This window comes from Gossypium hirsutum, chromosome A05 (assembly GCF_007990345.1).
Source record: "Gossypium hirsutum isolate 1008001.06 chromosome A05, Gossypium_hirsutum_v2.1, whole genome shotgun sequence".
In the NCBI taxonomy this organism is placed as follows: domain Eukaryota; kingdom Viridiplantae; phylum Streptophyta; class Magnoliopsida; order Malvales; family Malvaceae; genus Gossypium; species Gossypium hirsutum.
The window spans coordinates 96848914-96993092 of NC_053428.1; the positions used below are offsets into that span (position 1 = coordinate 96848914).

General features: G+C 33.9%; 7 protein-coding genes, 1 long non-coding RNA gene, 2 other non-coding genes and 2 pseudogenes across 10 annotated transcripts; 4 read left to right on the top strand and 8 right to left on the bottom strand.

Moving 5' to 3' along the window:
- Positions 1-6235: 6235 nt before the first annotated feature.
- Positions 6236-7702, bottom strand: LOC107959864 (probable E3 ubiquitin-protein ligase RHC2A; annotated as a pseudogene).
- A 2048-nt stretch (positions 7703-9750) lies between these two features.
- LOC107959863 (glycerol-3-phosphate acyltransferase 5) lies at positions 9751-11499 on the bottom strand. The gene is made up of 2 exons (XM_016896033.2): positions 10801-11499; positions 9751-10728 (listed from the first exon to the last, which is right to left on the bottom strand). The coding sequence occupies exons 1-2, from the start codon at positions 11347-11349 to the stop codon at positions 9811-9813; spliced, it is 1467 nt and encodes a 488-aa protein (XP_016751522.2). The 5' UTR covers positions 11350-11499; the 3' UTR covers positions 9751-9810.
- Positions 11500-13511: 2012 nt separating this feature from the next.
- Positions 13512-13614, bottom strand: LOC121229854 (U6 spliceosomal RNA). The gene has a single exon (XR_005927809.1). It is a non-coding gene; the product is annotated as a U6 spliceosomal RNA (small nuclear RNA).
- A 4661-nt stretch (positions 13615-18275) lies between these two features.
- Positions 18276-18378, bottom strand: LOC121229865 (U6 spliceosomal RNA). The gene has a single exon (XR_005927820.1). It is a non-coding gene; the product is annotated as a U6 spliceosomal RNA (small nuclear RNA).
- Positions 18379-19749: 1371 nt separating this feature from the next.
- On the bottom strand, positions 19750-22447 carry LOC107959865 (pentatricopeptide repeat-containing protein At3g58590). Its single transcript, XM_016896035.2, has one exon. It carries the CDS (start codon positions 22358-22360, stop codon positions 20021-20023), a length of 2340 nt encoding a protein of 779 aa, XP_016751524.2. The 5' UTR covers positions 22361-22447; the 3' UTR covers positions 19750-20020.
- Positions 22448-23744: 1297 nt separating this feature from the next.
- LOC107961469 (uncharacterized) lies at positions 23745-25809 on the top strand. Its single transcript, XM_041112024.1, has 6 exons — positions 23745-24250; positions 24463-24508; positions 24605-24852; positions 24981-25097; positions 25340-25553; positions 25795-25809. Exons 1-6 carry the CDS (start codon positions 23874-23876, stop codon positions 25807-25809), a joined length of 1017 nt encoding a protein of 338 aa, XP_040967958.1. The 5' UTR covers positions 23745-23873.
- On the top strand, positions 25688-26961 carry LOC107959866 (eukaryotic translation initiation factor 3 subunit E-like). Its single transcript, XM_016896036.2, has 3 exons — positions 25688-25965; positions 26060-26181; positions 26729-26961. Exons 1-3 carry the CDS (start codon positions 25903-25905, stop codon positions 26817-26819), a joined length of 276 nt encoding a protein of 91 aa, XP_016751525.2. The 5' UTR covers positions 25688-25902; the 3' UTR covers positions 26820-26961.
- A 9314-nt stretch (positions 26962-36275) lies between these two features.
- Positions 36276-38883, top strand: LOC121229573 (uncharacterized). The gene is made up of 3 exons (XR_005927331.1): positions 36276-36362; positions 36833-36914; positions 38636-38883. It is a non-coding gene; the product is annotated as an uncharacterized lncRNA (long non-coding RNA).
- Positions 38884-57754: 18871 nt separating this feature from the next.
- On the bottom strand, positions 57755-60643 carry LOC107961470 (uncharacterized). The gene is made up of 6 exons (XM_041114183.1): positions 60133-60643; positions 59724-60017; positions 59485-59621; positions 59318-59393; positions 58124-59223; positions 57755-57883 (listed from the first exon to the last, which is right to left on the bottom strand). The coding sequence occupies exons 2-5, from the start codon at positions 59851-59853 to the stop codon at positions 58157-58159; spliced, it is 1410 nt and encodes a 469-aa protein (XP_040970117.1). The 5' UTR covers positions 59854-60017; positions 60133-60643; the 3' UTR covers positions 57755-57883; positions 58124-58156.
- A 4630-nt stretch (positions 60644-65273) lies between these two features.
- On the bottom strand, positions 65274-70448 carry LOC107955128 (protein INVOLVED IN DE NOVO 2). Its single transcript, XM_016890852.2, has 8 exons — positions 70230-70448; positions 69045-69978; positions 68393-68574; positions 67827-67916; positions 67446-67733; positions 66596-66811; positions 65870-66128; positions 65274-65657 (listed from the first exon to the last, which is right to left on the bottom strand). Exons 2-7 carry the CDS (start codon positions 69964-69966, stop codon positions 65892-65894), a joined length of 1935 nt encoding a protein of 644 aa, XP_016746341.2. The 5' UTR covers positions 69967-69978; positions 70230-70448; the 3' UTR covers positions 65274-65657; positions 65870-65891.
- A 5042-nt stretch (positions 70449-75490) lies between these two features.
- LOC107956278 (AP3-complex subunit beta-A-like) lies at positions 75491-87866 on the top strand (annotated as a pseudogene).
- A 182-nt stretch (positions 87867-88048) lies between these two features.
- LOC121229574 (uncharacterized) lies at positions 88049-89778 on the bottom strand. Its single transcript, XM_041114184.1, has 5 exons — positions 89532-89778; positions 89056-89415; positions 88893-88930; positions 88459-88554; positions 88049-88346 (listed from the first exon to the last, which is right to left on the bottom strand). The coding sequence occupies exons 1-5, from the start codon at positions 89577-89579 to the stop codon at positions 88277-88279; spliced, it is 612 nt and encodes a 203-aa protein (XP_040970118.1). The 5' UTR covers positions 89580-89778; the 3' UTR covers positions 88049-88276.
- Positions 89779-144179: the final 54401 nt, after the last annotated feature.

A 144179-nucleotide genomic window follows, 5' to 3' on the forward strand; every position in this document is an offset into this window, starting at 1 on the left:
CGAATCTTTTCTTTCTTTTTTTGTGTTGTTTTTTTCTTTCTTTATATATACATATATTGTTAAAAAAATTTACCTTTTCCGGCCACCGTGGGCGGTGGCTGGCGGTGGCCGGCGACCGACGATCGACCGGTGACTGGCCCCCCTTGGCCGGATTTCCTTTCCCCCCTCCCTTCTCTCTTCTTCCCCCCTTCTTTTTTTTAGGTATTTTATATATATTATGTATATATTTTTTAATACCATTAGTTATATATTTCTTATGTATATATTCTTAAATACTATTATATACATATATATATTTTTTAAATACCATATTGTGTATATATTATTATTACAAATTATTACTATTGCTAGTATTATTATAACTATTATTATATTAGTGTATATTTTATGTACATATGTATATATATATTTTTGCACATATCATTATTTTATATTATTGTTGTAAATTTTTTATGTATATATTTTTTATGCACGTTTCCTAATATTTTCTTTTATTGTAGATATTATTATTATTACATACTTTTATTATATGCATATATATATGTATTTTTATGTACATATTATTATTTTATATTATTATTACCAAATATATCATTTTTCCTATTTTATTATTAGTACATGATTTGTTTTTATTTTGTAAATATCATTATTATTGTTATTCTAATATTCTAGTATTCCATGTTAATATTTTTCATTAATGATATCATTTTTTTGCGTCCTTTATCTATTTTTAATTTCTCACTTTAGGAATATTTTTTCTCATGTTTTAATTAATTTCAAAAATAAGGCAATGTACCGATTTAATATTAAGCCATCGATTTCATCGCTATGTTGGGTGAAATTCGTCGGCTTGTGTTAAAAAACGGGACACCCTTTCTAAAAAAAATCGAAAACTAAAAATTCTCATTTTTCAATCGGATCACGATTAAATATTATATTGAACTCGTATTTTTGAAAATCAAGTCAACACATGTTTATGAGATACCAATTTTGGGCGTCGCGAGGGTGCTAATACCTTCCTCACGCGTAACTGACTCCCGAACCCCAATTTTTCTCTAGACTTTCATGTAGACCTAAATTTGGCCTTCTTTTTGTTTTAAAATAATTTTATTAGGTGTCCGATCACACCTATAAAAAAGGATCGGTGGCGACTCCCTTTGTTAATAAAATCGAAAGTTTGTTTTCAAATGTTTAATAAATCGCCACAATTAGCGACCAAGCGAAACTAAATTTTTTTTACGTCGCTACAGAACTAAAAGTTAAGATCCGGTAATTTTACTTGAAACTAGACTCATATATCTTCTTACCATAAAATTTTCAGAATTTTTGGTTAAGCCAATAGGTACAGTTTATTCTTTAAACTTATCCCTGTTCTGCTGTCTGACAATTCTAATCTTTCTTCACTAAAAATTAATTATCTCCTTGTACAGAATTTTAATGATTTTCCCGTTTATTTATCTTGAAAATAGACTCATTCAATATTATAAAAATATAAATTTAATCCCATAATTATTTTTCTCCAATTTTTGATGATTTTCCAAAGTCAAAACAAGGGAACCCGAAATCATTCTGACCTTGTCTCACAAAATTTATTATATCTTATGATTTACAATTCCATTGCTTATATAATTTCTTCTATAAGAAACTAGAATCACTAAGCTTTAATTTCATATCTTATTCATCCTATAATTTGATTTCTACAATTTTTTGTGATTTTTCAAAATTAGACTAGTGTTGCTGTCCAAAACTTTTTAGTGCAAGATATTAATTACCATGTTTATAACACCCTTATTTTCTTTTTCTACACTATTTCTCATCACTTTCTCTTATTTTCTCTTCACTAACATATCAAGAACATAGGACCATATGTAAGGAAACTCTACATTAACATTAATCCCATGCTTTTTCAATAATATCAAACTTAAAAATATATTGAAATCATGATGTTCTTACCTTGTTCTATTGATTTCAATCTTCATCTTGATTTTCTCTCTCCTTCAGCTTCTATTTCTTGAATCTAACTTGATATTCTAACTTTCCATAGTCTCCTTAACATTTTTCTCTCTTGGTAGCTATGGAAATTCTTTTGATTTTTGGGTAAAAATGGTGAATTTTTGGTAAAATGATCAAATTGTAAAGAAATAAAAACTTTTTTTCTTCTTGTTCTTCTCACGTTGGTTTTGCATGGGAAAAATGGATGAGAATTCCTCATCTTTCTTTCTTTATATACTAATAACATAATAATAAAAAATAATAAAATATCTTATTAAAATATTAATAAAATAATATTTATCTAATTAAATAATTATAAAATATCAAAATATCTCTAGCATCATTATTACTTTCTAAATTTCTCTCTCTTCCAATTGACCATTTTTTCCTTTATTATCTTTTAAAATTCCATCATTGAGTCATCATTTAATTTGATAAAATTGCAATTAGTCCCTCATAGTTCTTCACCTATTCAATTTGGTCCTAATTCATCCATTTTCCTTAGTTTCTAGATCATTCCACCCTTAAAATATTTACACTATTGGTCCTTCAACTTTTTTATTTTTACACTTTAACCCCTCAAATTTTGAGTATTTACTCGTGTGCAACAAAAATTTTCCCTCTTTTACAATTTAGTCCTTTCTTGAATTAATATATCATAATATACTTCTCAGTATTGACATAACTCAAAATTTCCCTTTTTGTTCCTTTATTTTCTTATTTTACTATATCAAGGATAATATCTTACTGTAAAAATTTTTAGGGTATTAAAATTGTGGCTGAGCTCTCCCTTATTATATACCATTACAGAATCTACTTAATAAATGCTTGGTCAACGATCTCATTATAAGTGTATTACCCTAATAGAATATCCTTAATCTTTTTGGGGATGAATTTGTTCTACCAATATGATCCTATTTTATCTTATGGTAACCATTACATTTTCTTCATGAAAAGTTAATTACTATCACATAGTAATTTAATCATTTATCATAAAGACAAATGACCCGTGACCACATTTACTTTCAATCTATCATGTAATGCTGATGAAAGGATATCATTTACCCTTCATAGGGCTATGAATTTCATTATTGTAAAATGATGCTACATACTGCAAAAATTGTATACCCAACTTACCAATTTTTGGTTCCTTATTTGTTTAAACTCAGGCTTTTGTTTACATCAAAGTATGTGATTCGTAGTCTTTCATCCACTCAAGATTAAGGTATGTCCCACTATGAACGTCACAAGTAAATAAATCTATAAATAGATCTAGGATCTATTCTACTTAGGTCTTGTTTGATGTATTATCATTTTAGTTAGTCACATTTATGTCTCTATCTATGGAAGTCATCTGCTCTAATACCCAAGACAAGGTATCTCTCCAATTGGACTTGATAGACAACGTATTAGTCTTTTAATCAGTTTGCTCATTTCGATTAGACTAAAGACTTGTTTTGTCACACCCTCGTTTGGAGAGCCGATTCAGTTTGGGAGATTACTCTGGCAAAGACTGCCTAAGTCACGAGACTTAGACTGGATGAGGATGGTAACTTCATAGCGAAGTTCTTGGTTGTGGCGAGAACCTTATTAGGTGGACTTTTCTGCTAATAAGAACACCACATGTGTTTTTGTGTTGTTGCTGATGTAAGTATAATAGTTAGTGGGACACATTTAAGTCTTCCATCATGCTAATGGAGGTAACGTGTCAATAATTAGGACACATGGGAAGCCTTGTAGGATGTGATTAATTAGTGGAAGCGTGTGAGAATGACGACTGATTAGAGTTAATCTTGAGTGGGATTTGGGTGTGAGTTATCTATAAATAGGATAGCCTAGTAGTGGAGAGAAGACTTATGTTTCATCTTCGTTGCTAGTCTTTATTATCATCAAAGAAAACCATGAGAGTTTTTCATCGTTAATGAAGGTGTTGTTTGTTAAGCTTAAGAGAGCATCTGTCCTAAGTCATCTACTGGTAAACTCTTAAACCTCCATTTAAGTTTTACCAAATAGAAAAAAGTTATACGAAAGGTTCAGTAAGATTTTCATTTGAATACTATATAAGAAGGAAACTTCTATCAAGGAACTGTTTGGATGTCTACATATTCTTCCTATTTCATAAATTTTTGGTTGTTTTTGTATATTTAAAGAAGTCATTTTATTTTGTTTTAGCAAAACAAACATGAAAAGGTCCCAATACCAAAGGGAAAGAACCCGTAGAGTAGATAAAACCCGTGTGATTGGACTTTATGCTTCTTGTTCTATTTCGGCAGTAACTGAAACTGTTGTTGAATTTGGAGCACATTCATCGACGTCGACAAAGTGGGTATATAACTCTAGTATAGCTAATCCACTAGAACAATGTGAATTAAGCATTACCTCAACCTCCATGTCACTTCTGAGCTCAAATAAATCATATCTATTTGACGGTGGTTATACAATAATGGGTTCAAGTTTAATGCCACCTGAATATGATACTTTATAAACCCCACAACTTATACCATAATATAGGGAAAAAAACTAAGGGTTTTCCAGTATAATCAATTTATTTTTTTTTCCGTCTCTACCAAAGTAATATCATTAACCTCATTGTTTGAAACATGTGACAAATTTGGGGGCAAGAAGACTTTCAAGGGAGGAATGACTGTAGCGCTGGAGATAGGAAAAAAGAATAAGTTGATTTTACTAGAAATCCCCTTAATTTTTCCTTATGATTATGATCTTAAACTTTTGTATGAGGTTTATAAAACACCCTTTTTTGGCATCATAAAACTTCAACTCGTAATTGCATAACCACTGTCAACTGGGCTCCAGAGTTATATTCCAACCCGTGACCGCATAACCATCGTCAATTAGGAGCCTTAGTTATACTTTAACTTGTGACCGCATAACAGCGTGAATTGGGAGCTTAAGTTGCAATACGATAGGCTTCTAAGGTGATGGTTCCATCCTGATACGATAGATGAAATAAGTGACATTTCGCGCTATCGCATCACCTTGAACTTAAATATACCTTAAAACTATCACAATATCAACCTCAAACATAAACACAAATAAAATTTTCTCCTTAAATATTCAACACCCAACATGAAAAAAACACGCATTTTCTGTTTCTTTCCTTAAACAACCTATTTCTCTAAATATGAAAAAAAAAACCTAAAACATTAAAAAAAATAATTGGTTTTTTTATTATCAAATTTACCCAATTTTTATTTACTCTATTGAAATTTGATGGAGTATAGACTATTCATTAAATTAATTCAATTAGACTTGATTACATATTTAAAAGGCGACGACATCAAAATATTTCTTACAATTCAATCTAACCTTTAGACTTTGTTTAGCATTACTTTTTAAAAATATTTTTAGGGTTAAAAGCACTTTTTAAGCCAGAAACAATACCAAACAAACAACTTTTGAAGTTAGAAGTGCTTTTGAACTTAAAAATAAAAGCAGTTTTTTTTAGCTTTTACTAGAAACAAAAAGTACTTTTGGACCAAATGATAATTTTAACCTTTATAATGTATTTTATATAATATTTATATTTTATATGTAATTAGTTTCCTATTAAAATTTATTATATATAATATTATATTTTAAAATTTTTATTAGTTATATTTTATTATTTAAAATATAATTTATATATTCGAAATTAAATTTTATAAATAATTAATATTGATTTTTTAAAAAATATTTAAAATTTTTATTTTATATATTAAAATATTATCAACAAATTATAATAAATTATTTTTATATTCTTACAAAGATATGATGATATTAATTAATTTAATTATTATTTAAATACATATTTATTACTTTATAAAATCATATCTAAAATAAATATTTTATTTTTTAAAAATATTTTTTGAGAACAATATTTTTAAAAATACTTTTTTAAAATCAGCAGCCCTAGGTAATCATAAATCATACCATTAGCTCGGTAAAAAACTGGCGTGCGTTTCACACTGATTGCCCCACTGTAAGTATTCATTTTATCTATCCCAAATGATTCATTTTGTCAGTAATTGGGTCATGTAATAGCGCAAAGAAGTTTTTTAAGTCTTGTAAATAGACTTTCTTTCTCTATTGCAAGTCAAAGGCAGTAGTTGAAAAGTTCACACACCATCAATAACAACAGTGGGTGAATTCAAGGATCATGACATTCCCCAATAAACATCCACATTCACTCCAATAAAGCTAAAAGATGACCCTCACAAGGGAAATGAAAATACAGGCTTGATCATTTGCTAAAAAAAGAATCCATCTCCTTTGCATTTATTCTTCTTATCTCAATCTACTACATCATAGCTGAGTTAATATCTTACTGTCTACTGCAGCAATCTGAACCTCATAAGCTGGTATATATACTCCTATTATATATCCAAAGATATATAGAACCCGAATCCTAATCAAATAAGATATCATAATTTACAATGATTTTGTGATAATTGAGAAAAAATTACCATATTCTTCTTCTGTCATGATCAACTTCAACAGCTCAACCTCTTCTTCTCCTTGAAGTAGCATTAAAGGAAAGCCTACTGCTTCTACTTATCCCTGAATCCAGCCTTGTTGCAGCAGCTGAACTTGATCCCCCAAATAACCCCACCACATTCCTCCACACCCTTCCCAGAACCCCTCCTCTTTCCCCTCCGACGCTCACCCCTCTATTCTCCCTTCCCATTCTTCCGCCTGTAAACCTTCCCACCGCGAACCCTCCACTCGGTAGCCTCCAAATACTTAACCCCTCCTCCGCATACCTACCACCGGTTTCTGCCGGCAATTCATTCCGGCAAACGGGGCATGAGTTTCGTAACTCAAGCCATGGGAGTATACACTCCGAATGGTACAAATGATTGCAGGGCATGTTTCGGACTTGGGTTCCCAAGTCTAATGGCTCCTTGCAAACCCCGCAGTGAAGTTCGTTGAGAATATGGGTTTCGTTTATTTCCACCGTTGCCATTGCTTCCACCGCCGCTTTCGATGCCGGTGGGTTTTCGTAACGCCCGATGTTCTGAATTTCCATTTCGGATAACTGGTCAAGTAGTCCCTCAAACCCCGAACCTAATAGAATCTCCGACATAGTCGGGGGTAAGGGTCGAAGACCTGCCCCACCACCGTCGTCGTAATAAAGGTCAAACCCTCCCCTGCTATGCTCAACATTAGAATGCTCCCCGACGGTTGAGGAAGTGGAGGCTCCGCCGCGTAAGACAATGACGGGATTGAAAGGAGACCGACTAGTGGAAGCAGGAGTAGAGCTGGTATACCTGGAGAGAGCTTGGAATCTATTGGTGCCGAGGCGACGGGATTCGGCGTGAGGATGGTAACCGATCTCTTCGATGAATCCGCCGTCGCAGTCGGGGCAAGCGATGGGATCTCGGTTAAAAATCCGAACGAATCGACTGCAACGGTAACACCAATACGACGTCGTTGAGTCCATAGTAACAGAAGTAAAGGGAAATTGAATACTAATTTCCGAAAAGAGGAAACATTTTGGGGGCAGAAGGAGATGAGAGTTGATGGTGATTAAAAGAGAGGAAGAAATATTGATTTATATGTACAATGGTTAAGGGAAAACCAAAAGAGCGCGTTGAAGTGATAGTTACGCTGTAAACGTTTGCTAACATGTTAATTTGCTATTGAGGTTTGAACTACATTACAAACTGTTTGTTTTGTGTTAGTTTGGCGGAATAAAAGAGGGAAGTTTAACTTCTTAACAGAATTTGGCCCCCTACCACCCTATAATTAAACCATTTGTTTACGTGATGATCATCTAAAAACCAAGCACCACCTCATCACTCAATTAAGAAACGTGGCACGCTTTTCCATTGTCTAACTCACCATGTGAAGAAGGTAGCCTTTCCCAATAACTGCCACCTCAACATCTATTTTTAATTAGATTATAGTTTGGTTGACCAATTAAGTTTTATTTATAAAGAAATATATATCAACATGTATATTTAATTCATTCTTTTTCCACCATAGACTTTGAATATATTTTTCAGTGTACTTTACTCGGTTACAAAGACTTTTCATTTACTTTTTTAATTTTTTTTATAATTTAACAAAATAATTTTTTTTAACAAAATTGACTTTTCCAAATTCTCTGAAACTTCCAAGTAAATTACTTTAGGAATATTAAAAATTTTAATTTTTAAATACCAATTATATAATGTCATATCATCAAATATTAAATATATAAAGATATTATTATCCATTCTTCTATATCTAGTAATTTCTCTATTTTAATTTAATTTTAATTAAAATATTTAAAATTAAATCATTAAACATATAAAAATATGTTCTTTTAGATATCTAAAACTAGTCATAATCCCTCTCCAACCTTTAAAACCATTCACTATTGAAACGGAAATCAAATATTTAAAAGTAAAAAAATTAACAACTGTAAAAGGAAATAGTTTATTGAGTAAAACTTTAAAACTGAAATATTGTTTGTAAATCAAATCATCGTTTTAATTTTTTTAAATATTTTTAATCGATTTTTATTTCAGGATTTTCAAGATACCAAAATAATTTCTTAAGGTTACAGTACTTTTGGGTTTAAAGATATAAGAATATTAGTGATTTTAAACAACAAAAGCAGAATTTTAAATATTTTATTTTAAAATTAAATTGAAATAAAAGAATGGTGTCTAAAAATTAAAAATTTTAAAAGAAAACACAAGTACTTAGTTCAATTACGTAAAATTTTAGGAAAACATCAACTACTGCTATCTTATTTATCAAAGATAAATAAAATACATTATAAAGAATTAATTGGTAAGTTAGATATTCCGGAATTAAAAATTTGTTAATTTACAAATTTTTAATTAGTCGATTTACTAGATCTTCATTTTGAATCTAACAACTAAAGAAAAAGACCTTATGATAGTCAATATGGGGCCTCACCACCTATCAATGCATGGTGTTTTTTGTCTCATCGTTACTTTAGATGGTGAAGATGTTGTTGATTGTGAACCAATATTAGGTTATTTACACAGAAGAATAAAAAAAATTACAGAAAACCAAAAAATTATACAATATTTGCTTATGTAATGCGTTGGGATTATTTAGCCACCATGTTCATGAGAACAATAACCGTAAATAGACTAGAATAATTGAAAAATATTCAAGTCCTAAAAAAGCCAACTATATCAAAATAATTATGTTGGAGTTGAGTCGTAAAGCTATGGCCGGTAAACAGAACCCTTTTTCTATATTATAGAACCCATCGTAAGTAAGTTTTTAATCGAAGTAGGAGATTTCTCCAATAAACACCATAAAAATTCGAACCTAACGCAAATTCCACCGGCGACCAATTTCAGACATTGTTTCCTTTTAACATCATTCTTTCAAAACTTTGAATGATCATTAATATTGTATAGATATGGGTTTTGATTTGAAGTCAATTATTTTAGTTTAAAAAATTCTTTCTATATGTTTGTTGAAAAGTGATGAGCTTTTTGAATGTGAACTCAATCAATTCATCATAATATTGCTTTTGCATTAATTAGGAGCTTTGACCAAAATGTTAGGATTTTGTATATTTTAAGGGTGACTCGTCTTTTTGTTAAGACCATGTTTGGCATTTGTCATATCAATAAAAACACACAACACGATTGTCATTTGTGTATTAATTCTTTAATGTAATAAATAGCATTTTTTAATAGAAAAAGGTTAAGTTTCATGAAAATCAAGTATTATTAACAATCTCATAAATAATAAATCCAAAAAAAAGAAAAAGAAAATCCCATTATGTACAACAAAAGGACATCATTTAATTCAATTTATTCCATACAAAAAAACAAACAAACAAATTTAATGAAAAGAGGGTTTAAAAGCCCTCACCACCTTCTTAACTTGATTAACAAAGGAAGTGCGTGAAACTGTTCCATCATTCCCAGCCAATATTTTGTATTTTTCTTTCCTGGTTAAATTTGTACACTCAAACCCTAACGTAGCAGCCAAGATTCTTTGCACATAATTAGCCACATCTTCTGGACTCTTCCCCGATGAACATGTCGCTTCCATCGGAAGTTGGTTTAAGAACGTTACCTCGTAAACGGGTCTAGGGTTCATGAAGAAGAAGATTGGATCCAAAGCTTTCCACCCACTTGCTGTTGTTGCATGGAAAAACCCTACCCTATAGTTCATGGCAACCGGGACTATTCGATCAGTTAATTCAGCAAATAGGGCACTAAACCTTAATAAAAAAGGTTCCCTACAAGTTGTTCCTTCGGGACAAACTACTAAGTCACCTTTAGCTAATTCATTTTTTATTTTTTCTGCGTCCACTTCTCGGATTCTAGTTAATCTAATCGTCGGTATTGGCGATAGGATTTCGGAAATCCGTGAAATGGAATATGTGACTGCTGGGATTTTGCGCATTAGAACGTTGGATAAGATCACAGGGTCCATTAGGGTTCTATGAGTGCAAACGAATAGGACACCGGGGCTGTTACGAGAGGCGGGTGGTGGTGCTTTGCCTTTGACGACGATTTTGCCACCGAATAAATGAGATATGTAGGGAATGACTTGCAGTGGAAGAATTAGTCCTATGACAATCCGGATAGTTGCTAGTAAGATGCCTAATGGAAGCCATAGGAGGATTAAGAGAGCGGTCGAGGGTGTCGGCCGCTTGACAAGGCGGCCATCATGGAAGATTACCGGAAGTGGTCGGAGGAGCTGTTGATCGTTGAGGTTTTGATTGGTTATAAATGGTGGATGCACTTTTTCCTGCATGGTAATCTTTAATTAGCAAGTTAACAAGTTTTGAAATTGTTGTTAATTTTATTGAAAGAAACTTACTTTGCATAGAGAATGGAATTGAAAACTGGATGTAGCTCTTCCGAGTCCTAAAATAGGCTCATCGTCTACAAACAGCTTGGCGACTCTCCTTGAGATAGAAGCGATATCACTTTTAACAAAACCCGTAGCAAATCCGAACCGAGTTACTACAAGTTCGGTTCCAATAACCTCATCAGCTCGTAAATGCTCCTTGGCAAACCTTTCCACCATAACCCTAGGCGTTTTGGTCACCACAACTCTTCTATCATGCGAGCTAAACACTTTCCAAGCCTCCATATCAACATCATCCATGTAAAACTTAGGTAAAACAGCTCTCGAAACCGATTCAATCTCCGACACCCGAAGCCCTACCGTTGCCAAAAAAACCATCAACTTCAACCGAGCATCATCCAACCCTAGCATTTCCAACAATCGAATCACTGGCCAGAACAACAACAACAATGCGAACCGGATTAAACCGGAGGCCTCAAATGCCACTAACATGAAGTAAGAAAAGGGATCTGGGTTTTTCAAAAGAGTGCCTTCAAACTCAGAAACAACAGATTCCATCACTAAAATTTTCCTTTGTGTTTTTTGCTTAAAATATAAAAAAAAAATCTGTTTTTTTTTGGCTTGAATGAAAGAAAATGAAAGGATTTGAGAATATATGGTTAAAGAGCAATGGTTTGGATTGACTAATCTCTAATGAATGAGTGAGGCAGTTTATCAGTTTTACAACAACTTGTCTTATATACTTTCTTTTGTCGTATTTTAAATTTTCTCAGCAGCCAAACAAGTTGATATATCTGCAAAGAATAAAGGACTATACGCCACGTTAACATACGAAGATTGATCACTTAACTTCACCAACCTTGTCAAAATTTATGAAGGTAGAAACTTTTTTGTCTTTTGTTTTTCTGGGGAACAATTTTTGAATTAAAAGTAGGTGAGTGAGCCATCGATTTATGACCCTTAATTAGGTTACTAACTTTGGGTTTACCGTATTGTATGAAGTTATATATATATAAATAATAAGTAAAGGTATTAACTTTTCAGAACGTTCATACCATTGCTTAGCAAAATAAGTAGATGGTATTCCTTAACTATTTTATTAGAAAAAAGTATTGTCTTTGTCACAATTAGCTCCTTGGCTCGACTGTGTCGAATTGTTCTTGGTATTTGATTAAGTCAAATGAATTAAAACTTTTATAACTTTGTTGGATACTAGAGAATATGTATGTACATATACTTCTAATTAAACCCCCATGTGTTACGAGTAATCCAACTTCGATTAGTAAAATTATAAAAATGTTTTTTTTTCGTAATTTAATTTTTTAAAAATCAATAAAAGTTTGCATATAGTTGGATTTGAGTTCATGCATTTATACTTTGAATGGTTAAAACCTTAATTTTACTATTAAAATTATTTTTTAAAAATTTTGTTATGTATACTTTATCACTTTCATCAAATGTATATATTAATAAAGTTTTCAATTGAGTTGATATCACAAATTAACTTCACATCAACTCAAGATTGATGACACCACCACTAGGATAAACAATTGCAATGCATTTAATATTTTTAATATGATATATTTACATGTTTAAATTTTGTTTTACTCACAATTTATTCAATTTAATTTTTTCATTTTTATATCGTACGTATTTCATGTATTATTATTAATTAGTTTTAAACCATACCCTTCATTATTTATTATATGTTATTTTTAAACACATTTCTGTGTTCTAAATATATAATTTCCACATGCGTGCGACGGAATTTCTAATATATATAACTTTTGTAGTATCAATCATGAATATTTATACAAAAATCACGAAAAAAAATTAAGGAGAAAAAGTTGTTGTTACAATAAAAACCATAGTTTGAGAATAAAAATAAATGAATGGATTGGGTTTGAATTAAGGGTATTATTATAGAAATGGGATTTTTGTTTTTTTGCAATTCTACTCTTTTTAAATTGGTAGAAAAATGAAAAAGAAAATGGTGGTATAATTGGTCTACTTCTTATGGAAAAGTTTTCTTGCCTAAGTTTAGGTAAGGTTGGTTAGAAATATGAAAGTGAAAACCCTTAGTTTTCATTTTCTTGAAATTTGAATGTTAATGGTGGGAGAAAACATATATTGTTTGTCAATGAGGTTATCCATAAGTTTTATATTAGTATTTCAATGGAGACTTTGTATTCGCATAAGTTACCATCTCTTTTGTACAAAAATAAGACATCATTATGTACCCAATACCCCCTTATTTTTTGTTCATAAGTTTTGTATTAGTATTTCAATGGAGACTTTATATTAGTATTTTTGTTCATGTCCTACATACTCATGTCAGATGTATATCTATGTTAGGAGGAGTACTCGGAGTTCCATTAAAAAAGATAAAAACAAGACATGAGGATGAATGTTGTACAATACAAAAAAAAAAAAAAAATCTCAGTTACAGTCTTCTTTGTGGACCTTTTCAAAACACCAGCTATGAACAAACTTTAACCCTAAAAACGTAAGGCTCCTTTTAAGTTTAAACACATCTAAATAACAAGTAGTTAATCTTCAGTATCAGCAATTACCAGAAATCAAACTACTTAGTACTATAATTGTATGGCACTTACAAGGAAAAACCCAGACACCAAAATTTCTCAAATCTTTATATAATGAATATGGAGACCAAACCCACATGAACTAAAATGCGAAGCAAACTGAGAAAAGGATGGAAAAGAAATTTGGACCATTTCTCGATTTGTGCGTGTCATCCTTGCTCAGGGGCCATGCTAATCTTCTCTGTATCGTTCCAATTTTATCGGATGTCCCCGAACGGACAACGCTTGTGGGCCGCTGTTTCCATATAAACGCTTTTGCTGGTATGTTCCTAATTGATGTGGGATATCTAGTTGGTTCGCAACTAAACATGAACTAGGCTACCTCATCCTGACTAAGTCACGTGGGCTGGTTTAGACATCAAAATAAAAGCCATGGGCTTGTGGTGGTAGAGTGGGACCCTTTGTTTAAACATGGGCTGCTCACTTAACCTAAGAGACGAAACTTTAATGGTTGCATTAGTAAATAATATTTAGTGTGGCTTAGGTTACTTTTTAAGCATGATTTGCTGGTATTGCTCATGGTTTGATACATCCCCAACTAGTGCCGTCATAGGAAAAAAAATGAGAATAAGTTGATGGCGGGTTCCCAACTATCCAGTTAAAATAATTAAGACAAAAATAATCATTTTATGATAATTTTGAACAGATGTATTTAGGGAACAATTCATTTTTACATAATTACAAACTTTGCATATTGGGTCTGATTTCACAAGTAGAAAAAGTGAAAGACAAACATTGATGGCTTAGCCACTTGCCGTATTTTGGGTCTTCAATTCCTTTGGATGATGAACTCACTCAGCTCATCTGCTTCTTTTTGACTGCCGTTTTTTCCTTCTCTCTAGTTCCACAGCAATGCATTAATGGGGGACATCTTAGAATACAGGATTACTGATTCGGTTCGGCCACAGCAAACCATCTTCAAAATATTTCACCTCATTCAGACAGTCAATCCCTCTTTTTTATCTTCGCCTTCTGTTGTTGCATTGTGTATTTCAGCCGCAGATTTTATCTTCAATCTGTAGCTTGACTGAGAGTTCTATTGAGTAACAAAACAAGAGGATGAAGGTTCTATCATAACATGTAATATCTCAACTAACATCTTTCAGGTCTTGAAAGGTTCTTTTTTTTCTTAAGTAACCATGTGGGACATCCATGTCCAATGCATACTCAAACAGGATTTATGGGGATATAACCCACTAAATGCACACAGAAATTAATATACCTGTTCACCATTCATAAAGGTTCATGCCTCACACATATGCAGCAAGCATAAACCAGCTACAAACTTGTAATTTATTTGATCAAATTGATTAGAATGAAAAAAAAAACAAGGCAGAAGCTAATTCAGAAAACACAACTAGAAACACTTCAAATCTAATTTACTGTTTAACAGAGTAAAAGTAAAACAGACCGAACCCATAAAACCACTCTATGTTGCAATATTAAGTGAGCGTAATCCATAAAGCAAACAGAGAAGGAGCCCCACCCGCAGACGTTCACAAGAAAAATCAGGAAAAAAATGAGTGAACCATTTGTCCACTTTCCCATCATGCTAATCATTTATGCTGTATTTGTTGGGCCGTGGGTGGGCTCCTGGATATACACATTTATGGGGTTGCTGATAAGAGAAATGTGTGCTGCAAGTAAAAGACAAAAATTGAGAAAACAATTTTTCTTTGATAGGAGGTCCATTTGGTGTCTGTTGTTGCTGAGTTTTTCTAATGGTAATTAGTAGATATCTTTAATGTGCATGGTCCATTCTCGTTTGGGATATTATAGTTTTGGGTTTTCGGCTTTCAAAGATAATCTCAACTTTACTCTTAAAAGTTTGTTTGAGATTATTTGTTTATAGTTTTATTGGAGTTATATACTTTTTCTTGTAGCTTGATTGTGATCTTATAGCAAGACTTTGATTATAGTGGAATTTTTGATGAATTTTTAAAGTTATGTGATTTTTACCATTTGCTTTAAATGGGTTTTTCACATAAAAATTATGTGCCTTGATTTATTATTTTTACTCGCAATATGTGGTTTATTTGTATTGATTGTTGATATATATTGTGCTATTTGGTTTACCATAATTATTTAATTGACTTTCCAGGAGTGAAAGAATATCGATTGTGCTTCTATAGTATTTCCTCAGGTTTAGACTTATCTCAACAAATTGATATCAAAGCTTGGTTCTCGTGTTAGATAATCATGGAAATTAACACTAGTAAGATAATTGTGTTGAAAGACACAAATTATCAACTTTGGCGAAACAAGATGAAAGATCTTCGATTTGTGAAGGCTTTGCGTACCTTTCTATTTTTGCTACTCAAAAACCCAAGTCGAAAATTGATGAAGAGTGGGAATTTGAGCATCAACAGATGTGCGATTTTATTCGGCAATTGGTTGAAGAGAATGTTTATAATCACATTAATCAAGAGACACATGTGGTCACATCGTGGAAAAAGCTTGAAAAATTGTATGCGTCGAAGTCCAACAATAATAAGTTGTTCATGCTTAAGAGAATGATTATGTTGACTTACAAGGAAAAAATTTCTACAACCGACCAATTGAATGAGTTTCAAGGTTTGTTGGCTTAACTACAACCGCATGATTTCTTTAATCTGCACCAAAACAATTTTTTTCAGTCAAGAAAGATGTAACAAAATATCTCTTATTTCTTTCTTTATATCAAGTATAAATATGCACTCCAAGCAAACTTGAGTCTAGAAACAGATAAGAAGTTTTCTTTAAGTTTCAATATTACCTGAGTTAACTCTTACTTTCAAGTTCCCACATCCCTATGAATGAGTAAAGTTGCAAAATTCACTCCCACTTTTTTTTTTTTGAAAAACTGCACTAAAAGAAATGTGATCACACCTGTCTGTACAACATCTATAAAACAGAAAGTAATAAGTATGAATTAAATAAATAGTGTAAAAGGAATGGGTATTAGAGGTGTGCATGGGCTGGGCCGGGTCAGGCCCATAAAAAATTTATGCCCGTTTACAAGGCCCGGGCCCGGCCCAGCCCGGCCCGAAATATGGGCCTGGAATTTTTTCCAAGCCCGGCCCAGGAAAAAAATGATAGGCCCAAGCCCGGCCCCGCCCGGCCCGGCCCGGTTATATTTTTTTGCTTTTTTTATAAAATAAAAAACTTTAAAAAATAAAAATTCAAATACATTTAAAACATAAAAATAAATATTAAAACAAAAAAAAAACAAGATAAATAATTTTTAAAATAATACATAAATTAAAAATATAATAAAAAGTAGTTATATTAAAATTGAAATAAATTAGAACTAAAATAATAACTAAATTAATAACAAAACAAAAAATTTACAATATCAAAATAATATTAAAAACGAGAACATATAACATAATAAATAGCTGTAAAAGAACAATAAAATACGACAAAAAATAGCACCAAAACAACACCCAAACAACACCAAAACAGCACCCAAACTGCAGCAAAACAGTAGTGAGCTAGGGATTTGCTTAGAAATGGGAATAAAGGGAGGAAGGAAGCAGCAGGAGGAACTAAACGAAAATGAAAAAAAAAAAGAAGAGAAAAGTTACTTAAACTTAAAAATAAAAAAGGGAAAAAATTATAATATTAAAATCGGGCCGGGCCGGGCCGGGCCGGACTCGGGCCAAAAAATTCTTACCTGAGGCCCGGCCCGTTTTTTAAACGGGTCTCGTTTTTTGTCCAAGCCCATTTTTCGGGCCTATATTTTTACCCAAATCCTCCGATTTTTCGGGCGGACCTTCAGGCCGGGCCGGGCTGGGCCAAGCTGGGCCGCCCGGCCCATGCACACCTCTAATGGGTATTTATTATAGTCTCTTTTATAGTTATCTTTCAACGTGTCCTTGCAAAATTAAATAAAAATTAGACCCAAATAGAATCAATTTTTTTAAAGGAATTGGATTATTGTTTCACATTATGCAAAACACAATTTGAAGTGGTGTTGCATTATCAAGCTATTTCATGCCATACTATTTTTCAATTTAATCCCTCCTTCTTTTATTCTTCAATTTAATCCCTTATTCTGTTAAGTATTACAGAAATTTTCCAAACTACTTAATCCTTCTTTTTTTTTATTATCTCAATTTAATCCATATTTTTTTTTGTTTTTTGTTTTTCCTTTTCAATTTAATTCTTCACTTCAGTATTATTATTATTATTATTATTTTTTTTGCAGTTTCTAAATTTTCCTAAGGCTTATTAGCTTATTATCATATGGATTCCTATCAGATGGGAGTAGTAAAAAGGAAAATCAAAGATCAAACTCAAGAGCTTACATTTTTCTGAGAAATTGTATTCTGAGTATCAAGGAGTTGATTTTTATTCCTTATTAATTTAATTATTAAATTTAATCCCATTTAATAGTATAAAACATAAAAAGTTGATGTATAAAATCTGCTTCTCACTTTTAATTTTACTATTGCCGTATCTTTTTTATTTACCAACTTTATATTTTCATTTTACAATATTATATAGATACACTTGCAAAAATTTATTTTCAATTCCTGATATATAGTAATATTTTGTTATAATTTTAAAATTTTAATATATTATTTTCAATATTTTAATATGATAAAAGAATAGAGCTCAAAAATGATTCATTTACTAAAATTAATGATGTAATGACATGCTGTTAAGTTCATCTTCTGGTAATACAAACCACAGGGTTATGAGCAGTGAGTGCAAAAACAATGGCGCTCCCAAACACAAATATCAACATTTAAATATACTCTAAAAATATAAATGAGAAGGAAAAACCCAGAATCTAATTCACCAAACTCAGACTCAAATCGAATATGGAGACCGAACCCAGATTCTAACTCTCAATTCTAATCCCACCCATGGACCTCAACTTTAAAAATAAAAGAAAAAAATTTAAACCATTTCTTGATTTGTGCGTGTCATCCTTGCGCATGGGCCATGCTAATTTTCTCTGTATCGTTCCAATTTTATCGGATGTTCCCGAAAGTACAGCCCCAATTAGCTGCTTCTTAGTATATATACAATTGCTGTGTTTTGTTTCTAACTGATGTGGGATATCTAGTTGGCTCCCAACTAAGTCAGGAGCTAACCTACCTCATCCTGACTAAGTCCCCAGGCCCGGGCTAGTTTGGACATAGGGGTGGCCCAAAATAAAAGAAATGGGCTTATGGTTGTACAGTGGGACCTTTTTATTAAAACATGGGCTGTTGACGTGCCTCAACCCCCTCAACTGGATAAATGGGTCCGTGTCAGCCCAGTTGGTCAAGAAGGAACATTTCACGGTTGCACTAGCATATCAATATATTTAGTTAGACTGGCTCAGCTTACTATTTTAAGCTTGATTTGCAGGTATTGTTCATGTTTTTCAGTTTTTTGTTACACTAACACCAACTCAACTCTCGTAAAGCCTGAATAGAAGAAAAAGGGGAGAAAATTTGACAATAATATGATGATTCCCAGCTATTGGACACAGAAATATCATTTTCAACAGTTGCATTTAAGGATCAATTCTTTTACATAATTACAGATTTGTACATTGTTTTTTATTTCACTAGTAGCAGATGAGCTGGAGTTGTGGCCAATAGTAGATGGCTCGGTCACTTTATTTGCTTATGAGACTTAGGGTTCTTCAATTCCTTTGGATGATGGAACTCACTCATCAGCTCAGCTGCTTCTTTTAGACTGCCTTTTCTTCCTTCTTTCAACTTACAGAACAATGCATTCACTGAAAACACCTTGGAAATGTTGATTCAGTTCCACCAAAATAAATGTTGTTCAAAAATATTATACCTCATCACAGGCAGTTCGTTTGATTGCTAAGCGTTGTTTGCTTCCTGCAAACATGAACATGGGGGCATGAGTACGGAAAAACTTAGCAAATATAGAGAATACCCATGTCAAACACATATCAACATCTAGCACTCACCCGAGTCCAAGTAACATATGTCTCGATTAACATCCTTCAGGTCCTGCAAGGACTTCCTCAATAGAAGCATGTCAAGTTGTCAACTTGTGCTTAATCTTTGGGTATTCAAACTCATTTCTCAATTCTTGTAACTATTAACCAGAAAATGAGCACTAATGACTACAAAGTTGTTATGACTATATGTAGAAATGAGATAAATGATAAGTCCAATTCCCACACAAAGAGATAATACTCAGCATTCATAGAGGTTCATGTTTTACTCTTTCCAGCAAGCATAAACCAGCTAGAACCTTATAATTTATTTGTAAAAATATCTCTTCTTTGTCAATACCATAATTTTCCAGTCACTCATTTGACTAACAAGGGATCAAATTAATTCCATAACCCAATTATGAAGGATAAGTTTTAATTCTCTACAACACAAAAGGCAGAAGCTAATTCAGAAGCACCATATAATTTAATCATTAAAAAAGATCTCTTTCTTCGTCAAAACCCAAAATTCTTCCAATCATTCTCATTGGCCAACTGGGATTTTTCAAGGGAAATTTTTTGATCATTTATTTCACAGCCCATTTATAATGATAACAGCTATTGAATTTGTTGACGAGGGGTATTAACAAGGGAGGTATGAAGCCAGTAACCGCAGAGATGATACAATAGGAACAATGCGGTAAGACATGGCCCTGATTCACTATCAGAAATCATTTCAGTCGGGGTATACAACACCATGTCCAGTTGAGAGATTTTCTCCAGTTGTATGTCTCTTCAATCCTTCAAGGAAATTACGCCATATAATGGCATCAGGTGGGAATGGCATGCTGGCAATAATCTGCTCTGCTTCCCCGAGTTTTCCATATCTAGCCAGTAAGCCTACCACACAATAATAGTGTTCCATTTTGGGTTCAAACCCATAGTCACTTTCCACTCTCCTGAAGAATTCCATGCCTTCTTCCACTAATCCAGCATGCCTGCACACGGTCAAGATTGCAATTAAACTGACCCCATCCGGCTTAAATCCATGAAACTCCATTTCTCGGAATGTTTCCAAAGCTTCATGATAATAACCATGGACTCCAAGGGCTGAAATCAGAGATGTCCAGGTTATGAGGTTTTTGTCCACCATTCCACCAAAGATTTTCACTGCACTTTTGATGCATCCACATTTTCCATACATATCTATGAGTAAATTGCAAACATATGTGTCACAGAGACTGTAATCAGTCTTTATAATGAGACCATGAACAGAACTACCCAAAGCCAGGTTACAAAGTTTACTGCACACAGATAAAAGGCTTACAAATGTGTAATTGTCTGGATATATTAGAATCATTTGCATGTGTTTAAATAGTTCGAAAACCTCTTTATAGTGGCCATTACGAGCACAAGCTGCGATCACAATATTCCAAGATACAATGTCCGGATCTTCAAGAATGGAGAGCAGCCTTATAGTTTCATGGTATTGGCCTACTCTATAATAAATTCCTGCAGCAATGTTAGAAGGCACTGTTGAGAGTGGTCTTCCAAAATCTGTAATGAAAGTAAGGGCATCGGACAGGAAACCATTTTTAGCATATGAGGTCATGAGGGAGCTCAAAACATACATATTATCTTCATGGCCCATTCTTATAATCAAACAATGAAGCTGCTTTAGCTCTATCGTCGCTGAAGATTTAAGAATTGCAGAAAATGTAAACTCGTTAGGCCGGTAACCTTGGTGTAGCATGTCTAGCAGTAAAGAAGCGGCAGTACTCAAAAATTTACTAGCATAGCCCAAAATTAAAGCATTCCAAGAAACTACATTCTTCTCACGTATACCATCAAAACATCGATGGGAGTCTTGCAATTTATCACATTTAACATAAAAGTCAACTAGTGCACTACCTACAACTACATCAGATTGGAAGCCCTTCTTGATTGTTTTAGCATGAATGTATTCTCCTAACATTGGGATCCGCAAATTACTACAAGAAGCAATTATAATAACGAAAGTAGTATGGTTCGGCATCATTCCTTCCCAGGACATTTGGAAGAAGAAATCTAAAGCTTTTTGAAGATGTTCATCCTTTTCCAATGCTCCAATAATTGTATTCCAGGACACAACATCAGTAATACGCATCCCCTCAAAGACTTTTTCTGCTAAGCAGATTTGCGCACATTTGACATATGCATTAATAAGAGAATTTGTAACAGCAACTTCATGATCAAAACCACATTTAATCACTAAACCATGTATCTGTTCTCCAAATTCCAAATCAAGCTCATCTTTCACGCCAGACAAAACGCCCACAAATGAAGAGTCAGACAAAGAGGCCTCCACCCTCTGGAGCTCACGAAACAAAAGCATACAATCTTTAACCAAACCATGATGTGCACACAAAGAAATAATTGAGTTCCATATTACCAAACTCTTCCTCGGCATGTGATCAAATGCCTGGAGTGCCTCAGAAACGCACCCATACCTTCCATACAGACCTAACAAAGCAGTGCCGACAAAGGAATCTGCGAAGAACAATCCGTTCTTGACAACCAATGCTTGTAATTGAACCCCACCAGAGAGACTCAATGCCTGAGACGATAAGAGTCCCGCCAACACATAGGGAGTAGGCAAAAAACCATAACTCCTCATCGAAGAAAACAATTCGCAAGCGGCCCAGAGGTCCCCAGATTTACCATAGGCAGTGATCATCGAACTAAACGATACTGTATTTCTGTTGGTCATATTGTCAAACACTTTGCGTGCCACTGGTAAATGCCCGAGTAATGCATACTGAGAGATGATATTGTTGAATAAAAAGATGGGTTGGGAGGCGTAAGGGCCGAAGGTGATGGCAAGGGCGTGCAGAGGCTGGGTGGATATAAGGGAAGGAAAAGCTGAGCTAGATTTGAGTAATTGAAGGAGACGGTGTTGGGTTTTTAAGAAATCGTAGCAGCTCATGCAGGCGGGAAAAGGTGGTCGAGTAGCAGGTCTGAAGGTTTTCCGGTGATGGTCTTGTCGTAGTAGACCAAGCACAGACAGCAAACTATTGCAAATCTCTACATAATACATATCGAGACATTCACTGTTCAAAACAGTAAAAAAAAAAAACCCCGACCAAAACTGTAAATTGTAATCCGTTCCGAGCAAAACCGAACATCAAACCAAGGTTTTTTTATATAAATAATCTAAAAATATTAATTAATTACAAGAATAACTATATACGAAAATGGGTACTAGTTGGTGTCACTTTACTAACCGGCAACACTATTCCTTTTACCCTTATCATTGTCTAATTATCAGTGTTTAAACAAAGAATTTTTTTTGGCATAATCACACTATCTCAAGCAGTATTCATATATAATATTTTGAAATATTCGTGAAAAATATGAATATTTACTTACACTATGTTTGGTTGGGTGTATTGACATAGCCAATACACCCCTAATAAGTGGCCCCACCTAATCCCTCCTTATTCCTATGTTTGGTTCATGGTATTGCTAATACCATTGTAATCCATTACTGACTTAATCGGTGAAATTCACCGATTTGTAATCCATCCCTTTTGCCCAGATTAGGCGCCGCTTCAGTAAACCATCCCTGTTTTACCCTCCCATCAGCTTCCCCTTTGTTTCTCTTCTGTTCCTTCTAACCTCTGCCGATTTGCTCCCTCCGTTTCTTTTCTTTTCTGCCCTCTGTTTATTTTCTGTTCTTTTCTTCCAATTTGCTCCCTTCGTTTCTTTTCTTTTCTTTTCTGCCCTCTGTTTATTTTCTTTTCTTTTCTGTCGATTTGCTCCCTTTGTTTCTTTTCTTTTCTTTTCTGCCGATTTGCCAGTTTCTGCTGATTTCTGAGTTACTGCAACTGAAAGGTAGGTTTATAACTCTCTATCAACCTTGTTACTGTCTTTTGTTTTTTCTGCATGTTAGTAGATTTGAATCACTGCCTTGTTAGTGCCCTTTTCTCATTAATCGGTAACTGCATGTAATCGGTTTCCCCTTTTCTCATTACAAGTTCTTTTTCATCTCACTGTGCCCTGATTTTCTCATTTACAGGTTAGTTTTCCATGGTTATTTTGTTTGTATTGCATGTCCGATTGAAATGTAGTTTTCCCCGATTGCATGTATACTCTTCTGCATAGGACAGCATTCCGTTCCGGAGAAACAATTTTTGGATTAGGCTTAAGAATTGATGATTGTTGTTTGTTGATAAGGTGCCTTGGCTTAAGAATTGATGACTGTTTTCTGTTGTTGGTTAGGCTTAAGAAATGCATACTGTTGTTTGTTGATAGTGTTGTTTGCTTTAATATGGATGGATGGGGCTATTGAATTGTAGTGTTATTATGCATATTGTTGATACTGTTGTCTGTTGTTTGTTGATGTGTTTTGGTAATGCTGGCTCTTCTATTTTCCTTATTTTTAATGTTGTGCTGATTTCCTTAATTTACCTTTTGTTGTTCTTTGAATATTCTAAAATTTGGCAGTCAAAATATGCTGGAGCTTCTTCAAAAGGTTGATCAACCTAGGGAACCTGGTACTGCAACACACTTAAGCTCTTCTGAACGCAATCAATCATCTGAAATGCCAGATGCAGAAACTTCTGATGGAACAGTACGGGGCATTTAAAAAGGGGCAAATGTTGCCTATTTATGATGCTCAGAAAATTGCCACAATGAAGGCTGCAGACAAAGGATTTATCGTTGGTTGGCCTTCTGATAATTTGCATGCTCTTGATTCTAGTGAGCAGGTTAATGCTGCTGATGCTAGTCAGCTGGATGGTACCCGGCAAAATTCAAACCTCATGCCAATAGCAAGTGGACATATCTCCTGTCAGTTACTTCCTCCCGGTATTCCAAATCAGAACTTGATTGTTATGAGAGCAAAAAAGCGTAAAAGTATGACATTTGAGCTTGTATCATGGCATAGAGAAGTGACACAAGGTCGTTCAAGACCTCAGGACATCAGGTATTTGGAATAATTTTCCAATTTGCTGCAATTTTAACAGCACATGTAATATATGTGTCTCTATATGTGTGTATATACTATATCAATAACCAAAAACAGAAATATTTCCCATTAGCAATTTGCTGAAGTACAGAAATTATTGCTCTCTTCTCTCACTTTCTTTATGCTTTCCTCTTCATTGGAATTATGTTGAGGTTTTCTTTTGATCGCAGTGCGGCTGAAGCAGGATGGGCACATGCAGCAAATCGATTGATTGAGGTGTGTTTGGTGTCAAACTACCATACTTGATCTTAGTTTATTCCTTATTTGAACTATGACAGTTCTCACTTAAGGACATTGATCTTGATATCACAGGCTGAAAACGAACCTGAAATGATTGAAGATTGGCCGCCTGTGCTTAGATCAAAAAGAAGGCTTATCTTGACAACACAGCTTATGCAGCAACTACATTGTGCTCCTCCAAGAGCAGTTCTTTCTGCAGATGCTATAAAAAACTATGAGACTGTGGTCTATTTTGTTGCCAGATTAGGCTTAGGAGAAGCATGCAGCTCAGCATATATATGTGAAAGTGATAAAGCTGTTCCTTCTGAGAGTGGAAGCACGTAAGAACATGTTAATTATGTTTGAAACCCCTGAATCCTGTTTTTTACTGTCAACTGGGGATTTTTTTTTCTACTATCGTACTGATGCGGCTTTTGTTTTTGTTTTTGTTTTTTTTTCCTGCTTTTAGCCTCCCTGAAAAGGTTAAGAAGAGAAAACAGTCCATCTTAAAGGCTGCAGAACAGTTTGTCATCGCTGCGGAACAGTTTGTCATCACTGCAAAGAAGCTGGAAAATGATTTACATAGGTAACCCAGATCAAGTTTTTACCAGTATGTTTTATGCATAATATCTCGTCTTCAATTTTTTTAATATACTTACAAGTAATGTATAAGTTGGAAGCAAGGTTTTGCTTTATATCACTATTTATTAGTTACATTATATATATATTTGAAATCCTTTGTTTGCCCCATGGTGCTCCCGCTATTGGTTTTACCCTAAGCAGTTGTCATGCTGGTTGTCTTCTAATATTCCTCATTTTGTTATGTAGTCTGGACAAGAGATCCTCAATCTTGGACTTAAGATTGGAATGCCAGGATCTAGAGAAGATCTCACTCATCAATCGTTTTGCCAAGTTCTATGGTCGGGGACAAGCTGACAGGGCCGAGACCTCATCGACCTCTGCAGCAATTGCTAGCCCTCCCAAATTCTTCATCCAGAGATATGTTTCTGCAGTACCGATGCCTAGGAATGTTCCTGATAAGGTACAATGTCTTCCACTTTGATGATTAGCTAATTGGTTTTTTCCAGTTCAAGAGTTGACTGGATACTCGCTGACTTATAGGTGAAATCTTCTGAAGACTCTACTTCAGCTATGTTTGCATGCCATATACTGATAAAAAAGGACAAATCTCAGCTGACTAAAATTGATTGATTTGCTGCTTTAATACAGCTGCCAATTCAGCATTCATCTCCTTTGAGCCTGCCTTGTTTATATATTTGTAGGTTGATAGCTTCTGAAAGTTGAATTCTAGGGGCAGATTTGTAGGTTTATGTACTAACAACGAAAGGAGCTTGAGTGCATTGTGGGGGAAGCTTGCTGCCGAGATACTGATGCAAAACTGGGATATTGCTCTTGAAGAACTTAATCGTTTGAAAGAAATAATCGATTCCAAGGTTTTGGTTATATCCCCATTGATTATTCGGTTTTTATTTTGACAATTTGCTTTCCGATTATTCGTTGACTCATTTATTGGTCTTTTTGCTGCAGAGCTTCTCATCACCTTTGAACCAAGTTCAGAGTAGAATATGGCTTATGCATTGGAGCCTCTTCATCTTTTTCAACCATGACAACGGAAGAACACAGATCCTTGACCTATTTAATCAAGACAAGTATGTCACTTTAACAACTAAACTTAAGGTTTCCATGTTTTGTTACTGATGTTGTTAGTTGCATCATTTGTGTGGTAGTCACATCTGTGCTTATTTGTTCTTTGTGCATTTTCCTGTCTTTTTATGCCATGACTTACTTCTGTTTCAAGATCCTGCTATGTTCACATGCTTCGGTTTTGATTGTGTTGGAATGGAACATGTTTAGAAACTTTGTGGATTTCTTTTATCATTTGCATGGTTTTTTTAATATGAAAAGTTAATGCACTGCCTGCCATGTAATTTGCAAAATGTTTGTTCAAAGATTTGAGGCTAAAGTAGGTGATATCTTCGCATTGACAAAGAAAGTATGTGTCCCATAAAGAACTGCAATCAAACCAAAAACAAAGAAAGTAGTGTTAAACCTCTAATGAACATGTCTAGAAGTGTGTATATGGTATATGCCCCATGTTTTGAAGTCTTTACTCTTTAGCATGTCTAAGAGAATGTGTATAGTATTTGCATGTTGAATTTTATATAAGCAAATTAAGTGATCAGTTTACTAATGCAGGGAAGAAGTAGATGAGTTGTGCCGAACATTGGAAGAGAAAGAGGACAGTTCATGTACTGCCTCAGATCAGTTTTCTTGTATCACAATATAATGAACTTTGCTAAACAAGTTATGCGTGCAATTTAGTTGGAGAGGTTTTTTGTTAGGTCATGTAAGACTTTTGTTGGTTAAACTATTAGAAATTCAAGAGCAAATTGGGTCCTCTAATATAAAAATGAGCAATTTAGTCCTTATATAATTCGTTTTGAAGCAAACAAGTAACTTTTGAATAGTTTTAATATTTTTCTTATCTAAATGCTCGTGGAAAAAATTGAAAATAAACATGTCTAAAAGTTTAATCATAAAAAATCCATCTTTCTACAGAAAATATAACAAAAAAAAGTTAAAATAAACGAAGAAAACAACATTGAAGACCAAAATTGCTGCAAGTCAAATCTAGAAACAAAAATGAAATTGAATACATAATTCATTACTGGGAAACAGAATACATAATTGGGAATATGAAGAAAAACCCTAATTCATTATATTGTTAAGTAAATTTAACTTGGGTTGCTGATGGTAAAGTAACAATCATAAAATCATTATTCAAAGTCAAGTTCAAATAATTTAATATTTGATAGAAGAAATTGATGAAGTTTGTTGATACAATCATAAGAATATTTAATTTTATTAAATTATATATTTTTGTTAAATTATATTTAATAATAATAATTTTATAGTATTATATATTATGATTTTAGTAAATTATATATTTTTGTTAAATTATATTTAATAATAATTATTTTAAATTATATTTTATAATATTATATATTATAATTTTAATAAATTCATATATTTTATCAAATTATATATTATAAAAAATATATTTAATAATAATTATGTTAAAATATGATTAAATTATTTATTATTTATATTAATAATCTTATTAAAATTTAATAACAATAACAATAATCAGTTACCTAAACAAATTTATGCTAAGGGTATTCTAGTCATTTTAGTTTTTTCCATTATGCTATTACACCTCTATTCCATTCAACCAAACACAAGATTACTATTACGCCTCTATTCCATTACATTCAACCAAACAGTTGATTTGCTATTACACCTCTAATCCAATACACCTCTATTCCATTACACCTCTAATCCAATACACCTGTAATCCAATACAGCGAACCAAACGTGCCCTTAATATATTTTCAAATGAATATCATTGGTGTGTCAAGTAACATCAGTTAATTTAAAAAAAAAGTCAGTTAAAATAATTTTTTTAATGTGCAAAGCAAATGTGTATAGATGGGGACTTAAAAAAAAAGAAAGAGTGAAATGACAAAAAAAAATAAAATGAAAAGAAACAATTCAATTAGAAAAGAAAAAACGAAAAAGAAAATAAAAGGGGACAGATTGTTTGCTTCATAAATGATCTTTTCCTTTCTCATATTTTTTTTGGTAACAAAAAAAAGATTACAACTCAAGATCAAACATTTAAATCACTCAATACATTGTCCTGGTCCAAAAATCGCAATCCTGGTACCCTATCTCTCCTAAGCTTCACAATCTTATCCGCAATTTCATTTTCTTCTCTTGGGATATGTTGAAGATTTCAATGATTTAGTTGTTTTAACAGCAAAATAATTCTTATAATTAAAGTAGAATTAGAACCTTTACGAACTCCTTCCTGAATGAGGTTTACCGCTTCAAGATTGTTTATTCGGATGGTAACCTTTTGAAAACCACGGTCAAGGGAAATTTGCAACCCATCTGGAATGCCCTATAATTCTGAATCAATAACTTCACAAATTCCTAAATACCTCGTGTAACCAACGATCCAAGCTCCTTTCTGATCCCGCAGAAGCCCTCCAGCTGCAGCAAACATATTCTCATAATTAACCGATCCATCCGTGTTCATAAAGACCCAATCATCCAGAGAGTCAGGAACAAATCAGTCCGTGGGGGTTTGGTGCCTTCCGATTTGGATATTGAAACGTACTGTTTCACCCAACATAAGGAGGCTTTGATCACCTCATTAGTACTCCAAGAAAGGCATTGAAAAGTACGAAGGTTTCGATTTTTCTACATGCGCCAGATGATAATCCCGAACAGACAAGACCAATTGACTCCACTATCTGGCGTCAAGGCATGCTGGTTCCGTAAATTAAGCTCCATCTAATAATGAAGAGATCCTGCAAAAAAGACAGATTGTTTACCTGTAGGGATTATCTGCAACCAAATTTCCCTTGCCGTTCTGCAGTCCCGAAGCACATGAAGGATATTCTCGTAATGATGACCACAAGTACCGCAAGCAGTGTCAGAGCCCAAACCTCTTCGTATTCTTTCAACATTAGTGAGTAAACGATGTTTAAGAATAAGCCAAATGAACACTTTAACTCTTTGTGGTCCAATATACTTCCAAGGTAATTTCCAAACATCCTCCTTTATATGCCAAGAATCTTCTCTAAGTTTATTATAAGTGCTTTTAACAGTAAAAGCACCAGATGTAGTTTCCTCCCAAATAATTATGTCCGAACCGAAATTTGATTGGGGTGGTGGAACTCCATCAATTTTCTGAATAATGTCTTCAGGTAACCAAAGGCGAAAGAAGTCTAAATTCCAATCCCCGTTCTCCGTGACCATGTCACTAAGGGGACAATCCATATCCAAGTTAGTAGTACAGACTATTTTTTTGGATAAGGGTCCCACTTTAGGCACCCACGAATCCTTCCAGCAATTTATTTTACGCCCATATCTAACTGACCAGAGTAAATTTTCCCGAATAAGCGGCTAAATCTTCGATAAAGATCTCCACAAGAAAGAGCATCGCCCCATCGATAAAGACTCAAGTAACCTATTTTGAACCCCGTATTTGGACCAAAGCACATTTACCCGTAACGAAGAATGGTCAGTCACTAATTTGAAACCCAGTTTCATAATGAAGGACATATTATGATCACGAAGAGCCTTCACACCCAGCCCACCATGTGTATTAGTTTGACATATCAACTCCCAGTTTACTAGAGCAATATTTTTACTAGCGTTAGTGGACCTCCAAATGAACTGTCTAACCATAGCTTCAATCTCATCACACAAACCTTTCGGGATCAGCATCGATTGCATGAAGTAGCTCGGGATTGAAAGTAATACCACTTGAGCTAAAGTAATTCTACAAGCAACAGAGAGTTACCGAGCATCCCAACTACTCAGTTTACTCCGCACTTTATCGACAATAAAGCGCAAAGTATTATTAGTAACCTTCTCATGAAAGAGAGGAACCCTTAAATATGAACCAAGATTCTGTACCACCTGAAACCCAAGTAGTCCGCTTATACGCCTTTGAACGTCCTCATCCACCCCTTTAGAAAACACCATGTTTGACTTCTGAAGATTAACTCTATGCCACGAAAAACCACAAAAGGTGTCTAAAACTTCTTTCATGATTTGTGCCTGCTGTTCTTTTGCCTGACCCAAAATAATCAAATCATCTACAAAAAAGAGATGAGATAGAGACAGACCTAATCTAGTGAGCCGAATGGGCAACCATCTACCATCAGCCATAGCCGCGTGAATACCATGCCCTAACCATTCCATACAAAGTATGAAAAGATAGGGTGACAATGGGCATCCTTGACAAACTCCTCTTGCTGGTTTGAACTTCTGGGTTGGCACTCCATTCCAAAGTACCTGCATAATAGAACCAGAAATAGCTGACATGATAACATTACGAAGAAAGTTAGAAATACCTGCAGCTTGTGAAGAAACGTCAATAAAATCCCAACTAACACGATCATAGGCCTTTTCGAGATTAATTTTAATGGCCATCCATCATTTGCTCTTTTGCTTACTATTCATAGAGTGAATGACTTCTTGAGCAATGATGATATTGTTGTTTATATTCCTTCCGAAAACAAATCCTACTTGTTCAGGTCCTATGATCCTTGGAAAGACCAATTTAAATCTGTTAGCAATTACCTTTATCACAAGCTTGTAAAACACCGAACAAAGGCTAATAGGGCGAAACTGCGAAAAACATTTCGGATGCTGCACTTTAGGAATAAGAACAATAAGAGAGTTATTGAGATTTGGATCAATGCTATTTCCAGAAAAAATCCTCTTGACCCATTCACAAATTGAAGGGCCCACAAACTCCCACTGGCTCTGGTAAAAAATAGCGTGAATTCCTTCACTGCCTGGAGCTTTTCAAGGCGCCATATCAAAAAGAGCCTTTTTAATCTCCTCATTAGAAACAAGCCTACTGAGGAACTAGATATCTTCCTGCCCAAGAGACTTTCTCAAGGTTTTAAGTTTTTTAGTTTTCCATCACTATATATTTTTCAGTTTTTTAAGTTTTATATTGTTATTTTTTCAGGTTTTTTTTCACCTGTATTTTTTTTAATTCTCACCGATATCGGTTAATACACTGGCAACACTCATTAAAAAATATTTTCTCTATTATTAAAACCTGTATTTTTTATAAATATTTTAAAAAATACTTACGGATCTCAAACTGCATCGAAAAAATTATTTCTAAACATTGATTATTGCGTCATGATTAGGAAAAAATAGGTGATGTAGCCTATTGATACTATAAGGTCATTTTCATATATAATTTTTGCTTCAAGTTATTTCATAATTAATTAATAGTTTTAGGTTATTTATATAAAAACCTCAAACTAAGAACTAAAATGCAAAGGAAACAGAGAAATGGATGGTGAAATGGCTTGAAAAATACTTGGACCGTTTATCGGGATGAGTTATGCTGCCTATTGCTTCCACATAAATGCTTTCTCTGGTCTATTCCTAACTGATGTGGAATATTAGTTGGATACCAATGAGCCTACCTCATCGTTTAGACATAGGCCATGGGCATTCACGTGGCCTGTTGATATGCCTTATTAATGGGAAGATTGGCTTGAGTTACTATTTAAGTTGGATTTGCAATTGCTAAAACGTAACATGAATTAAATAAATTTAAACATATAACATTCAATATAATGATTATAATTAGTAATATAAACATAATAGGAACGTTAGATTATCAAATATAATTACAAACTTACATATTGGGTTACTCATAACAGTAAAAGTGAAAGACCAATTCCTATACGTCCATATTTAAGAGCAAGGAAAGCTTTGGATGAGCACACAAAAGGCTGAATCAGACATTTTGATATTCTAAGCACCAGAAATTAGTTCCCAAATCAATTAGCAATTATAAACCTGGCAACTCTTGGTAAAAAACAAATTTGAAGTAACCAGATATGAACATTTCCTTTTAAATGGTTATAAAGCAAGCAGATCATTTCATACAAGGCATGGAAATAGAACTGTGGTATTCCTGGAAAAATCATTTACACAATTAAATGAAGTGTTTATGCGGTCTAAATATTAAAGTTGGACTGCTCCACCAATTCTCGACTGATTTTGGGTTAAAGGTTTTGTTATGTGTAGGCCTAGTGAGCTACACGTGAGAGGGATCCTATCCCATATTTGTTTAAGTAAGGTTAATGCAGTAAACGTCAATAGCACTTAAAAAAATTGAAAACAACAAAAAAGAACTCACATAAATCTGTTCTTTGTGAGCATCATTGAGGTCATTGTTGCTCTTATTCACCTTTATAAGATAATAACTGAATGTTCTACTCAAGCTTAATATCCATTTCTCTCAACTTCTTAATACTTGCCCTAACCTGCTTCAAAACAGTCAATCTCTTTCTTAGTTGCTGAAGTTCCAATTCTAATGCCTGTTTTCCATCTAATTCTTTCTCCATTTGAATTATCCTATTATGGAGTTTCTCGTTCAGCCTCTGTATAAACGATGGTCAAGCCATATTGTCAATTCTCACAATTCCGAGACCAACAAGAAACTATGTAGAATTGAAGATGAAAGCATGAGCAACAAACAAACCTTGAGATCATCAGCCAGTTTCCTTTCATTTTCATCAGCTTTTGCACTATTTTCAGAAGAAATATGTTAGTTTCTCAATAACTCTTTGAAAAATATTCCTTAGCAAACATGGAACACTTCATTGGCTGCAACACAAGTAATTAAAATTGTTATTTCTTTATACAAAACAAATTCATTGTTTGAAATAATCAATGGCAGACCCCTAGCCTACAAGTAGGAACTTATGCTTACCTTAGAAATATATGCACTACATTTATATTCAAGAGAAGAAAAGATCAACTTGCAAAGCCTACATAAAAACTACAATCTATATTACTTGGAATTAGATTTGAGTGTCAGATACGTTTAGCAATCACTTACCCCACTCGCCTTGCTGTTAAGAACATCATCCGCTCCTTCTTGAGGCCTTCTATGACTGCCTGATTTGAGTTGTCGAGGTACACAGGTCTTTGATGTTGTTACCATGGAACGTTCCTCAAATGCAACTTCAAAACCGAGATAGGAAAAATAGTAAAGGAAAAAGAAGAACAGAGAGAAAAGAAGAATTCTACAATTTCTTTGTGTATTTTCATAATTGTTTCCCCTTTAAAACTCATACTTAAAAAGGAAAATAAACAAAATATAAATGTGGTAAATTGAGTTATATCAATACTCACCGTTTAACTGAAGTCCTTATGCCCTTTTTTGCTAAATTATTCTTAGTATTAAACTCACTGCTTTACTTAAATGAAACTCACCATTTTTTTCCCTCTAATTTCTTACTTAGTTTTTCATCTCATAACAACTACTATCTTCTAAGAAAAGGATCCTTGTCCTCAAGGATGAAAGTGAGGAAATTTGGTTTGAAGCAGGAGTAAAGATTCCCATGTTGCATCTTCAGGAAAAGAGTCGATCCATTCAACCAAAACTTCAGTAACACCTTGGTTCCTTTTTTTTCACTATCCTTCTGTCCACAATTCTAATTGGTTCTTTCTACAATGCTCCATGAGCATCAACCAAGCGTAATTGAGCTTGAGTAGGAGTTGATTCGATATGTTTCTTCAATTGAGAAACGTGAAATGTCGAGTGAATACGGGAGCCTGGGGGTAATTGTAGAGTATACGCCACTTTCCCCACTTTCTTAATCACAGGAAAGGGTCCATAATACTTAGGAGATAATTTTTTATGAAGAACCTTCCTAACTTTCTACTACCTATAAGGTTGCAGTCGCAAGTATTCTAAATCACCAACTTGGAAGCTCCTCTAAGATCGATGTTTGTCAGCTAACTGCTTCATACGAGCCTGAGCTCTTTTGAGATGGAATTGCAATAACATCCTTGTAGCCTCCTAAGCCTGCAAGCTTCTGTCAACCATTGCCATTGATGAGACTCCTGCTAAGTATGGCATATGTTGAGGTGGCGACTGTCCATACAAAGCTTCATATGGGGTAAGCTGAATGGAAGAGTGAAAGGATGAGTTATACCTAACCAATGAAACCAATTTACAAGTGTTTCTCCAGTCATGCATCTCAGATAATTCTCAAGACACCGATTTAATACCTCTGTTTGACCATCCGTTTGAGGATGGTATTCTGTGGACAATAGAAGTCTAGTACTAGCTGATATAAATTAGGTTCGGTGATGATTCAAGTCGTAATAGTTGTCTGATCGAGAAATTGAGTAAGTTGTTTAGCTTATAGCGAAATAGGATGGAAAAATAAAGAGTAGGTTTAGACAAAAAGGATGTAAGAGAGTTTAGGAAAAATGGATGGTTAGATTTGGCTAAGGCCAAGAGTGAACCAACAATAAAAGGGATTGTTGACCCAAAACTTATATGGCACTTAGAAGGTAATTTGGTTTAGAAAACAACAAGTAAAAACCTTGACCCGCTATCTAACAAGATAGGAACCAAAGGTATAACGAATGCCACACTTGAAGTGATAAGTTCGGATAACAAAGGAAGAAAAGACGCCACAAGCCTAGCTTGATAAGTCAGATCAGTCCCAAAGAAAACAAGGAGATTTGGAATACTCACAAGTTTCGAATATTTCATAAAAATTTAACCAAAAGTTCCTACAACAATCTAGAAACAAAGTATTTATAGGTATGAGACAAACCCTAGCCAAATAGACACACATTCAACTTAATTGAGCTATTGATGAACTTAATTAAGCTAATTAAAACTAAGTGACCTTTGATGAACTCTAACATATGTAACGACAATGGTTAGCTTGTTTAATCTTCCAAATCAGCTAATAATAAGCTCTAATGAGCTGAATAAATTTAGTTCAATGCTTGATATCATAACAGCCCTTTAATTCCCCTTTGAGCAGCCGAATGGACACCATTCAAAAATTGAGTATCATTTGGCATACGAACGACCCTCTTTGTATAAATACTTAATATAACCAACCAAAGGTGTAGATGAGCAGCCACCATTATGAGAAAAACGTTTGGAAACTGATTGGCTTGTGTAAATAACTCATTGTAACTCCTTGTCCATTAAGCTCAGCTGCTGGCCTTTAATTCATCTTCATAACAGATGAAGTTATTTCTTTCTTTAATGCCAATCCATGTAACAGCTGGCTCAAATGATTAATTCACCTATAAACACAATTAAGCAAATTAAATAATTATAGCAATTTAATTAGACTGGAACATATTAAATGCTAAAATTATTTAAACAACTAAAAAAAATTCAAAACAACTTAATTAATTAAACTAATTATTTAAGCAACTAAAAAAAATTAAAACAACTGAATTAATTAAACTAAACATATCAAAACTTCAGTCCAACAATTATTTAGCTAAAATTCAACTTGGAAAAAGTTGTATGGAACACATGGTGTTGAGCTCCATGTTTGCTTGATGAGTCCGACCACCTCCTCTCCCCAAGCTCGATCAATGTGATTTACAATAGTGTTTCGAAACTTCTTAGCACGAGATCGAGTAATGGGATCTTGGGGTAACTCAATGGAATCAACTATAGCTTTGCGAGCCAGGATTACATCACCAGCTCTTTGAAATAGTTCCTGCCAAAATCCACTAACAAAAATTCTGTCTCTATTTGATATAATTGAATCAAGCATGCCATAAAGTTTATAAACGTGATTCAAATGCTCTTGTGCTACATCTTTAGCTGTATATATGTGAGATAATGCCAAAAAATGGTCATATTTAGTCAAGTGGTCCACCACAACCAAAATGGAATTTTTCCTACTTGAGTTCGACAATCCTTCAATGAAATTTAAGCTAATAATGGACCAGGCTCGATCAGGAACAGGTAATGTAACAGCTCGATTTTAGGCCTAGTCGGAACAATAGTTTCAGAAACACTATTTTGAGGTCGGAGAAAATTATTTTGATGTTATTTTATGTGTTATAATGTGATTTTATAAGTGCATGTTAATTTTGGTATATTGATTTTAACGATTTCTAGTCCAATTTCGAAAAAATGACTAAATCGCGTAAAGAGTAAAAGTTGTGTTTTAATACCTAAAGGTGTTAAATTGCCTTGTATCTTAAATTGGGGGTTTTAAATGTGAAATTAGGCCATTAAAAGAGTGATGGCTGGCCATGAGACAAGGAATTAAATGGTCAAATATGTTAGGTAAGTGTTGGGTGACTTATTTGACATATAAGTAACAAAATAAAGAAAAGAAAATATCATCTTTTCTTCATCTTCTCTCTATCGATTTTTCCAGCCAAGAAAAGGGTTTAGAAGCTGGAAAATTTCAGCAAAGAAACTCCCATGCTAGTAAGTGATTTTTAATGTCTTTCTTGATAATTTTTGCATTTTTTGAACCCATAAAGCATGAGCTTTCAAAAGAGGGGACTATTTTGCAAAATGATTAAGAGTCTAGGGTTTTGCCATTAAAGCATATGTGTTGTTTGCTGAGTTTTTGTTGAAGAATATAAGTCTTGATAGTGTTATAAACAACTTTTATGAAGAAGTTTACAAGAAAACAACTAAAATGGGGTATTTTGCAAAGTTGTTAAATAAGTATAAATGTGTGAAATAATTGAATTTGTGAGTTGCTATAGTCATGAAAATGGTTTTTATAGGCTTAATGAGTAAGAAAATGTGATAAAAATCATTTTACGGGCCTAGGGGCAATTTGGAAATTTTGGCAAAGTATAGGGGTAAAATAAAAAATTTTTCCAAAATATGTCATTGGACTAATTTGATTAGTATATTGTGTTAATAAGTTAAATTTGATGTTATAGATGATGAAAAACGAGATTCGCGCTTAGAACAAGAAAAAACGAGAAATTAATGTTTAGGCTTTTTTACCAATTTGGTGTCGAGGTAAGTTCGTATAACTAAATAAGCATGTTATCCATGTTATTGTTAATATACTTGAATCTATCTTGCTTCGGTTATATTGAATTATATGTTGATGATATTGAGTATGATGAAAGTGATGCTAAAAGTTAATAACATTCACGTGATGGTAGAAGACATTAGAAATTCAATGGAATATGATATCCAATAGAAACGAGTAAGTCGTATGTAAATAATATAACTACATCGTTATTAGATGTATTTGAATTGATATAGCATAAATTCTTGATTGTAGAAATTATTATGTATGATGAAAATTGATGTAGAGGAACCTTCCAGTTGAACCTTAGGAATAAACGGATATTCATGCCATGACATTGGGCGATGTGTGTGTGCTAGTGTAAGACATGTCTGGGACATGCATTGGCCATATTATGAGAGCCAATGTAAGATCATATCTGGGACATGGCATCGGCATTGAGACGAGAGCTAGTGTAAGACATGTCTGGGACATGCATCGGCCTTGAGATGTAAGCCAGTGTAAGACATGTCTGGGACATGCATCGGCTACGAGATGTGCTAGTGTATGACATGTCTAGGACATGCATTGGCACAGATATGTGAGATCCAGTGTAAAACCATGTCTGGGAAATGGCATCGGCATTATACCCTATGTTTGAGGCTTAGTGAATATCCGATAACTTTCCGAATGGTTCAACGGTGAGAGTTACAATTTAAGCTAAATGATAAATGTTATCATCATATTGTGAGTGGTACAGGTACTTACATGAAATTGATGAGATGTGAATTCAATTCATGTTATATGATTAGTAAGGAATGAATATGAGCATGTTGAGTAACTCAGGTATGTATGCCAAGCTCATGAGAAATTATTTCAGTTTATGATGCACATTTGATGAAGATGTAAATAGGTAATTCATCCTATGAGAATGATTTTGTGATGACCTTATGATTATAGGTCTATACTTATGATGTATGAATATGTAGCCTTACCAATGTGGTGGAAATAAATTAATATAGTGTGATAAATTTAGCATCGTTAATTTACACTAAAATAGTTTTGGACAGCAGCCATAGTCTAACTTTGAAAATACACTAAAAATAGTGGAAAATGAGTTAGAGGCTGAATAAAATATGGAATTAAAGCTTATTGAGTCTAGTTTCTTATAAAAGAAACCATGTAAGAAAAAAATTTCCTATAATGAGATATTTGAAGTTGTGTGAGATAGAGTCAGAATGACTTCGAAATCCCCTGTTTTGATTTGAGAAAATCATTATAAATTGTAAAAAAATATTTATGAGTTATAATTTATATTTTTTAAAATCCTTAATTAGTCTATTTTCAAGATAAGTAGACAAGAACATTATTCGAGTCCTGTTCTATGAGATAATTGAACTTTAGTACAAAAGGGTTGGAACTATTAGGCAGTGAATTAGGGGTAACTTTGATGAATAAACTGTACTATTTGGCTAAACCAAAAAACCTGGAAATTTTATGGTAGAAAGGTACATGAGTTTAGTTTCAAGGAAAATTAATGAAACTTAATTTAGAGTTTCGTAGCTCCAGATATAAATATTTTATTAACTATTTTACAAGAAGACAGCTTATCATGACTTGAGAATATGTTGAGAATTTGGATAAAACATGTTAATGAGTTGCTTATTGTTTTCATATGAACTTACTAAGCGTAAAGCTTACCCTTTTCCTTTCCCATGTTCTCTAGGGTTTCCAGGTTTGCTCAGGTTGGAGTTCGTCGGAGATATTATCACACTGTCAAGCTATCACTATCGGTGTAAGTGATTTCAAGTACTTTGAGTCTATGGCATGTATAGGAGTTTAAATATTCGAGTATGTGATATTACTTTAGCCAAATGTATTGGCTTATTTTGATTATGGGTTTGTAAACCCATTTTAAAGATGCATGGATGTGCTATGGACTTACGTGATGAGTTTATAATGATTATGGCATGAATGTGGTAAATATGTGAGTAAAATCTATGATATCTATTGCATGTGAAATTGCCATGGTCATGACATGTTATGAATGTTTAAGTGCCTAATTTTGCCATGTTGTATGCTATTGTATAAGTATACGTGCATGTGTTGTGAGGGGGACAAAATGGCTTGGAAAATAGCCTTGTATTTGTCCACAAGGGTAGACACACAGGCATGTGTCTAGGCCGTGTGTGACACACGGTCTGCCCCCATGGGCGTGTTGTCCAGCCGTGTATCCCCTGCACCTAAGTTTTTCAAGTCAGTATGTATGGTAGTAAGTACACGGGCAAGAGATACAGCCATGTGTCTTAGCCGTGTGAAGGACACGGCCATAAGACACGGGCGTGTGCCTTGGTCGCGCGGCTTCAATTTCTTCATAACCAAATTGGCAGAATGTCCAGGTTTTTAGACATGGTTTTGGGACACAGGCGTGTCCCTAGCACACGGGCGTGTACTCTATACCCACACCGGTGTGTGGAGCCTTAAAGGATGAAATTTTTCCAAGTTTTTCTTAAGTTCTCGGTTTAGTCCTGAACCATCTCTAATGCATGTTTTGGGCCTCGTGAGCCCGTTTAAGGGACAAAATGTATGTGAAATGAAAAGTTTTAAATTAATCAAAATTTTACGGCCCGATTTTATATAGTTGGTTGAGTTTAAGTTCGGTATCACCTCGAACCTTGTCCCGGCGTCGGATACGGGTAAGGGTTGTTATAGGTAAAAGCTGAAGGAGTCCTGGAGATGCTATTGTCTCACTCTTGCATCTCTGATAGACCAAACTTTCCTTAATCCAGTGTTTAACATCAGTTCTTAGGCTTTTCTAGTATAGTAAACTAGCTAAACGTTTCCTAGTAGCATGGATGCCCAGTGACCCCCCACGGTATTGGCATGAAAATGGTGAAACAGTTCCCTTCGCAACTTCAGCTTCTTCCCCACCATAATTTTCCCTTTCCTTCACAAAAATTGCCCATCCCAAGAGTACTTTTTGTCTTGATATCTATGCTGTTAGATATCTTGTATGACCCTTTTCAACTTATCATCTATTTCATATGATTGTTTCACCTGTTCTAGAAGTCCAAAAATGACAGAACTAGTTGATAATTGAAAGTACTGACATTGCTTCAGCTGAGGCTGTCAAGAGAAAGTATCCTGTTGTTGATACCTTTTTTGTAGGAGACTTCAAAGCCATAACCTAACATTTTAGCTACCCTCTGTTACTGAAGTAGAGTGATAACTACTTGATCAGACAAGAATCGCAGGCTTTGGTGATCGGTTTGAATTTTGAAATGTCTCCCTACAAGGTAGGCATGCCATTTCCTAACAGCCAATAAAACTGCTAATATATTTTCATAGATTGATAGAGCTTGATGTCTTACACCTAAGGCCTTGCTAAAGAAAGCCACCAGTCTCCCTTGCTATTGCAGCACTGCTCTAATTCCAAACCCACTCGCATAAGTATCCACCGTGAATTCAAGTTGAAAGTTCGGTAACACCAAGACAGGTGTTGCACATAAGGCTTCTTTTAATAATTGGAAAGCTAAAGTTGCCTGTTCAGACCAACCCCAACCATTTTTTTTATTAAGTCTGTAAGGGGCTTGGTTAGATCTCCATATTGTTTAATGAATCTCCTATAGCAGTCGAATAGTCTGAGAAAGCTTCTTAATTCTTTCACTGATTGAGGAATAGGCTATGAAGAAATACATTCAATCTTGGATCTATCCATGGATACTGTTCCCTCATGTAGCACATGTTCATGGTATTCAATTTAAGAAGCACCAAAACAACATTTATTCTTTTTAGCAAACAATTGTTGTTCCTTAAGATGAGAAGAACTGTTCTTAAATGTTGCAAATGTTCAGACCAAGACTTTGAATATACTAGTATTCCATCGAAGAATACAAGCACAAACTTCCTCAACAATGGTTTGAATACTGAATTCATAAGAGCCTGAAAGCTTGAGGGAGTATTAGTGAGGCCAAAGGGTATTACTAGAACTCATAATGCCCCTCATGTGTCCTAAATGTTGTTTTATTTACATCAGGTTCCCACATTCGAATTAGATGATATCCAGATCTTAAATTTAGTTTAGAAAACACTCAAGCTTCCCCCAACTCATCCAATAACTCCTCAACTATAGGGATAGGAAACTTATCCTTTATTGTATGTTGATTTAATTGTTTGTAATCAATGCACAACCTCCAGCTTCCATCTTTCTTTGTTACCATCATTATGGGAGAAGAAAAAGAGCTATTGCTATCCTTGATTATCCCAGCTTGGAGCATCTTTTGAATCAATTTTTCCATCTCTCCCTTTTGAATAGCAGGATATCTATAGGGTCGAATTTTAACTACAGCCCCTTCATCTCTCAAGAGAATTGTATGGTCTTGAAACAGAGGTGGTGGTAACCCTTTTGGCACTTGAAAAACATCAACAAAGTCTTCCAAACCCTTAAAAATGTTCTTTACTATCATTGACTACCATAGCTGAAAGTGTCACTTGACCAGGTGAGCTCATTACTAAGGTATAAGGCCCCAAATCTTGCCCCATAGCCACAAAACATCTTGAATTCGAACCACTATTTTTTGCTGCTAATGAGCCCGAAACAATACTGTGAATAATACATGGTTCACCCTTAACCATAAATTGCGTGGTTAAGGAACCAAAGTTCCAAACAATATCTCCCAAGGATAGTAAACATTGGACCTCTAACACCATGTTAAAGCTCTTCAAAGGTAATACTATGAAATCTGTTTCAAACTGGTAGTTTTAAACTTCATATTGAACTCCTTTGCACATTCCCCTGGTGAACAAACAACTCCTATTTGCTACAGAAACTTTCAACTGCTCTTGGTGCATTACTGGCATTGATAACCTACTCACCAGCCTCGCATCGATGAAATTATGTATGCTGCCTAAGTCTACTAGAATGATTGCCCAACTAAACCCTACTCGAGTAGCCACTTGCATGGTATTTGTAACACCCTAACCCGTATCCATTGCCGAAAAGGGGTTACGAGGTATTACCAAAAGAAACACAACTTTCAGACATCAATGGATACACCTAGAAAAAACCAAACCAAATATTTTGAAGTTACTATCAAATGACCAGATATAAACATATGGATTAAAACATCTCATTATTTATTACATAAGATTGAACATACATGCAACTTTATTACAAATTTATCTAAACCAACTTACTTATAATAATAGAACCTAAGTTACTATTCATATGGTCATTTTCCTAAACTTTAGCCGAACATATATAACATGTTAACCACATATGTCTTATTTAATGTCAAGTTCCAATATGCTCAAACACTTTACACGCATGAAACATATCCAAGAACCAATCCGAATAATCAAACAGATTATTTTACCAATCACAACATCACATCATTTATATATGTATAGGTACAATACATAATAACTATTCAACTAATATTTTTAGCATACCAACACCAAGTTTTAACATGCTATTATCATTTATCAAGTAAATTAACAAAAGTCATATTCAATACTAATTTAATAATTACATATTCAGATAAATATATATATAAATCCATATAATCAAAACAATCCAGCTTTAATATCAAATACATGTCATCCAAATTATCTAACAGCCACCGAAAGTTAATTCACTTATTTGTCAAATCAAACATAGTTGTTTTAAGAGCTTTTCATTACACATAAGATCATATTTACAATCAATGATTAAAGACATACAAAATTTATCCATACCTATCTCATCATATAACCGAATATCAAAGCTTACAATCATAATCACTTACTTAATATATATTCCACTTATATATTAAGTATATTATACAACAAAATATCCAACCACAATTTCACATCTAACCAATGATACCAAATGCATATACTTGGCATAATTCCATCAACATTGACAAATATGTATTAACCATGATTCACATGTAGACATATATAATGACCAAAACATCAAACCACAACCAAACATATCCAACTTAATATAAATAAACAAGCCATTTTCGCATGGCTTATATATATACATAAACCAGAATCCAACATTTTAAAATATAATCCAGCCTATACATGCCAAAAGTTTGAAAATTTAACTTATAAAATATCGAAGACAGTCGATAGTGTGATAGAATTTGCTGACAATCCCTGAGCTCGTAACTAGATCTCGAAATCTATAAAACAGAGGCAAACATAACACACAGTAAGCTATTAAATTTTATTAAGTCATAAGCAAATAACAACTCAATGTCATTATCAACCTATTTTAACCAAATCAAATTATACTATCATAGTTACATATAATCTCAAGCTTAACATTTCATATTTAACATATGCTTTCATAAATAACCTTATCTTAACCGACTGTACATATATACACATTCAAAGTATCATTCAATTTCAAATACATAACATCATTATATAACCGAATGTGTTTACACACGTATACATGTACTTATGAATCAAAATACAACATCACATGCATATACATAACATATAGCCGAATATACTTTGCAAGTGCACCTATGTTCACATTAATAACTTATATAATTTGCATCATATATCAAATGGCCAACTTACCTCATTTCCAATAGGTAATCAACTAACTCATACCTGATCATTTTAGCTCGTTTTACACCTTCATTCACAACTTAGCATTGCCCATTGAACCATTCAGAATTGAATAGGATACTCAGATAAACACATATATCATACAATGCCAACTTCCCAGACGTGGTCTTACATGCTATCTCATATCGATGCCACTGTCCCAGATAGGGTCTTACACGAATTAAATATGATGTCGATGTCCCAGACATGTTCTTACTCATAACCACATATCGAAGTCAACGTCTTAGATGTGGTCTTACTCGAGAAAACATATCAGAAATCCTATGTCATGACATATATATCCTAGCTATTCCTAAGGTTTGTACGCGGCTTTCAGACGTTGTAACCGGCTTTCAGACGTTGTAACTCGGTCGAAACAAATTCATAAACATAGTTCCCAAGCTTATTTGCATTCGGCCAACATATATATAATTTCACATATTTCATTTCAGCATATAAATCTCATATTTATTCAAAATTAACAACACATATTTGCTTATAAACTTACCCCGGACGATGAAAATCGAAACGGGACGACTAGTCGACAACTTTAGTTTTCCCCCGATCCAAATCCGATCTCTTTGGTTCTTGATCTAAACATATTCAAATTAAAATCATTCAAACATATTTTCACTCAATTGAGTCCACAAACACATAAATTGGAAAATTACTATTTTACCCCTGGTATTTTACACTTTTTATAATTTAGTCCAAATTGCACAAAACACAAAACATGCAAAATTTGCATATACCATGCTTAGGATGAATCTTCCTTATGTTCATACAAGTCCATACATTTCATTTATTTCATATTTCAGTCCCTCAATTTATTATTTTTGCAATTTAGTCCTAAATACTCAAAATCATCAAAAATTCCAATACAAAACATGTTAATCCAAAACATATCTTTCATATTTCATCAACTAACATCACATAGCTCAAATACTCATCAATGACATAACTCAAAATATTCATCAAAATCAAAAATTCAAGCATGGGCTTTGTAGATAACAAAGCAACAGTCTCAAAAAAGTAAAAATTATCAAAAATCGAGCTAGAACTCACCTTAAATCAAGCTTGGACAATAGCCGAACCTTTGAAACATTTTTTTCCTTATTATTTTGTTATTTCAGCAAGAACAAGAATATATGAAAGCTTATTTTAATTATGTTTTATTATATCATGTATTATTTACCATTTTACACTAATATCCTTTATAATTTAATAACTAAAACATATATATCAAGGATACAACCGTCCATCACTAACTCCAATGGTATTATTGCAACATAATTACTTTATGAAATAAAGACAACATCAATTCGACCCTTTTAAAAATAACCATCTAATTTTTATTTAATGCGATTAAGCCCTTTTATTAAATTGGGCACTCAAACGATAAAATTAAAGTGCAAAAATTTCACGGATATAAATTCACACATAATAAACATGAAAAATAATTTTAAAATATTTTTCTGACTCAGATTCATGGTCCCGAAACCTCCGTTTCGAATAAGGTCTAAATCGGGCTGTTACAATATTATGGCCTTGTAAACCAGTGAGGGCATGTAACGAAATTACAAGGATTTGGATGATTCCTCTTCAGGAATAATCTCTTCAAGCTGATCAAAACATTCTTGGAATTCCTCTGCTTCACTTTCAGAAAGAGGTTCCAGCAGAAACTGATATAGTTGTGATTTGACACACTTGTGTCTAATGTGGTACTTGGCTCCACACCAAAAGCATATGCCTTTCTTCTTTCGTTTCGCCATTACTGTTGGTGAAATAGACCGAGAAGTTAATTTGCTTAATAAAGCACTACTCACAGAATGTGAAGCAAAAACAGTTCTTGTGGGAGCTGAAGAATAACCTGATATAACAGATGGGTGGAACAGTGATCTAGGGGAACTATTCAAAGGTGTTGAGGTCTTTTTTGCTGAGCAAGACAGAAACACATCAATCTTTCTAGCCAACTGAAAAGCTTCCATCAAAGTAGTGGGTTCGAACAGATCAAGATAATGACAAATTTCTGCCTTCAAATTACTGAGAAAATGCTAAGGGTATACGGTTCAAGAAGGTGCAATTGATTTAGTAAACCAACAAACATATCCTGATACTGTTCCACTTTACCTTGTTGCTTCAGATTGACCAACTCTTTCATCGAATTTCTGAAATGTCCAAAGCCAAAACGATCTTGCAAACTCTTCATGTAAGCTGGCAAGATAACATCTGGAGACCACCATTTCGTTAAGAGTAAAAATGGTGCCATTCCAAAGCTCGACCCTCTAGATTCAACATTACAATGCAAAATTTGCTGGATTCTGAAGTTCTCTCAGCCTCAAGGTATTGTTCAAGCTTGGTCCACTATCCCCGAAAATAACTGCCATCAAACTTGGGACACTCAAGCTTGCTTGGCTTCTCAGATGCTCATACCACAAGTGAATGATTCTTTAGATGCACGTTGCTCACATCAACTGAGGGTAGCACGGTTGGTCCGACTGGGGCATTGGGTACCCCCACATCTCTTGGAAGAAATGCAGGTGGAGCTTTTAAGACCCTATTCCCTTTTTTCGAGGTTCTATTTGCTGGAGGTCCAAAATACTGCCCTAACAAAGCTTGTAAATCCTTACGAAATTCGTCTTTAAACTTTTGAAACTTGGTTTCCATCTTAGTCTCTAATGGAACCATCTCTTCTTGTATTTTAGAGATTTCCTATTATAGTCCCCCAGCCTCCTTCTGCAGTTGCGTCGAAACACCACCGCCAGCAATTACAGGGATCGTAAAAGCTCTGATACCTTTGATGCAACTTCAAATTCGAGATAAGAAAAATAGTAAAGGAAGAAGAAGAATAGAGAAAAAATAATAATTCTGCAATTTCCTTGTGTATTTTCATAATTGTTTCCCCATTACAAATCATACTTAAAAAGGAAAATAAACAAAAGATAAACGTGGTAAATTCAGTTATATCAATACTCACTGTTTAACTAAAGTTCTTAAGCCCCATTTTTTCTAAATTACTCAGTATTAAACTCACCATTTTACTTAAGTGAAACTTACCGATTTAAGACCCTTTTTTCTCTCTAATTTCTTACTTAGTTTTTTCACCCCGTTACATCCTCCCTTTGGACATGAGCTGCAGTTGCTTCAAGAACCACTTAGCCTAAGATCGACTACACTCAAGGTTGAGTATTGAAAGTGGCACGATCTGAAAATAGGGCTGCAATTAGAGGTGCAACTCAAACGATGGTTGTAAGACTACAAAAGACACTTAGACACATGCACCACCACACCAAAAACTTTTATTAAAACATCTCAAATATAACACAAGTGATTTATGTATCAAAACATTAATACCTTAAACATGATTTTTTTAAATAAATATTTTAAACATGATTATTATATTAATAACACAAAAATACATTAATTGTTCCATCTAAGAAATGGGTCCAGGCCCCTAAGATTTCCATTTTTTTTACTTGTTTATAGATGTAGTCACTTATTTGTAATTTAAATTACCTTTTAGTTATTAAATTTTAAAAATTTATGATATAATCATTAATGTTTTTGAAAGTTACGATATGGTTACTAAATGTAACAAATCAATAGCATTACCTAGTAACCATATTGTAACTTTCGGTTACATTAGTGACTATATCGTAACTTTTTTAAAATTCAGTGACCAAAACTTAATTTAAAGTATATATTAGTCACTAAATCTATCATCTATCCCTTTTTTTACAACGCAAAAGCATAAGTCGAATGTGTTACGGCCTATTAATTGATGTGGGTTATGGAAGATTGCTTAGCTAGTTGAACGGTTTCTTTGAACATGAGATGTGATCCATGTGTCACGGGACACACAAACAATGATCAAGGTACACTTTGATGTTTTCTCTTTTTTATTAGAGGTCATTTGGCCCCAATAGGATTGATACATTACTTGGAAGAGACTCAAGGCTCTTTTATTTAAATCATGGCTAAAAAAAATTATGTCTTAGCAAAATAACTATTGTAAATCCTTCTGTAAATGGGAACTAATCTCAACCATTGATGTAATCTGGTTTGTACTGCTGGATTTGGAGGAGCTCAACTATAAATAAAGTCATCCCCTTTCATTTGTAATAATTTCATTCTTGAGTTAAAGAAAATATTGAGAGCATTTACTCAAATCCTTGGAGTGTGATATTTTCCTTTGGCTTTTTTTATTTCTCATTGCTCTTTCATGTGAGTTTGCTTCTACCTTTTTTCAGTGCCTTAGAGAACTTATGAAAGAATAAATTCTCATTGTTCGAGAGTAGGCTGACTTAGGCAGAATTTGAATCCAAAAAATGACTTGACTGCGCTATTTGTCAGATTAAAGTTCTAGTCCCGTGACATATGCTTCTTGTTGATATTGATGTCACAGTTCAAGTGGTCAACGTTCGATCAAATTAAGTAAAAACAAAAGAATTTAAATTAGTTGAGTTAACAAGTCTTATTTTAATTTTTTTAATTTATTTTAGATTTTTTTAATCTAGTCATATTATTTTTTAGTTTCGATTTTTATAAAATTATGATAATCTTTGTTGCTATTGATATTTATATATTATTAAATAAATATATGACGTTCAAACAAATTTATAAATAATTCATTAAAAGTATCACAACTAATTAACTTTTAAATTTGTTGAAAACTCAAATCATTTTAATAATATTAATAATAAACAAATTAGTTAAAAAATATTTAAAAGTGAACCCTCATTAAACTCAACATTTATTTTATTTACATAAAAAAAGAAATTGATTAAAATAATAAAAGAAAACAAAAAAATTTATTCAAAATTTAAAAATTGCCAAAATATAACGGTTTTTTTTATCAAAATGGGCCCGAAGGTCACTACCTCATATTAACAAGCATCAATAAGTACAAGCCCATAAATATCGCTAAAATACTCCATGTTAAAAGGGAAGGTACAACATCTATTAACAATAAGTTTACAAAGGCAATCAATCACTCTATTGCTCAAACGATCGACCTACTCAATCTTAAAATTGATTAAAGAATCCAACAAATTGAAGATTTCCTTCAAACGAAAACCAAAAATTGAAATGTCCTCACGACAAGACTTAAACCGATTGACTAAACCAACATAGTCAGTCTCAAAAAAAGCCCTTCTATATTGTTGTTACGCCCATATAATCCCTTCCCTCAATGCTTCCGCTTCAGCCCATTCAATTTCCATATTATAATCCAAAATAACCGCGCGACCATCTAACACAAAACCATCATGATCCCTCACAATAATCTCAATGCCCACCACTGAGTCAAGAATCGCCACATCAACATTAATCTTAATGGCATCATTCGAAGGCTTGATCCACCTATGGAACACAGGGGGCTGGGGTTCATCAAGGCATGCGAAAGATTAAAGATTCTGAAATCGTCCCCAAAGGTTCTTGCCCACTTCCAAACCAATCGAGTATCATCCTCCTTACCTCAAAACAATGCATTGTTGCGACCATTTCATACATTCCATAAAATTGTAATGAAATTCTCAAATACCTTAAGATCCAATGAGCAAGTAGCGTGCTCGAGCCAATCAATACAACCCTCATAAGATGAATCAAGTAAACATCTATCAAGCTCTCTAAAAGAAAGAACTGCATGGGACTTAGGACAATCTCTAAGAACATGGATAATAATTTCATCCCCAAGCCTGCACTAGTGGCAAGCCTAATCGGAGCCCTGAAAAATCGAGGCTATTTTGACATTAGTTGGAAGTAAGTTATGACCAACCCTCCGTGCAAAGATACAGATTTTGGGAAACACATGGAGTTTCCAAATAGTCCTCAAGAACAAACGATGCAGCCCATAACCCACTTCTTGAGAATAAGTCAAGTGTAATCAGATTTTGATGAATAGCACCTAAACTTGTTGTGAAACCAAACAATCCAATCCGGTGGGCCATGCTAAACAATCAGTAAGGCAAATATATGATCACTTAACCTGTCAGCATAAAACTCTTCCACTTGATCTCTATCCCACTCACACGAGTTAGACCTTCACAACCCACTCACCAAACCCGAATGCCATTGAAAGAAGTCCTCAATGAATTGCCATCAAGACCCTCAAATCCCCATCTATCAACCCTGAACCTAGTAGTCTTGCCATTGCCTATTTGCCATCTAAACCTGGTCTCAAGTGCTTTAACCACATGCAGAATACTCATCCAGGAGAAGAAGGGTTTATCAACCGCATTAGGGTGGAGTACATCCCCATCCAGAAAGTACTTGGAACATAGAATATGATAACATAAAGTACCATTATTATTGATGAACTGTCACACTTGTCTTTCGAGGAGTGCAATGTTGAAGAGCCTCAAGTCCTTAAAATCGAGACCACTCATACCCTTAGATGTACATAGAGAGTCCTACACCATCATCGCCCAACCAAGATCTTTGTTTTTTTTGCCCACCAAAATCTCTTCATTCTCGAGATCATTACATCAAAGGTGCCCCTAGGAATAAGAAAAACAGAAAGCACATAAGTAGGTAAAGATTGTAAAACTGATTTAATAAAAATTTCCTTACCACTATGGGATAAAAGACTTCTAGACCAGCCTTTTATCCTAAGAGAAAACCAATCAATAATGTGCTGAGAAACCCTCGTCTTATTCTTGCCAATGATCAAAGGCAAGCCCAAATAGTTATCCATGGACTCGAGAACCCGCATACCCAAGATACCACTCAACTGTGCCCTTTGATCTCTTGAAGTTTTTGGTCTGAAATAGACAATGAACTTGGACGGATTAACCTTTTACCGCAAAATCATCTCGAAGTAGTGGAGGACATCCTTAACAGTCTCAATCTCCTCCTTCTTATTACGAACAAAAAAGAAAACGTTATCCACAAAGAAAAGATGATTAATACTGGGCCCATTCTGACTAGCCTTAATTCTCGAATCTTCCCCTCCATCTGGGCCCCCAAAAGCAATTTAGAGAGTGGAAGCAGAACAAGAAAAGATAGGGTGAAAGCGGATCCCCCTAACTAAGCCCTCTCTTAGAAATAATCACATCAGTGAGGGAAGCATTACATTTAACAACGTAGCTTACAGTACGAACACACTGCATAACCAAAGTGACCCAAGAAACAGAAAAAACCCATATAAATCATTACTTTCTCTACAAAGTCCCATTCAACATGGTTATAAGCTTTACACATGTCGAGCTTAATAACAAACCCTTTATTCAACCCATTTTTAGAACACTGGGGGTAATGCAAAAACTCGTAAGCGATGAGAAAATTATTATGAATCATATGCCCCAGCGCAAAAGCACTCTGGTTCTGACTAATGCAAGCCAAAAGAATAGTTTTTAATCTATTTTAGAAATCATCTTGTAGATAACCTTGCAAAGATTGATAGGCTAGAAGTGAATCATAACCTTAGGATCATCAATTTTGGGATAAGAACAATAATAGTTTCATTAAAATCATTGATGTCTCTATGCCCATCCAGAACCTCATATCAAAGCAGGAGTACATCCTTACCAACCACCCCCCAATTTTCCTTATAAAAAAGGCTCGAAAGCTCATCAATACCCGGAGCCTTATGAGGATCCATTTGATTAAAAGCTTCAATGAGCTTATTATCTGACACATAACTATCCAATGCACCATTCATATCAGAAGTGATACAATTTGGGATCAAAACCAATACCATCTCAAGGTTACCACAAGCCTCGGTTTTAAAAAGAGAATGAAAGTTATCCCAAGCCACCTGGCGAACACCTCTAGGATCAAAAACCCAATTACCATCAGAGTCATGCAAACCCTAGATCCTATTCTTTTTATTCTTCCTAGAAGCCCGAACATGAAAGAAACGGGTGTTTCGGTCTCCCTCTTTAAGCCACTGAATCTGAAACCTCTGGGCCCAATACCACTCCTCCTCCACATACAAGCTACCCAACTCTGCCCGAGAGGCTCGCTGTAACAGTCCGATTTAGACCCTATTCAGAACGGTGGTTTTAGGACCACAAATCTGAGTCAGAAAAACATTTAAAAATTATTTTCTATGTTTATTATGTGTGAATTTGTGTGTGTGAAATTTTCGTGATTTAATTTTGTTGTTTGAGTGTCGATTAAATAAAAGGAATTAATCGTGTAAAATATAAAAGTGACTGGCTATTTATTAGAAGTGCTTAATTGTTAAGGCTTATTAAAGGGAAGGTTTTTATGTTGTAATTTAACCATTAAAAGTTTAGTGGAATTTATGGTTTGGCATTTGGGTAATTATAAATATTTTAATGGAATGGTTAGGTAAATATATTATTAATGTTAAATAAATAAAACAAATGGCATGAAAATAAAGTCATTTTATCATCTTTTTGCTGAAATAAAAGAACAAAAGAAAGAAAAAATACAAGCTTGGGGTTCGACTATTGTTTCTTTTTATTAAGGTATGGTTTTGACTCAATTTTTGATAATTTTTTTATGTTTTTGAGATCGTTGCTTAGTACTCTTCAAGACGCATGCTTTAATTTTTGATTTTGATGAATATTTTGAGTTATTCCATTGATGAGAATTTGTGATTTTTGTTTTTTGATGATGAAAAATGAAAGATATGTTTTAGATTAACATGTTTTGTATTGGAGTTTTTGATGATTTTGAGTAATTAGGACTAAATTGAAAAAATAATAAATTGAGGGACTAAAATGTGAAATAAATTAAATGTATGGACTAGTATGAATATAAGGAAGATTCGGCCTAGCTATGTTGTGCGATTTTGCATATTTTATGTTTTGTGCAATAGGGACTAAATTGTGAAAAATGTGAAATATTAGGGGTAAAAGTGTAATTTGTTCATTTGTGTGTTTTTGGATGAATTTGATTGAATATTTGATTTAATAAGTTTAATTTATATTAATTTAGATCAAGAAAAGAGAAAATCAGATTTAGATCGGGGGAAAACTAAAGTTGTCGACTAGCCGATCCGTACTGGTTTTTTCATCGTCCGAGGTAAGTTTATAAGAAAATAGACGTGTTTAATTGTAATTAAATGCTAGATATATATGCTGTTATGAAATGTATGGATTTATATTTATTATGCCCAAATATGAAAAGGCTTGATTACTACATTTCCGAATTCGTTTCGACTGAGATACGACGTTCGAAAGTCCCGTATGAACCTTAGGAATAGTAATGATACATATGTCATGACATAGGATTCCGATTTATGTGTGCGAGTAAGACCATGGCATCGATATGTGACTCTGATATATATGTGTGCGAGTAAGACCCTGTCTAGGATAGTGGCATCGATATGTGATTACATGTAAGACCACGTCTGGGACGTTGGCATTGTATGATATGTGTGATTATCTGAGTGTCCTATCCAATTCCGAATGGTTCATCGGACAACGATAAGTTGTGATTGAGTGTGCAAAACGAGCTATGATGACCAGGTATGAGTTAGCTTATTACCTACTTGAAATAAGGTAAGCAAGTTACTTGATATTTGTTGCAAATTATGTATGAGGTAAATGAAAAATGTATGTGTACATGGAAAGTGTATTCGGCCTTTGAAACAAATAATATGAATATTTTTGTAATAACTTAATTTTTTTGAATATGTGAATATAATTATATGAACATTCAGCCAAGGTAACATTTATGTATGAAAGTATATATATTATTTATGAAATGGTAAGTTCGAGATAATGTGATAATGATATTATAATTTGGTTTAGTTAAAATGAGTTAATCTTATCATTGAGTTGTTTATTTGCTTATAACTTACTAAGCTATGATAGCATATTGTGTGTGTATATGTTTTCCTTTGTTTTATAGATTTTGGAGTCAAGTTACGAGCTCGGAGATCATCGTCAAAGTCTATTACACTATCGACTAATTTCAGTATTTTATAAATTAAATTTTTGGAACTATGGCATGTATAGGCTGAGTTATATTTTGAAATAATTGATTTTGGGATCTGTATATATTTAAAAGCCATGCGAAAATGGCTTGTTCATTTGCTAAATATGGGTTTATGGTTTGATTAAATGATGTGGTTGAAATTTTGAATGTGTTTGGCATATTCAGTTATAATATATATATATGTATATGTGTGTGTGTATAGTTAGATGTGATTATTGCTTGTAGTGGTTGGTGAAAGGTGAATGGCTTGTGAATTTGATTGTGGTATAAATATTTTTTGTCTTGAGTGATGTTTATATATATATATATATTTGATATTTGAGATGTGAATTGGACTTATAAATGTACGTGATTTGATATGTTTGGAAAGGTGTATAACTTATTGTGGTTAACACTTGCATATATATTGATGATTCGGTTTGCTTATTGAAATGGTATAAATTTTGATAAATATTTGGTTAACTTGTGTCAATGATTTATACATTTAAAAGTTGATTTGGTCAAGTTATATGCAATGTTATAAGTATATATCATGAGTGACTTTTTAATTCGGAAATTATTTTTTTTATATGGGCATTTGATATGTTTGTTTTGACTTGTGATCATAAGTATATAATCGAATATATGATCATTAATTTGGTTTTATAAAAGTCTTTCGATTCGATGCAAAATGGTTGGTAATTAAATTTTGACCTTTTTGAAGTCATGAATGTTGGTATTTAGCAATTAGTATGGAAATTTGATTATTATTTGTCATGTGATATTTGCTAATTGAATAATAGAAATTGATTTAGTAAAGAAATGGTCATTGAATGAAACACATGTATTAGGCATGATCATATTTGGCTAAAACCTTATAAAATGATCATATGAATAGTAGATTATTTATGTTCGAAATGGAAAAAATTGACTATTTCTTGTAATTAAAATTTTCATGCCGAATGAAGTGGGTAAACATGGTATGTATCTCGAATATGTATGCTTTATAATTTTTATGTATGAAATCCTTGATTGAATAAATTGCATTGTATTTGTTTTTGGTTTAATAATGAAATGCCTTGTATAGGAAAACATATGGTAATCAGCTAATGCTTATAAAAGTGACCAAATTAATAGTGATTTCAGTATTATAAGGTTTTAATGGTTTGCATGCAAATTTGATTTTTATGCTCTTTGATATTTCATGCTTATAATAATTGATTTATATTATTTTATAAAGTCTTTGATATGCGCATATGATTTGTGTCAAAATGATATAGTTGACATTATTTTTTTATGATTTAATATTAGACACAAATTGATTAATATGTTATAAATTGTTTCGTAAAAAGGTTAAATTGATTATTTAAGTTTATAATTAATTTTAATTTGAATTACATGTTTGAGTGTGTCTGTGATTGCCTAAAAGCTATGTCTCTTCTAGTATTACCTCATAACTCATTCCGGCGACGGATACGGGTTAGGGTGTTACACTCGCAATCTCTCAATATTGGACTCCAACATTGGCTCATCCATAAGTTTATCAATCCTGTCAATTAAGCTCCGGATACGATCCTGCCCCTTTTTAAATCGCCTAAACTGCCATCTACCTAAATAAAGACGAATGCAATCAATTCCAGTCAACATACCCCCTTACACTGATCCCAAACTCTTTTGATCATATCCTTAGCCTCGTTCCTGTTGGCCCAACAAGCCTCAAACTGGAAAGATAGCCTTGACTCCCTTATGTCCTCTCTCGACTTTCTACCCAAAGTATCAAGCATGATGGCATCATGGTCTGAGCAAGTCTGACGAAGCACACTCGAGGGTAAAAACAGGACACAGCCCGACCAAGAAGCTAAAACCAAGAATCTATCAAGACATTCCCTAACCTCACTATTCCCTTCGTGATTGTTTGTCCAAGTGAACCACCCCTTATCGGGCTTGACATCAACCAAGGCAAGCTCATCCATAACCATCTGGAAATCATCCATGACCACTTTAAGTCTGCGTCTCCCCCTACACTTCTCTACATCATCTATTACCTAATTGAAATTACCCCAACAACCCAATCCCCACTTAGTAAAAGTTCCAACCCTCCGAAGTGTGCTCTATGACAGATGTCTTTGATTAAGGTCCCCTAAAACGAATCTGATCATTCCCCTCCATCTTAACCACATAATCCACATAATACTCAGAGTAATTCTGAATAATCACGTCAACCCTATCCCTCCATAATAAAGCAAGACCATATTTACGACCATCCGGATCCACAACAAAACAACCATCCATTTTACAACAAACCCAAATACGCTCAAACTCGTTAGCCCGAAGCTAAGCTTCACTCAAAAAAACAATATCAGGGGCATTGACAGCAAGAAGTTGTTTCAACTCACGAGCTGTCACAGGGCTCTAGGTAAGGCTAATCGCCAACCGCAGCCTTGAAAGGAGACCCTCCCTCCGATAATTTTCTACGGATCATTCTTATCGGGCTCTCATCAATAGCTTCCTCGTTCCCAACCTTACTCTTTTTACATTTATTCCGAATTCGCCTAATTTGATCAATACGCATACCTGACGGGGAGCAAGAATCTGATATCTCATCCCTTGTCCTAGTCATACCCTTCCCCCTCTGTCCCATCACGTAATCACCCTTACCAGTTGTGCTTTCAGACCTTCCCCATTCATGTCCATTCCCAACCTCAAAGGTTTTAATCTCATTTCGCCATGTACCTATGCCCAGATTTGATTGCCCTATTCTCTTCTCCATCAACCCCAACCAAGTAAACCACTCCATCAACCCTAACCAAGTAAACCACCCACGTCAATGGTTTAGAGATGTCCAATTTAACTCTTATTTTAATATAGTCCACCCAACATCCATCCATATCCCTCCAATTGATGGCCAAAACCTCTCCTATAGCTTTCCCAACATCAAGGGCCACCTGGCGATCCATTTTTTCCAATGGAATATTGAAAATTCGAACCCAAAAAGGCACATAAATAAAGTTGTAGCAACTTGTATCTTGTCCGTTCACAAAAGGGACAATGGAAAATAACCTTTGATCAAAACTCCAATCGGCCAAATTAAGGATCCTATCCCTATCATCCCTCGAGCCGAATTTCACCAAAAACAGACCACCTGTCATAGCCACAAAGTTAACCAGTTCCTTGGTGTACCATAGTGATTTTAGCACCCGTTACATCGCCTCTCGATTAATCTTTTCCCCCGACATAAATTTCCCAACAGCCCAAGATTTAAATCCCTACATGTCTGATTTTGTCGAGCCTTGGCAGACTGCCCTTTCTTTTTGAGATTCTGAAAACTTAAGATTCGCTAGCAAGTCATTTAACTCGGCAGCCATCGCACCCCAACCCAGCAACACTCAAACGGATCACACCAAACCAGGACCAGCCCACCGCTTAAGACAGAAACACAACCCCACCGAACCCACAGCTGAAAAAAAAACCAATCGCGAAAGGCTGCCACCCTCCACCACAGCCAAGTAAAGACCACAAAATCCAAAAAAAAAAAACCTTAAAATGAAACGTAGAAAGTCCCAAAAATAATCATGCAATCACCCAGCAGGCCAAGCCAAAACAATAACGAAGAGAATAAGGCTCAATGGAAAAAGAAAATTATAAAAACAGTCCCTGTACGGTCCTTTTACATCCCAAACAATAAAACTAGCTTTACAGTGAAATGCAAAAAATGAATAAAATAAACGGAATACCGAATGAAGAAGGCAGCACGAGCAAGAAGGCCTCCACCGCCACTCCCGTATCACCACACGTGTCAGGTGCGCACTCCGTCGAAGAAAAAAGCGCCAAGAACATCAAATCCAAATAGGGGCCACCTCCCCCAACCCCCGCCGGAAAGAGGCACTGAACCACGACACCAAAGACAAAAGACACAAGAAAGTAGAGCAAACCGCACAAGAACCAAACAATAAGAAAGAAACTTAAAACTACAGCAGAAAAACACCATGAACAGAAAACAATCGAAAAAACCAAGCAATCACAAGCAGGGATTTAAATTGCGGTCGCGGTCGCGTTTTCGGTCGCGTCGCGTTTGTCGCGGTCGCGGACATAACGGACGCTATTGCGGTCACTGCGGGTATCGCGGTCGTGAATTTTTTTCAAATTCGCACAACTTACTGTAAAACATAGTAATTATAATTATAATTATAAAAAGTCACTTTTAATGATTTTTAGAGTGTTTTCTAACACTTATGAACCTTTATTAATATGACATGAGAACACAACTTTTATAATCATTAATTATTCTTATATTTATTTACGAATTTTCTAAGAATGTTATATTAACTAATAACAAAGTAAAAAAAAAGAAATATTAAACATTTATCATATTTAATAAGTTTGAAAGTTTTTATAAATAAAAGAATTGAGAATTCATACATGAGAGATGTCTTCAATATTTCTTGACAGCTTTGAAGATAGTGAAGATATAAATACGCTGCAAAAGGAAAAAAGGAATAGATAAATTAATGAATAGATTCTCATTAATTATTCCTATTTCCTACCACTTATTCTCATCTCATTCTACTTTCATATATAATTTAACATGCTTCGATTCTTCATTATCTTTTCATAAAATATACTTCATTCATTTATCTAAAGATATATATTATTTAAAATGTTTTAATATCATCAAAATTAAGAACAATAACAAAGGATTTCTTTAAAAAAAACATACCTTACAAATAATGATAGTGGCACGATTTAGTTTTCACCAATTAGTGGAATGACGAGGAAGATCAAATCCTTCACCTTCACTTTGGGAGCGTTCTTGACTTGATTCTCTTGGCCTTTGTCCAAAAATATATCCAAAAAAAGCAACATTTTCACCTTGGTTTTCATTCAATTGATATGGAGGATATATTTGAGGAGGAGGATACATGAAAGGTGGAGGTGGGTGATACATTGGTGGAGGAGGATACATTTGAGGCTGGTATGGCACACCATAATTAGGAAATGGTGGATAATAACCATATGGTTGTGGATAACCATGTGAAGGTTGTTCTGGTGGATAAAAACCTTGAGTGCTAGTAGATGAATCACTATACCCAAGGTTACTAGAACTCGATCTCCTACCACTACCAGATGAAGAGCCTATAGAAGTATGCTTCTTGCCTTTTCCCTTTGATGGAGCTCTAGGTTCACTTCTACCTCTCCTAGGTTCAGGAAACATATTTCCATCAAACTCTGATCTGTCACGAAAATGTCCACCAGTGGTACCACCCCCATATTCTCCTCCATACTGACTAGAAGACCTAATTTCACCTCTATCACCACTATATCCGTCATCCTCATCAATTGGACTTAAACCACCACCATCGGGTCCATCGCCACTCTGACTTGGAGTTGAACTAGAACTTGAATGAGACAAAATTTGTTGTTGCGATTGATCAACATCCATTTCATCATCAGAGGTATCCACAGGCAACACACCGGCATTTTCACCATCTAACAATGGATTCTCTTTCTCATGAAGCCATTCTGATAGTGGATCAACATCTTCAAAGATATAATCAAGGCTGATAGGATTAAAACTAGCATTTATATCATCAGTGCTCATTCTTTGTTGATGCCTCATCTTAAGCCTCATATTATAATAGGTAAACACTAGTTTTTCAAGTTTTTTATACTTTAACCTATTTCTTGCCTTGGTGTGAATATAACTAAATGTGCTCCAATTTCGTTCGCAATTTGATGCTGAAGTTGTTTGACTAAGCACTTTAATTGCTAATTTTTGTAATTCGGGAACACATGTGCCATATATCATCCACCACTCAGCTGCATAATATTATTTAAATTTCAAAATAACTTTAAAATGTACAATATAATTAAATAATATAAATTAAATTAAATAATTCAATTAACTGTTTACCCGGATTCATTTGCTTCCAAGCTCTTTGTGCTTGTGGAGTACCGAATGTCTCATGTTTATCTCTAAATAATAACAACTGCATAAATAAAAGATAGAGTAAAAATAAAAATAAAAATTCTATTTCAAATTATTTAACTAAGTTACAAATAATAGTAGTTGAATCTAACCTGATTAACCATTCTGACTTGAGTATCCATAGAAGGTTCTAATCTTTCAATTACTGATCGTGTACCTTCTAATGTTTCTATTAATACATTCTCAGAATGCTCCACCCCAAATTGAAATTGAGGGTTGAGAAAATAACCTAAGTATAATTTATAAGAATATCATCAAATAATAATAATCTAAAGCTTAAAATAATAAAATATAAAAATAGTTCTTAATTATATGAAATATTTTATCTTACCAGCTGAATGCAAGTCGGAATGCATAAAATTCCATCTATTGTCAATAATCTTTTCATACTCTGTGAAATATCGACAATTTTGTTGAATTGCTCGTTTAGCCCTATCAACAGCCTCATAAATAAAGCCCATCGTTGGTTTTTCATCGCTATCCACAAGTCTCAATACTCTTACTAAGGGCTCATAAACTTTTATGAGGTCATTGGCTTTTTTCCAAAAATCTTTTCCCAAAACAATTTTTTGGCTTCATAAGCAGGCCCTGACTTTTGCTTTCCCCATTTTGATTCTTTAAATTCCTATATTTTCATAAGAAAAATTTTAAAATAATATAATTTAAATTATTTGGAACTAATAAAATCACTAAAGGTTACTATATTTAAGTAATTATATTAACTAATTATAAATACTGACCTTTGAATTAAACATTTCTCTCAAACCTTGCTTTTGTCTTGTTATCTCTTCAAGTTGAATGAAATGAGTTGCAAATCGAGTAAGAGCGGGTCGAAGTATTTGTTTCCCTTGTGTATACTTCTTCATCAAATCAACAGTCCAAATGTGATTGTATATAAAGCAAGTCACTTTCTTTGCCTCATCTAACACTTTTGCTACACTGGGCTTTTTCCCAATATCTTCAAGGCATAAATCTAAACAGTGAGCTGCACATGAGGTCCAATATAGATGTTGTCTTTTCAACATTAACTTTTTTCCAGCAGCTTTCATTGCTGCCTCATTATCAGTCACTATTTGGACAATGTAATTTTCTCCAATTTCTTCTACAACTGAATCTAACAAACGGTAGTAGAATTCAGCATCTCTACTACGGACACTTGAGACATCTACCGATTTCCAAAAAATGGTTCCTTTACTGCAATAAACAAGGAAATTAATGATGTGCATTTGATTCAAACTGTTGGTCCAACCATCACACATTAGAGTTGCACCCAATTCTTTCCAATGAGTCTTTAGTACATTTACCCAATCATGAACTCGTTGATACTCTGACTCCAAATACACATCTGAAACCTCATAAGGTGTTGGGAGCTTTACACCTTGTCCAACTTCTGTTGCCACTTGAATTAAGTTATACAACCATGGAGAGCTTGCTAATTGAAAAGGAAGTCTTTCATATATTATAAATTTAGATACCGCTTCACCTATCTTCCTTCGAAAACTCTTTAAAAAAGAGTCATTGACCTTTGGTTGCTTTGAACTTTTGCTTCTAACCAATTCAGGTATAGCTCCCCTTAAGGTAAACTCAGACTCACCTAGAATAGATTTACTTGTTCTTTCTCTATTATGTTCTCTAGCTGATCCATGAGAAGATCGCCCTTCTTCATAAATGTTATCCCAACCACCAGTACTTCGTCTGAATTCTTCCCTTCTATGCCACTCGTGTTGTGATTGGATACTTTCTCGAGTTGCTTGCCTTATAGCAGAAACCTCATCAATGAATCCCTCATGCTCATCCTCCTCTTCTATTAATTGAGATAAGAATTCATCTTTTCTCCTCTTTTTGTCTATTTTCTTTGTGTTGCTTTCTTTTAGTACATTCATCATACTTTCTCTAATGACACCTGTTAATAAAATAAAAATAATTCACACTTTATATTATTATCAATTATATATAATCTTTATTGATAAATTTACAATAACATTTAATAATAATAATAAAGTATCACATACCAGTAACATTAGGACATGGTGCAACATTGCCGGTTTTATGAGCAATGTGCTCTTTCAGTCGTGTTATTCCTCCTTTCACAACTTTACCACAAAGTTTACATACGATACTTCCTCTTGCATTTGGCACTAGAGTTCCAAAGTGCCAACCTATATCATTACTTGGTGCACCCTCCAATCCTTTAGTCGGGAACTCTTCACGTGGTGGCATGCTTTATTTTTATTTATATAAGAAACATAAAATTATATTTAGAAATATAAGCAACTCATTACTTATATAATTATATTATCAACAATATAATACCAAAAAAAGTAAACAAAATTTAAAGCTAAAGTAAAGACCTAATATTATAGAAATAAATAAATATTGTGTAAAAAATTTAATAATAATAATACTGGTAATAAATAATAATAATAATAATAATAATAATAATAATAATAATGATGATGATGATGATGATGATGGTATTAATAATAATAATAACAATAATAAAAATCTTAAAATTAAAAATTATATGAAAGGATATACTATATAGATAAATAAAATGATATAATAAAATAAATGTATTTAAAATATTTAGGTAAATAAATATGAAAAGAAATATAATTGAAATAATAATGCAAAACTAATTAAATTTTAATAATATGGTAATAATAACAAGTAAATAAATAATAAAATAAAAAAGGAAAAATAATAATAGTAATAGTAATATTAAATTAATTAATTTAATAATAAAATAGCAAAAATAACAAAAAGGGACTAAATCGAACTTAAAACATAAATTTGCGGCAAATCCGAAATAAATAAAAAGAAAAAGGACCAAATTGAATGCACAAATAACAAAAATGGATCAAATGGGAAATAATCCCCATCCTTCAAAACGCACAGCTTCAAGGTGGACCAAATTGAAATACGAAATAAATTATAGGACAAAATTAAAAAAGAAATAAGCTTGATTGTAAATAATAAAAAATAGGAAGGGCTAAAAGCGCAATTAACCCTTCTGTTAAAAACACGCGGATCCTAGGAAACGGGTCGGGTAAGTGCGCGGGTTAGGCCGAAACGGCGTCGTTTTGGTGCCAGAGTGGCCTGCCCAAAACGGCGTCGTTTTGAAGGCCTATTTAAATGAAAAAATTTTCAGAATATTCATTTATGCCATTCTTCAAAAACTTGCTTTTGCCTTTTTCTCTCAATTATTTTCTTCTCTGCCGTTGCCCAGAATCCGGCCATCGGCCACCGTGGCAGCCGCCGATCACCGGCGACGGCGCCGCCGTGCACGGTGGTCGGAAATCGTCGAAAACATTTTAACCCCCCCTTTTTTGTGTAGAATATAGATCTAGGGATAAAAATATCAAAAAATCACTCTATGTTGCATATTCAAGACATGCAAGTACTTTACTGGTTAGACGGTTAGTTTTCTCTACTTACTTGATCTATTGCTTTGCTTGCTGCCTGTGCCCTGTGGCTGTGTTTTTTGCCTTGCCGAAATATGGAGAATGAAGAAATATATTTTGCCTTTGCTTGTGAATCTGTGAAATGTGAGTTTGTGAGTGAGTTTTGATTTTTTTAATCGACTTTCAGATTCAGTCTTTTACTTTACTTTGTTTTGATTGCAGGTTGGGAGGGAATATATTCCCTTGTCTTTTGTTTTATTATGAAGTACAATTATTCAGTCTTTCTTCTCAACTTGATTTTTTTTTTAATTACGGAAACGGAAAATAACGGGAATAGCGGCCCGTTATTGCCGCAATTGTCCGTTATCCGTTAAATTGCGGCCGCTATCCACCGTTATCGGTGTGAATCCGCTTCCTCCGTTATTTTCAGCAATAGCGGTTTCGGTCGGCGGCGCTACCGCTATATAACGGTCGTTATTCTAAAAACGTTCCGTTATTTGAATCCCTGATCACAAGAACAAACGAAACAAAAGGGAAAAATCTCACCAAAACAAAATTAAACAGTCCCTTATACAGTCCATATACAAAACATCAAAACTGGAACAAAATACAAAAAACAGAAAAAATTAAACAGTCTAAACGAGAAAAAAAAGAACAGAGGAGAAGCCCGGGCAGGAGGACCTCCACCAACAATCCGAAGCAACACCAGCCCAGATGCACCAGCCGTCAAAGAGAAACCAGGAAAAAGTCCACCCCAAAACACCGAGAGCGAATCATCCCCCGATCAGTTCACCAATAGAAAGGAAAACAAGAAGAGAACGAAGCAAAACCACCCAGTCGCATCAACACCGATCAAGAGGCGAACGCAAGCTTAAGGGGACCAGTCTTTAAAGAACACCAAGAAAGAGCGTAGACGTCCCACCTTCTGCTTCGAACGGAACAGACACCCTGATCAGAAGGCGAAGCGAAGCACAACGGAGAAAACTAGCAAAAACCACGTCAGAAAGAGATAAAGAGGAAAAAAAAAGAGATGAAGTTCGAAACAAAAACCACAATAAAATCAAGAACGAAAAACAGGAAACAGATCAAGGATAAAACAAATGAAAACGCAAAGTTAAAACTACCTAAAAGCAAAAGCAAAAGAAACAGAAACAACAAACACCAAAGACGACGTCAATAAAAGCCAGTAACTACCAATTAAATGTTAAAACCTAAAATAACGACTAAAGAAAAGAAAGAACGTGAAAAACATGCAAAAGAAAATAAAACGTAAAACATAAAAGACAAAAACCACCGCTCAACGTCACCGTCAAGAAACATTTGCCGAAGCTTAGCAACTCCTCACCACTCCTTCCCGAGGAAACGACAAAAGCACCGTTCAAGAGGAAGCACCGCCACCGCAGCACAGCAACAAGACACAAAACACCCTACTCAACCGTCCAACTGTTCATAAAACGAACAAAGACGGACCAAATAAGCCAAACAAAACAAGAACGAGAATCGCCAAAATATAAGACTAACTACGAAAGAGGTGGTATATTTCAAAATGTTAGACAATGTTAAGAATGTAAAATTATTCTTATATTTCAAATCTTGACATTAATATAAATGTGAAATAATCGAAATTTTTTTAAAATTGAAATATGATAATCACATTTCCAAAATCTAAATATAAAATTACGTTAACCAAACAATCAAAAATACTTTTTAAAAATAATACTAAGTTAACCCTTAATAATTTTTAGATGGCTCTTATCCTTTTGTTTCAAGTTATATTTAATTTAACATTGAAGCATTTGTACGAATGGAGTGTTGTATGAGAAAATTAATGATCATCCTACGTTGGCTCACTAAAAAGTTTATTCAACTAAATAGTTAAACATAACATAAAAATAGATAGTATAAATTTATATTTAAAATTAGAATAATATGTAAAAATATAGTAAAATATAATTTTTCTTCAAAAGAAATTAACAAAATAGATAATTTTAACCTTTAAAAGATTACATAATAAAAATTGTTAAATATAACCATAAATCTTTTAAAAAGAATAGAATTACTATTTTTTTATGACAATATAAATTAAAATTTTAAATTTTTACACATGATAGCCTACATGTAGTTTATACTAACTTTTTAAATTTTTATGAAATTTTTATAATTTTATTTGAATTTTGAGTTTTTTAATATTTTATAATTATTAAATTATTTATTAATATGACATGAAATAAATAGTGTAATATTAACATGAATCAAATGTATGGCACTTTGTAGATTGTCTTACCAACATCGTTAAAAGACTAATATTTTAATCAACATTTCTATAAAAAAAATAATTTGATTACTATTTCAAAAAGTTAATAACTAAAAGAAACCAAATTAACAAAAGATGTAAAATTATTTCGTGATTAAATTTATCATTAAATAAAAAATAATTAATAAACTTGAAATTAAAAAAAAAAGAGTGAATCTCGAGGTTAATTTAAAGCACACAATACAATATATTAAAAACATGTCCCTGTTTGCGGGGCTGCATCATAGCTCGACTCCCATGTTACCAAAGGAAGTTCAAGTTGGACATGAGCCTAATCTGTAAACTATACTACATAAGCAGTTCTTAGTTGACATGAGCTTAAATTCTAAATGTTACATGAATGCAGTTTCTTCCCAGTAAGGAACCTGTTTCCTGGCTTGGGAGCTGAATATTATTTAACATGGAATTCAATTATGTAGAACACAGACAACAATAAAGACAGCATTAAACACTACACTCGGCAAACCTAATCCGATATTATGGAGATGCATTCTTTGCTTTCCCCCCCATGGGTACTGCTCCTTATAGGCAGTCAGCAAATTATTTCCTGTGATAAAAAAGGAAAATGATAAGTTATTCATTGTTTGCTAACGACTGCCTTTAATAGGATTAGTTAATATATTGTTTATAGTAACAACATTATACTAAATGCAGAAGTTGACAACTTTATTCACCATTTCTAGATCATGACTGAAGATATTATAATTCTCTATATATAGTAACCTTTAAGAAAATTTCACTCCTTTCAAAAATAACTACCTGAAAAACAAATTAGCGACCTTCAGGTCATTCCTCGCTTGCGTTTAGCGTTGTCCCAAAGCTTCAGTAAGAATGTAACACCCTCTTTCAGGGTTGCCTTTCTTCCTTCTCCGTAATTCCACAACTCAGAAATTATGTACCTTCCACTTGGATTGTATTCATTTATTTCCTTTATGGCTGAAGTAACTGACTTATACGCTTCAATACCCATCTGATCTTTCAAATCTCTCAACTTTTCATCTTCATCATCAATCACTTCCTGACAGGGAAATACCGACATTGAGCAAATCATTCACACTGATGGAAACAGCACAAAATGGAACAAGAAACAAGCAAGATGTATTTCACAAAACAACTTTGCATGGACTTCATATCTATTATATTAAAGATTTTTCATCAGGAACTGCATTAACATATCCAATTAACAGAATATATATGTGTATATATAAAATTTTGGGCATGGTTCACTGACATGCTTCAAGGTTTACCAATTTTAACTACATTTACCTTTTAAGCTAGCAGGCTTTAAGTGTTAGCTTTACAGATTGTTGGCTTGGCTTATGGCTGCCTACCTAAATTTACACTGTATACAAGCTCTCTCTCTCTCTCTCTCTATATATATAATAACCATGCAAACTAACATGGTTTATCATGCAACCTAAATTTGAGGAAAGTAGAAGGGAGGGAATTAACAGCAAAAGTTTCATGAAGTCATGAAATGAAGACCTGATATTCTTCTCCTCCTTCAAGTTTAATGCGTTTAAAAGGATGCCAGTCAGGATCCTTCAGATATTCTTCCCACAATGAGCAGACTTCTGAAGCTCTCTCCTCTGCTAGTTCCTCATTATACCTTCTTTTCATGGCTTCAAGGAACGGTTTACTGTCAAGCTCTCCCATTCTCTTGACACCAATTTGTGAACGGGTGGATATTTCTTTTAATCCCTACAAAGTGAATGAATCAGTGCTTCCTGAATGGCAAGAAAAGCTTGGGATGAGCACATAAAAACCTAAAGCAGACATTTTCAGGAATGATATTATAAACACTAAAATACTTTAGAAATCAAGTAGCAGTTATAAACCTCACAATTCTCAGTAGAAAATAGTTAATAGAGTAACCAGTTACAATCATTTCCTTTTAAGAGTTATAAAGTGAGCAGATCATCTCATAAAAGGCACAGAAATAGAACTGTAGTATTCCTGGCAAAAATCATTTACACAATTAAAGGAACTTGCCTGATCCAATTAAAAACAAGCGCATCATAAAATTTTTTGAATGTTATCAATTAATTTTTAATGAAGAAAAGCATTCAAATGCAACCAATATGATAAATGCCAAGAGAAAATGTAATTGCCTGCACTACTATCCATTAGACATCATTTATTTGGCTTATTTATTTTCTTCTTTTTTTTTTCTTTTTTTGCAATAGAAATCACAGTTCCGATATCCATTATCTGGAAGACTTTCAAAATGAAGGACATCTCTATGATCATACAAATAAGATGGGAGTTCACAAGACCTTTTGGGTTCATGCAGTAAGATTTTAAAAATTGAAAAGAAAGAGAAAATAGAACTCACATTAATCAATTCTTTGCGAGCATCCTGCAGTTCATCATTGCTCTTGCGCTCTCTTACAATAAGAGTTTGGTTTAATGCTTCTAAGTCTTCAAGCTCTGCCTCTTTTTCTCTCAACTCTTTAAGACTTGCATCCACTTTCTCAAGAACTTCCATATCATCTTCATCTCCCATGTGCCTAATTACATTCAGTGATCCTCGCAGTTGCTCAATTTCCAGTTCCAATGCCTGTTTTTGATCTAATTTTTTCTCAAGTTGAATTATCCTGTTGTGAAGTTCCTCCTTCTGCCTCTGTATAATTAAGGGTCATAACAACGCTCAGCATTCCAAAACTGACAAGGAGTATTCTGATATCAAAGAAAAAGGCATGAATAGCAAACAAACCTTCTGATCTTCAGCCAATTTCATTACATTTTCATCAGCCCTTTTTTGCTCCAAAGCAGCCAAATGTAGTGCACTATTTTGAACAGCATTCTGGAAGAAGAAATATGTTAGTCTTGATTTTCTAGAGACTTTTTGACTGAAATTCCCAAGCATACGACTAGAAACAAAACAAATCAACTGGTTCCGCAAAACAAATTCATGGTAGGAAATAGTTAACTGTAGATATGTAAACTGCAATATGTTTACATTCATATTCAGGAGAAAGAAATTTGAAGTTGAAACTCCCAATTTTGGTCCATAACTTTGAAGATCAACAACTATATCCACCAAATGCATTTCTACCAAGACTGCCAATGAGGAACAACAAAGTTAATTTCAGCACCTGATGCTTCACAAGGATTGTTGCAAAACCAAAAACTCTGTACCAATACTATGAGTTCCGATGGCAGCCATTCCAGAGTGGTCATACGACCTGACTATGAGATGAAAATAGTACCAAACACACTTGAATATAAAACTGAAGGGATCAACAAGCAAAAGTGAAAATCAAGAATGAAGCACAGCACCTCTTCAAGCTCCTCAGCCAACTTTTTCCTTTCACTTTCATTCAGTGCCTCACGCTTTTCAAGTTCAACTCCACGCAACTCTAGGTCTTTCTTATGGGATTCTAACTGTGACTTCAGTTTTTCATGGTCACTAAAAATCCTCTGGAAGTGATCCCTTGCACTTACTTGAATCTTTTTAATCTCTGCAAACAGAAGAAACATAAGTTTATACCATTGAGACACAGTAATACCCGAAAACACTTTCAAACATAAAAATTAAATGTTACTCCAAAATGTAGTAAAAGAACAGTAATAACATGTAGCAGACTAGAAAGGTGGAACAAAATGAAGACACTGGACTGTTTAACACAGAATAAAACCAACATATGAATAGAATGCATACTTCACAACCAGTTTTTTTTTTTTTTCAATAAGAAACCCAACCTACATGACGTGAACAGTAGTATCAGAAAACACTTCCAACATAAAATTTAAAGTCATTCCACAATGTAGCTAAAAAACAGTAATGACATGTAACAGACTCAAAAGTGGGAACTAAACTAAAGACACTGAACAGTTTAAAAACAAATAAAACCAACAGATGAATACAATGCATACTATACAAGTTTTTTCACAAGAAAACTCAACCTACATGGCAAAAGTTAAAACACACCTTCATTATATGCTTGACTAAGGTTATCCTTTTCTTCCATTAAGGCCTCGAGGGACTTGGAAGTTTCAGAACACCTTTGTTCCATCTCCTGTATGTGTTTATTTTTAGTCTCAATGATATTTGTCAAATTTGTTACCAGTCTGTCTTGTTTCCTGGCTTCTTCCTCCATGAGCTCAGAAACGGTCTTAAGGTCACCAATCTTGCGTAAATGTTCGCCAATAATGGTACTTGACTTGTAGTCATCAGCGCGTGCAACCCAAGCATAAAGACCTTCTTTAACACCATTATTAGCAAACCAATCCTTTTTACCATGATGGTCTGCTTCATAAGCCTTCTCAAATGATAATGCATTATGTAGCCCTGGCCAGTCTTTACGGAACTCGACAACCGCAGTCCCTGAATGACCACGATAATTCCATAGTGGCTGAACTCTTAAGGGGTTGAACCCTCTCCTGATCAACTCATCCCTCAACTTGGATCCACTTCCTCCTACAGATCGCCCGTCCTCTAACTTTTGAGTAGGAATATTAACCACAACTCCAGTCCACGGCCACACAATCTTCTCATCATGGTCACAACCACTAAGAGGGTCCTCCACCTCTGCCGCCGCCGCCGAAGATGAACTACTACCCACAGTCCCACGAAGATCATGTTCCAAATACTTAAACAAAGCTAGGTGATTTGCTTTCTCTCTAGCACTTCTTTTATCAGAATTGCTTTTTCCTACACCAGAAGCATGCTGCAGGAGATCCTTGTATAAAAAATCTTGCTTTTTCTTCTTGGGACAAAAGGGACAAGTATACTTTTCATTGGAAACCTTGATTTTGTAATTCCCATTCTTTAATTTTTCATAGTATTTATCTTCATACTCTTCCATTTCAGACTCACTGATATCTGAATCTTCTCCAGAGCTGATATCCATTTTCAAGGGAACCTAAAATGGTAGGAACAAAACCAACACAATCAAATTAAACCCTAATACAAACAAAACCATGCATTTCCATTTATATATATATATATGTTTTTCAGCTTAATAAGTCAATTAAATTATATAATGTTGCAGATCCTTCTTCTTCAAACTGAAACCCATCACATTATCAAAAGAAAGAAACATAAAAAGCATAAGGAAATGAAGGACAAAAACGGAAGTATAAAAACAAGGTTAGGCATTTTAGGAGTTCGAACCTGCTAACGGCGGCAAGGATGGAGACGACAACGTCGGACGGGGCCTAGGAGCAGAGAGGGTTTAGAGAGTGCGCCAAGGTTCTTCAGAAGGAGGATGAAAAACAAAGGGTTTATTGACTTCAAACTAGGAATAGCTAATTCGGCTTCTAAATCGGTATCTAAACTAAGTTGATAATTAAACTATTTTTTAATAGACTATAAATTTATTTCGATACATTTTAAATTATATTTTGCTCTCTATACTTTAAAAAATTAAGATATAATAATTCAGATTATTAATTGGTTATATAAAATAACTTACAAATTAACATGTAAAATAAGTTATTTTCCTTATAAGGCTTACCCTTATGAAAAGTATAAATTATTTTTTGAGGAGGAGCTCATCTATAGGTAATTTTATTTTTATATAAAAATTAACTTAAATTAAGCTTAATATTATTTTATTTATAATAATTTTTATTTTATTTTTAAAAATATTTATAATTATTAAAATAGTAATATAAAATATTATATTTTTAATATTATTAAATATGCATATTTAATCATTTATATTTAGTCATATAATAAATTATTAATATAATTAATATAAATTATTATTTTAATAAATTATTTAATATTTTAATTTTATTTTAATAATAAATTTTAAAAACAATAATTTTAAAAAATATTCTCACATATTATTGAAAATATTCAATATTAATATTTTAATAATAAATATTTATTACAATTATAAATATATTAATAATAGATGTTTTGTAGTATAAAGGTTAAAATATATATTAAGTCTATGCACTCTTCACAAATTTGTAATTTAGTCTCTATACTTTTATTTTCAAGAATTTAACCCCTTTACTTTTCAAATTTAAAAATCAAGTCCAATTGCTCATATTGTTAATTTTTTTGTCAATTTTGTTGATGTCACATTTTTAAATAAAAAATATTCACTTGGTAGTCATGTAACTAAATAATAATGTTGTAATGAACATGAATTAACAAAATATTTTTAATATATGTAAAAACAATGTGAAATATAAATTTATAGATATAAAATAAACTCAATTAAATAATGAAAAGATAAAGAAAATCTTAAATGTATGTTTGTTTCATTGAAAATAATTTTTATAAAATATTTTTAAGAAATCTGTCAAACAATAGAAAATATTTTACATAGATTCATCCAAACACCAAAAAATATTAATTTTTTCAGGAAAGTAAGTCATTTTCTAAAAATCATTTTTCGAGAGCCATTTTCAATGAAACAAACAAACCCTTAGAAAGACATGCTTTTTCTAAAAACATACTGAAATTTTATTAATGGTGTAACACTCTAACCCGTCTTCATCATCAGATTAAGGTTACGGAGTATTATAACATACATTGAATCAACTCTCATCGTAAAACTATTCAACTATTTAAATAACAATATTCAATCCACACAATAAACATAATATATATACAATTGTGGGCCTTATTTTGAGCTTACAAGACCTTAAAAATAGTTTGGAAATAAACAGTGACTAATTTGAAATAAAATAGAAAATTATGAAAAAAAAGTGAAAATTTTTAATATAGAGCTCAGGTCGTGCGGCTTAAGGACATGGTCGTGTGGCCAAATCGTATACAATCCAAAAATATGATCACACGAACGTGTCAGACCGTGTGCCCCCCGTGTGCAAATCAAAATAGGGCCACACGGTCGTGTCTTCGGACCGTGTAACAACCTATGATCGTGTGGGATAAACCTGCACCAAATTAAATAGTCCACACGGTCGTATGGTATGACCGTGTGTAGCACACGGTCATGTGGTGCGACCATGTGTGGCACTATTTTAAACTTGCTAAAAGATAGAAATTGTAAATATAACACTCCACACCTGACCCGATCATCGGTTCGAGCTATGGGATGTCACATTCGTTGTCAGAGAAATTACAACCAATTATAACACGACGTAACCATTTATGCATGTTGGTAAGTATATTATACATTCATAATATGTTATACAATCATTTTCAAGTCTTACACGAGCTTATGAAAGATCTTTTGCTAACCCGAGATCGAATAAGGAAAAATCATAAGATTTTTAAACTATCAGGTTGACGTAACAAATTTGAGGGTTCCAAGTCGCAAAATAATTCACAGACTTCCCCTTATCGTAAAGTTAAAAGTCTGACCTCGCGACATGACCTTCAGTTTTTACTTATTCATAATGGTCTAACAAAATGGCCAAACTCATATCCACCATGTTCTAACATACAAACATACTCTCAATACTTCATAAACTATTGTAATTATATCATCATTATCAAACTTATCAAGTTAACTATTCAAAACTCAAGAATATACAAGGCAATTTCTACCTTTGAACCATTGAAACCATAGACATATATGCATAAGGCAATTTATCATTTTAAAATGTAAACTTCAATGTACCAAAAAACCATTTATATTATGAGACTGACTCGACTATAGGTACATGCCATATATCGAAAAATATAAGGGACTATATAAACATTGTTGAGTTGAGTGCTACAAATTAAATGCTGAATTCACTTCTTGTAACTTTTAGATTCAATTAAACCTACATATGGAATAAACAAATTGTATGTTGAGTAATAAAGCTCAATGATACTTTCATGATTCAAGTTATTGAAGCAATAACATTAGCTAAATGAACACAAACAAATCAAGTTCTAATTCCAACCAATTCATATTCTATTCATGTCAAATATTTCCATTAATATATCATTTATGCGGCTACGAATTTTATATACCAATTCATGTATCGTTGAAACCAAGTTACCAAGATGATGCACAAACTCATTTAATTAAGCTTATACATTTATACTAAATCATACAATATTACAATCAACAATTCAATGTAAACATGCCATGTCATACTTTCTACTATCACATTAAATTCTTTCTCGTTATCACATTGGTATTGAATCCATTGATTCATTTTTTTACTAATTAGCCTTCTGGCTCATATAAGCAACTCACCTTATCTATCACAGACTATCGTGACTCACATTTCACTTACGTTACGTAAATTTATAATGTTAATACATATCGTCATTCAATTTCACAAAACATAGTTCATAGTATATTTACATTGCACATCATATATCAATTATATCACACACTATTTTATACTATATTCAATTCATTCTAATTTTCTCAATATTCAATATCATTCAATATGAATAATTTTATACCAAAATATAATGCAATCAACATGTAAATGTATATATATAATGATCTCAAATTATAAAAGTACAAAACAAATTCTCTCGTCACTTATCGACGACTCTCACTTTTCCTTTCTCTTGTGACAGTTTGACGTCGTCTTTTGTTACGTTCAATAATTCAATAAATAAAACAATATCATGTTTCATTTAATTCACATTCAAATACAAAACCAACCATATTTTTCATTTTATTCAATTTCCCTATACTCTGGATATGCGTATTTTTCGATATCTAGCATTGGATCAAAATTCGATTTCACATTCTTTCATTAAGGACGATAGACTCTTTATTCATAACCTAATTTCATGACAGGTCTTCCATTTATTCAATTTATCCCCTAATGTTTCAAAGTTATCTAACAAGATTAATTAGTTTTACTATTTAGTCCTTATCATGATCTAAGCTTAATATCTATAAAATTCAAGTCTAATTCATCAATTTCTCTACAATGACAACTTTTTAAAAACTTAAAAATTGGACAAATTGATACATGAGCTAGCTACATCAAGCTCCCATGATCATAAATCTATAAAAATTACATGAAATTAGCTTTATTACCTTATCAATTTTGGTTGGTCGAATGCTAAAGTTTGAACCAAGCTTTTCCTTTATTTTCTTTTAATTTTGGATTGTGAAGCAAGGGAGGAAGATGACAATCTTCCACCCAATTTAGCTTATATACTTAGATTAATATTAATATTAATTTAATTTAATTAACCATTCTTAATTAATTAATTATAACATTATTATACATATTTTAATCTTAAACTATACTTAGTGGAATTAACCATCATCATCCACTAATTCATGATGGAGAATGGTTTAATAACCATTTTAGTCGTTTAAATAATTGTTAATTAGGCCCTTAAGCCTTTTCTAAATTAAAACTCTATAGTTATTAAAATTTTATAATTTAATCCTTAAATTTTAATTAACTAATTTCTCGGCTAAATTTCTTAACCAACTTTATTATATTTTCATATTCAGATCATTATTGAAATTCTAGAAATTTTTAGTTGAAGTATACCAAAATAGTGGGCAAGACTATAGATTGATTGTCTAAGCTTTTCTTCATTTGACTTCTTTTATTTAAGAAAAAATTGATGAAATTTTAAAATACCATTTTTCCCCTTCTCTTGATATTTTTGGGCCTACATAATGTTGACTATATACACCTAAATTTCTAGCTATATATATTTATAAAAAATTATATTCATAATTGTTGTTTTTGAGTATACATATAATAATAAATGTTTTCAAGATATTAACTAAAAAAATAGCCCACTGACTTTTACATGAAAAGATTTCATTTTCTGTTCGTTTCCTTAAATGGGGCTAAATGATGTAATGCTTTTCACATGCCAAATACTTACACCTAATATATTATTAGTGTGTATGTATGATTGCTTTAAAATTGAAAATATATTAGAATCAAAATATGATAATTTGGTTGGCTAAATTGGAATATATTTATTTTGAATAGGTGTTTTCCCATAATTTTTGGAACTAATTTTTTTATATTTCTTAAGAAAATTTTAAATTATTTACTAATGTGATTATGCAACACAAAATAGAGTCACATGAGAAAGGAAAGGTTGGGGTCCATGTCAATTTGCTCCAAATAAAAAGAGTATGTACCAAAATTAATAAAGGTGTAATGATCAAAATCTAAAATTTATATACATAAAACACCAAAGTAAACATTTATCAGTATAATTTTAACGTAGAGCTATATTGCTCCAAGGATTAGTTTACCCATTTTTCAGTAGAGGGATCAAAATGGAATCTGGGGTATATTACAGGGACTGTTGTGGTACTTTTACCAAAGAAATCTCAAATGGATGAGTTAATTTGCATGTGCATGATGTAGTATATATATTCAAACGAGTTCAGATGATCATGCTAAAAGTAAATCCAATCCCAACTCAATCTAAAGACATTTCTGATAACAAATTAAAAATAATAATTCTTAATTATTGGAAAAAAGAAAAGGAATATAGTAATTGAAAAGTGTTTCCTCAATTCGGCGCAACGGCGGAGACGTTGAGCGTGGCATCGACAATGGTGTTTCGGTTCGGAACCGATGCTCACCTTTACGACGATCCGGATGACGTTAACATAGCGCCGCTTTTAGACAGCAAATATGATTCGGAGAAATGCGAAGCTCTCAAGCGACTCCTCGCTCTCATCGCTAAAGGCCTAGACGTCTCCAATTTCTTCCCTCAGGTCTGTTTGTTGAATGAATCTATGCAAATTTGAACTGAATTTTAATATTAGAGTGTTCTAAAATTTGAAATTTCTTTTGGAGCTCTGTTACGGAAATAAAGTTCAGTGTTTTAAAGTTTAGATATTATAGTTTAATTCTTAGAAAGTGCATTGAACTTTGAGATTCAATGAATAAGAATCGGTTGTTTCAGTTATCTCTTTGGTTGCCGAGAAAGTAGTAGGAAAATGAGAAAGAAAATTAAGCATTTCAAAAATGTGTTCTAACTAGATCCCGCTATTTCAATTTATAATTCATTATCCTTGGCCTTGTTTTGAGTTGTTAAGAAATGGTTTTGGAGTCTCTGGAATCTGGCGATTAATAGTTGTTTGTAGTATTAAGAAGGAAATTAGTGTTTGTCAATGGGATATTTTTGGTTAATGGTGTCGTGCATGTTTTTCACTCTTTCGCTGATGGAATTGCAGGTTGTCAAAAATGTTGCATCACAATCTTTGGAACTAAAGAAGCTGGTTTACTTGTATCTACTGCATTATGCTGAAAAGTAAGTTCTTCAAACTTCCTTTTTTTCGGGTGAATTTTCTCTTAAAATTCTAATTGAGGTTCCCCTTTGTTAAATTAGCAACAGTGCTAAAACAAGGGGAATCTAGTACAACTGAAGTGTCTGCTTGCTCCAAATAATTCTCTTTCCCTAATTATAATGGATTATAATGGATAATTTGTTATAGAAGAAGTTAAGATTAGGGTAGTTATTAAATAGTGGTTTTATGGGGTTTTCAAGGTTAAATGATTTATGAATCATTTGGGAGGACTATTTGATGCATCATATAAAATCAGTGCTTGTGTAGGTAGCATCTCATTAGCTTGAAATAAGAGAGGGGTGATCAAATGGATTGTATTTGTTGTGTTAAAGATGTAACATATTCCCAATCATTTCTGTATTTACTTTTGTAGGCATCCAAATGAAGCATTGCTGTCAATTAATTGTTTCCAGAAGGATTTGGGGGATCCGAATCCATTGGTGAGAGCATGGGCACTTCGTACTATGGCAGGAATTCGTCTGCATGTTATTGCACCTCTTGTTTTGGTGGCAGTGAACAGGTGTGCTAGAGATCCAACTGTTTATGTTAGAAAATGTGCAGCCAATGCTCTTCCCAAATTGCATGATTTGCGCCTAGAGGAACAAAAATCCACACTTGAAGAGGTTTGCTTGATAACTTTATTTGTTTATAGTTATTTTTGCTTTCTAGTTTCATTCATTTTGATCAAATTGACATGTTACTATCCGGTGAAAACTGCTTATTAAGAAGACTGCTTTGAATTTGAGACTAGTTTGTCATGATATTTGCACAGATCATATCTAAAATGTATTTTATTCATACATTTTCCAAGAATTTCTATAGTTTGCAAAGACTATTGGTTCTTCTGTTTGTTTATGATTCTTTAATTAGACATTCAAATTTAGATGTCTTTAGTATCATCACACCTTAGGCATCTATCTCTTGTACAATATATTTTGATAGTGTTTGTTTAGTACTATTAAATATTTAAACTTCGCAGATTGTTGGGATATTGTTAAATGACCACTCCCCTGCAGTAGTTGGTGCTGCTGCTGCTGCATTTGCTTCTGTTTGTCCATTTAATTTATCTTTGATCAGGAGGAACTATAGAATGTTATGTGAGATTCTTCCTGATGTGGAAGAGTGGGGTCAGATAGTCTTAATTGGAATCCTTCTACGCTATGTTATTGCAAGGCACGGGCTTGTGAAAGAATCCGTTATGTCTTCTCTGCAATGTACTGACAACTTCCATTCTGAAAAAGATGTTTCAGATGATGACTTCAGGCTAGCAAAGGAATCCAATCACAGTGGGGCATGTGACTCTGAATTTGTAAATATGGTTTCCAGGGGTTATATTGAGGGTCCTGATGAATATTTCTCTAGGTCAAGTTATGCCAAAAGGGTGCCTTTTGAATTAAATGATGCACAATTTACATCTGGAAAAAGTAATGAGGATGTGAAGATCCTGCTGTATTCTACGTCTCCACTGTTACGGAGTAAGGACAGTGCTGTGGTACTAGCAGCAGCTTGTGTACATTGGATAATGGCACCAAAGGAGGATGTTAAAAGAATCATCAAACCACTCTTGTTTATACTGAGATCCTCCAATGTCTCAAAATATGTGGTATATTAGACTTACTTATTTCTTCTATCTCATGCATTTATATTATGCCATCATGCTATGTATTTCACTTGTGCATACAAACTATGTAACATGGGTGTACATCTATGTACGCATATATGTTTATGTAAATGCAATAGTTCATTGCAAAGTTTTCTATTTTAACAGCATTTAAGATTTTGCATTGTTCTCTGTTTACTTGTCATCATTTCAAGGAGCTATCAATTTTAGTACTTGACTTTTAGTTTTTATGAATTGCACCAGAATTCTGACCAGGAAAGTTTTGTTTTGAGGTGGTAAGCAGTTTTTGCTTGCTAAAGTTTAGAGGCATAAATGTAATAAAATTTGTGTTATCTATAATCGGGAAGTGAAATGTGATTTAATAGTTTTGTTTCTTTTTTTGAATTCCTAACATGAAAGTACCAGGAGATAACTAACCTTATTATTATTTTAGACACACAAGTGAAATTGTGTTAAGTATATGAGTTTCTCCCAAGAAGCTTGCGGAAAATTATGTTTTAAGTGTAGATTAGCTAGTACAGTTAGATTTATAATATTCTAGAGCAAATATTCTAAGCATGCAGAATATTATGGTTTAGTCTTGCTTAGTCCATACTGAAGCTGGCTGCACATTATAACATATTTATTCTCTTGTAATTGAAATTCAATATGTTTATTGTTCTGGAATTCATACAGTTATGTTATTTCATTTGGCAAAACCAATTTTAGATTTGGGTTATCTGCCTAGTTTATGTTTCAAGTTGATTGCTGGAGATGGTAAGAAATGGTTCTGTTGATTTGAATGAGTAGGTCCTTTGCAACATTCAAGTATTTGCTAAAGCAATGCCATCTCTCTTTGCTCCATACCATGAGGACTTCTTCATTTATTCTTCTGATTCATATCAAGTCAAAGCCTTGAAGCTTGAGATACTTTCATCTATTGCGACAGACTCGTCCATTTCTTCTATTTTCAAAGAGTTTCAGGTACCTGCTGTCTTCATAAGGAATTCCTTATCATTGTTGATATTTGCAATATGTAGAAATGCAAGATAGTAGAAATAGAAGTCACATTGAAACTTCTGTATGGTATATCATAATGAGTTTCCTTTGCATCCATATGTTCTAAGAAAAAAGGTATTTTTGCAGTCACCAGTATTGGAGAGGGTGGTATTTTTGGGCCATTTTCATCCTATGCAAATCATTTTGTTTAGGGAATTTTCTTCTGATTATGGATCTGATGTGATGCTATATCATTTAAATTGTGTTTCTTCTGGCAAAAGCCTGACCAAAATAACTGAAACTGAATGCCATTAAACAATTTTTCGGTCAATGGAATATAGAGTTATTTCTTTTTGAACTGTTCAGATTCTCTTGAAAGGGGGTGTGGTTCTATTTGAGCTCATGTGAGTTACCAAAGGTGCTTAACCTGACCGTTTACTGTACTTTTGGTGCTTGGCTCTTCAAGGTCTCAATCCTTGCACTGCCAAGCCAACCTTGGAGATCTGGAAAAAAGAGTAATTCTCAGTCCTTGTGTTATGTTAGGAAGAAAGAAGTGATATGGACAGAATGGACTTCAAAATAATAATAATAATCCTTTCTTTGCCACTTTTGAGCGTCTTACACTAAGTTATTTCCTAGTCTTTGGCACAAAAGAAATAATTGAGGTCAACTGACCAGTTGAAATTACATTGTTATACAAGTATGCTGATCCTTGATCGCATGAATTGATGCTTATATTATAGTATGTTGTTAGGATTATATTAGAGATCCAGACAGGCGATTTGCTGCTGCTACTGTTGCTGCAATTGGTATATGCACACGACAACTTCCAAAAATGGCACATATATGTGTAGATGGGCTGTTAACACTGACTAGACAGGGTTTACTCCTCTTTTCCTACTTCTTGTTGTCTGGTAACATTCAGAGAATCCATTGTTTTCTGAAGTGATACCAAATTTTGCAGAGCTCTTGACTAAAGATTTAGGGTCTAGATATCAAGAAGCAGATGTTTTGGTTCAGGCAACTATCTCTATAAAATCAATCATAAAGCAAGACCCACCAATTCATGAGAAGGTATCTCTCTCTTGCTTATTTCATTCAGCTTTAGCTATGCGTTTTTTGCATACCTCTCTGTTTATTTTGGCAGAATCTTTAAATTATTTGCATTCCTGCTGTATTTTCATATTAATTGGCTGATAACCAACATCTTATTTTTTATTTAAAGGTTATAGTTCAGTTAGTCCGTAGTTTGGATTCAATCAAGGTGCCTTCAGTTCGTGCAATGATTATTTGGATGGTGGGAGAATACAGCTCTTTGGAAGAGATAATTCCTAGGATGTTAACCACGGTGCTGAAGTATCTTGCATAGTGCTTTACTTCAGAAGCGTTGGAAACAAAGCTTCGAATTCTTAGTACAGTGACTAAGGTATTTCCAAGAGCTATAATATTCTTGATCAATTCTAGCCTAGCTATGGACAAATATTTCTGGGAAAAGATATTTGGCCTTCCTCCAATAATCTGTTTTACTTATGAAATGGGATGGAGGTTGTCAGTCAGGATTAGTTGCAGCAAGTAGCCATATCATATTAAAAAAAAGTAAAATAAATAAAGCTCGAAAACTCTTGCTGTTGCATGTCATCTTTAATTCATTTTAAGTTTTGTAGTTTATCAGTAGTTCTTTTTTTTTTTCGCTTGCTTCTTGTTAATGTTCAGAGAAAAAGCCTGTACTTTCAGTTTGTTTGTACTTGCAGGTTCTATCAGGTGCTACAGGAGAAGGTCTGTCGACATTCAAGAAAGTTTTCAGATATTTGGTTGAACTGGCTGAATGTGATTCGAACTATGATGTCCGTGACCTAGCTTGTTTCCTAAAGGAACTTTTATCATATAATTTCATCTCTCAAGGGTCACAAGGAGTGTACAGTCTTTCTGAAAAAGACCTACACATAGTTGTGAACTGCATATTTAGGAAACAAAGAGAAGTGAAAACTGAATCAATTAATTACCGATTTTATCTACCTGGGTCTCTCTCACATATGGTTCTTCATACTGCTCCCGGGTACGAACCTCTTCCAAAGCCCTGCAGTTTGCTCCTTGATGACATTAATGAGCCTGAAGGAACACGTATAATTATGAAGGAGGCAGCCGATTATAGTGGGACAGATGATCATGGCACATCATCTGATCCTTCAGACAACGAAAGTGCTTCAGATTATGGTTCACAGCACTCTTTCTCTGGCTCGAGAAGCAGTGGCCATGGTGATGATGGTGAATCAAATGAAGGCAATGATAATGCAGACCTGTTGCTTCAGATTTCCGACATTGGAAATGCTGCTGAAAATCAGAATGGAGTTTTTCATTCTTCTCCTGCTAATCTAGGGGAATTAATGTCAAATCGAGCTCTAGAGTCATGGTTGGAGGAACAACCTGGTTCATCAAACCCAGGAATGTTGGAGCAAAGTCAAGTCCGTAAATCTTTGGCAAGAATATCTATTGGGGATGTTGGAAAGCGGATAAAACCAAAAAGCTATTCTCTCTTGAAGCCTGCAAATAGAAATGATTTGAAGGTTGATTATTCTTTTTCATCAGAAATATCAAGCATATCGCGACTACTTGTCTGCATAGAAGTTTCTTTTAAGAACTGTTCATCAGAGACCATATCGGGAATAAAGTTGGTCAATGTGGAGTCTAACAGAGCCTCATCTGATAATGTGCCAACACTTGTTCCAATGGAAGAGATTGCCTCTTTAGAACCAGGTCAGACAACAAGAAGGATTATTCAAGTTTGTTTTCATCACCATCTATTGCCTTTGAAGCTAGCTTTATTTTACGATGGTGAGAAGCTTCTGTTGTTCCAATAGGGTCGGAAGCGTGTAAATTATTGTACTAAAAAATCACACAAAGTTCAATTCCCAGGGAAGAGAGGTGGATCACATGGATCTCTTAAATACCAAGTCTTTCTTTAGACAGAATATCCCTTCTATAGTAATTTAATAGCACAATTAAATACTACTATTATACCCTCAAATATTGAAAGAAAAATAGGACAAGAAAGAACACAAGAGATTTAACGAGGTTCGGTAAATTATACCTACGTCCTCGGGCACTAACACCAGATGATAACTTTACTATCTCCAAAGTATTACAAACAAATAGAATTCCTTAAGAATTCTCAAATGGGAGAAGAGAGAAAACTAAGAGAGAAAGATTGGTTGGGATGAATTGAAATGAGAAATGAGAAGGCCTATTTATAGTTGAGGTTTAAGGATCAAACAATAAATAGCCCATTATCTCAAGGACCAAAAAAAAATTATCCCATGCCACTTTTTCAAAGTCAACTTTAGGGTGCTAAACTTGCACCACTTTGTATTGTTTGTCATTAATGTTGTCTTCCATTAATGTTAACAATCTCCACCTTGAAGATTTGATTAGGATAATCACATCTTCACACACTTCCTTCAACTCCCCAAATTCGATAAAGTTATTTTTTGTAGTGCCTACAAATGCACTCTCGAGCGCCATACACCTGAAGGTGCTCAAATTCTCAGGATGTTAATCAAGTTCAAACAATGATTAAACTTGATTGTTGTTACCACCTTGGTCATCATATCTGCGGGATTATCTGCTGTCGGAATCTTTTGAAGTAGAATTTTTCCTTTTTCAAAGACTTCCCGCACAAAGTGATATCTTACGTCGATATGCTTGGTTCTTGAATGATAGACTTGATTTTTCGCTAAATGAATAGCGCTCTGACTGTCACAATATAAACTTATGTGACTTTGAACAACTCCTAAGTCTTTCAACAATCCATTAAGCCAAATAGCCTCCTTAACAGCTTCTGTAACTGCCATATATTCTGCCTCTGTAGTAGACACAGCTACTGTAGACTGTAAGGTAGACTTCCAACTTACTGGGGCTTTCGCAAGAGTAAACAGATACCCCGTAGTTGAACGACGTTTATCTAAATCACCAGCAAAGTCGGAATCAACATATCCAACTACAAACTAACCAAGTGCTTCATCCTGTTCAAAAATTAAACCAACATCTACGGTTTTTCGAAGATACCGTAGAATCCATTTCACAACTTGCCAATGTCCTTTTCCAGGATCATGCATATACCTGTTCACAACTCCAACAGCTTGTGAAATGTCAGGCCTCGTACACACCATCGCATACATCAAACTCCCAACTGCATTAGCATATGGGACTTTCGCCATATATTCTCTTTCATCTTCAGTCTTCGGAGATAATTGAGCACTAAGTTTCAAATGAGAAGCAAGTGGGGTACTTACATGTTTTGTGTTTTCATTTACACCAAAACATTGTAATACCTTTTTCAGATATTGCTTCTGATTTAAACAGAGCTTGCCTCTCGGTCTATCTCTACTTATCTCCTTGCCGAGAATCTTCTTGGCCTCACCTAGATCTTTCATCTCGAACTCTTGATTCAACTGAGCCTTCAGCTTATCTATCTCATTTTGGCTCTTCGAAGCGATTAACATATCATCAACATACAAGAGTAGATAAATGAAAGATCCGTCATGCAGCTTCTGCAAATATACACAATTGTCATATTTGCTTCTTGTGTACTTCTGCCTTCTCATAAAGCTATCAAATCGCTTGTACCACTGCCTCGGGGATTGCTTCAATCCATATAGCGATTTGTTAAGCTTACAAACCCAATTTCTACCACCAGCATCTGTGTATCCTTCTGGCTGAGTCATATAGATCTCCTCTTCTAACTCACCATGCAAGAAAGCCGTCTTAACATCAAGTTGAGCTAGCTCCAAATTCAACTGTGCTACCAAGGCCAACAAAATTCTAATGGAGGAATGCTTCACAACAGGGGAAAATACATCATTGTAGTCAATTCCCTCCTTCTGAGCGTAGCCTTTAGCTACCAATCTTGCCTTGTAGCGAATATCCTTCTTGCTAGGAGATCCATCTTTCTTTGCGAATACCCACTTGCATCCAATTGCCCTTTTACCTTTTGGTAATTGCGCAAACTCCCAAGTATTGTTCTTCCGGAGAGACTGCATTTCTTCATCCATGGCGCTTTTCCATTTATCACTTTCTAAGCTTTGCATTGCTTCTTGATAAGTGATAGGAATATCATCAACAACGGGAAGGGCGTAGGCCACCATATCAGTAAATCGAGCTGGTTTACGAATTTCTCTCCGTGGCCTTGCAACTGCAACTGGTTCTGGTGTACTTAGTGGTTCTTGGGTCAGAACCTCTTCAACCTCTAATTCCTCCATTGTGGCTGGAGAATTAGACTTATTAACTGGGCAAATCCCCATCTGCTCAAACTCCACCTGTTTTGGAGTACACTCCACCTGCTGTGGAGTATTGCTCGTCTGAATATCTTTATCTGCTACATTTTTCAATGTGGCAGATTCATCAAAGGTAACATCTCTGCTACAGATCATTTTCTTTGTGCTTAAGCACCAAAGACGAAATCCCTTCACTCCAGAAGTGATTCCCATAAAGAGAGCTTTCTTTGCCCTCGGATCTAACTTTGACTCCTTCACATGGTAATATGCAGTGGTTCCAAACACATGTAAGGAATCATAATCTGTAGTCGGTTTTCCAGACCATACCTCCATAGGATTTTTTCTTTCTAATGCAGATGATGGCAAACGATTAACAAGATGGCCAGCGTATGTCACAACCTCAGCCCAAAATTGCTTGCCCAACCCAGCATTGGACAACATACATCGAACTTTCTCTAGCAATGTTCGATTCATACGCTCTGCCAATCCATTCTGCTGTGGTGTATCCCTAACTGTGAAGTGTCGAACAATACCATACTCTTGGCACACATTGAAGAACGGATCACTTTTATATTCCCCTCCATTGTCCGTCCTAAGCCGCTTGATTTTTTTGCCAGTCTGGTTTTCGATCATAGTTTTCCATTTAAGAAAAACTCTAAGCACTTCATCCTTAGTTCTCATGGTATACACCCAAACTCTTCTGGAAAAGTCATCAACAAAAGTAACAAAGTAGTGTTTTCCTCCCAATGAAAGTGTCTTGGAAGGCCCCCACACATCTGAGTGAACATATTCCAAAATACCTTTTGTATTATGGATAGCAGTACCGAATTTCACTCTCTTTTGCTTTCCCAGAACACAGTGCTCACAAAATTTTAATTTGCAAGCCTTTGCACCTTTCAACAATCCTTGCTTTGCCAGAATTTGCAAGGATTTTTCGCTGGCATGTCCCAACTTCATATGCCACAACTGCATTGAGTCCAAGTCTTTGTTACCGGAAGCTGCAGCGACTGCTCCAATAACTGTACTACCTTGGTAGTAATACAAGTTATTTTTCCTGATGCCCTTCAATATTACAAGTACGCCAGATGTCACTTTCAAAACCCCATCTCTCATAGTAACAACTGAACCATTGGATTCCAAGGCTCCCAATGAGATGAGATTTTTCTTCAAACTGGGCACGTACCGAACATCAGTCAGAACTCTGGTTGATCCATCTTTATTCTTTAATTGGATTGAACCTATCCCAACAGTTTTACAGGCATTGTCATTGCCCATATAAACAACTCCTCTATTTAGTTCTACTAAATCAGAGAACCACTCCCGGTTAGGGGACATATGATAGGTACAACCCGAATCCAATATCCACTCTTCTAAATGGAACGACGATGATGATGCAACCAGTGATAGTTCAGAGTCACTAGTATCATGCTTAGCAACACAAGCATCTACAGCAGCTTTTCCCTTATTCTTCAGCTTTGGACAATTTTTCTTCCAGTGGCCTTTCTCATGACAAAAAGCACATTCATCTTTCCCGAGTCTGGACTTTGACTTTGATCTCCCCTTTTGAGTTTTCTTCCGAGTGTATGAACGACCTTGGACTACTAAAGCTTCTGTATCTCTGATTGAGTTTTTCTGTTTGTCCTTCTTTCTCTGTTCATAACTGTATAAGGCCGCACAGACTTCGCTCAGAGATATATCACTCCTGCCATGAAGTAGAGTAGTTTCTAGGAACTCAAACTCCTCAGGAAGTGACCCCAATAGCATCAAAGCCAAATCTTCATCTTTGAATGTCTCATCCATATTCAGCAAATCAGTGACTAACTGATTAAATTTGGTGATGTGATCATTCATTGTGGTACTTGGGACGTATGTGAAGCGAAACAGTCTTTTCTTCAAGTGGAGCTTATTTTGACTGTTTTTCTTCAAAAAATTTTCTTCAAGTGCCACCCACAACTTATTTGCAGAAGTCTCATTTGAAAAAGCATACCTCTGCTCTCAAGAAAGGCATGATCGAATTGTGCCACATGCCAACCAATTGATCGCCTTCCAATCTTTCTCCTGTACATCATCTGGTTTCTCTTCATCAATGGCAATGTCTAGACCCTGCTGAAAAAGGGCATCTAGAACCTCACTTTGCCACATACCAAAATGGCCCGTGCCATCAAAGATCTCCACGGCCAATCTTGCATTTGCAATTGTCGGTCTTGTCCACATGGACGATGTTGAAGCTCCTACACCGACCGTTTTCTCCATAATCTTTCAATATACCTAAGGAAATCTTTTCTGATGTGGAAGATCAGTTCAAACTGCAACCACAGAGCATACTACGATTAACCTTCGGCTCTTGATACCACTTGTTGTTCCAATAGGGTCGGAAACGTGTAAATTATTGTACTAAAAAATCACACAAAGTTCAATTCCCAGGGAAGAGAGGTGGATCACATGGATCTCTTAAATACCAAGTCTTTCCTTAGACAGAATATCCCTTCTATAGTAATTTAATAGCACAATTAAATACTACTATTATACCCTCAAATATTGAAAGAAAAATAGGACAAGAAAGAACACAAGAGATTTAACGAGGTTCGGTAAATTATACCTACGTCCTCGGGCACTAACACCAGATGATAACTTTACTATCTCCAAAGTATTACAAACAAATAGAATTCCTTAAGAATTCTCAAATGGGAGAAGAGAGAAAACTAAGAGAGAAAGATTGGTTGGGATGAATTGAAATGAGAAATGAGAAGGCCTATTTATAGTTGAGGTTTAAGGACCAAACAATAAATAGCCCATTATCTCAAGGACCAAAAAAAAATTATCCCATGCCACTTTTTCAAAGTCAACTTTAGGGTGCTAAACTTGCACCACTTTGTATTGTTTGCCATTAATGTTGTCTTCCATTAATGTTAACAGCTTCCAGTTAAGTTGCGGCCCAATATTGATATTTCGTAAAGCCACTGTTGATGGATGTTGAAGCTTTCACTGATAAAGAATCCCGTCTCCCAGGGATGTTCGAATACTCAAGGAGGTTTGTCACATCATAGTGGAGTTGAATTTTATGTATTTACGACTTATTTCAATCGAGAGCTTAGCAATCATCTTTTCAAACTTTGTACTATTATTGTTTCTTTTGTTTTTCAATTATCATATCCCAGACTGTTCTTAACTGGATTTTCTTGGCTTATCTATGACAGTTGCCCATTCACTGACCACATCGAGGAGCTAAACAAGGAACCTGGAGATAGTTTGTCAATGGAAAACAAAATTCTCGCAATATGTGAGCACTAAAAATGCTTGGCAATGCAAATTTTTATCTTGTATCTATTGATATGCCCATTGCACCTAATCAAGATGATGCATCAGGTTTGCGCCTACGGTTCAGCTCCGAAATTTTGAGTAGCTCAATTCCTTGTTTGATTACCCTTACTGTTGAAGGTAAATGCTCTGATCCATTAAACTTATCCATTAAAGTTAACTGCGAAGAAACTGTATTAGGCCTAAATCTGCTAAACCGAATGGTAAATTTCTTAGTTGAGCCTGCCCATTCTTAAATCTTTTATTTTTCTTTCTATTTTGCGGTTAGGGGGAAATCTGTGGCCTGTTTGAAAGCTTTAAGAATAAGTTTTAATTCATTATTTTGAATGTTTGAAGTTGAGCAACTTTGTGTTGCTATGTTTTGGAAATATCTAATATATTTTAATTTCAAGGTCTTCTTTTTAATCCTTGATATAGTGTTGTTTCTGTTTTTGAATTTCTGTGTTTTGTGGTATTTTTGGTCTTATTGTGTCATGTCCAATATTTAGAAGTCTTTGCATGTGGCGCCCAAATTTTCCAAATGAAATCATTATCCAACAAAATAAAGCTAATTTAGAAATGTAATTATAAGTGATGTGGATTTTGACAAGGGATATCAACATCTGCACTAGATAATAATGATGATAGATAAAATATATAGGGAACTGCTCCCATGATTCTATGCCCTAAATACTCATTTGCAATACAAATCTCAAATATCAATTAGTGAATAGTCACTGTAGAACATGAAATGAAATATATAAGAAATAAGTCCATTGTAAAATACAGAGCAATGCAATAAAGGAAGGCAGCACCTAGCCAGTGGGGCTCATCTACTGCTGCCTCTATCCCTAGACCTCGATTTTGGTCGTTTTCCAGGCCACATTGTTTTCCGCAGTCTTCCAACAAATGTGATCATTGAACCAAAGTTTAAAAAATAAGAGTCGGAAATGGGAATAGACACACTGTTCGTATAACATCAAAAGTAGAATGAAATAAACTTGCTCTTACTCGTTTCTGTAATCATCTTCGCTCTCTCTTGGAGATCTTGAACAACGCCTCACCCTACTTGGAGATCGACGCCTTTCCATATACCTATCCCTAGATCTTGGGAAGCACAATATGACAAAATTTATTGATATTAGGGATGGTAATGCAAATTTACAGAATGAAACTAGTAGTACAAAATAAGGGAGAATGGTGGATGAGAAATAACTTTGAGAAATATTTCAAAACTAACTTGAATGCCTTTTCTAGGCTTCCTCCACTTTATAGGAGAAATTTTGAACTCCATTTTATTTCTTTTGAATCACACACAGTTTTTCTGATAAGGATAATATCTCATATTTGATTTGATGATATTTTTTGTCCTGATGTAGTTGCTTCTGCATTACTAATAACCACTCAAAAGGGTATGTATGTGTAACATCAATTTCACAGTTTACCTTGATCTACGAGTATTTTGGCTGTCATCCAACTGCGGCTGCACAGGCAAGTAGAACAACAGTTTATACGTGAAATACAAGCAAAAAATTTCATGGTAGCAGCCTTCAAAATTTTACCCATCCAAGACATGAAAAAACTAGACTTATGCTAGTACACACTTACACCCAAGCCAAAGTTCAAGCTTCTTAGCTTTTCCCAAGTCATCGAGTTAGCCGTCTCCTCAACCTTATTGATCATTTTGCCTACTTCCTCTTCCTTGGCCTTGAGCTTTTTCTCGAGCTCAGATACCTTCACATCATGTTCCTTCTTGGTTTTCTCCAAATTCGCCCTCAATTCGTTCGCCTCTTTCTGAAGCTCACGGCACCGTTGTTCGTGTATGCTGATTTTTTCATCTTTGTCCGCAACCATGACTTTCAAACTATTGATCTCATCCAGCTGAGTTGCTTCAGTGTCAACCAGCTTCTCGTATTTTGCTATTAATAAGTCGATCTGATTCGTGAACACTGGGAATTCATTGATAAACTGCAAAAAAAAAGAAAAAAAGAAGAAGATAAAAACATCATGTAATGAGATTGAAAATTATAATCAAACTTGCAAAGCTTACATGGAAAAAAGAAAAAGAAGCGGTGATCAATTACCCTGCTGGCCTGAGTGTTACCATCTGGATTGGATTCTCCTTGAGACATGAACAAAAAAAAAAAGGTCAAATAAAAGTAGGGTGTTGCAAGAGAAGATGAGGACTTGTGGTTGACTTATGTTTTCTGCAATGATTTTGATTGAACAAAACAGTGGAACCAAGTTTTATTCCATGTTTTGGATGTTATAAAAGCCGAAAACCAATAGTATGACCTAGATTTCAATAATTATTAACAAACAAACCAGCTGGGCAGTCCAATAAGAATCTGGTTGTTCTAATATTTTGAGTGGTCGGTTTCATTTCGTTGTCAAATTTATTAAGAATGGTTGTTAAAGCTCCTACTTTGATGTTGAATGGTTGATTGTTTCTTGAATAAATAAGAAATATTGAATATATATATACATATATATGTTTTATATTCATCTACTTTTATTATATTTTTATTTTTAGATTTTTTTTATATTTTAACTTAAAAAATTAAGTTCAATTATTAATTTCAGCTATTTTTTCTTAGTTGAATTTGTTATTGTAACATTTAGAAAAAAATTAGGCTTACCTTTTTAGATTACTCGCATGGCGCATTTAGAAGAATCGTAATCTTTTTATTTTTCAAGGCATAACTTGAAGTTCAAGAAAGATAGTCAAAGGCTCGAATAGTTGAGCTAAATAGTATTTTTCTGCATTTAGAGATGAATAGGTTTGTTGCCATGAATATACTTTCGAGGAACCAACAATGGGGAATTGGGTTCATATAAACAGTGATGGAACCAACAATAGTATTTTTCAATGCTATTTTCTTATTATTTTCTCTTTATTTTGTTACAATTTCACTATTATGTTGTTATTGTTTAGATATTAGATAACTCTTATTTTATTGTTAATTTTATTATTGTAGCAGGCCAATTCTGCCTGGTCCAATAAATAAATAAAACTCAAAGAGTCCACATAAAAAAAGTCCAAAAAAAGAGTCCAAAATTACAAAAATAACAAACCCAATTACAAGCCCAAAATAAACCTAACCCTAGAGCCCAAACAACTCAAAACTAAACTAGTTTTTCAGCAAAAAGGAAAAACCTAGCCCTAGCCGCTGCTCCCTTCTTTAGCCGCCGCTACCCATGCCTCCACTACCCACGTTCTCCACCATGCGCCCACGCATCACGCCATCCACGTTCACCATACCTGCAACGAATAGAAGCAATAAACAGTTGTAATTATGGCTATAAAAAGCCACAAATATTCATTGTTTTTTTTACGAACTCAATACAAAAAACACACGCAACTAACACAAAAGAAATATTCGAAGCAAAGAGGTGATTTCATTTTCTTTTATCTTCTTTCTCATTTTTTCCCTTTTATATGGATATATAATAAAAGAAGAAGAAAAGGCTTACCCTTGTTAATCGCCAAAAAATTGGCAACTTTTGGAGTTCCGATCATCGACGATGGCAGAGCCCTCGAAGGCGCTCGGCTGGAGTTAGGCCGGACTTAGAGAGGGGAGGAGAGAGTTCAGAGTTTTTTGAAGTTTTTTTTAAAAAAAAACTAAAGATAGAATGATTTTTTTTCAAAAAATGTGACTTAAATAGTAAATTAAAAAAGTGTTGTTTTGGCCTAAGCTCATAAGTCTTAAAACGACGTCGTTTTGCTCTCGTCCGACCCGACCCGACCCGACCCGCCTCATGATCCACGTGTTTTTGAGTAGAAGGGCTAATTGCACTTTTAGCCCTTCCGCTTTTTTTATGGTTTTGCAATTAAGTTTCTTTTATTTCTAATTTTTCCCTAGAATTTTTGCTTTGATTTCATTTTAGCCTCGTGTAAAGTGTTGCATTTTGGAGGGCGGGGATATTTTCTCCTTTAGTCTCTCCTTGTTATTCGCGCACTCGATTCGATCCTTTTCTCTTTTATTTATTTCCAGATTTACCCTAAACATTTGTTTTAGGTTTAATTAAGTCTTTTTATTTGTTATTTCGACTATTTTATTAAATTAATTATTACTATTATTATTATTATTTATATTCATTATTATTATTACTATTATTTTTATGATCATTTTTATTTTCAAAAACCATTTCACTCAATGTTTTTTTATTTCATATGTTGGTTTGCTTATTTTCAATTTAAATTAAATTTTCACTAGATTTTTTTATTATTTCATTTATTATTCCTCTATTATTTTATTTATTTCATTATTATTATCTTATTATATATTTATTTATTTATTTCATTTTTATTTTGTTTTTGTTCTCATTATTATTATCTTATTATATATTTATTTATTTATTCATTTATGTCTTTATATACCTACAAGCTTATGTTATTCGTTATTATTATTGTATTTATATTATCATCTTCGTATTAATACTTTATTACACATATTGGCACTGCAATTCATCTTCACATTTTACCACAAAAGCACATTACATTTTACCCAATTCATTGAAATTTTATTTTCTTTTAAATAAGCAATTTTTCGTATTTCGAGACTCGAAGAGTTGTTTCCTAACTTACGAGGCTTCGATTTTCTCGGTAAATCCGAAACCAAACGAACGTTTTAAAGTTTTTAATATTCTCGGGAATTAGGGAAAAAAATCGTGTTCTAACTTACAGAATATGATTTCTTTCTAAAACCGCGATTGTCAAATTTCTTTCAAAATAAATAAAATTTTCGAGTTTATTCTCATTTCGAGGATTTGAGACATTGTGTCCTGACTTACGGGACGTAATTCTTTTCTTTGATTAACGCAAAATATTCCCTTTTCTTGAAATATTTTCAATTAAATTATATTTTAACAAAAGATCGTATTTTTAAGTCCTTTTCGAGTTTTCAACTTTCGACGTCTAAACATTAATTAATCAATTGGGTACCAATTTTGGGCATTAGGAGGGTGCAAATCCTTCCTCGTACATAACCGACTCCCGAACCTGTTTTCTCGAATTTCGTAGACCAAAATTGTTGTTTTAGTAAATCAAAATATTTTATTAAAACGATCGATCACGAGGTGACCCGATACACCTAAACAAAAAAGATTGGTGGCGACTCGCATGCCCGTTTTCATTTTCAAAATAAAATGTCGACCGTTTTTCAAACATAAGAAAAAATGGTTTCGGTAATTATTATTTTAGAGACATTTACTTGTTTAATTGTATCTATCTTAGTGTTATTTAAATATATATATTTTAAAAAATTTATTTTTAATTTGTTGAGAAATATTTATTTTAATATTTTTAGTAATTTTGATGTGTTCTATATATATTAAAAAAATTATATAAAAAATTAATACGAATAAACTGAGTTAGACCTAGGTTTTAACATTTTTATCCAAGCCGAATTTGGGCAAAATTTTAGAACCGTTTCTCAACTAAAGGAAAAATTGTTGAACTAAAACATATTTTAACTATATATTATAAGAGAGAAAAGTAAAAATTGTTGAACTAAAGTCAAACATCTCTTAATAAAATAGTTATTTATCAACAAGTTGTATAAGATTATTTGTAACAGTAAATAATATTTAGTTGGATTCTTTATTTTTATTAGAAAAATATACGCCGAAATTTAGTATGAAATAAATCCGAAAAACCCTACTATTTACTGCTGCATTCACTTTCACTTCAACAAGAAGTTTAAGAGGTAAGTGAAGCCTTTCTTAGCTTCAAATGTATTGACTTTAACATGGTAGACATATACTTCACTTCAACATACCATGCAACGATAAAAATGCATGCATCCCGTATTTTTTGCTTTATGTACTCAATGGAAAAGCAGCCGGTCCAGGATATGAGATAGCATTTCCGTTACCTGTAATACCCTGAAAATTTTTACAGTAAGATATTATCCTTGATATAGTAAAATAAGGAAATAAAGTGACATAAAGGGAAATTTTGAGTTATGTCAATATTAAGAAGTATATTATGATATATTAATTCAATAAAGGACTAAATTGTAAAAGTGAGAAAAGTTTTGTTGCACAAGAGTAAATACTCAAAATTTAAGGGGTTAAAGTGTAAATATGAAAAATTTGAAGGACCAATAGTGTAAATATTTTAAGAGTGGAATGATCTAGAAACTAAGGAAAATGGATGAATTAGGACCAAATTGAATAGGTGAAGAACTATGAGGGACTAAATTACAATTTTACTAAAATTAAATGATGACTCAAAGATGGAATTTTAAAAGATAGTAAAGGGCAAAATGGTCAATTGGAAGAGAGAGAAATCTAGAAAGTAATGATATGTTGATGATATTTTATGATTATTTAATTAGATATATATTATTTTAATGAGATATTTTATTATTATTTTATTATTAATTATTTAGTATAAAAGGAAGGAAAGATGAAGAATTTTCATCATCTTTCCATGCATGCAGCCAACGTTAGAAGAGAAGGAAAAGAAAGAAATTTTCTTTTCTTTACAATTTGGTCCTTCCACCAAAAATTCACCATTTCCACCTAGAAATCAAAAGAATTTCCATTGCTACTAAGAGAGAGAAATGTTAAGGAGGCCATGGGAGTTAGAATATCAAGTTGGATTCAAGAAATAGAAGCTGGAGGAGAGAGAAAATCAAGTTAAAGATTAGTATCAATAGAACAAGGTAAGTATATCAAGATTTTAATATGTTTTTAAGTTTGTTATTATTGATAAAACATGGAAATAATGTTATAGTATAGTTTTCTTACATAAGGTCTTATGTCCTTGATATGTTAGTGAAGAGAAAATAAGAGAAAGTGATGTAGAAAAAGAAAATAAGGATGTTATAACATGGTAATTAATATCTTGTACTAAAACAGTATTGGACAGCAGCAGTAGACTAACTTTGAAAAATCACCATAAATTGTATAAATCGAATTAGAAGATGAACAAAATATGAAATTAAATATCATTGAGTCTAATTTCTCATAGAAGAAACGGTGTAAGCAATAGATTTTTAAATCATGAGATACAGTAAATTTTGTGAGACAACATCAGAATGATTTCGGGTTCCCCTGTTCTAACTTTGAAAAATCATAAAAAATTGGATAATCATAATTATGGGCTTAAATTTATATTTTTAGAATCTTGAATGAGTCTATTTTCAATATAAATAAACGGGAACATCATTCGAACTCTGTACGAGAAGATAATTAATTTTTAGTGAAGAAGGGTCACAACTGTCAGATAGCAGAATAGGGGTAACTTTAAAGAATAAACTGTACTTATTGACTGAACCAAAAATTCTGAAAATTTTATGGTAAGAATATATATGAGTCTAGTTTCAGGAAAAATTATTGGATATTAATTTAGAGTTCTAGATCTCCAGATATAAATAATTTAGTGACTATGACATAGATGGACAGCTTGAATATTCATAAAAGTAAATAATAAAAATAATGGATAATGTTACTTACAAGTGTGTTATCTACATTAAGGATGTGGAATGGAGAGGAGGAGGAGGAAAAATATGTATGAATATTCATCTAGCATGGCTAATTTGCATATTTTAGGCTCAGGGACTAAATTGAATAAAAATAAAACTTTATGGGCAATTTTGTAAAAATGACAGAAATGACCAAATTGCATGAAATGGATTATTTTATTATTTAAATTACAAAATTGAATGAAATTGTCAATTTAGTTCAAGATCGGGGGAAAATATGTTTTAGGGATTAAATTGAAAAGTGTTAAAATTATGGAAAATTCTGATATTTTATAGAATTCATGGACTGTTATCAATATATATATGAGAATAATAGCTGGAAATAATTATTAAATTGCAAGAATTTTATTTTCCTGACCCTAAGGACGAAATCATCATTAATTAAAAGTTAGGGGCAAAATGATAATTTTACCTAGAGCATTAATTAAATGCATTAGAATATGAAATGAATGAAAATGATGATCAAATTTATTTATAAAGATCCGGACGACTCAAATATAAGACTTGGTCGTGGAAAAGAAAAGATATCGGACTAATGAAATTATAAACACAAACAAGCAATGAGGTAAGTTCGTGTAACTTGAATTATATTCTTAAATGCTTGAGATTGTATGTTATTAATGTGAATATGATTTGTGTGTTCATTGTATGAAAATTTATGAAACATTGATATATTTGATAAAATGGGAAGAAATCCCGGTTGAATGAAAGGAAAATTCGACGGATCTCTGAAAAGGAATTGACGGTAAAAAGGATCTAGCCCGGACGGGTGATCCTATCCTAATATAGCCCTCCCGAAGAATATGTGTAAAATAGATTTAGCCCGGACGGGTAATCCGAATTAGGGTCTGAATTTAGCCTGGACTGGTAATTCAGATCCAAGCTCATTAGAGTAATTGTCGTTGCAGGGGATTTAGCCTGGACTGGTTATCCCGACAATACTCTATGAGTTTATATTACAGGGGATTTAGCCTGGACTGGTAATCCCACTGTAAGGATGAGGTTCGCGGGAGTGTGCTCTCTGATATGAAATGTGTAAGACCATGGTTGAAAGATACCATGGCAACCTGATATGAAATGTGTAAGACCATGGTTGAAAGATACCATGGCAGTCTGATATGAAACGTGTAAGACCATGGTTGAAAGATACCATGGCAACATGACGGGAAATAAATAAGACCATGGTTGAAAGATACCATGGCAGCGTGACATGAAATGAATAAGACCATGGTTGAAAGATACCATGGCAACATGACAGAAAATTAGTAAGACCATAGTTGAAAGACACTATGGCATCATGTCAAAGATAAATAAGACCGTGGATGGGAGACGCTATGACATCTGTTGAATAATTGATATTCAGGTAATATGTATCAGATGACGAATGGTTATATGAAATAATTATAAAGATAGATAAACAAAATAAGTATAAGTACATGGAATATAATTTATGTTAAGTTTAATATAAACTATTACCGGAATAAATATACATAAAATATATGGAAATGATAGAGCATGAAATATTGATATAATGAAATGAATGATATATGCTTATGAAAAAACGGTAAGAGCATGATATGTTTCATGACATGTACATATATGATTATCTTTGATATGTTGATACAAGGAAATTATGTAAGTTGAGACTATTATTAAACTCAAGTGCGATATGTCGAGAAAATAGATATATCAATGTTGAATTTATATGAGATATGTGCAAGTATACTAACAATGCTGCTGTTTGATGCTTATACAAGTGTCAAAACTGTTGATTGAATGATAATATATTTATTTATATGATGCATTGAATCGGTAAGTATTTAAATTTTTTTTAGTGATCTGTAAATGGTAGTAATGCTCTGAAACCCTGTTCTGGCAGCGGATACGGGTTAGGGGTGTTACATTACCCACATCATTTGCATTTTTCGTTCCTTTAATAAATATACACTTTAAATCCTATCACACGGGTGTATGTGTAGAAGTCATAAATTTAGAACAAAAATTTCTATTTAAAAGTTACATACAATAAATAATGAAATATATGGTTTGAAATCAATTATTAATAACACATTAAATATGTACGTTATTAAAATAAAAAAAAATTAGATTAAATTATTTATCATCATGTTATCATCAATCTTAAGTCGGTGTTGAGTTAACTTATAGCACCATCTCAATCAAATACATTATTAATAAATACAACTACTGAAGGTAATAAAGTGTGCATAATAAAAATAAAAATATATAAAAATATAAAAAAATTAATTGAATGGTAAATTAAAAGTTTTATTAATGCAATTGGCTTGGCTTTAAAACCCACCATATCTATATTTTTATTGAATTTTTTTAAATAAAAAAAATTAAAATATCCTCGAATAATATTACTAATTTAAATTATGGAAAGACATTCTCGTAGTTTCTAAATTGAATTAATGACTTAATTGAAAGTGGTATCGAGTCAGTTAAGAGCTTAAATAATAATATAGATGATTAAAAAATGGTAAAAAAACAAAAATGATAGGTTGGTGATCTTGAGTTTTACAAACAGACTTCATATTTTATTTTTTCAATTTTTATTTATTTTCTTTGTTGAAAAATGAAAATGTTTAAAGCCGAACGTGATCGTGATGAAAAGACTAACGCTACGTTTGGTTCACTATAGTGGAATAGAGCTGTAATTAAATAGAGTTGTAATTGAATACAACTGTAATGGAATAGAGCTGTAATCAGTAATTCAACTGTTTGGTTCAATGGAATGAAATAGAACTGTAATAGTATTCTTGTGTTTGGTTGAATGGAATAATGTTGTAATAGCATAAGGAAAAAAAACTAAAATGACTAGAATACCCTTAGCAGAATTTTTTTTAGGTAGATGACTATTGTTATTGTTATTAAAATTTAATAAGATTATTATTGAAAATAATTTAATAAAAATATTAAGTAATTTAATCATATTTTAAAATAATTATTATTAAATATAATTTAATAACATTCTTAATATAATTATTATTATATGAATTAAAAAAACAAAATATATAATACTATAAAAATATATAATCTACTTTATTATTTTTAAACTGCAATACATATTTAATGTGCTAAAATATCATTAGATCGAATTAAATCACCCAAGACAATCTCTTGGACACATAAAAATTTGGATTGGATTGACACACTATGAGATTAGTTGTCAAGAGTCCATATTTGGTTTATTCTCTATTATTCTAAATATATTATTATATTACTGTTTAAATGGAATTGTTATAGTCCTTTTAGGTTAGTAAATTTCAAACATAGATCTATTTAAGGAAGATTTGTATAGATTTTTGTATTGAGAACTTTTAGCACTTATTTTATTTATGTTAGGAAACTTTTCTTAGAGCACAAATTGTTAGTAAAATCGGTTGTATTGTAAATTTACTTGTTTAATTCACAGGAGTAAACTTAATGGTGAAAGTATTGTTCTTCAAGATTCGAAAGTGAGAAGAATTATCACGAAATATGTGATAGATTAAGTTTACTTCTTGTAATTGTTAGAGAGAGTGAATATTTCTCACTAAATTAAGTTTCGCAAACATAGAGAAACCGAATTATGTAAACAATTCTTATGTTTTTTGTGTTTTCAATTTCCAGATTTGGAGTCAGAAAAGTGTTCACTGTCGCGTCACTCCTTCAAGTGCAAAATCACTACCAACGATTTAATAATTACAATCTACATTGCATTTTACATTTAATATTAAAAAATTGTACAAATTAACCTTTATAAGATAAATAAAAGTTAAAATTAATATTTTTATTAAATATTCCATCAATTTGTGCTTTTTTTAATAATGTGGAATTAAATGATGATTAAGATTGAAAATTTATATTTTCAATTACCCATTTATCATTTTTAAAAAGATTTTTTCCATAAAATGAAAAATTACATTTATTTATTTTTCAAATAAAAATTAATTCAACCTTGAATATTACCTCCCACCATTGTTTAACAGTGAATTTTATTAACAAAAGAACTAATTCACAACAGGTTGGTTCTAATTCATAACACTCAATAAGAAATCCGCCCATCAGTGGTCTCCACAATAAGATGATTCATGCGCACCAATAGTAGCAAGTAAACTCATCCTTTAGGCCTCGTATGCACCAATCAGAACTTGTCAACTCGGGTTTTAGATGTTAACCATTTACATGCTATGTTTGAGGTTTAGACAAAATGAATTGGCCATCTCTGGTTGAAGATATATCCGGATTGCAAATAATTAATCTAGGACATGCTTTGTTCTAACTTCTAACAGTACAACTTGCCAGTGCAATAAGTGTTCCCCGATTAAACCAATGGAATATACTGATTATATGGCTTCTAACTTTACATTTTTCTTGAAATATCTGTCTCTGGCACATGCATCCAATACATATTCGAATATGGGTATAAGTATATAATCTTCCCAAAACACGTATCTGGACATGATCCTCTTAAGACCCATCTAAGTATATGAAAATCTTGAAAAAGAAACTAAATATATCATGCCAGACAAAAATCCATGTTCAATGTTACACCTAAAGTCATAGGAATATAATAAAATATAATCAAACTACAAACAAATAGTAGGATGCGGTGCATTACCTAAGCCCAGGGCTTCAATTTCATCTTGGTAGAAGTAATTATAACCTTTTGTTTTTTTCTTTATTGTTCAAACTTGAGTTGATCTTCTTCACAGCTGCAAGCAGATCCTGAAAGCCCCCCAACAAAAAAAAAAGTAAAAATAAAAATGAAGAAAGCATTTTGTATTAGATAATTATCGTCCAACAAGGTAGTGGTTATGCTTTCTTTAAATAGAATTCGCAATTAAAAGAAAAAAAAATCAAGAATTTTGCATTCAGCATATTTCATGTTATTAGCACCTATAAAGTGAAAGCTTTAAATCAGTTAATACTACCATTCTAATGCCTTAGCTAAACCAGGTTAGGTTCACTGTTCACATACAAGAAGGAAACAATCTAAGCATCATACCAGGGACATGGCTCCATACATTCAGTTATAACCCAAAAGAAATAGAATTGTACATTACTATGCAAATTGGTTTTTGTTCTCAGCCCTGTCCCTCACCCCATAATACATTTGAATAGCACAATGTCAAAAAGCAATTGTTTCAATTGAACAATAGGTTGTAATTTGGTTTTTTTACATCTTAATTTTGCTTTTACTATTTTCAAAATTTTTATCATGTCCTAGAGTTCTTTGAAAACCTTCTCGCCAGTGTGGCTCAACCATAATAATACAACTTTAGCATAGCATTTTATGTTTAAAACATTAGTTAGAATAGAATCCTCAAAAACTAAAACCATGAGCTGCATACCTCCCACGATGCTAAACTAGTCATATATGAAGGAAGACTTTCATAACCATCCTTGGATACTTGTAATATTGGCCTCTTAACTTCAACTTGATTTGGGTCCTTTTCTCCTTCTGCTATGTATCATGGTGTAAAATAAATAACATAACACTGATTAGAGACTTCTATTGCTAGTCATAAACCCAATAATGGATTGTCAAGGGAAACTTAAAAGTGTACAAAAAGTCAGTAATCTCTACCTTTAGTTACTTCTATGGAATCTGTAGCAGGCTTATTTGTAACCTTGATGTTGTTTGCTTTATCTCCATTATACCTGCAATTTTAGGTTCAGAGTTAGTTCTAAAGGAAATAAAAAAAAAGACCAGCAAAAAGAGAGAGTGGCTTTTATACGATATAAAGAACTTTCAAGACTCCAAAAACTTACATATTTTCTCTAAAGGATAAATCAGAGTGATCAACCTTTTGATTAGTTGTGAAGACAAAGATGGCAATATAGAAGCTCATTCATCATCTAAAATAGTAATTAACTTTAAACCTCTTTCAAAAGGGTAAAAATCCAATCCATCTTCTATAGATTGTAACTGGGTTTTTAACTCTAAACCCCTCAAAAAAGTGAAAAATTAGTTCATCTTCCATAGACATAATAAAAAGTAATGGTTCAAACACTGCAATGAAAGGGGAAAACTAGGAAAGAGAAAAGTAAGTAAAATTTGCAAACCTTGATATGCTAAAGTGGCAAGAAAAGCATGAGAGAGCCCGAAATTCTTTAGACTCATTGATTCATCAAGACTACAACAAATAACATCAAGGGAAAACACTAATTCCATTTTCGGTGCCGACTTGTGAGCAGCCTGAGAAAAACATAATAATAAAAAAAACAAATGGATGCTTGATTTGGGGAGGAAAAAATCTGGAGAGAATTTGGGAAGAAGAGAGGCAGGCTATTTTGGTCCAAAAACCTAAACCGTGTGGTGTTGAATAGGTATTCAGACCCCTAACCCCTGAATACCTAAACGATGAGATGAGGAATGAGCATGTAATAGCAATTCCGTGGAATCACCTAAACGGTGAACCAAATGGCTGCTATACTGTAGTGCGCGGAATTAGGGCGGAATGGAAAAGCAATTCCATCCAACCAAACATATTGTAAATCTTTACGCATCTCTTTGACTTTGGTATTAGGGTTGTTCCCACTGAATTTATTTTTATTTAAATTTGTCTTTTATTTTTAAATTCTCTATATTAATGTTTTTTATTTGGTTAAACTAAAAAATGTCACTAAACTGTTTTATTCTATTTTAATCACTGATTATTAATTTTTTTTATTTAGTCACTAAATCTTTCGAAATCAAATATTTTGAAAAGTTAAAACGATTTTTTTATTAATCTAATAATACATTTAGCCCTTCAATATTTACACATTATATCAATTTGATCCTAAATATAAAATTTTCTACAAAATTTGTCATTTTAGTTAGAATTCTAAAAAGTTCAATAAATTTAGCCCTCAAAATTTAAAAAAGAAAAATTCAATTTAGTTTCAATTTTTTAAAAAAATCAGTAAATTAACTCTAGGTCCTTTACAAAAATTAATAATTTAAGCTTCTTATCCTATAAATCTTAGCTTTAGGTTTCAAAATTTTATAATTTTATCCTATCCAATATAAAATGTCTAACATCGTCTTTGGCATAGCCTATTTTTATCCACCCTGTTTACCAACTCAACACATGGAAAAATTAAAAAATGAATGAAAAGAACACCATACAATAATGATATTTAAAATATTACAATTAATGAAGCAAAGTTGATTACAAATCTCAAAGGCTACAACAACCAACCAACCAGCTTATAAAAAAAAAGCATCACCAAACAACAGAATTCAATATCCGAAATAGAAAAAAGTGAGCTCAAGTTGTTATATCCAGCTTCAAAGCAAAAGATAAATTTATGAGAAATGGATTGTTTAATAAATTTGTTATTAGACCAATCAAAAAGCTCAAATAAGCTTTGAGTCACCAAAATATTTGATTTTAAAAATTTAGTGACAAAATTAAAAAAAAATAATAGTTCAATGACCAAAATATAATAAAAGTCATAGTTTAGTGACTATTTTTATAGTTTACTATTTTTATTTTTATAGTTAGAAATTTAAATAATATTTTAACTATTAAATTTTACTACCAGTCAAGTTTGTTGGGCCAGAATCACAAATTATGGCCCACCTCCAACAAGATATATTATTACCGAAATAATATATATATACTTGAGTTTGACATTTTTTTTAAATATGATATTTGAGTTATTTTTTTACAAAAGTTATATATTTTTGTACTTAAAGGTTACAGTGTTAACTTTTTAATATTTAATTTGGATTTTAATGTTGATTTGATGAAAGTTAATTACTAATATTTTTAGGTTTGAATTTTTAATAATTTTGTTAATAGAATAAATTTAGTGTTAATTTTGAACTTTTTTAAAATTTTCAAAAAGAGTCCGATGGATGTGATTAAATTTCGATTTTAGGGTTGATTTTTGAAAGTTAATTGCTAATATTATTAACTAGGATAAACTATAAAATTAGTCACTAACGTTTTAGATTGTTTTTATTTTGGTCATTTTCCCCATTAAATGGTTAATGGAAGTGATGATGTGACCTTTTTTAACTGGTAGAATAACACATTTAGTCCTCAATACTTACACATTTTATCAATTTGATCTTAATTCTAAATAATTCAATAAATTTAACCCTTCACATTTACAAATTCTATCAATTTGATCCTCAAACACATATAATTAAATCTAAATTATATATTATGAAAAATACAAAATATAATATTTTTATAAATAATAAATAATAGTAAATTTCTTAGTTGAGCCTGTCTTCTTCTTCTTCTTTTTTTGTTTTTTTTTTGTTTTTTGCAGTTAGGGAGAAATCTGTGGCTTGTTAAGGATACTCAGAAATCATATAAGCTCGTACAATGCCATATCCCAGATATGGTCTTACATGTTAATATATATCGATGCCACTGTCCCGGACAGGGTCTTACACGAAATCGATTAACGATGCCAATGTCCCAGACATGGTCTTATACGTAATCTCAATACAATGCCAATGTCCCAAACATGGTCTTACATGTAATCACATCTCAGTAACCTAATGTCATGACATTTGTATCTTACACTATTCCTACGGTTCGTACGAGACTTTCAGATATTGAAACTTCATTGTTTCTTGCTCATATTTGCTCGTTCCAAATTCATAAAAATTCAATAGCAAGTAAACACATATAATTCAATTTAAATACATTTATTCGAATATGAACTTACCTCGTAGTCGGAATAGAGGAACTGGATCGCCTATTCGATAACTTTCGATTTCCCTTGATCTAAATCTGATTTCTTTCGTTCTTGATCTATATAAATTCAAAATTAACTCTTTTATTCCTAAATTTATTCAATTTCATCCAAAACACACCATTTGGGACATTTTACACATTAACCCCTATAATTTCACATTTTCTCAATTTAGTCCCTATTTCATAAAATCACAATTTACAACAATTTCAACTAAACCCCAGCTAGCAGAATATCTATAGGCTCCATAACTGCCCATATTTATCAATATTTCACACATTTAACCACACATTTTACACTTTTTACAAATTAGCCCCTTTATACAATTTCACTAAAAATCACTTTACAAAACATGATAATCTATCAAAAAATACTCATTTTCCATCATCAAACATTCAAGAACACATGAATTCATCAATGGATACTTTCAAAATCATCAACACTTTCAAAAATTGAGGCATAGGCTAGCTAGTACTCGAAGCAACAATCACAAAAACGTAAAAATAATTAAAAACCGAGCTCAAAACACTTACCAATTAAGCTCCCAATTGAACGAACCCTAAAATGAATTTATGTTTTCTTCTTCCAAAATATTCGGCCAAATATAGATGAAATGAAGCTTAATTTTTAAATTTTTTTATTTAATATGACTTATTTACAAAATGACATATTTACCCGTAATGAATAAACATTAAAATTCCACTAACTATAAGCATATTTGTCCATCCATTATTCAAATGGTTTAATAACATCATAAGGGCTTCCAATTTAATAAGCCATAGCAAATAGACACCTTTAAAAATAGAATATAACTTTTTCATTTTACGCGATTTAGTCCTTTAGTCAAATTAACCACTTAAACGATAAAATTATCACACCAAACTTTCAAAAATATATAATCACATACTTTAAACACCAAAAATAATATTGAAATAATTTTATGACCTCATATTTGTGGTTCCGAAACTATTGTTCTGATTTAGCTAAAATCGGGCTGTTACAGACTTCTCCAAAGGAAAGAACAACACCTTGAGTTAAGGACTCAGGTAGACCAGTACATACTCTATACTTGGCTCTAAACACCCGAACCCATAGAGCATTTGATTTGGAAACAAGATTGAAGCCAACTTTCATCAGGAAGGATGTATTTTGGTTTTCCAATCACCTGAGACCAAGGCCCGAATAGGATCTTGGTTGACAAATAGACTCCCAACTGACAAGCGCCATCTTCATTTCCCCTTTAGATGCTCCCCAAATGAATTGTCTAACTAATTTCTTAATCTCGTCACATAAGTCTTTAGGGATCCTCATCGATTGCATGAAATATCTTGGTATTGTTAATAAAATAGACTGAGCAAGAATGGCCCCACCTGCTAAGGATAGTTTCCTAGCCTTCCAGCTTTATAGTCTAATGTGAACTTGATCAACAACAAATCTCAAAGTACCATTAGTCACTCTCTCATGAAGAAGAGGAATCCCTAGATAAGATATGATATTTTTCACCTTATTGAAACCCATAATGTCAATAAGGATCTTCCCTGTCTCTTCACTAACACATTTAGAGAAGAAGATGTAAGATTTCCTTACATTTACTTGATGTCCAGAGAAATTATAGAACTCTTTTAGAGTCCCCCCAACAATCTAGCTTGATTTTCGCCAGTTTTCCCAAATATGATAAGGTTATTTGCAAAAGATAAATGAGAGATTGCCAGACCTAAATGACTAAGGAGAATAGGTTCCCACTAACCCCTTTGAATTGTCGAATGTATGTTGTGTCCAAGCCACTTTGTACACGAGACAAATAAATACAGAGATAAGGGGCACCCTTGACAGATGCCTCTTGCCGGTTTGAATTTTGGGGATAGAACACCATTCCAGAGAATCTGCATAGTAGATTTAGAGATAGTAGCATGATAACATTACTTAGGAGATTATGAAACTTGCGGCTTTAAGAGAAACCTTAATAAATTCCTTGCAAACTCGATCATATGCCTTCTCTAAATCGATCTTCACAGCCATCCATTTTCTATTCTTTTGTGTGCTCCTTATAGAATGGATGTCTTCTGGTGCAACAATGACATTATCTGTTATATTATGCCTTGTTATGAATCCCGCTTGTTCCTACTTAATAATACTTGGAAAAATCGTCTTAAAGCGATAACAATAACCTTCATAACCAAAGCCTGAATTGGGAAAAAAATTCAAACGCATGGACCTTAGGTAATAGAACAACTAAAGTGTTGTCAAGATCTGAATCAATGATTTCCTATCGAAGATCCTTTTAACCCACCTACAAACGGAACTACCAATGTGCTCCCATTGGCTTTAGAAAAACAAGGCATGAAAACCGTCACTTCCTTGACTTTTATGTTAGAAGAAATGAGTTTGGAAAACGCAATGGAAAATAATTTAGGGAAAAACCAGAGTTTTAAAAAATTTTCCAAAATAAGATCTTGGTTGTGATATCTAAAGTAATAAACACTAAATCAAAATTGTACCTTTTTTATTCATCTAGGATGAGTGCCTCGATCAAGTAAACTTCTACGCTATCCTCAAGCTCACGTCTGTCGAGTGTGGGCTTACTTTGAATCAGAAAATTTTTCACAAAAGTTACCATTGGGGTAATGTTGTAATTTTTCTAAACTTTTAGGTCAAATTGTAAATTAGAAAAATATCTCTAGAAATTTTATGGAATAATCTCTTTAGAGAATTTTCTCTTTACAACATTATCTTAAATTTAGATGTATGTAAAGAATGACCTAAAGCTCTCTTTATATAGAGAGAGTTTAGAGAGTTCAACTATAATTAAACATAATCACTTTAATATAAAATTAATATTATATTAAATCTTATTAAAATAATAGAATATTTATCTAGAAGATAAACATTAAATTAAATTTAATATTAAACTATTAAAATTATATTATTTTTGGAATAATTAATCTGAAATCAAATTCTTTGGTAGAATTCCAATAGGAATGTAACTTTTCCATTACTCAACCATCAACGATCAACCGCTGTCGCAGCAACCAGCACCGCTATGTCTGGTGATGTAGATGCGACACCCATACGACACCCCAAGCTGGTTCAGTTACTACTGGTTAGATCTGGGTCAATAATGACCCGACTGGTCTAGTCCGGTCCAACTGGTCGGCCCGATTTCACATACTGTTTCTGATTTGACAAGTTTTTAGGTATTGGTCTTGGTTTTGGGCTCCAGGGCCCAATTTATGATCTCAGGTCCAATTTTCAAGTTCAATTACCCATTGGGCCAATTGTCTGACTTGAAAATTAATTTCCAATAGTATCATATTAATTTTAATTAATTTGATTAATTTAATTTTACTTGATCGAATTTAATTTTTCAAAAAATCACTTAGATTTTCCAAATTAATTTTTCAAGAAAAATCTTTAAATCAAATTCTCTAGTTGAACAATTCTTACGACCCCACCTAATTTAATTCCCAAATCGAATAAATCAACTCAATTAAATTATTCCTGAAATCGTAGATTTTTCTTCTGATTCAAATGCAGTCCAATCAAGCTTTTTTTGAGCTAGCGAAGAAACCAATCAGACATATACAATTAGGCTCTAACGGTTGCAATTATATCCAGAAGCATCGTTTGGATAATTCACAATTACTTAATCATGGAGTTAGTCCAGAAGAAGTACCATGATTGAAAACTTCTTATTGTATACTCTTTATGAAAGCAATTCATCCAACTGCTTTGTCCAATGACCTCATCATACCTGTTACCCTTATATGATATCATTGATTCCTTTGAGTTCAATCTATTCACTCAATACAATGCTATTTTATCTCATTGTCACCATTGTGTCTTCTTAATGATTAATATGATCACTGCCAACAAATGAATGTGATAAATTGCTTGTTCAAGAACAAGCAACCCTTGACCACGTTCCATATTTATCAATCCACACAATGCCAATGAGAAGATATTATTAACTCTTTAGTTGAGCTATGAATTCCACCGTTGCTAGTAAAGACATGCCATACATAAGTTATGTACCCAACATACTGGCTATGGGCTCGATCATCTTTAGAGTATAAGTCTCCACTTATATCAAAGCACGTGAGTTGCATATGTAACGACCTGAGAGTCAGGGGTGTCAGGAAATATTCTTCTGGGAACCCGCATTTGTGTGTCAAGTTTAAAAAAATATATTAATATTAAAATTTTAGGAATTACTTTAGAAGTAATTGAATATTAAATTGATAATTTAAATTGTAGAGACTAAATTAATTATAAGAAAGAAATAGTTACAATGACTATTTAAGTAAATAGTCCATTTTTTATTTTAGTCAAATGGAGTTAGTGGATGTGTATGAGACTAATATATGTGTATAGGTGATATCATTACTATTGATAATAGGATAACTATTATTGTAAGAGAAATAAATAAAAGAAAAAAATAAAGTGATAATAATAATAATAGATAAATGAGAGGGCAGGTGCAAAGAAGATAGAAAGAGAGAGTGAAAAATTTTGTCTGCTCTTATTGTCGAAAATTAGAAGAAGAAAAGGGGTAGAGTGTTCAACTTGGGGGGTTTAATGCATGCCTAAATTGTTAAGTGATACTTGGTTTTTTGACATAAAAATGATATTTTTAGTGTTTTAATGTCATGAATTAGGTTGCCCATCTTGAAATTTTGTGAAAGAATAAAAGTGATGGAAGTTTTCATGGATGAGAAATACAAAGTTTTGTAGACTAAAGTGGGCAAATTGTATGGTGATTTGTGAGTAAAGCCTTCTAAGGACTTAAAAGTTATAAATTCAAAGTGACATAGTTAAATGGTTAAACTTTTGTAAAGGTAATGGACTGTTTTAGATGGATTATATTTAGTTGGAATTCTTGTTAGTTACATGTAGATGTTAATGATTTAATGTGGTTAAATTCTATGTTTAGTATTGAAGATCAAATTGAACAAGTGATTAAATGTTGGAATAATTTTATAATATATAGTAGAATGATGTGAATGTATAAATATAATTATTAAATTGAGGAAATAACATTAATTGAATGAAATTATGAACTTTGGTTAAGGAACGAATCAATCAGACGCGAATCATGGAAAAAATGAAGGTAACAGAGTAGCTATCGACCTCATTGTTACGATTATTTTGTTAAGGTAAGTTCGTGGACTCAAACTTAATTTTTCTTCTAATTATTATTTAAATTGGGTAATGCTAAATTAGCTCTTGATATAAAATGTATGCATATTATGGAATTAATGATAAGAAAATAAATAAAGAATTTATGGAAGTAAATAATCGTACAATTGTCGATACATTCGACTAGCGCTGGGCACAATCTTTGTCAGCTTGTCTGACTAGTGTTGGGCACACAACCGTCGGTTTATCCGACTAGCGCTGGGCACAATCACCATTGGTTCATCGAACTAGAGTTGGGCTCACAATTATTATTGTCAATATACCCGACTAGCACTGGGTGCAAAATATTGTTGGTTTATCCAACCAGAGCTAGGCTCACATTCATTACCGTTAGTTCATCCGACTAGCGCTGGGCGTAACCCTTTTTCTGCAATTTACTGCTAGGCACTGGGTGCCACATCGTTAATTGATCTCATGATAAAGTTACTTGAATTATTGAGAGCATTGAAATTTTATTTAGCTAAGTTAGAATTTAATATTAAGAGAGATTGAAATTGTGTTTAGATAATAAATGGAACTTATTAATGATAAATTGATTTACATGTTGCAGGTTAGATATATAGTAGAATCGAACTCGACATCCTGTGAGAATCCCATACTTAATGTTGGTGACGTTTCTTTTTGTGTTTTGGCATGTACCTAGGATGCAAATTCAATGATAGTTTCCTTTCTAGTTCTTGTAAATGTATATAATTGTAAGTACCTTGTTAACATCTTATACTATATTGAAAGTAATGTTTGTTTAAATGAATTGGTCATTTTAGTGATCTATCTAGATTTTCTGTTTGATAGCATATTTGATGAATGTATAAATGAGACTTGGCAATTGCTTGGTATGTGTGTATGCTTGAACTTGTTGAATTGGTACATTAACTATAAATATATTTAAGCAAGTATGTGATAAAATGAGCAAGTTGAGTGTTTGAATAAATGTCATGACATATCATGCATAAAACTTGGTATTGGCATTGATTTGAGAGTTATAAATTGGCTTGTATATGTGCTTGGATGTTATATAGGTGAAAGACCAATTGGGTGAGAAAAGTGGTCTGAAAATGGCCTATTTTTTGTCCACACAGACAGAGACACTAGCGTGTGTCTTAGCCATGTGTGACACACGGCCATGCATACGGGCGTGTGATTTGGCAGTGTGTCCCCTGCACCTAAAATTCAAAAATTAAATTGTCTACACGGCCTAATACACGGGCGTGTGGCTGGCCGTGTGACCCAAGTTAGAGAGTTACACGGGTAAGGACACGGACTGGGACACGGCCGTGTGACTCATTTCGAACACCCACACAGCCTAGGACATGAGCATGTCATTTGGTTGTGTGAGACACACGACTTGGCCACACAGGCGTGTGTCCCTTATTTCTTTGAAAAATTTATATGTTTTTTGAAAAATTTCTTGAGTAACTGGTTTAGCCTCGAACTAATTTTAATGATTATCGTAACACCTAGATTTTTGGGATTTTCGTAATTTTAGAGACTTTGGTAAAATTTTTAAAATTTGGTATTTGGTTGTGAAATTCATAATTGGAGTGTGTAAATGAGCCTATGGAAGGCCCATGTGTTGGCCAAAACCCGGTAGAATTTTTGAATTTTGGACTGAAGGAGTTAGGGGAATTGGATAGGTGGCTTTATTAAAAGATGTGGGTAAAATGTTACACAAGAGAGCCCTTGGCAAAGTGGTTAAGTGACGCCACTAAGGAGCTAAAAAAAAGTGGCGTGTAAGTGGTTGGGGGAAGGCCAAGGTTCGATTCACTAAGCTAACAATTGTGTTGTTATTTTTATGTATTGAGCATGTAGGAGTTTGAAGTCGAATGGAACTCTGTTGGAGAGAGTTTGAATCAGTCAAATGCATGAATTTAGGAGTGATAAGGGGAGAGATTTTGGGGATTTGAATGGTGGCTTAGTGTTGGCCGAATAGTGGGAATTTAGGGAGGAGAAATCGGCTTAGGGGTTTTAGGTTAGTATTTCGGCATTAGGGGCTTTAGTTGTGCCGTTTTCTTTTGTTTAAACATCATAGGGTTATTTCTTTTCTTCCTTTTCTTCTCTAGCTGAAATCACTATTCCTTTCATCTATTTTTTTTCTTTTTCTTTCTCTTCTTTTTCCAAAACCAAACTACTACTCCCTTTTGTTTCATCACCCTTGTCGAATAGCCACAAGAGCCGAAACTTTTGAAGTTGGTTGTGCTGATTTCATTTAGACCAGCATTCTTCTTTTCTCTTCATTTGTTGTGGCCGATCCCTTCATCCTCTAAACTCTAAAAGTCCCCGATGGCAACACCAATACAAAGCCACCACACCATTTCTTTTTCTTGGTCCTAAAAGTCGAAATACCTTAGTTCTAGGGGCATAGCCAAACCTGTAGACCTCTAGGATTCGAAGGCTGTTAGGTGGTTGAGGGCTAAGTCTACTTTGGGTCTAAACAGTGCAGAAGGGAAGACTTTGGTAAGTACTCGTTTTCCAAATCGGTTCAGTAGTGTAAATGTTAAGAAAAGTCGAAACCCCCTATAGTTTAGAGAGGTTATCGATTTGAAGTATAGGCCTCACTGGGCCTTTTCATTCGACTTTTATGGTTTGTGTATTGAAGTAGACAACTATGGAGGAGCAGTAAGGCTTGGAGTATCGGTTTGGATAAACTTGGATCGAATCATCGGACCCTGTGAAGGTAAGTGATCTATGGCTATTAGGTGTTCTTTGGCTGACTATGGTAAGGTGGATTTTGGGTTTGATAAGCATGAATTGTAAACTAAGAATGGTGGTGATTAATTGTAGGTTATCGTGGGAAACTTTGTTAGCAAACGTCACAAAACAGGTGTGTAATAACCCTCATAGTAGCTTAGATTAATATTCGCTGAAAAGCCAAAATGCTAAAATTCTGGCATTTCGGGAACTTGTGATTTTGCGTTTGGTTATAGATGCGACAAATACGATAAGATCGGTGTTTGGATCGATGGAACAGGTAAGAGCGTAATTTTGTGCACGATGGTAAGTTGGGCCTCAATAGGCTAGAATCGGGCCTAATGGGCTTTTGGGCCCATTTGGGTAAAATTGATAGAAAATGGAATTTGGAAAAGTTGCATGTTAACACGGTTAGTACTATTGTAAAATTTGGGTTAAGTGGGCTTAGTGGGCTAAATCGGTATTCGTAGGGCCCATTAGGGGTTTTGGGCCCAAAAGCCCGAATTTGATAAAGTGGGTCAAAGATCATTGTTTAAACACTCGAAAATATTGATAATTGTTAATGAACATGGAAAACCCTGATATTTGGTAAAATTACGAAATTACCCTTATAATATGAAAAATTACTATTTTGCCCCTAGGTAAAAATGACCATTATACCCCCTAGGGTTTAATTATGAATATGATGCATGAGATATTGTTATACATGATATGACATGATATGCACATGATATGTTATGAGATGCACATGATATGCTATGATATACTCATTATATGCATGGGTTGGGTTTTATATAAATGGAGGAAGTGCGAAAAGAGCTTTGCCCCAGTTTACCAAAAAGGGCTTTGCCCTAGTTATTAAAAGAGGCTAGGCCTCCAGTTATATGATAAAGTAGCTATGCTGCCAGTGGAGATTTGGTTGGGTGGGTTGAGTTATTCCCCACATGGAGAGCTTGGTTGGTACGGGTGGAGAGTAGAGGATGGTGGGTTGAGTAGTCTCCCCAAATGGGCTTGCGTACATTCATTGGTATTTCATGTGATATTGAAATGGGCCTATGGGCCATACCGTTTACAGTAAAGGCTTCGGCCCAGTGATATGATTTATGAAAAGGTTTCGGCCCAGTAACCGCTAAACGAAAGGCTTCGACCCAGTATATGTCTAGACTGAATTAGGGCTTAGGCCAGTATGCTAATATTAGTTTGGGCTCTGAAAGGGGCTTGTTGCACACTGAGTTTCCAAACTCACCCCTTTCCTTAACCTTGCAGGTGAGCCTTGATGTGGAGACTTGGAGCCAGAGGTGATTCAGAGTGGCCGTGGTGATCACTTTCGAACTTTGCAATAAGTAACCGACTTTTTTTTATAAGCTTTATCTTAATTATTATTATTTGGTTTTCGGTTGTAATAAGGCCATTTTAATTATTTTTCTGGGATTATTTTATTTTATACTCTATATTTTACTGATAACAATCCAAAATGGGTTAGACTTAAGGCGTGTTTTCAAAATGATACTTGTTTTCAAATAACGCAACGATACAACTAATCGGTTTATCAAAAATATCTACTTAAGTGAATTCCAACTCGATTTTTCTTCCAAAACCTTGCCTCGCATCAAAGTGTGGAAATGGTTGTGGGCATGTCTAGGATTGGATCCAATCAAGAGCTTAGTACTTAAGCACCTTTCATGGCTCACTTCCTCTGTTTCGGATACCTACCTGGTGCAGAACTTCCATTCACTTTATTAACTTAGCAAAGACTATCTTTTAAAACACTAAGAAGGACGTTGAAAGAGGCATGGGTTTTCTTAAAAACTTCAATGTGATACGTCGGGTCCAGCCATAACGTCTAGGCCGGGTTTGGGATGTTACATTTAGTGGTATCAGAGCTAGGTTGTAACAACTCGGCTCTGGGTTTTAAACGGGTTTAAAATCAAGAATTTTAAAACAAAGGTATTTTAAATCAATTTTTAAGAATTTCTAAAAAGAAACCCTTTTTTTGACTTATTTTCTGTGACCAAATACATGTTTTTAAGTTTTAAATAGTTTGGAGAAAGAAGTGGCACACTCAATTCCCGGCACCAAGTCTGTAAGTGTACTTTCTTTTACACCGTGTGATATTGATATGATGCTATAGATAGAACTGAGACCCTACTATGATACTTTAGATAGGGTAGAGCTGTAAAACAGTAGGATTGAGATTGTAGCTAGGCTACGACGTTGCGAAAACAATCCCTAAATTGCTATATTTCCATAAGACATCTCGTAATAAACAACTGAAATATTAAACTAATGACATAAAATTTGTAATCAGATAATTCGATATGAGTACAAGAGGAACTTGTGGATGAGGCCGCGGACGTGGTCGCGGAAGGGTGCAAGCTGAATCTTCATCCTCAAGACATAGGCTAGTTGAGGAGGCATCCGTGCTACAGGCAACTGAGACTGGGTCACATGATCGGGCTGCGGGGGATGATGCTTTGTCCCAAGCGATGTTAAGGGTTTTGGAAAGGGTTGTTGGAGCTAGCACTGGGACAGTGAATAGGGGATCCATCTCTGAGCGACTCCGGGCTAACGGAGTAGAGGTTTTTAGGGGCTTATCTAGAGTAGCCCCAAACGTGGTTGAATATTGGCTAGAGGCAACAGAGCGGATTATAGATGACCTAGATTGCTCTGTAGAGCAAAAGCTGAAGGGGGCCGTGTCGTTGCTACGAGATGAGGCATACTAGTGGTGAATCACTGTAAAGGAGAGTACCCTGATCGAACGAGTAACCTGGGAACTGTTCAAGACTGTTTTTAAGGGTGGTATGTTAGAGCTAGTTATGTGGATGCCCGTCAAAAGAAATTTTTGAATCTGGCTCAGGGTAATAAGACTGTTGCAGAGTATGAGGCTGAATTCTTGAGGCTGATTCGATATGCTAGCGAGATAGTTGCGACCGAATATGAGGGCAGTGTTCGATTCGAGGATGGCCTTCGCTATGAGCTTAGGGTGCTGATAGCTCCACAGAGGGAGCGTGATTTCGCTGCGTTGGTAGAGAAGGTTAAGATAGCCGAGGAAGTAAAACGAACTGAACGGCAGAATCGTGAGAGGGATTGACCCAGATTTAGGAGGGATTCTAGACCCTCGGGTGCTGTATATAGAAATGTTAAAAGAGCTAGAATGGAGGAACCGGCTCGAGCAGTTCCGGTGAATACCTTTAGATTGCATGCTTATAGGGACTGTGGTAGAGTGCATATGGGGGAGTGCTAGAAATGAACTAGAGCTTGTGTTCGATGTAGGTCAAAGGAACATAAGTTCAGAGAGTATCCTCGAAGAGCAGCTCAGGATCAAGTTGCGGAGCAAAGAGGTATCCAACCGCTGCGAGGAGGACCACCACCACAGAGAGGCCGTGAGCAAGGTAGAGGTGGTAATGGTAATGGACAAGGACGTGGGGCACCTGGTAGGGGTACTGGACATGCTGAAGGTCGATAGGTGGTGTTGGTTTATGCTGTACAGCGTCGTGAGGAGGGTGATGCTCCTGATGTTATAACCGGTACGTTCTTCATTCATAGCACGCCTTACACTGCTTTGATTGATGTTGGTTCCACTTATTCGTATGTTGCCTGTAATGTATCTGGGGCATTGGGTGTGCTTCCTGAGGAGACTGTGAGTGGGGTATCAGTGATAAGTCCTTTGGGACACTCGATTAAGGTAGATAAACTCTTTAGGGAGATGCCTTTAGAGACACAAGATAGGATATTTGTAGGAGATTTGATGGAGCTGCCATTTGGGGAATTTGATCTTATTTTGGGAATGGACTGGCTAACTAAGCATAGGGCGACGTTGGATTGTGCTGTTAAGAGAATGGTGCTAAGAACTACTGAGGATGAGGAGATAATGGTCATAGGGGAGCGAAGGAACTATTTGTCCAATGTTGTCTCGGCTTTAAGGGCTGAGAAGTTAATTCGGAAAGGTTGTGAGGCGTTTATAGCATTTGTGAGTCAAGCTGAACCTAAGGGGATGACTGTGGAGTCAGTCAGGACCATCAAAGAATTTCAAGATGTTTTTCTTGAGGAGCTTCCTAGACTACCTCCAAACAGAGAAGTCGAGTTTGGAATCGACTTGTTACCTGGAACAGCTCCAGTGTCCATTGCACCTTACCGGATGGCACTAAAGGAGTTGGTGGAACTGAAAGCTCAGATTCAAGAACTGTTGGATAGAGGGTTTATAAGACCAAGTGTTTCTCCGTGGGGCGCATCAGTGTTGTTCGTAAAGAAGAAAGATGGAACCATGCGGATGTGTATTGATTATCGGTAGTTGAACAAACTGACGATCAAGAACAAGTATCCTTTGCCAAGAATCGACGATCTATTCGACCAACTGAGAGGAGCTTCAGTATTTTCTAAGGTCGACCTTCGGTCAGGATATCATCAGTTGATAGTCAAAGAAGAAGATATTCATAAGACGATATTCAGAACTTGATATGGTCATTACGAGTTTCTGGTTATGCCCTTTGGTTTGACTAATGCACCGGCAGCATTCATAGATTTGATGAATCGGGTATTTCAACCGTACTTGGATCAGTTCGTAGTCATTTTTATCGATGATATCTTGGTGTACTTGGAAACTGAAGAGAAGCATAATGAGCATCTTCGTATTGCGCTGCAAGTGCTAAGGGAAAAGCAACTCTATGCAAAGTTCAGTAAGTGCGAGTTTTGGCTGAGTGAAGTAACTTTCTTGGGGCATGTTGTGTCTGCTGAGGGAATCAAGGTAGACCCTCAGAAGATTGAGGTGATTCTGGAGTGGAAGCCACCGAGGTCAGTAACAAAAATTTGAAGTTTTCTGGGGTTGGCAGGTTATTATCGAAGATTTGTGGAAGGATTTTCTGTGTTGGCAGCGCCGTTAATGAAACTTATAAGAAAGGGAACACCATTTGTTTGGACAAATAAGTAGCAAGAGGCTTTTGAGAAGTTAAAGAAGGTTCTGACTGAGGCACCAGTGTTGATTCATCCAGAGTCTGGTAAGGATTTCATTGTGTACAGTGACGCGTCACATGTAGGTTTGGGTTGTGTGTTGATGCAAGAGGGTAAAGTGGTCGCTTATGCTTCACGACAGCTTAAGCCTTATGAGGTAAACTATCCTACTCATGACTTGGAGTTGGCAGCGGTGATCTTTGCGCTTAAGATACGAAGGCACTACTTGTATGGGGAGAGATGTATTATCTATACGGATCATAAGAGTCTTAAGTACTTGCTGATTCAAAAGGAGCTGGATCTTAGACAGTGAAGGTGGATAGAGTTGTCAAAGGACTATGACTGTTCGATTGAGTACCATCCAGGTAAGGTAAATGTCGTGGCTGATGCATTGAGTCAAAGGACTATGGTGGAATTGAAGGTAATGTTTGCTCGTTTAAGCTTGTATGACGATGGAAGCTTATTGGAAAAGTTACAAGTGAGACCGACTTGGGTGGAGCAGATTAAGAAGCAGCAGTTGGTGGATGAATTATTGGTTTCACGGTTTTAGCAAGCTGAGAAGGGGGAGAATTCAGACTTTGGATTAAATGGTGATGGGGTTCTTTGTTTTCGAGGAAGGATTTGTATGCCGAAGGACTCTGATTTGAGATTGATGATTTTGAGAGAGGCTCATGGTGGACCTTGTGCTATGCATCCAAGAGGGAGTAAGTTGTATCGAGACTTGCGAGAGCTATATTGGTGGCTTGGGCTTAAGCGAGAAGTGACCAAATTTGTGGGAAAATGTTTGACGTGTCAACAAGTAAAGGCCGAGCATCAACTGCCTTCAGGATTGTTATAGCCAGTGAAGATACCACTTTGGAAATGGGAAAGGGTAACCATGGATTTTGTGAGTGGTCTGCCATTGACACCTTCCAAGAAGGACTCAGTTTGGGTGATTGTAGATAGGCTGACAAAATTTGACCATTTCATACCTGTCCGAACCGATTACTCACTTCAGAGGTTGGCCAAGTTGTATGTGGCAGAGATAGTGCGGTTGCATAGGGTGCCAGTATCGATAATTTTTGACCGAGACCTAAGGTTTACATCTCGGTTTTGGCAGAAGTTGCATGAGACGTTGGGAAAGTGATTGGATTTTAGTACGGCTTTTCACCCTCAGTCGGATGGGAAGTCAGAGAGGGTCATTCAGATTCTAGAAGATATGTTGAGGGGTGGTGTTATCGACTTTAGGGGCAGTTGGGAGGATTACTTGCCATTGGCGGAGTTCGCGTATAACAGCAGTTACCAAGAAAGTATTCAGATGGCTCCTTATGAGGCATTGTATGGGCGAAGGTGTCATTCGCCTACTTGTTGAGCAGAGTTGGGGGAAAGGCAAGTACTTGGACCGGAGTTAGTAGCGGATACTGAAGACAAAGTTAAGGTGATCAGGAATCGGTTAAAGGAGGCAGCGGATCGACAAAAGTTTTATGCTGATTTGAAGCGTAAGGATATTGAGTATGCTGTAAGGGACATGGTCTTTTTGAAAGTTTTTCCTTGGAAAAAGATATGGAGGTTTTGTAAGAAGGGCAAGTTGAGTCCACGGTTCATTGGGCCTTATCAGATCCTTAAACGGATAGGGCCAGTGGCTTATCAGCTAGAGTTACCTCCAGAGTTGGATCGTATTCACGATGTCTTTCATGTGTCCATGCTAAGGCGATATCGTTCTGACCCTACTCATATCGTGCCAGTTGCAGAAATTAAGGTACAAGCGGATTTGACCTTCGTAGAAGAACCTGTGCAGATACTTGATCGTGACGTCAAGGTGTTGAGAAGAAAGTCAGTCCCATTGGTGAAGGTACTTTGGCGAAACCATGGCAAAGAAGAAGCTACTTGGGAGTCAGAGGAGGCGATGCGTCAACAATACCCTCAACTGTTTGGATTAGGTAAAATTTCGAGGCCAAAATTTCTTTAAGGAGGGTAGAGTTGTAACACCCAGATTTTCGGGATTTTCGTAATTTTAGAGACTTCGGTAAAATTTTTAAAATTTGGTATTTGGTTGTGAAATTCATAATTGGAGTGTGTAAATGGGCCTATGGAAGGCCCATGTGTTGGCCAAAACCCGGTAGAATTTTTGAATTTTGGACTAAAGGAGTTAGGGGCATTGGGTAGGTGGCCTTATTAAAAGATGTGGGTAAAATGTTACACAAGAGAGCCCTTGGCAAAGTGGTTAAGTGATGCCATTAAGGAGCTAAAAAAAAAGTGGCGTGTAAGTGGTTGGGGGAAGGCCAAGGTTCGATTCACTAAGCTGGCAATTATGTTGTTATTTTTATGTCTTGAGCATGCAGGAGTTTGAAGTCGAATGGAACTCTGTTGGAGAGAGTTTGAATCAGTCAAATGCATGAATTTAGGAGTGATAAGGGGAGAGATTTTGGGGATTTGAATGGATGCTTAGTGTTGACCGAATAGTGGGAATTTAGGGATGAGAAATTGGCTTAAGGGTTTTAGGTTAGTATTTCGGCATTAGGGGCTTTAGTTGTGCTGTTTTCTTTTGTTTAAACATCATAGGGTTATTTCTTTTCTTCCTTTTCCTCTCTAGCTGAAATCACCACTCCTTTCATCCATTTTTTTTCTTTTTCTTTCTCTTCTTTTGCCAAAACCAAATTACTACTCCCTTTCATTTCATTACCCTTGTCGAATAGCCACAAGAGCCGAAACTGTTGAAGTTGGTTGTGCCGATTTCATTTAGACCAGCATCCTTCTTTTCTCTTCATTTGTTGTGACCGATCCCTTCATCCGCTAAACTCTAAAAGTCCCCGACTGCAACACCAATACAAAGCCACCACACCATTTCTTTTTCTTGGTCCTAAAAGCCGAAATACCTTAGTTCTAGGGGCATAGCCGAACCTGTAAACCTCTAGGATTCGAAGGCTGCTAGGTGGTTGAGGGCTAAGTCTACTTTGGGTCTAAACAGTGCAGAAGGGAAGATTGTGGTAAGTACTCATTTTCCAAATCAGTTAAGTAGTGTTAATGTTAAGAAAAGCCGAAACCCCCTATAGTTTAGGAAGGTTATCGATTGAAGGTATAAGCCTCACTGGGCCTTTTCATTCGACTTTTATGGTTTGTGTAGTGAAGTAGACAACTTTGGAGGAGCAACAAGGCTTGGAGTATCAGTTTGGATAAACTTGGATCAAATCATCGGACCCTGTGAAGGTAAGTGATCTATGGCTATTAGGGGTTCTTTGGCCGACTATGGTAAGGTGGATTTTGGGTTTGATAAGCATGAATTGTAAACTAAGAATGGTGGTGATTAATTGTAGGTTATCGTGGGAGACTTTGTTAGCAAACGTCACAAAACAGGTGTGTAATAACCCTCGTAGTAGCTTAGATTAATATTCGCTGAAAAATCGAAATGCTAAAATTTCGGCACTTCGGGAACTTGTGATTTTACGTTTGGTTATAGATGCGACAAATACGATAAGATCAGTGTTTGGATCGATGGAACAGGTAAGAGCGCAGTTTTGTGCCCGATGGTAAGTTGGGCCTTAATAGGCTGGAATCGGGCCCAATGGGCTTTCGGGCCCATTTGGGTAAAATTGATAGAAAATGGAATTTGGAAAAGTTGCATGTTAACACCGTTAGTACTGTTGTTAAATTTGGGTTAAGTAGGCTTAGTGGGCTAAATCGGCATTCGTAGGGCCCATTAGGGGTTTTGGGCCTAAAAGCCCGAATTTGATAAAGTGGGTCAAAGATCATTGTTTAAACACTCAAAAATATTTATAATTTTTAATGAACATGGAAAACCCTGATATTTGGTAAAATTACGAAATTAACCTTATAATATGAAAAATTACTATTTTGCCCCTAGGTAAAAATGACCATTATACCCCTAGGGTTTAATTATGAATATGATGCATGAGATATTGTTATACATGATATGACATGATATGCACATGATATGTTATGAGATGCACATGATATGCTATGATATACTCATTATATGCATGGATTGGGTTTTATATAAATGGAGGAAGTGCGAAAAGGGCTTTGCCCCAGTTTACCAAAAAGGGCTTTGCCCTAGTTATTAAAAGAGGTTAGGCCTCCAGTTATATGATAAAGCAGCTATACTGCCAGTGGAGAGTTTGGTTGGGTGGGTTGAGTTATTCCCCACATGGAGAGCTTGGTTGGTACGGGTAAAGAGTAGCGGATGGTGGGTTGAGTAGTCTCCCTAAATGGGCTTGCATACATTCATTGGTATTTCATGTGATATTGAAATGGGCCTATGAGCCATACCATTTATAGTAAAGGCTTCGGCCCAGTGATATGATTTATGAAAAGGCTTCGGCCTAGTAACAGCTAAACGAAAGGCTTCGGCCCAGTATATGTCGAGACTGAATTAGGGCTTAGGCCAATATGCTGATATTAGTTTCGGCTCTGAAAGGGGCTTGTTGCACACTGAGTTTCCAAACTCACCCCTTTCCTTAACCTTGCAGGTGAGCCTTGATGTGGAGACTTGGAGCCGGAGGGGATTCAGAGTGGCCGTGGTGATCTCTTTCGAACTTTGCAATAAGTAACCGACTTTTTATTTATTTATAAGTTTTATCTTAATTATTATTATTTGGTTTTGGGTTGTAATAAGGCCATTTTAATTATTTTTTTGGGATTATTTTATTTTGTACTCTATATTTTACTGATAACAATCCAAAATGGGTTAGACTTAGGGCGCATTTTCAAAATGATACTTGTTTTCGAAATAACGCAACGATACAACTAATCGGTTTATCAAAAATATCTACTTAAGTGAATTCCAACTCAATTTTTCTTCCAAAACCTAACCTCGCATCAAAGTGTGGCAATGGTTGTGGGCATGTCTAGGATTGGATCCAATCAAGAGCTTGGTACTTAAGCAGCCTTCATAGCTCACCTCCTCTATTTCGGATACCTACTTGGTGCACAGCTTCCATTCACTTTATTAACTTAGCAAAGACTATCTTTTAAAACACTAAGAAGGACGTTGAAAGAGGCATGGGTTTTCTTAAAAACTTCAATGTGACACGTCGGGTCCGGCCATAACGTTTGGGCCGGGTTTGGGGTGTTACAATTATTTTATCTTGAGGGCTCGTATTAGAGACCATATGAATGTTTATTAATGGTTTTTAATTGAATGAGGAATGTACATGAAATGTTTAATTGATTGAGTTATAAGTTCGATAATGCTCCGTAACCCTGTTCTGGTGACAGATACGGGTTTAGTGTGTTACAACATACACATGGTCGGTGACTAACTCATGATTTAGGTAAATCACACCATGAACGTCACAAGTGAATTAATTCACAAACGGCTTCAGAATTAATTCATCTTTGGTCCTGTCCGATGTACGATTCTACCAATGAATACATCTTTGTCTCTACTCGTAGAGTCAACTACTCTGATAGCCAAGACTAGTCTTCTCCCCAATTGGAATTGTATACGATATAATAATCCTTCATAGTATTTAAACCAAATGCTCACTTTGATTCTTTTACTGGATTACAGACTCATTTAAATTATCTACTGAAGTAAGTTATCTTTCTCGCAATGTAAACGTTCTTCACAATGCCACTTATCTTCAAGTTGAACTTTAGACAATCAATGAGCTAATATTTACTTGTCATAATTTTTCTATGCATGCAAAATATAAAAGACAGAAATACAAAAGACATAATAGTGAAATATGAAATTAACTTTATTTATTTATTCATCGTTCAAATAAATATAAAACAGTTACATGTTTACTACGGTATGGGCACATTTCCTTTAAGGGTGCCATGTAATGATCCAAATTCACGGACACAGGAAAAGCGAGTTATAGGGCCTCCGTCTTAGTAAACCGAGTTCATAAATATTTATTAGGAATATTTTTGAGTCTAGTTATGTGTTTAATTAGGCTTTAATTAAGTGAATTTAGCTTAATTAAGAATAATTAGGGAAAAATGACTAAATTGAATAAAGGAAAAAAGTTTAATTATAGATTAAAAGAAAATATAAAGGACCAAAATGGCAATTAGGCCAATTCTTCTAATTTGAGACGGCAAACTTAGATAAAATCTAAGATTTTTCTTAGATTGTTATATGTTATATAATTATTATTAATTAATTATTATTATAGTTTATATTAAATTATTAAAATTATGATATTATATTATGAAAATAAATATGATAATGACAAATGTAAGATAAAAAAATACATGTGTAATAATATAAAAAAATGTACAAATGTCAGATTATAATTAATTTATTTAAAAATTAAGTTAAAAGATATTTATTAATTAAATAATTATATTATAAGATTTTTTTACAATAAATAAATAAAAGAAAGACAAATGGATGGTCATGATAATATACAAATGTAAAAATATTTATATGTACATTTGTAATATATGTATTTGTTATTAAATAGATATTTATTATAATTATTAATTAAATTAATTATAATATAAAGTAAATGAAATAAAAGAAACAAAAGTATAAAACAAAAGAAACAAAGCCAAAAAAAAGAAAAATAAGAAAAATAAAACATTCGAACAGGGGAAAGAAAGAAAAAGAAAAAGAAAAAGAGAGAGGAAAAACTAGGGTTTTAAAGTTTGAAGCTTTAAAAGGTAAGTTAATTAAGTCTTTTTTCTCTTAATTTTGATGTTTTAGAAGCTTTAAAACAAAGTTTTGTTGAAATTAAGTTGAAGTTTTGAAAGTTCTTAGGTTTTTGAACACAGTTCATGTTGAACAAAATAATGAATTAGGGGTTTAATTGAATGAATTTCAAGTTAGAATTGATTAAAGGATTAAATTGTAAACTAGGTTATAAGTTTTGTGTTGTAGGGATTAAATTGAAAGAAGTTTTAAATTAGGGTTTTATTATGAATATTAGATAGTTAAGTAGAATATGGAAGGAAATTGAATAGAAATAAAGTATCGATTGAGTTAGAAAAGTAAATGAGTTAATTAGAATTAAAGAATTAGGGTATAAATTGGATAGAAATTCAATTATTATTATTAATTAGTGTTGTAATTAATAGTGTAAATTATTATTATTTTCGTAGCTAGCAAAGAATGCAAGGCATTGGCACAAAAAAAAGGAGAAAATTATCGAGGAGTAATTACGAAATCCGGGTTTGTATTACTAAAACACAAGTTATTTTTATTAAATGTTAAAATTTTAATTATATGTATGGTAAGTAAATTATGAGGTAAGTATTATTATGGAATTGAAAAGGAAATTGAATTGATGATGGATAAGTATTGATAATGAATTGTATATTGATGAAAAGTGAAATTGAATTGATTCGTAAATGAATTGAAAGTGATATTGAATTGAGAAAGTGAATCGAATACCCTATTAACTAGTTAGGCTGAGCCGGATATAGTTGACATGCCATAGGATTGGAAATGTTCAGGGATACTTCGACTTCGAGTCGATGAGACACTGGGTGTCACTATATTACTTCGGATAGATTTGATGAGGTACTGGGTACCAACTTACTTCGGCTTAGCCGATGAGACACTCGGTGTCAACATTGTTTCGAACTATCTGATGAGGCACTGGGTGTCATTCTGGTGTGTTTGGTTGGATCCATGTATCCGCCAAGGTCCGAGTCTTGTTAATAGGGGGTAAATAAATGAAATGATAAATTAATTAAAATTTATTGATTGAGCCAGTGAAATGAGAAGAGAAAATTAAATTATGAATTAAGATTGAAATTAAGATAGAGAATGAAAGGCAAGAACTAAATGTTCATAAAGTGACTTAAATTCAAGTGTATGATATGTGTGTTGAATGATGAATAGTTAAATTGAATTGTTATTGTGAAATAATGAAAGATATAAAATGAATTAGTATAATATCTATATTTTGAATTAGTATAATATCTATATTTTATTATTGTTAATATAATTTGAATTATGGTAATACCACTAAGTATATCCGTACTCAGCGTACGGTTGTTTTCGTGCGTAGGTTAGTAGAAGTCAAGAGTCCTACATTAGCATCCAGGGTAATCCCAACTTCAGAGAAAATTTGGTGATATAATCTTTCTTTTGGGTAAAGTGGCATGTACTTAGGAGTTGTATATGTAACACCCCTAACCCGTATCCGTCGCTGGAATAGGGTTACGAGGCATTAGCGGATAATACACATCATTTACATACATTTATGCATTCATAATCAATATCCATTCAACACATTCACATTATCCCTTATAAGGCTCTATGAGGCCTTAAAACATGCTTAAAATAGGTTCGGGACTAAACCGATAACATTTGAAAACTTTGGAAAACTAAGAAAAATTTCATGCATTTAAGGGTCACACGCCCGTGTGAACATGCCGTGTGCCTCATACGACCACCAGACACACCCGTGTCACAAGCTGTGTGAAAATAGGGCATACATACTGACTTGCACCACATGGCCGGAGACACGCCCATGTTCCATGACCGTGGGAAAACTAGAGGGGTTACTGACTTAGGTCACACGGTCGGCCACACGCCCATATGCCAGCTCGTGTGCCACACATGGCCAGTAGACACTCCCATGTGTCTAGACTGTGTCAAACCTATAGGGTATACTGACTTAAATTTGAAGGGTACCCCAGGGGACATACGGCCGTATAGCGTGACCGTGTGTCGCACACAGCTGAGACACACGCCCGTGTCTCTGTCCTTGTGGACAAAAATAGGCTATTTGCAAAGCCAATTTGCCACCCTTTCCTTATGCACACCTAGCAACCATTTCAATACATTAATAGGCAACCAAAACATGTTATTCCATACACATTTCATTGCATTTATACATCATCGTTTTCACTACTCAATTCCACAACCAAAAACATACCAAATCAAATTGATACTTTAACTAATATCCACATTTAGACATAACCAAAATCATCAAGCATTTACTAAACCAAAATGGCATCCAAACATCATCTTAAATTATACCAAAACTTACCATTTCTCAAACCATAACACATCATTAACAATTTACTAAATAGTGAATCATCAACCCTTCAAAATAACCATATCATGTCTACCAAAACATAAGGCATCATAAATACATCACATATCACATATTAACTCATAACATAAGTCAAATTCAACTTCATCAACAACACCATTTACAAGCCAAATCACATGGTTAAATTCAAAGTTCAAAACATACCAAAATGACACTAGCCTATACATGCCATATACCATATATACAAAGCTTCAAAAGTACCAACAAGATGATCAATAGTGTGACGACGTTCCTCGATGATTTCCCGAGTCCGAGCTAGCTTCGATAATCTATAAAACAGTGAAAAATAAACATGGTAAGCTTTAAAAGCTTAGTAAGCTATATACAAATAAAGTCATCATATGCATATTTGCATATCAATTCAAATATGCTAAGCATAGCTAAACACATTCAAGGTCACAAACCTTTCTCATTGTACACATATTCAATATCATAATTGAATTCATCAAATACTTCCCTTTTCAATACTCGTATGAATCTCGTACGTACTTGAATCATTTAACTCATTCACACATTCTTTCTTGACTTGGTATTGCTTGTTGAACTATTCAGAATCGCTAAGGATACTCGGCAATCATATAAAGCTCGTACAATGCCAAATCCCAGATATGGTCTTACATGTTATCACATATCGATGCCATTGTCCCAGATAGGGTCTTACACGAAATCGATTAATGATGCCAATGTCCCAGACATGGTCATACATGTAATCACAATACAATGCCAATGTCTCAAACATGGTCTTACATATAATCACATCTCGGTAATCTAATGTCATGACATTTGTATCCTAAACTATTCTTAAGGTTCGTACGAGACATTCAGATGTCGTAACTCTGTCAATTATTGCTCGTACTTGCTCGTTCAACATTCATAATAATTAAATGACAATTAAACATTTATAATTCAATTTAAAGACATTTATTTGCATATGAACTTACCTCGTAGTCAGAATAGAGGGACTGAACCGACTATTCGATAACCTACAATTTTCCCTGATCTAAATCCAATTACTTTCGTTATTGATCTATATACATTCAAAATTAATCCATTTAATCACCAACTCATTCAATTCAATCTTCAAACAGACATTTGAGCATTTTTACACTTCAGCCCCTAAAGTTTCACATTTATTCAATTTAGTCCTTGTTTCACAAATACACAAAATTCACAAAATTCAATTTAACCCATGCTTAGTCGATTTATACTTGAGTCCCTATGAGCCCAAAAATTTTATTTATTTCACATTTCAACCCCTAAATTTACACATTTCTCAATTTAATCCTTAATATGCATTTTTACTCAAAATCACTTTACAAAACATATTAATCTATAATTTATCTTCCATTATTCATCAGCAACCATCACAAAGCACATAGATTAAAAATTTACACTTCATAAAGTCATCAAAAAATTCAAAAATTACGGGCCGGCTAGTACTCAAAGCAACGATCACAAAAACATAGAAATCATCAAAAACCGAACAAAAATCACATACCTAATAAGCTATGAAAGTGTCAAATTCAAACATGCTTCAAGGCCTAATTTTTATTCTTCATTTTTGGTTGTAAAAAAAGATGAATGAATCTATTGTAACTTTTTTTTTAAATTTAACTCAATTACAAAATGACATAATTACCCTTAATGATTAAACATTAAAATTCCACTAACTATAGGCATAATTGTCCATCCATTATTCAAATGGCTTGATAACATCATAAAGACCTCACTTTTAATCAACAATAACAATTAGAAACCTTTATCAATTAGAATGCAAATTTTACATTTTATGCGATTTAGTCCTTTTCTCAAATTAAGCATTCAAATGCTAAATTTATTTCACGAAACTTTCAAACATATATAATCACATGCTGTAAACATAAAAAATAATATTAAAATAATTTTATGAACTTGAATTTGTGGTTCCAAAGCTACTGTTCCAATTTATCTAAAACCGGGCTGTTACAACTCTTCCCCCTTAGGGATTTTCGTCCTTGAAAATCTTACCAGTTAATAGGTTTGAATATTGCTTTCTCATAGCATCCTTGAGTTCCCACGTAGCTTCTTCAACCCCGTGTCGATGCCATAAGACTTTCGCTAATGCGATTTTCTTATTTCTCAATTCTTTGATCTCATGAGCTAAAAGTTCGATCGGTTCTTCACTGTACGATAAATCTAATTGAATTTCAACTTCAGTCGGGGAAATAACCTGTGAGGGATCAGATCTGTATCTTTGTAGCATCGATATATGAAATACATTATGAATCTTCTTTAATTCTGATGGTAATGCTAACCGGTATGCCATTGGTCCAACACACTTAATAATTTCATAAGGTCTGATAAATCTCAATCTTAACTTTCCTTTTTTTCCAAATCTGAGTATTTTCTTCCATGGTGAGACTTTTAAAAACACTTTATCCCCGATCTGATACTCAATATCTTTCCGTTTCATGTCTGCATATGATTTCTGATGATCTGATGCTGCTTTCAAACTATCATGAATTACTTTCACTTTTTGTTCAGTCTCTTTAATCAAATCGACCCCAAAAATCTTATTCTCACTAAGTTCATCTAGTACAATGGTGTTTGACATTTCTGACTGTATAAAGCTTCGTACGGTGCCATTTTAATACTCGATTGAAAACTTTTATTATATGCGAATTCAATCAACGACAAATATTTTTCCCAAGTACCTTAAAACTCAAGAATGCAACATCTCAACATATCCTCGAGTATCTGTATAACTCACTCGGATTGACTATCCGTCTGTAGGTGAAATGCAGTACTAAAATGTAGTTTTGAACCCAGTGCATCTTGCAGTTTCTTCCAAAACCTCGATGTGAACCTCGGATCTCTATTCGAAACAATAGAAAAAGGTACTCCATGTAATCTCAAAACCTCGGAGATATACAACTCAGCTAACTATTCAAGCAAATAGTCCATTCGTACTAGAACGAAACGAGATATTTTTTCAATCTGTCAACTATAACCTAGATTGCATCTTTCTTTTTTAGAGATAGGGGCAATCCTGACACAAAATCCATAGTCACTCTACCCCATTTTCACTCGGGAATCATGATAGGCTGTAATAAACTTGAAGGTACTTGATGCTCAGCTTTAACTTGTTGACAAATCAAACATTTCGAAACAAATTCTGAAATATCACGTTTCATGCCATGTCACCAATAAAGCTGTTTCAAATAATTATACATTTTCGTGTTTCCCGGATGTACTGATAAACGACTACTACGTGCTTCATTCAAAATCATCTGAATTAACTCTGCATTTCTTGAAACACATATTCGGCCTCGGAATCTTAAATAGTCATCCGTATAATCTCAAAACCTCGTAGATATACAACTTAGCTAACTTTTCAAGCGAATAGTCTGTTCGTACCAGAACGAAATGAGCTAATTTTGTCAATCTGTCAACTATAACCCAGATCGCATCTTTCTTTTTTGGAGATAGAGGCAATGTCGACACAAAATCCATAGTCACTCAACCCTATTTCCACTCGGGAATCATGATAGGCTGTAATAAACTTGAAGGTACTTGATGCAGCTTTAACTTGCTGACAAATCAAACATTTCGAAACAAATTCTGAAATATCATGTTTCATGCCATGCCACCAATAAAGCTGTTTCAAATAATTATACATTCTCGTGTTCCCCAGATGTACTGATAAATGACTACTATGTGCTTTATTCAAAATCATCTGAATCAATTCTGCATTTTTCGGAACACATATTCGGCCTCAGAATCTTAAACAGTCATCGGAATCAACTTAAAATTCTGAATCATGTTTCGAATCACATTGGGCTTGTTTTGCTAACATATCATTATCAACTTTTTGAGCTTCACAAATCTGTTGTAAAAATAATGGTCTCACTTTCATCTCAGTCACAATCGAACCATCATTCCATAAAGTTATTTGAGTATCATCGCACATAGAGAAAATAAGGATTTTCGGCTCAAAGCATCAACAACAACATTTGCTTTTCCCAGATGATAGTCAATCACTAGCTCATAATCTTTTAGCAATTCTAACAATCTCTGCTGTCGCAAATTAAAATCTTTCTGAGTCATCAAATATTTCAAACTCTTGTGATCTGAATAAACATGGCATTTCTCACCGACCAAATAATGGCGCCAAATCTTCAACGCAAACATAATAGCTGCTAACTGTAAATTGTGCATCGGGTAATTCTTTTCATGCGGCTTCAACAGTCTCAAGGCATAAGTTATGACTTTGCCTTCCTGCATCAAAACACAACCCAGACCATTCAACGATGCATTACTATAGATCACAAATTCTTTACCTGATTCAGGCTCTACTAACACTGGAGCTTTAGTCAAAACAGCTTTCAGCTGATCAAAACTTTTCTAATATTTCTCAGACCATTCAAACTTTACATCTTTCTGAATCAATCTCGTCAACGGAGTCGCAATCATTGAAATGCCTTTCATAAATCGTCTATAATATCCCACTAGTCCCAAAAAACTACAGACCTCAGAAACATTTCTCGGAGACTTCCAATCTATAATCGCAGCTATCTTACTCGAATCGACTCGAATACCTGATGCTGACACAATATGCCCTAGAAAACCAACCTCGCACAACCAGAATTCACATTTGCTGAATTTTGCATACAACTGCTTATCTCGTAGAGTTTGTAGTACAATCCTCAAATACGCGGCATACTCGGATTCATCACGTGAGTAAATTAAAATGTCATCAATGAGCACAACTAGAAATCAATCTAGGTAAGGTCTAAAAATCCAGTTCATTAAGTCCATAAAGACAACAGGTGCATTTTTTAGTCTACAAGGCATAACTAAGAATTCATAATGACCATACCTCATTCTAAATGCGGTCTTTGGCACATCAGAGTCTCTAACTTGCAATTGATAATAGCCTGATCTCAAATCTATCTTTGAAAACACTGTAGCCCTTTTAACTGATCAAAAAAATCATCTATTCTGGGTAGAGGATACTTATTCTTTATAGTCACTTTATTTAACTGTCTATTTTCAATACACATTCTCATCGTACCATCTTTATTTTTCACAAACAACATGAGAGCATCCCAGGGAGAGAAACTTGGTCTTGCAAACCCTCTGTCGGTTAATTCTTGCAACTGAGCTTTTAATTCTTTTAACTCTATCGGAGCCATTCTGTACGGAGCTATTGATATCGGCATTGTTCCTAGCACTAACTCAATACCAAATTCAACCTCTTGGAACGATGGTAAACCCGGTAACTCTTCAAGAAACACATCCGGATATTCACACACAACTGGCACTGATTTTATTTTCTTTTCAATCACTTTTGTATCAAGCACATAAGAAAAATAAGCTTCGCAACCCTTTCTCACATATTTCTGAGCTAACATTGATGAAATCATTGCTGGTAAACCATTCAAATCATTTGACTCTATCCGGATAATCTCATTATTCTAACATCTCAGATCAATCATCTTTTGTTTACAATTCACAATAGCATCACGCAACATTAGGCAATCCATACCTAGAATTATATCAAATTCATCAAATGGTAACAATATCAGATCAGCCAGAAAACAGAAATCTCAAATCATCAACGGACAGTTCTTACATAATGTATCAACCAACACACACTTGCCTAAGGGGTTCAACACTCTAATACAAATTTAGTAGACTTTACAGACAAAGTCTTACTGGATACTAAATTTACACATATATACGAATGAGGTGATCCTGGATCTATCAATGCAATACTTTTAGTATCATAGAGAGTAAAAGTACCGGTAATCACATCTGGAGATGACGCTTCTTCGCGAGCGCGAATAGCATCGGCTCGTGCAGGTGTTCTGGCTTCAGATCTCATAGCAAATTCTTTTTTCGTTCTCTGATTACCACTAACATTACTAGCATTTCTGGGTGGTCTACCTCTAACTGCAGTGTTACCCGACCTCGTGTTTTGTACTATATCTTGCTCAACCAACTCAAGACAGTTACGAATGAAATGATCTAATGATCCACATTTAAAATAGGCCCGATCATTCAATCAACAATCACTGATATGCTGTTTTCCATAATGTCTACATTCAGGTCAGTTTTGTCTCACACTGCCAAACACTAGTAATAGATGTAGCTTGAGCTTTAGACTCACAGGTTGCTTTTCATGATCTCTGATTGAATGTCCCACAGACGCATTAGAACAATTAAACGAGTTTTAGAATTTCTTAGATGAAGATTGATACGGCTTACTCATCAATCTTTTTCTTGAGTCTCTAGCTTCTGAGTCTGCTTTTCTCTTTTCTTTGCTAAGGTCCTCGGCTTTACAAGCCCTTTCAACTAAAACAATGAATTCTTTAATTTCCAGAATCTCGACTAGAAGTTTTATATCTTCATTCAACCCATCAACGAACCGTTTACACATGATTTCCTCAGTGGAAACATATTCTCGAGCATATTTTCTTAAACATACAAATTCTCTTTCGTACTCAGTGACAGTCATCCGACCTTGTTTCAATTCTAAAAACTCTTTATGCTTCTGATCGAGAAATCACTGACTTATGTACTCTAGGAACCACAGATATCAACATTTTTCACCAATGGTACGCATTATCTCTAAGTAAAGATACCACATATTTGATACATTATTTAGGAGTACAAGACAATTCTTCAAATACTCAGATCATGTTCTTGAGCCAGAACTCAGCCCTCTCGACATCATCATCAGCGGTAGCCCAGAACTCCTCAGCCCTATGTTTACGAATTTTATCCACTGGCGGCTTGTTCAATCGTATCGGATCTATGACTTGAGGATTAATAGGGATTTGTTGAGAAACAGGTGGGGTAGAGGTTGTTGAGTAGCCGGATTTGTTCGAAAGAACTCCGTGAACCACTCATTCAGCATCTGGAAGAAGGCTTGCTTAGCCTCTCCCCCCTGACTACTAGAAATCGGCCTAGAATCAACCAGCGCTGCCCCTTTAGCAAGAGCGGGCGCATTACTTTCCACATCAACAGCTATAGCTCATTTTGGATCCATTGCTATATAAAAACACAGTTTAAGCTGTCAGGAATCATTACACTATCACAATTCATATATATGGCATGTATAGCTAGACTCTCACATGCTACGTTAGTCCTAGAATTGACTAAACCGTAGCTTTGATACTAATAAAATGTAACACCCTTAATCCGTATCCATCGCTAGAATAGGGTTACGAGGCATTACCAGATAATACACATCATTCACATACATTTATGCATTCATAATCAATATCCATTTAACACATTCACATTATCCCCTATAAGGCTCTACGAGGCCTTAAAACATGCTTATAAGAGGTTCGGGACTAAACCGATAACATTTGAAAACTTTGGAAAACTTAGAAAATTTTCATGCATTTAAGGGTCACACGCCTGTGTGAACATGCCGTGTGCCTCACACGACCACCAGACATGCCCGTGTCACAAGCCGTGTGAAAACAGGGCATACATTCTGACTTGCACCACACGGTCGAAGACACGCCTGTGTGCAATGGCCGTGGGAAAACTGGAGGGGTTACTGACTTGGGTCACATGGCTGGTCACACGCCCATGTGCCAGCCCGTGTGCCACACATGGCCAGTAGACACGCCCATATGTCTAGATCATGTCAAACCCATAGGGTATACTGACTTAAATTCAAAGGGTACCCTAGAGGGCACACGGCCGTGTAGCATGACCGTGTGTCGTATACGACTGAGACACATATCCGTGTCTCTGCCGTGTGGACAAAAATAGGCTATTTGCAAAGCCAATTTTCCACCCTTTCCTCATGCACACCTAGCAACCAAAATGGTACCATTTGAATACATTAATAGGCAACCAAAACATGCTATTTCATATACATTTCATGCCATTTATACATTATCCTTTTCACTACTCAATTCCACAACCAAAAACATGCCAAATCAAAATTGATACTTTAACTAATATCCACATTTAGACATAACCCAAATCATCAAGCATTTACTAAACCAAAATGGCATCCAAACATCATCTTAAATTATACGAAAACTTACCATTTCTCAAACCATAACACATCATTAACAATTTACTAAATACTAAATCATCAACCCAGCAAAATAACCACATCATGTCTACCAAAACATAAGGCATCATAAATACATCACATATCACATATTAACTCATAACATAAGTCAAATTCAACATCATCAACAACACCATTTACAAGCCACCTCACATGGCTAAATTCAAAGCTCAAAACATACCAAGATGACACTAGCCTATACATGCCATATACCATATATACAAAGCTTTAAAAGTACCAACAAGATGATCGATAGTGTGACGACGTTCCTCGACGATTTCTCGAGTTTGAGCTAGCTTCGATAATATATAAAAAAGTGAAAAATAAAGATGGTAAGCTTCAAAAACTTAGTAAGCCATATACAAATAAAGTCATCATATGAATATTTTCATATCAATTCAAATATGCTAAGCATAGCTAAACATATTCAAGTTCACAAACCTTTCTCTACACATATTCAATATCATAACTGAATTCATCAAATACTTCCCCTTTCAATACTCGTATGAATCTTATACGTACCTGAATCATTTAACTCATGCACACATTCTTTCTCGACTTGACTTTGCCCGTTGAACCGTTCGAAATCATTAAGGATACTCGGCAATCACATAAAGCTCGTGCAATGCCATATCCCAGATATGGTCTTACATGTTATCACATATCGATGCCACTGTCCCAAACAGGGTCTTATACGAAATCGATTAAAGATGCTAATGTCCCAGACATGGTTTTACACGTAATCACAACACAATGCCAATGTCCAAAACATGGTCTTACATATAATCACATCTCGGTAACCTAATGTCATGACATTTGTATCCTAAACTATTCCTAAGGTTCGTACGGGACTTTCGGATGTCGTAACTTTGTCGATTCTTGCTCATACTTGCTTGTTCAACATTCATAATAATTCAATGACAATTAATCATGTATAATTCAATTTAAAGACATTTATTTGCGTATGAACTTACCTTGTAGTCAGAATAGAGGGACTGAATCGACTATTCGATAGCCTTCGATTATCCCCAATCTAAATCTGATTTCTTTCTTTCTTGATCTATATACATTCAAAATTAATCCATTTAATCACCATCTCATTCAATTCAGTCCTCAAACAGACATTTGAGCATTTTTACACTTTAGCCCCTAAAGTTTCACATTTATTCAATTTAGTCTTTATTTCACAAATACACAAAATTCACAAAATTCAATTTAACCCATGCTTAGCCGATTTATACTTGAGTCCCTAGCAGCCCAAAAATTTTATTTATTTCACATTTCAACCCCTAAATTTACACATTTCTCAATTTAATCCTTAATATGCATTTTTACTCAAAATCACTTTACAAAACATATTAATCTATCATTATCTTCAATTATTCATCATCAACCATCACAAAGCACATAGATTCAATAATGGCATTCCATAAAATTATCAACAAATTCAAAAATTAAGGCACAGGCTAGCCAATACTCAAAGCAACGATCACAAAAACATAGAAAGAATAAAAAACCGAGCAAAAATCACATACCTAATAAGCTATCAAAGTGCCGAATTTAAACAAGCTTCATGCCCTAGTTTTTATTCTTCATTTTCAGTTGTAAACAAAGATGAATGAATCTATTTTAACTTTTTTTATTTAATTTACCCTTAATGATTAAACATTAAAATTCCACTAACTATAGGCATAATTGTCCATCCATTAGTCAAATGGCTTAATAACATCATAAGGACCTCGCTTTTAATCAACCATAACAATTAGACACCTTTATCAATTAGAATGCAAATTTTAAATTTTACGCGATTTAGTCCTTTTCTCATATTAAGCATTCAAATGCTATAATTATTTCACGAAACTTTCACAGATATAAAATCACATGCTGTAAACACCAAAAACAATATTAAAATAATTTTATGACCTCAGATTTGTGGTTTCAAAACTACTGTTCTGATTTAGCTAAAACCAGGTTGTTACAGTATAGGTCACTTGAACATGTCTTATGTTTTGGTTGTAAAGGATGATTTATAATGTTTGGATGATTAAACGAAATGGTAAGAAAATTTAATGACGCTTTGGTATTTTTGATACTAAGTTAAATAGAAATGAAGGAAATTATCAATAAATTTTGAATGATATTATGAATGTTTATTTATTAAAATATTAAGTTAATGTTTTAGATATAATTTAGATGTATTTAAATGTGAATTGGGTTGGTTGTGATTTTTGTTTGCATTGGTCTCGATTTGAATTTTCAAGGAAGGTTAGATATTTATAAAGGGGTTATATTGAGTTCGCATAAAAAAAAATTTCCCCAAGCACCCGAATTAGTCCCGAATCACTCCTAACTCGTATTTTGGGCCTCGAGGGTCCATCTAAGGGACTTTAAGATTATTTTATATTATGTTTGATAATTATTTGTATATTAATTGTAAATTGTTCGATAGGTTCGGTAATGCTCTATAACCTTGTTCCGGCGACAGTTTGGGGTTAGGGGGTGTTACATGCCATGTCAAATAGAGCAACCTTAATCTCCTCATTAGTGGTTGTCATACCCAAAAACTGAACGTCTTCCTGAGATAATTTAGGAAAAGAGCTAGGGGCAGCCCTACCATGGGTTCCGAATACTCCCCATAAAGCCGCTAGAAAAAGTTAATAACTTCTGTCTATAGGGCCTCATCATCATAAACCTAATCCTCTAGATCATTCTTCAGGGTTGATATCTTATTATGCTTTCTTCTTTAAAGAGTGTGCTTATAGAAGAACTTTGTGTTTCTATCTCCAATGATAAGCTAAGCGCACCTAGCCTTCTGTTTCCAAAGTAGCTCTTCATAGTGGAGCACGCTTTATAAATCCTTCCTAACCTTCATTTCAGTAGTGGTCAATTCTTCGAAATCCATTTTATCCATCGTTTTCTGAATACTAGCTAATTTCTATAGAAGAATTTTTTTTACAATTATTGATATGCCCATATATGTTCCTAATCCAATGCTTCAGGTTATTTGAAAGTAGCTTAATAGAGGACCCCATATTACCATTAAAAGTCCAAACATCCTTATCAATTTAAAAGAAATCTGGATGGTCAACCCAACCGATAAGGAATCTAAAGGGTCTATCTTTGAAAGAAGTTGAATCCTGCCTTAAGGATAGAAACAGAGGCCGATGGTCTAATTTGAGTGTAAGGAGATGAGACATTAAACAACTCAGGAATTCTAAAATCCACACATCATTATAGATAGCTCTATCAATCCTTTCAAAGACCTAGCCTCTCTGCCAAGTAAACACTAAATCTTTAAACCCGAAATTATGAAGACTATTAGAGTCAACAAAATTATCAAAAGTTAAACACATTTTTCCTTCTCTTCATCCCCCTCTTTTCTCACTGGGAGAGAAAATGACATTAAAATCTCCAATTACTATCCATGGAACATTATTGTTTGGTAACACCAAATTTAGACCTTCCCACGAGAACTTCCTCTTTTGCTTATCCAGGCTACCATACACAAGGGAAACTAGAATAGACCTTCGAAATGAATTATCGATGATCCAAATTAGGACAAATTTAGGATAATTGTAGATCACTTCAACTCTAACCAAATCTTTCCACCCAATCCAAATACCACCAAAAAAACTTACAGACTCAACTTTATGAGAGTATTGAAAACACAAATTAGAGATAATCAAATCAACTTTTCCACCACTAACTCTTGTCTTGAGCAATCTCACAATACCTGGTTTAAATTCCCGATCATATTCCCAAAAAATTCGGGGGAATTTACTATTGGCACATTCATGACAATTCCAAGAAAAAATATTTAAATTCATAAATTCAAAAAAGAAAGATAGACAACCAACCATTACTGATTAGAATCAAACCCATCACTCTGTTGCATGTTTTCTAAAGTCGCGGAAGCCTTATTAATCCTAGTATTAATATTAGAGTTTATAAATTCCACCATAGAGTTCATCGAGTCTGAAAGTGAAACTTTTGAATTTTTGACTGCCTTAAAATGCTCTCCACAATCCTTAATAATTTTATTAAGAACCATTCCTTTTCTAATAGCAATCCCTTTCCCAAGTGATACGTATTTTGATGTTTGAACTTCCGATAACAGAAATTTCCTGTTCACTACTCTCCAGAGAGATAGTAGTATTTTCTCCATTATTATCCTTAAAAACCACTATTCTATGCTTTGAAGGATCAAGTAAGTTAGGGTTTAAAGAAATCTCCAATTGGACTTGACCTTCAAAGGTAGGGTTAAATTGTGAAGTGGCACTAAGATGAAAATCTCTTGAGTTAATAGGTCAGTTACTGTAATTATTCTACTTATTCTCATTACCCGGTGTAGACACCCATTTTTGTTTGAGTCCAATTCGAGGCCCATTTGTATATTTGTTCTCTACTGGGCCCATTCGAAGCCCACCCGATTTTGGTCAAATTGAGGCATTTGTTTTTATTTTCTTTTTCTTTCCTTTTTGGGCCTATGAAGGGCCCAAATTATTATTACCATTACTACTGTTATTATTATATTTTTTTATAAATAAACAACATTAAAAAAACAATATATATACATGAAATGAAATGAAAGAAAAAAAAAGAAGGCTTTTCATATTTTGTTCTTAAAAAAAAAGGTAAAAACAACAACAAGCATTCTAGTTTTTTTCTTTCTTTTCTTCTATCTTTTTCTTTTTTGGCCATAGTCATGTCATGAGGGATCGAGTTTTGGGATCTGATGAAGGGGACGTCACCAGATCATCGGTCCTCCACCCCTAGGAGCCCCAAAAATCTCGTTTTGCCCTTCTCCTTTCTAAAATAAAGGTTTCTTTTTTTTAAAAAAATAAAAATATGTTTTTTTTGTCATTTTAAAGGAAAGTTTAAATTTTTAAATTTTTTTTGATTTTTTTAACTATTTCGAAATAAAATCTTTAATTTTTAAGAAAAATAGTGATTTTTTTTTAAAAAAAGATAAAGTTTAGATTTTTAAAATAAAATATGTTTTTTAGTCATTTCTATGGAAAAGTTTAAATTTTTTAAAATAACTTTTTGATTTTTTCAATTATTTCAAAATAAAGTTTTGGTTTTTAAGAAAAGTAGTGATTTTTTTAAAGAAATCTTTGATTTTGCAAAAAAATAAAAAATAAAATTTCAGACCACCGTATGTGGGGACTCCACCATCGGAGGCCGGAGAGTCGTTGGGCTTTCCGGTGGTAGAGCCATGGCCAGCGTAGAAAGAGGAAGAGAAAGTGGAAGATGTTTTATTTTTTTTTTGAAAAAAATGAGGTTAAAATGAAATAACGAATAATTTATTTTCATTTATAGGTGCCAAAAATGGGTAATTTATTCCCACCCCCTTACTTTTTAAATTTACAAAAAAATACCCCCTTTTTTGCAGCACCGCCCTCACTCTCTGGCCTATTTACACCCGTAATCATTTTGTTTATTCAAACTTTCGATTTAATCCAAAATTTAAAATTACAAGCAAATTAATTGCTACACCAGTCCTCCGTCTTCCACATTTTTTATCTTTTAGTCCCAAAATCAAGCTATGTCATTTTGTTTCCATCTTTAATAAATTATTTACACTTCTATCTTCCTTTTCATTTGCATTTATACCTTATATATTTAATGTCAATTATGCACTTTATTTTAATGTTTTATATTTATTCACACTTGTATAATTTTTATTTATTCTTATTTCGTCTTTATTTATTTTCATGTTTATTTATATTTATGTTTTTTTGCACATTTCCCTTACATACATTTTAATATTATTTATTTATGTTACTTTGATTCTTTTATTGTATTATGAATAAGGGGTATTATTGTTATTATTGTCATCATTATGTCAAGGTCTTCTTTATTTCATTTATTTAAGTTTTCTTTTTAATTATTGACATGAAGTTAATTAAGTAGTTGTTATGTTTTAATGAAATCACAAGGTTTTTACATTTGAATTTAGGTTAGTTTTTAAGATCTTGTCTACCATTTACCCTAGAAAAATTATAAATAATATGTAAGATATTTTTTAGGGTTTTTAACTAATTTTAAATATCGTATAGGATTACTCTTTAGAATCTTAAATTAATATGTAAATATTCTTTAGGACTTTGTTTAAGATTAAAACTAAAGATTTTTGTAGGTGAATTGTAAATCATGAGTAGGCCTTTCTAAGTATTTTATTTTAGAAACTTTTTAAGAAAGCTAATAAATGTTATTTAAGATATTTTATTTTAGGATTTTGACGAATTTAAACCTTAGATCAAGAATTTTAAAGTAAGATAAATCATAAACCCGGCATAGGATACTTTCGTAAGATCTTGACAGGTTTGACGTTATTAATTAAATCTGTTAAAAAATAATAAAAATCGAATAAGTTGTAGATGGATTTTAATATTTCTCTTAATTCGCTGGTAATTTTTACTTTTTTTTTAGAATTCTGAAATAGAATTAATTTTAGGAATTGAATGTATTTTACTAAAGTTATTTAGGTTTCCTTTAGGGTTCCTGTTAAAAGTAAAAATCTTTAATTTAAGTTTCAAATTAGATAAGTTTGTTGAACACATCTTAATCGGTTACAATTGAACTGGAGGTATTTTCTTTAGAGTTTTTATTTAAGATTTCCGTAAGATTTTAGCCTACATTAAGACATTAATATGCTTAAATAAAAAAATAGGTCTCAAGACCCTGTAGGACTATCCCCGGATAGGCGTTGTGGGGGTGCTATAGCTTTCTCCACATGTAACCGTACTCCCGAACCCAAAATTTGGTGATAAAATCGAGTCTAGACCCTTAGGATTTCTCATAGTATTAATTCTAGACCTTTAGACGGTTGGTGGCTCACCAACCTAGCCCTAATTGGTTAGTGGCGCCTCTACGTTAATTTAGGCTCTTCGTGTCTAGCTTTGCTTACTAGACCCTCGTACTCTTATACAGGTAACGTTATGACACCCGGCTCTATTTTGTATCTTTAATAGGCGCCGAAAGTAACCCAACTCCATTGGGTTTGTCCAAAGTATTGATAATGCATGGCCCAGTGAAGTGGTAATTTCACATGAGCCAGAATTCACCGCCCAAACTGCTAGAACTTGGGCCTTGGTTTCTAATTAATTCCTTCCCATCAGCTACCCCCATTTGACTCAATCCCAAAGGGAATTCCCTACCTTAGATGACCTATATTCCTTAGACACAACAATTAAATTTTTAGCCTATTTACCTAACCCAATTAATCTCCCATAACCTACATTGCCTACACCCCCTACTTCCTTATCTAGCCCAACAATCCCGTTTGTTTTCCCTTTAAAATTCTCCCTTTCAAATCTTTTAATAAAATCACCTTTTTTGAAATTTAATCCCAAAATATCTGCCCTTAATTCTTCTTTTTCCCCTTTTTCAATTAACGTTCGTAGAAAGTGCCCTGAATCTAGACTCCCTTTCACTGTTAATCGAAAAATTCACCATCTGTTTATGAGTATCCTTCACATTTCACTGAGTATGTCTTTCAACAACCATCCAAAGACCGTATTTCTTCCGAGTCTTCCACCGAAAAATCAATTGCCGAATCTGTGACTTTCAACCTATCTTTTTCACTAGATCTATCTTTATCCCATTCGAGAAAGAACAAATCCCCTTCACATGACCATACCGCCCGCAAGAGAAGTAAATGGACAGTAAGGATTCCTATTCAATTTTTTGAAGTTTATCATTAATCATAATCTGGGATGTTAAGGGTTTATCTAAATTCACAAAAATAGCCATCCTTGTAAAACGTCCCCTTAGCCTATTATCATTTTAAAATCAAGTTTTGCAACCTCACCTATTAAGCCACCAATCTCCTCAAGGATCTTTTTGTTATATAGATAGCCGAGGAGGCCTGTAATTGCATCCATGCCATAACCATCATCGAGAAAAGGCTGAAACGGGTTAAATTCCATTGTCCATGGCTACACCGTAAGGTACTGACCGAACACAATCCAAAGTTCTTGGGTAAAGACTTTGCCATAATCTTTTTCGCTTTGCAATTTTATGAGGAAATACCCATTTTCCACGTCCACGATTCAAAATGATTTTGAAGGTTGACATAGACTCAAAACTCTGTTTAACAGAGTGGCATAACCAATGATACGCCTTAAAAGCTTGACCATTACAGTTGTTTCCATGTCCTTCAAAAGATAGTTTTGAACCTGACCAGAGAATAAAATCACAGGGATACCATTTATTGAGGATTTTGTGAAGTTTCCTTCAAAAAAATAAAAAAAATACTCCACCGTCATCCCCTAAAGCTTTCCTGGATTCGCCAGAATTACCTAGGAGCACATCTTTCCAAGAAACTATGAGAGTTGGCTCTAGATCTATTGACATGTCAGTATTATCAATTCATTTGTCTTTAAATCGAACTTTTTTAGTGATACAACCATCAGTTGACCCTCCACTGTCTTCTTTAATGTTATCAAAATTTGACATAACTTTAATACATAGTCTTTTACAAATAGGTCTTTTTCTTTTTAATCCTTGATATAGTATTATTTCTGCTTTTGAATTTCATTCTTTGTGCCATTTCATACTCGTGTTTTGTGGTATTTTTGGTCTTATTGTTTTATGCCAAACATTTTGATGTCTTTGCACTCAAATTTTTTGAATCAAAATTAAACAGTATTATTTTTCATATATGAATTCATTATAAAGTGATATGGATTTTGTAACATCCCGAATCAGGGTTAGACGAAACAGTAGTTTCGAGACCACAAATCTAAAGATAGAAAATAATCATTTTATGATTCTTTAGAAAATAATCATTTTATGATTCTTATGAGGTTTATGTTATGAATGCATGCTTATGTGAAAGTTTCATGAAGAAATTTTATGCATAAAATGTCTAATTGCATTTTAAGGACCAAATTGAATAAAGTGCAAAACTTGTATTCTAGAAGCTTTAAGCATGAAATTGCATTAGATATTGAATTGAGGGTCCCTATTAGAAATTTGACCAATTTTTATAATTTTGGACAAAAATGGACATGCATAGGAAAAATGTGAAAAAGAAACCCTAATGGAATTTTGGTCATTTAGTAATTAAAAGAATAAAAAGGGAAAAATAAGTCAAAATTGCTGTCCATCTTCTTCCTTCATTGCCAAAAATTGCAAGACACCATAGCTAGGGTTTGTTCAACATTTTCAAGCTTGATTGTAAGTGCATCCTAGCCCCGTTTTTAATGTTCTTTGCATTTTTAAAGTCCTTGAAGCATGATCTACCCATTTCTAGATATATTTTAAGCTAGGGTTCATGTATAAAATTTGACCATGTGTGACATGCATGTATTTTGATGATTAATGGAGGAATATGAATGTTTGAGGCATGATAAACATCTTTTACTAGGTGATTTTTAGAGAAAACACCTAAACAAGGGACTTGTTTGTAAAAGTGTAAAAGAGAATAGTAATAATGTGAAATAAAAGAAAATATGGGCTAATATGAGCATAGTAAAGGTTCGGCTAGGCTTGGGTAACCAAGAAGATGCATGCATTTCATTTTATGAGCCTAGGAACTAAATGGTAAATATCTAAAAGTTTAGGGGTCAAAATGTAAATTTTCAAAAGTATGAATTTTGGACCCATTTGAACAATATGAATAATAAATAAGTTAAATTTGACATTATAGATCAAGAAAAACATGAACCGGGACTTGATCAAGGAAAGAATAAAGTACACGGTGATTAAGCTCGATTATCATCATTTTATACCGAGGTAAGTACATATGCAAATAATGTGGTGTTGTAGTATGTTATAATGTTTTAATATATATTGTAATAAATGTTTTATTGTAATGATGAACTATATGCTTGTTGATTGTTATAAAAGTATGAATGTTATTATAGTTGTTATCTACGATGTTACGAGCAAGTACGATGGATATGCTATGTGCAATGAGAAAAACCTTTTTTGAACCTTAGAAATAATTTAGGATACAAGTGACATGTCACTAGGAACTAAGACATCCAAAATCGTTGAGTGGTACGGGCTAGTGAGATATGTGGCATCCGAACTCATTGAGAGGTCTGAGTTCATTATGGATGCGAGCATTTGAGCTCATTGAGAGGTCCGAGTTCATAATGGATGCGATTCTTGTAACATCCGAGCTCGTTGATAGGTCCGAGTTCATTATGGATGTGTTACATGTTATGTGGTAGCTTCGGCTACGTTGTATATGTGGCACTTATGTGCAAGGTTTTCACATATCCAATAATATTCCAAGAGTTCAATGGGTAATGTAATGAATGTAATGAGAGTCTCGAGGAGGACATATGAAAGAGGTATGGTTATGGATACTTTACGATGAGTACACGTATGTATGCTAAACTTATGAGTAATGCCTTAAAAAAAGATCGATTTACGATAAGCACACACACACACATATATATATGTTCGTATGATGAGTAAGTAAGAAGGTTTGAATGATGAATAATTTTTATGTATATGTTGCTATGTTTCTGCATGTTGGTTCCTTACCATCATTTCATATTATTTGTATGTGGACTTACTAAGCTTGCTTATTCCTCTCTCTTTCCATTCTTCGTAGTTCCGCCAAGCTAGCTCGGGGAT

Coding starts and splice junctions, on each gene's coding strand:
- LOC107959863 (XM_016896033.2), bottom strand. CDS start 11,349: ATGGAATCTGTTGTTTCTGAGTTTGAAGGCACTCTTTTGAAAAACCCA. Junction 10,729..10,800: donor AATTCCATTCTCTATGCAAA/GTAAGTTTCTTT, acceptor ATTACCATGCAG/GAAAAAGTGCATCCACCATT.
- LOC107959865 (XM_016896035.2), bottom strand. CDS start 22,360: ATGTATTATGTAGAGATTTGCAATAGTTTGCTGTCTGTGCTTGGTCTA.
- LOC107961469 (XM_041112024.1), top strand. CDS start 23,874: ATGCAGAAACTTCTGATGGAACAGTACGGGGCATTTAAAAAGGGGCAA. Junction 24,509..24,604: donor CAGCAAATCGATTGATTGAG/GTGTGTTTGGTG, acceptor TTGATATCACAG/GCTGAAAACGAACCTGAAAT. Junction 24,853..24,980: donor CCTTCTGAGAGTGGAAGCAC/GTAAGAACATGT, acceptor TCCTGCTTTTAG/CCTCCCTGAAAAGGTTAAGA.
- LOC107959866 (XM_016896036.2), top strand. CDS start 25,903: ATGCAAAACTGGGATATTGCTCTTGAAGAACTTAATCGTTTGAAAGAA. Junction 25,966..26,059: donor AAGAAATAATCGATTCCAAG/GTTTTGGTTATA, acceptor TTTTTGCTGCAG/AGCTTCTCATCACCTTTGAA. Junction 26,182..26,728: donor GACCTATTTAATCAAGACAA/GTATGTCACTTT, acceptor TTACTAATGCAG/GGAAGAAGTAGATGAGTTGT.
- LOC107961470 (XM_041114183.1), bottom strand. CDS start 59,853: ATGGGCTTTATTTATGAGGCTGTTGATAGGGCTAAACGAGCAATTCAA. Junction 59,622..59,723: donor TTCCGACTTGCATTCAGCTG/GTAAGATAAAAT, acceptor AATTATACTTAG/GTTATTTTCTCAACCCTCAA. Junction 59,224..59,317: donor TTGGAAGCAAATGAATCCGG/GTAAACAGTTAA, acceptor AATATTATGCAG/CTGAGTGGTGGATGATATAT.
- LOC107955128 (XM_016890852.2), bottom strand. CDS start 69,966: ATGGATATCAGCTCTGGAGAAGATTCAGATATCAGTGAGTCTGAAATG. Junction 67,734..67,826: donor AATTGGCTGAAGATCAGAAG/GTTTGTTTGCTA, acceptor TTAATTATACAG/AGGCAGAAGGAGGAACTTCA. Junction 66,129..66,595: donor AAGGAGGAGAAGAATATCAG/GTCTTCATTTCA, acceptor TTTCCCTGTCAG/GAAGTGATTGATGATGAAGA.
- LOC121229574 (XM_041114184.1), bottom strand. CDS start 89,579: ATGTCTCAAGGAGAATCCAATCCAGATGGTAACACTCAGGCCAGCAGG. Junction 89,416..89,531: donor GTAACACTCAGGCCAGCAGG/GTAATTGATCAC, acceptor TTTTTTTTGCAG/TTTATCAATGAATTCCCAGT. Junction 88,931..89,055: donor GCTTGAACTTTGGCTTGGGT/GTAAGTGTGTAC, acceptor TTGCCTGTGCAG/CCGCAGTTGGATGACAGCCA.